This window comes from Lactuca serriola, chromosome 3 (genome assembly GCF_051521515.1).
Source record: "Lactuca serriola cultivar US96UC23 chromosome 3, Lser_US96UC23_V15, whole genome shotgun sequence".
NCBI lineage: Eukaryota > Viridiplantae > Streptophyta > Magnoliopsida > Asterales > Asteraceae > Lactuca > Lactuca serriola.
The window spans coordinates 179,520,405-179,664,583 of NC_136410.1; the positions used below are offsets into that span (position 1 = coordinate 179,520,405).

At 37.5% G+C, this 144,179-nt stretch overlaps 1 non-coding gene across 1 annotated transcript; it reads left to right on the forward strand.

Moving 5' to 3' along the window:
• Positions 1–105,962: 105,962 nt before the first annotated feature.
• On the forward strand, positions 105,963–106,066 carry LOC145096445 (small nucleolar RNA R71). The gene has a single exon (XR_013703854.1). It is a non-coding gene; the product is annotated as a small nucleolar RNA R71 (small nucleolar RNA).
• The last annotated feature ends 38,113 nt before the right edge of the window (positions 106,067–144,179 follow it).

Sequence of the window (144,179 nt, forward strand, 5' to 3'; positions counted from 1 at the left end):
CCTTCTCCAAAGAAACATGACAAGGTAATTTAAGGAGAAAGAGAGAATATTATGGTTTATTAATATATTATAAGAATAATATATTAAAGGAGAAATCATATTTATTTAATTAGTATTGGTCATAAATTAATTAGGAATTAATTTGGTGACCAAAAGAGATTAACTGAATACAGGGGTATACACTGTCAAATGTATGATAGTTGAGTTTTGGGTTAAGGAAACCTAATTGACTTCAGGGGGAACGAAATTATGATGGGTATCCATCATATTTTCGTCCAAGGCCTTATTCCAAAAGGTTCCTTGGGCTGCTTGGTGGCTAAGCTGTCCATTAGGGTTTAGACTGAAACCCTAGTAGCCTGTAACTATAAATAAGACCCCTAGGGCATTGAAATCGGCTACCACTTGATTCTAAGAGAACCCTAGGCCGATTTCTAGCTTCTCTCACCCTCTCTCATATTACCTTCTTGCTTGTGGGGTTTGTGAACCATTAGAGGAGTTGCATTTGTGACTCTAAGCTCAAGAGAAGAAGAGAAGAAGATCTAAGCCAAGAGTTGAAGAGGTAAACATCTAGATCTGATTCTATATGTTAGTTTTTGTTGTTTGCATGCTAGATTAGGGTTTGTAAGTCTTGGAATGAAAGCATGTTCAATAGAGAAACCTAGATCCAAGCATTAGGGTTTGTATGAGCACATAGGAATAAACCCATCACTGGTATCAGAGCCTTGATTGGTTTCAGTTGTATGTGATGCTTACCTGTTTTGTTTGCTAAAAATTAAGTTTTTGGCCTCTGCCCGACTCAACTCGGCGAGTCAGTACCTGGACTCGGCGAGTTGGCCCCTACTTGGCGAGTTCAGAGCTGACTCGGCGATTTCAAGCGTCAGACAGAGGGTATTTCGGGATTTAGCTACTGTTTTGACTTGCATTTAATGCCTAATTCGTTTTTTGAAGTTAAAATCTGATTTTTATCTTAAATTAATGATTATCCTTGCCAAAACAATAGATAATTTCAAATCTTTTGAATATTAGTTATTTATATGATAAATATGGATTATTTTAAGTTATTTGGTAATTATCTAATGACTAAAATAAGATTAGGTCAAATATAGATAATTATGAAGTTAATTGTTTGATTGAATTATTTGTTATTTGATCCCTTATGTTTTGAAAAGTTCAAAACTTGCCCACAAGTTTTTAAATTTGAATTTTGTGATTAAAAGTTTAATTTTGAATAATTTAAATTTCAAACCCTTAGAATTTTACAAGTTTAAAATTCAACCCTATACTATTATATATAATTACAAGCTTAATTAATATATATATATATATATGTCTGTATGTATGTATGTATATATATATATATATATATATGTATGTATGTATGTATGTATAACTTAAAATGCTAGTCTTACCGTTAGTAGGCCTCATTCATGAAGCCAGTCTATAAGGTGGGTATAGGGTTGCTGCCAATAAAATGGCGCTTAATGGGTGTACACTCACACCTACCGCTTGCTTGACTGGTGGAGGGTCGTTAGCTGAATGGGTAGGATAGGGAAACCCTCTCCTCATTAAAAGTATAATGTAAGATACAAAGTAACTACAAGTTTTTCAAATTCCCAATCTTAGTTACTTTAGGGTAAAATGTGAAATTGATGCTAATCCATGGAATTACACTTCGTTCCCTTGTCAAACGTTGATGGAGCGCATGTGGTTAACCGGCACATCATTTTGGGGATGACATTGGTAGCGAAGGGTGACTCGATGTTTTTCATAGATCGATGGAGTGTGTGTGGTTTACTAGCACATTGATTAGGTGATAGAGACATTGAGTGCACCATGTTGATTCGCATGGTTATTCACAATTTGTTTGCGATCCTCGGTATCCCAGTCGCAAATTTGAAATGCATATCGAGATTTAAACATGCCATTGAAGAGTTCAATGAATCTCAAAGATCTACGAGTTTTCAATACATTTAAAACCTAAATTGCCTTTTCGTTTTTCAGGGTGAGAATTAGTTAATCGTCATTCATTTACCTTCAACTTATTTACTTTTAGAGTACGGCATCCCTTTCTAAGTTTTAAATAATGTTGTTGGATCCTAGCCCTCATTTGGGTGTTTAATTAGGGATTCATTTCTAATCAAACCTTGTCCCTTTTCTTTTTCAAATGTCTGCAAACAACAACAACAACAACAACAACGCTTATGGGTCATTCTCGTTGATGAACTTGTGTCAGAAAGTGAGATTTGATGGTTCAAACTTCAACGAGTGGATGAGATATATTCACACAATCACATGCTACGAGGACAAAGAATATGTCGTCGATGAAAAGCTTGAGAAGATCATCCCAGATGTTGCTACTCCTGATGAGTTGGCCGCCTTTGAGGCCCACGAGCGTGATGCTACGAAAGTTCACTACATCATGCTGGCCAGCATGAACCTCGAACTCTAAAAGTCCTATGAGGATATGTATCCGTATGAAATGCATTAGGATTTGCTAGACATGTATCACCAGAGCGCGAGGCAAGAGTGCTATGAGATCATTACTAACATGATCACCGCTAAGATGGGGAGTGGAGAATCCCTAACCTCTCATTTGCAGAAAATGCAGAGGTATGTTGATCGTCTTCTCAAACTTAATGTTAAGTTTGATGAGGATTTTTCTATTGACATAATCCTCCACTCCTTACCCTCCAGCTACAACCATTTTAGGATGACCTGCCACATGAACAAAGAGGAGGTCTCCTTGAGCAAGCTCCAAGGACTCTTGAGGACTGCTGAGAGCAACCTCAAGGACAAATCCATTGCACCGTCCCCTGCTGTGGCCGCTCCTATGATGGAAATAGGTTAAAGAAAGGGTAAAAAGAGGAAGGCTCCATGTAAGATCCACCATAAGGGAAAGCCCTGAGATGGTTCGTCCTCAAGTGGGACCAAAGCTAGCCCTGCTAAACCCTCTTCCGATTCCAAAGAAGCAGAGTGCTTTTATTGCCACCAAAAGGGCCACTGGAAGCGAAGCTGCCCACAATATCTGCAAGACATAAGAGATGGGAAGATTAAGCCCACCTTTGCAGGTATGTATTCTATTAAATCTAATAGCTCATCATTTGCTACTTCATGGGTTCTTGATACAGGGTGTGGTTACCACATTTGTTCTGATGTGCAGGGCCTAAAAAGAAGTAGGGAAGTGGAACATAGGAAGATGAACCTGATTATAGGAAACAGAAGATCGTCGCCTGTGACCAAAGTCGGTGTTTATTCTTTAGTGTTGAGTAATGGGTTAGGGATAGATTTAGACAATTGTTGTTATTCGCCAGATATGGCAAGAAACATTATTTCATTTCACGGGTTGTTTAGACAAGGTTTCAGATATTCTTTTGATAATATTAATGGTTCTATTAACGTTTATTTGAATGGTGTCTTTTATTTCAATGCATTACCTTGTAATGGGATTTATGAATCTGTGATGATTGTTGATAATTTAGGAAATAATGTTTTGAATATTGATTCGTCTACTAGTCTAGACAAAGCATGCTTGTGGCATTGTCGCCTTGGCCATGTCAACAAGAAACACATAGCCCAACTCCAAAAGGATGGAGTGTTGGAGTCATTCGACCTTAGGGATGATGACATGTGTGAATCTTTTTTACTTGGGAAGATGACCAAGTCACCCTTTACTAGCATTTGTGAAAGGGGTGAGTGTTTATTGGATCTCATACACACCGATGTGTGTGGGTCCTTTAAATCCACCATAAGGGATGCTTGTCGCTTCTACGTGACTTTTACAGATGATTATAGCAGGTATGGATATATCTACTTAATCAAGAAAAAGTCAGAAACCTTTGAAAAGTTCAAAGAGTTTAAGAATGAAGTGGAGAATCAACTGGGCAGGAAAATAAAGATGCTTCGGTCAGACCGAGGATGAGAGTACCTAAGTCTTCAGTTTCACGACTATCTAAAGGAATGCGTAATTGTCTCGCAATTAACGCCTCCAAGGACGCCACAATTGAATGGTGTGGCTGAGAGACATAATCGGACCTTGTTGGACATGGTTTGTTCTATGATGAGTCGGACTTCGTTACCAATAGCTTTTTGGGTGTATGCCTTAGAGACTGCCGCCCATATCCTTAACTTAGTTCCCACCAAGAAGGTTTCCAAGACTCCTCACGAGTTGTGGACAGGGAAGGCTCCGTCGTTGGCACATATCAAGGTTTGGGGTTGCGAGGCTTTCGTAAGAGGAGAGACTCACGACAAGCTAGAACCTCGTAGTGAGAAGTGTTATTTCATCGGCTATCCGCAAAAGTCTTTTGGCTACCTTTTCTATAGTCCGAGTGACAATGTTGTCTTCGTTGCTAGAAGAGGAGTTTTCCGAGAAAGGGAATTGATAATCTAAGAAGACAGTGGGAGGAAAATTGAACTTGAAGAGATTCAAGATCAAAGCGATGAAGGAGCCTCTAACACTGGCACTCAACTTGAGGAGGAAACTCCTGTTGAACCTGTTGACGAATCCTTACCTCTTCGACGTTCGACTAGGGCTAGTGTTCCACCCCAGTTTTATGGTTTTCATATTACTACTGAAGGGGATACATTTATTAGTGATATTACACTAGTAAATTTGGACGAACCTAGTAGCTACAAGGAAGCCATGGCAGGCCCGGAGTCTGCTAAATGGAAAGAGGCGATGGACAGCGAGATTCAATCCATGTACGACAACCAAGTTTGGAATTTGGTTGATAATGTACCGAGTCGCAAGATAGTCGGGTGCAAGTGGATCTTCGAGAAGAAGACAGACATGGGTGGGAAAGTGCATACTTATAAAGCGCGATTGGTTGCGAACGGCTTTACTCAAACTCCAGGAGTTGACCATGATGAGACCTTCTCGCCAGTTGCGAAGATAAAGTCTATAAGGGTAATGCTTGCAATAGCTGCGCTTCATGATTATGAAATATGGCAGATGGACGTGAAAACCGCTTTCCTTAATGGAAAGTTGGCTGAGGATGTTTACATGATTAAGCCAGAGGGTTTTATCGATGCGAAGCAGTCGAATAGAATATGCATGCTTGAGAAATCCATTTATGGATTGAAACAAGCGTCTCCCATATGGAGTGTTTGTTTTGACGAGAAGGTTAAAGAGTTTGGCTTTCTGCGAAGAGAAGATGAATCTTGTGTGTATGTCAAAGCCAGTGTGAGTATAGTGAGCTTCCTCGTATTGTATGTCGACGACATACTGCTCATAGGAAACGATGTCCCAACCTTGCAGGAGGTCAAGCCCTGGCTTGGGAAATGTTTCACTATGAAGAACCTCGGAGAGGCTGCTTATATTCTGGGAATAAGAATAGAAAGAAACAGAGAAAAGAGACTGACAGGACTCAGTCAGGATACATACTTGGATAAGATACTAAAGCGTTTTAGTATGGAGAATTCCAATAAAGGGGAGTTGCCAATCCAAAGCAATACCAAGCTGAGTAAGACTCAGAGCCCGATTACAGAGGCAGAGATAGCAGATATGAGCCGAGTACCTTACGCTTCCGCAGTAGGCTCTATCATGTACGCTATGACTTGTACTTGCCCTGATGTGACCTTCTCTTTGAGCATGGTAAACAGATATCAAGGGAACCCTGGTAGAGCTCATTGGATTGCAGTCATGAATATTCTTAAGTACCTTCGGAGGACCAAGGAATAGTTTCTAGCCCTCGGTGGGAGTGATGACTTAAGGGTATGAGGGTATAGTGACTCTAGTTTTCAGACGGATCGGCATAATTTCCGATCACAGTCGGGCTGGGTCTTTACCCTGAATGGAGGAGCAGTGACTTGGAAAAGTTCCAAGCAGGAAACCGTAGCTGATTCAATGTGCGAATCAGAGTACATTGCGGCGAGCGAAGCGTCGAAGGAGGATATATGGTTGAAGAACTTCATTGGAGACCTTGGAGTTGTGCCATCAATAAAGGAGCCGATGGAAATTTTTTGTGATAATGAAGGAGCGTTTGCCTTAAGCAAGGAACCGAGAGATCATGGTAGGTCTCGACATATCGACAAAAAATATCACTTTATCAGACATCGGGTAGAAGAGGGACTCCTCGTTGTAAAGAGGGTATCATCAGAAGAAAACCCAGCAGATCCCCTTACGAAGGGACTGAGTAGGGTCAAACACTTGCAGCACGCTGGGAGCATTGGGCTGAAGGATGATATAAGTTTAGATTAGATAGGAAATGTGTAATAGATAGTTTGTACTTGACATTCAATGAGTAAATAAAAATGTGTTATTTATGAGTAAAGTTACTATCTTGTGTTGGTTATCTCTCTATTGTTTCATTTTTTTCATGTTTTGACTTCCTGAATGATAGGATTATTCGAACAGTCCACAGTCAGTCATATTTTGGAAGTAGATATGAATGAAGACTGTCATGAATTGTTTGTAGATTGTCTAAAAAAGTTTTTGGACATAGCAAAGGTTTGCTGCAAAGTTCATGACTGCTTATGAGTATGATTTGAGCATTGGAATAAACACGAGTTTGGTTGGTTATGCATTGATGATATGTAAACGCATAAGTAACTTGATGTTATAAAACACATTGTTCTGCATGATTCAATTAGTGATTAATAGATGCATATGAGTCGAAGTGAATCTGTTCCTTTTATTCCATGAGAATAAGAGTGATATCTTTTGCCACTTGATGATTTGGTTTGACTTATGTGTCGGGACCGGTCAGAATAAAGTTGATGTGTTCAACTAAATTGTATGTCGAACAAATCAGAAATCAAGGAACAAAGGCTGGACAACAAGCATTGTCAGCACGATATCCAGAACAGAGGATTGTATGATCCCTTATCTAAAGGACAAGTTGATCAGAGTTGACAGCGAACTATAAGAGCTACGATTGCTAATCAGATTCTGAAGTCGTATGTGAGATATAGTTACTAGACTTATCCAAGTAGGAGACTGTTGGAATAGTGTCTAAGCCTGTAACTATATTTGGTATGTACTTGACCTGGTTGTGCATGGTCCTTTTGGGTTGCCTTCTCCAAAGCAACTTGATAAGGTAATTTAAGGAGAAAGAGAGAATATTATGGTTTATTAATATATTATAAGAATAATATATTAAAGGAGAAATCATATTTATTTAATTAGTATTGGTCATAAATTAATTAGGAATTAATTTGGTGACCAAAAGAGATTAATTGAATAAAGGGGTATAAACTGTCAAATGTATGATAGTTGAGTTTTGGGTTAAGGAAACCTAATGGACTTAAGGGGGAAAGAAATTATGATGGGTATCCATCATATTTTCGTCCAAGGCCTTATTCCAGAAGGTTCCTTGGGCTGCTTGGTGGCTAAGCTGTCCATTAGGGTTTAGACTAAAACCCTAGTAGCCTGTAACTATAAATAAGACCCCTAGGGCATTGAAATCGGATACCACTTGATTCTAATAGAACCCTAGGACAATTTCTAGCTTCTCTCACCCTCTCTCATATTACCTTCTTGCTTGTGGGGTTTGTGCACCATTAGAGGAGTCGCATTTGTGACTCTAAGCTCAAGAGAAGAAGAGAAGAAGATCTAAGCCAACATTTGAAGAGGTAAACATCTAGATCTGATTCTATATGTTAGTTTTTGTTGTTTGCATGCTAGATTAGCGTTTGTAAGTCTTGGAATCAAAGCATGTTCAATAGAGAAACCAAGATCCAAGCATTAGGGTTTGTATGAGCATATAGGAATGTTCTTATGCATAAAACCCATGAAAAATATGCCCTTCTTCCTTTAGTGTTTAGCCTCTTGGATCATAAAAGGGGGCTTGAATGAGTTACCATCCAAGCGATGGTCACATTTATGGAAGTAGATTGCTATAACTTAAGTTTGGGTCCATTTGAAGTGTGCAAAGCCATCAAGTCACCAACTTTATAGAAAAGGGCCTTGGAAATGATATAGATATGTAATGTGGGGCTGTATAAGCGAGAAATCAGTGATCTAGATTAGATCTGCAAGGGACTCGATGAGTTCATAAGGGAACTCGCTGAGTCCAATAAAGAAACCCTGATGATGTTCATAGGACTCGGCGAGTTTATTGAGGACTCAGCGAGTAGTATGATTTTGTCCCTTTTGGATTACGCTAGGACTCGGCGAGTCTGAGAACGAATCGACGATTCAGTTCGTCCAGTCACGATTTTGGGTAGCTTGGGAACTCGATGAGTCATAGTGTTACTCGGCGATTCGAGTCTCGAATTTTAGGGTTTCTGAGTTTTAGAGCTCGGCGAGTCAATAGGTTGACTCGACGATTAGGTCAACCCAGAAGGTTGACTTTGACCAAGGGTAAAATGATCATTTTACCCTAAGAAGGATTATCAGTTTTTGATTAAGTGTTTTTATGGAATTTATAGCCGGAGAATCGTTGGAGCAGCAGATAGGGATCCCTCACCCAGTTTTTCAGTAGTCAGTCATGCGAGGTGAGTTTCTTTCCAGTATGAACAGGTCTATGGACACAATGCCAACCCGTTTAGATGATAGTAGTTCCGGACTTCGGTCCAATGTCGGGGTGGTCCCGAGAAATAGTATGTATGCTTGATGTCTTTGTGATTCATGCATGTTTATGATATGTGTTATATTTCCCGGACTTTGGTCCGATGCCAGGAAAGCCCGATGTAGTATATGTGATTATGTTATATGTTCATGTTTATCTTATGTGCAGTTTATTTCGGACTTCAGTCCGATGCCGGGCGGGGCCCAAGTTATTCCAGACTTTGGTCCGATGTCGGGCGGGGCCCGATGCAGTGGGCGGGGCCTAATTTATGTCAGACATCGGTCCGATGTCGGGCGGGGCCCGATGCAGTGGGCAAGGCCCACTATGTATTATATGTGTTATTGTATGGTATGTGGTAGTTTGGGGGAGCTGACTAAGCTTCGTGCTTACAGTTTTCAGTTTTGGTTTCAAGTTCCTCCACTAGCAAAGGGAAGTGGTCGGGATGATCGCATGGCACACACCATAGTCACAGCCTGGGAATATACTCTGATATTTTGTTATGAGATTGTGATTTGAGACATATACTATGATGTTTTACGATACATGATTTATGATTCTACTTATGACTTTGGGTGGTTTATGATCTTAATAATGATTTGAAAACAAAATTTTTGGGTTGTATTTTTTGGATGTTTCAAGTTGGTATCAAAGCCTTGGTTTGAGGGATTCAGGCACACTTTCGGGTGTGTCCTAACTCAAACTAAGGAAGTGGTATACAATTTTCAAAAGAATAATCGTATTTATAAAAGGATTTTTGAGAAAACTAAAACAATTTTAGAAAAACCATAAAGAAATAAACTTTGAAAACAGAAAAGGGTGTGGTACATGCAATCAGCCGAGCTCAAGTAGGTACTCCCAAATTACCCATACAAGTTTATGTTATGTTATGATTATCAGCTTGGTTAAAACAACATGCTAGATTACGACTAAGGATCTAGGAAGGATGCCTTATGTGCCTGTTATATGTGTTTTAGCATTATGAGAACTGCATGCTAGTATAGAATTGTTAGTATGATAGCAAGAGTAGTATATGCTTGATTATGTGTACTTAATGCCCGAATGATGTTTTCTTTGTGCTTTTAGGAGTTCTAGTTGTCTTTCACTAACTAGTAAACGAATATGCTAAGTTACATACTACAAGGACTAAATAACTTAAGAAGGTTAGGTCTAGCTCTATTTCGTAGCTCTTGTCTGAGTCCAACCATTGTCAGTAGGATCTCTCATTCGAAGAATTATCTAGTTTGAGTATTATGTAATAGTATTCATGAGCTGGTTAAGGGAAGAAAGCAGGGACTTCTTATGCAGCTGATGGCGGAGAGTGGGTTGGTGATTACCCTAGGGCAAGCCTAGGATGAGAGTAGCAAAGAATAATAGCAGTAGAAGGGACTTGGTGGAGTCGAGGCAGTTCTTGAGGAAAGTATGGATAGATGTGGAAGGTAGTATAGGCCCATACTACTGAAAGCGGACGATCCGTACTCGAACCAAGGAAGGCTGAGATAAGACCAGGGAACTTGTAGTATATGTGATCCATCCAGTTATATTAGTATTATGATGTTTGTTATGATGTGTTTTAAGAATGGTGGTTTTACGCCCTAGACCAGCAGTTGGTAGTTCAGGTGCAAGAGAGGGATCGGTATCAGGCTCTGGAGTCGGGCAGTTAGATGAGCATACTAGGGAGTTCATCTCCTCGGAGGTCACACGCAGCATACTAGACCAGACTCCAATGATTTTGGGATCGCTCAACGACGGTATCTTAAAGCTTCTGGATGAGAAGTTGGGCGCGTTCTGTACTGAGATAGCAGCCATGATGGGATCGCACACACTGACGTTCAGGGAGTTCAGAGCTTGTGGAGCTCCCGACTATCATGGGGCTTGGGTCCCCAGTACGAGTGCCTGATGTTTGGTGGATGTCGCCAACGTGTTCTGCACCAGCAGATGTCCCGAGGGGGACAAGATCAGATTGGCATCCTGCCTTCTGAAGGACAGGGCACAAGATTTGTGGGAGGAGATCGGGCGAGCTATTGGTGATGACTTAATTTTGGATGCGATGACCTGGAGTGACTTCACGACCAGATTTAGGGCTGAGTTCGCACCTGTCATTGAGGTGCAATAGCTTGCTAGGGAGTTTCAGGACCTACAGCAGACGATAGAGAATATGGCGGAGATTACCACCAAGTTTAGGGAGAGGGCCCTCCTCGTTCCACAATATGTGGCGGACGAGGAGATGAAGAAGGCCCAATATCATGAGATGTTGCCGAGTGATATTCGCCGGTTTGTGAGCTGCTCCAGCTGCAAGACGTTGGAGGACATGATTGTGAGGGCTCGTGAGAGGGAGATTGATTTAGAGATGGAGAGGAAGGGGAAGCCAAAGGTGGCGTTTCGCGCAACAGGTTCGGACAAAAAGCCCAAGGTGTCTGATCACAGGTTTAGGGGACAGTAGAGCCATAGTCGCTGTGGCAAGTGCGACAGGTTACACGATGGGGTGTGCAAGGCGGGGAGTTCACTTTGCTTCAAGTGCGGTCGGACAGGGCATATGAGTATGGATTGTACAACTACTACCAATACCCAGTGTCCGAGTTTAGCATCTGCGGGACATGTGGTGGTACCCGCTCCTACAACACTGAGGATTACAGACTGCCTGCAGGGTCATGCTGAGGCGTCAGTGGCGAAGAGCAGAGGCTTCCAGTTGACAGCAGTGGACGCACGAGCGACTCCTGATGTGGTTGTTGGTATATATTTTCTCCATCTTGTCTTTATTAATTTTTATTATTACTCATGTTTATGTGTTGTTTATAGGGTCGTTCCTAGTGAACGACATTTCAGCTTTGGTATTGTTTGATTTGGGAGCTAGCCGATTGTTTGTGTCGCTTGCACTTAGGTGTTGTTTGTTTTGGAAGGGGTTAAATGTCTTTTGTCTTTTTCCAAGTTTGCGGAAGAAGACGTGCACTTGCAAAACGTCTACCCGCCAGAAGGGAAAAGTGCTCAAAAAGTACTTTTGTAGAAAAACAAACGAGGCCTTAGCAAAGCGATTTAGCAGAGCTTCGGGGGAGCTGTATTGTCCACTTGTCGTTGAGATAGCAGATGATAGGACCGTCAGGGTTGCGAGGGTTCATAGAGGATGTACACTTCTGTTATTTGTTGAGCAATTTTCAGTGGACTTGGTTCCTATTCCCCTGCGAGGGAATAAGGTTATCGTGGGTATGGATTGGTTGAGCCCCAATGGGGTAGTGATTGACTGCGAGCAGTAGCTAGTGAGGGTTCGTACTTCTAGTGGGGGAGAGTTAGTGATTCAAGGTGAGAGACCACAGCGCCGACTGATTCTTTGTTTAGCAGCGAGGGCGAGACGCTACTTTCAGAAAGGTTGTACAGGATTTGTTGCTTATGTCATGGATACCTGGGATAAGGGTAAGACGACGGTCAATGATATGCCAGTAGCACGAGAGTACCTGGACGTATTCCCGAAGGATTTGCCTGGGATACCTCTGGAGAGGCAGGTTGAGTTCCGGATTGACCTGGTCCCTGGTGTGGCTCCGATAGCCAAGGCACCATATCGGTTGGCTCCTCCCGAGATGCACGAGTTGTCTATGCAACTGCAGAAGCTGTTAGACAAGGGTTTTATCAAGCCGAGCAGTTCACCATAGGGAGCCCCAATCCTATTTGTAAAGAAGAAGTATGGTTTGTATCGTATATGCATAGACTATCGGGGGTTGAACAAGGTGACGGTAAAGAACCGTTACCCACTCCCAAGGATAGATGATTTGTTCGACCAGCTTCAAGGAGCATCTTGGTTCTCCAAGATTGATTTACAGTTTGGATATCACCAGATGCGGGTCAGAGATGATGATGTGCACAAGACTTCTTTTAGGACCCGTTCTGGTCATTATGAGTTTGTGGTGATGCCGTTTGGGCTCACCAAAGCTCCAGCCGCGTTCATGGACCTCATGAACCGCGTGTGCAGGCCGATGTTGGATCGGTATGTAAAAGTATTCATTGACGATATCTTGGTTTACTCCAAGACTCAGGAGCAGCATGAGAAGCACCTGAGAGATGTAACACCCGAAATCAGAAAGGTTAAGAAAGGAAAGGAAAACCATAAGTTAAAGTGGGACGACTCGTCGAGTCCAGGGAGGAACTCGGCGAGTCAGAGCGGGATCCGGGTGTAAAGTAAGTGGCCGACTCGGCAAGTCGGCAAGTGGACTCGGCGAGTCTGGTCTGGATTGGGAGACCCTAATTCTGGGATTTGGTACCCTATTTAAGCATCTTAATCTCTTCCCTAGGGCTCATTTGCATCCCCTATAGTCCAGAACCCGAAACCCTAGCCACCATAATCGTTTTTGGAGCAAGATCTACCCTCGGTGAAGTAATTTGGAGCTTGGAAGAGAATAGAGTCATAGTGGATCAAAAGGAGGCCTTGGATCCAGAGTTGGTGGAACTTTTTAGAGAATTTGGAGGTAATGAATCGTTATCCTTGGCTTTCTCCTTTCTAGATCCATCTTTCATGGAGTTTTAGGGTTTCTTTGAGAGTATGTGATGAGAAATTGGTGCACAAGTTAGATCTGGAGTTGAAACTCCAGATCTGAGCTCTATTTGGACCAAAGATGCAGAAAGCCCTGTTAGTTGCTATGAAAAAGCCATTTCCCCATGAGTTAAGTTCCTCTCTATCTTGGTTTTTGCTATTATGAGACAAGAAGCACGTAAAGTTAGCAACTTTATGTTGCTAATGGACTCTAGGAACCCAGATCTAATGTTTGGGGCAAAGGAGAAGCTTAGTGACTCGAAATTCTGGAAATGCACGTATGGAATCGACGAGTCTGGGAGATGACTCGGCGAGTCAGGCTAGATATCAGGCGTGATTCGCGTAGTAACTCAGCGAGTCACATGGGTAGACTCGGCGAGTTGGATTAAGATAGGCAGGAACTCGACGAGTTGGAAGAACAACTCGGCGAGTCTGTTCTTGGACTCGAGGAGTCAGGTCGCGAAACCCCAAACCCTTCTAGTTAAGACTCGGATCAGTGGGTTGGGTGAAGACTCAGTGAGTTGGACAGGACAGCACTCGGAAATCAGTAGACTCGGCGAGTCATGGTCTGACTCGGCGAGTCGAGTCGCGAATGAAAGGGGTTTTTGAGCTTATGAACTCAGCGAGTCAGTAGGCTGACTCGATGAGTAGGGTCAACCTGGAAGGTTGACTGTGACCAGGACTTTGAATTTGACCAGAGTTGAATTAGTTGCCTTTTGGAGGACTGTCAGACTAAGTGTGATATTGATATTGGTAGCTTGGAGAGCTAGAGGAGCAGCGGCTCAGAGGGCTGTCGATCAGCAGCGAGAGGGTTATCAGTAGAGCTCAGCAGTTCAGGTGAGTTTCCTTCCAGTAGGAACGGGTGTACGGCCATAATACCGACCCGTTTAGTTAGCAGTATTTTCGGACTTCGGTCCGATGCAGTAGTTCAGTATGCTTGGTGTCTGTGTGATTCAAGCATGTTTATGTGTTATGTGTTCCGAACTTCAGTCCGATGCCGTATGCAATATATGTGTTTATGCTAGTTGATATGTGTTTATGCTATGCTATGATCAGTCAGTTTCGGACTTCGGTCCGATGCAGGGAACAAGGTCTCAGTTAGTCCGGGCTTTGGCCCAATGTAGTTTCTGGACTTCGGTCTGATGCAGGGGACAAGGTCCCAGTTAGTCCGGGCTTTGGCCTGATGCAGTTTCCGGACTTTTGTCCGATGCAGGGGATAAGGTACGAGTTAGTGCGGGTTTCGGCCCGATGTAGTTTCCGAACTTCGGTCTGATGAAGGGGGCAAGGCCCCAGTTAGTCAGGGCTTTGGCCCGATGTAGTTTCCGGACTTCGGTCCGATGCAGGGGGCAAGGCCCCAACATGTGCTTTATATGTTATTATATGGTATGTGGTAGATTGGGGGAGATCACTAAGCTTCGTGCTTATTGTTGGATTAGTGTCTAAGTCCATAACTGTTTTGGTATGTACTTGACCCGATGGTGCATGGTCCTTTTGGATTGCCTTCACCAAAGCAACTTGATAGGATGAATTATGGAGAGAAAGGATTAAATATGATTTATTAATATATTATGAGAATAATATATTAAAGGAGAAATCATATTTTTTAATTAATATTAGTCAATAATTAATTGGTAATTAGTTTTGTGACTAAAAGAGATTAATTAAACTTAAGGGACTGGAATTGTAATTATAGGATAATTGCAATTTGGGCTATGGATTGTCTTAAATTAAGGAGTGGACGAATTCTATCGGAAAACCCATAAGGAAATCGTCCAAGGCCCTAATTAAAGGAGTCCATGGGTTGCTTAAGGCTTAAGCATCCAAAATTAGGGTTTCCTTGTTAGATAACCCTAATAGCCTCCTATATATAGATCCCTTAAGGACCAAAAACGTGGCTAAGCTTTGTTCTAGGGTTTCACACGTTTTTGGGCAGCCTCCATCCTCTATCCTCTTCATACTCTTGCTTATGGTGTTTGTGAACCATTAGAGGAGTGACATTTGTGACTCTAAGCTTTCTAAAGTCAATACAAGGAGATTTGGGATTGTTATTGCTACATAACAATCAAGGTAACATCTTAAACCTATTCTCATGTTAATATGATTACTTGAACGCTAGAATTAGGGTTTATAGTCTTGGATAACTTGCATGTACAATAGAGAAGCCTAGATCGAAGCATTAGGGTTTGTATGAGCACATAGGATGTCTTATGACCAAAACTCATCAGTGGTATCAGAGCCTGGATTGGTTTCTATTGTATTAATGCATTATATGATTGAAAAATTCGTTTTTTGAGTTTTTGGAGGCTGGACTCGTCGAGTGCATAGATGAACTCGCCGAGTCCATGCCTGACTCGGCGAGTCGTCTCGTCAGATGGAGTAAACTTTGAAATTTCTTGTTGTTTTTGATGGGTTCTGAGCATTCTAACACTTCCTAAGTGTACATGCAACCCTAATAACCTTGGATCTATGTTTGTCTAATTATCATGCAAAGTTGAATTCCAAGGTTATATTCCTATCTAGCATACATGGGGAACAATTTTAACTTGAATCATAGATAGAATAACTTACCTTGTTGTTGCTTGTGTTCCTTGAAACCTTGTGAGCCTAGCACCCCATGTGTGATGCCTCAAATGCTTCACACAACACCAAATGCTCTTGGAAAGACTCTTGAGATAACACACACTTCTCAAAATCGGCCAAGCCCTCTAGTTTCTTAGTGTTCAACTTGTGTCGCCAATTTTGTGGAGAATGGGACTCTTATATAGTGTTGACACATCTAGGGTTACACCATGTAAACCCTAATGTGTCATGACTCTTCATTTCCATGACCCATGGGTTTGTAACTCCCATGGAGCATCCATGAAGCATCCTATGGGTAGAACCCAACTTGATAATCCATGGAGCCTCTTAGCCCACTATACAAGTTATGAATGATTTACATAATCAACCCATATATTTAATTAGTTATCCTTTGATCACTTAATTAATTCCAAATTAATTCTTTGATCAAACTAATCAAATAATATTATTAATATATTAGAACTTATAATATATTAATAATCTCCAAGTGTTATTCCTCTCATTTAGTCTAACCAATTGCATGGTGCCATGCAACCCAAATGGACCATAACGGGTCGGGTCAAGTACAAGCCCGAAATAGTTATGGACTTAGACACCTTATCCAACAGTCTCCCACTTGGATAAGTCTAATAACTATATCTCTAGTACTTCAGGAACCGACCGGCAATCGTAGCTCTTTCAAGGTCTCTCGAAACTGAGAAGATGATGGTACGCCATTTAAGATAAGTGATCATATAATCCTCTGTTCTAGATATCAGCCGGACAAATACATGGAACATTGTCTTGCTTATTGTCCAGCATTTGTTTCCCGATTTCCGATTTGTTTGACATAGAACTTAATTGAACACATCAACTTAGTTCTGACCGGGCCCGGTACATGGGTCAAAACAAAATCATCGAGGGGCCCAGATATCAGCTTCTAATCCAAGAAGGAACAGATAAACTTCGACTCATATGTTTGTTCTACCACTCATTGAATTACACACAAAAGTACGTTTTATAACATCGAGTTACCAATGCGGTTTCGTACAGTCAATGCATAACCAACTTGTAAGTAACAAATCATATCTCTAGGTTTGAAGACTCATATGATATTACCGTCTCACGATCACTCGAGATAGAATTCCATGAAGTGATTCCAGTGAGCGTGGGTTGAGTCCAATGCTCAGAACTTATGAGCACTCATAATTGTTGTAGCCCTGTCCAAGACCTCTACAACCAAACATGACAGTCTTGATTCATATCTACTTCCAACATATGACCGACTGTGGAGGTTTGAATAATATGTTATACCAAACAAAATTATTCTGGAAGTCAAAACATGCAAAAGAAATATAGTAAACGATCGACAAGAGATAGCAACACTTTACTCATAAATAAAACACTTTTATTCATCATCAATTGTCAATTACACTTTACAAATTTCGAGATTATCTAACTACTAAATCTAATATCATCCTTCAGCCCTATGCTCCGAGCATGCTGTAGATGCTTAACCCGAGTCAGTCCCTTTGTGAGGGGATCTGCCGGATTCTCATCTGATGATACCCTCTTTGCCACGAGGTGTCCTTCTTCGATCCGATGTCTAATGAAATGGTATTTTCTGTCGATGTGCCTGGATCTCCCATGATCCCTTGGTTCCTTGGCTAAGGCAACATCACTTTCACTATCACAGAAAATTTCCATTGGCTCTTTAATAGCTGGTACAACTCCAAGGTCTCCAATGAAGTTCTTCAGCCATATCGCCTCCTTTGCTGCTTCGCTAGCTGCAATATACTCTGATTCACAAGTAGAATCTGCCACTGTCTCTTGCTTGGAACTCTTCCAAGAAATTTCTCCTCCGTTTATGGTAAAGACCCAGCCCGACTGAGAGCGGAAATTATCCCTATCAGTCTGGAAGCTAGCATCACTATACCCTACAACTCTCAAGTCATCACTCCCACCGAGGGTAAGAACCCAGTCCTTAGTCCTCCGTAGGTACTTGAGGATATTCTTTACCGCAGTCCAGTGTGCCTTGCCAGGGTTTGCCTGATACCTGCTAACCATGCTCAAGGCAAAAGCTACATCGGGTCGAGTACACGTCATAGCATACATGATCGATCCTACAGCCGAAGCGTAAGGTGTTCGACTCATTTCTGCTATCTCAGCCTCAGTGCTAGGGCTTTGTGTCTTACTCAATCTGGTGTTACTCTGGATGGGTAACTCTCCTTTCTTGGAATCCTGCATGTTGAATCTCTTCAGCACCTTATCCAAGTAGCTACTCTGACTAAGTCCAATTAGTCTTTTACTCCGATCTCTCAAGATCCTTATCCCTAAAATATAGGCAGCTTCACCAAGGTCCTTCATAGCGAAACACTTCCCAAGCCAGGACTTAACATCCTGCAGAGTTGGAATGTCGTTTCCTATGAGTAGTATGTCATCCACATACAATACCAAAAAGCTAACTATACTCCCACTAGCCTTGACATACACACAAGATTCATCTTCACTCCTAGAAAAGCCAAATTCCTTGACCTTTTCATCAAAGCAAAGATTCCATCTGCGAGGTGCTTGCTTCAATCCATAAATGGATTTCTCAAGCTTACACACTCTATTAGGGTACTCGTTGCTGACAAAACCCTCTGGCTGACTCATGTAAACATCTTCAGCCAACTTTCCATTAAGGAAAGCGGTTTTGACATCCATCTGCCATATTTCATAATCATGAAATGCAGCTATGGCTAACAGAACCCGAATAGACTTAATCTTGGCTACTGGAGAAAAGGTCTCATCATAATCCACTCGAGGAATGTGAGAGAAGCCCTTTGCAACCAGTCTAGCCTTATAAGTGTGTACTTTACCATCCATGTCGGTCTTCTTCTTGAAGACCCATTTGCACCCTACTGTCTTGCGACCTGGTACATTTTCAACCAAGTTCCAAACTTGATTGTCATACATGGATTGTATCTCGCTATCCATAGCCTCTTTCCATTTAGCAGACTCGGGGCCTGCCATGGCTTCCTCGTAGCTGTTAGGGTCATCTTGACTTACTAGTGTCCCATCACTAATAAGTATCTCGCCTTCTGCAGTAATATGGAATCCATAGTAATGCTCAGGTGCACTCCTAACTCTCGTGGAACGTCTCAGAGGTACAGATTTGTCAATTGGCTCAACATGAGTTTCCTCCTCAAGTTGAGGGCTAGAGTTTGAAGTTCCTTCACCGCTTGATTCTTGAATTTCTTCAAGATCAATTTGCCTCCCACTGTCTCCTTGGCTTATAAACTCTCTTTCTCGAAAGACTCCTCTTCTTGCTACAAAGACCACATTGTCACTAGGTCTGTAGAAGAGGTAACCAAAGGATCGATGTGGGTAACCGATGAAAATACACCTCTCGCTTCGAGGTTCGAGCTTATCATGAGTCTCGCATCTCACGAAAGCCTCGCAACCCCAAATCTTGATGTGGTCTAGTTTAGGTACTTTACCAGTCCACATCTCGTGAGGAGTTTTGGCAACTTTCTTTGTAGGGACTAGATTAAGGATATGGGCGGCAGTCTCTAAGGCATACCCCCAGAATGAGATTGGTAGCGTAGATCGACTCATCATGGAACGAACCATATCTAACAAGGTTCGATTACGCCTCTCAGCCACACCATTCAACTGTGGTGTCCTGGGAGGTGTCAATTGTGAGACTATCCCACATTCCCTTAGATAGTTGAGGAACTCTGAACTAAGATACTCACCACCGCGATCGGATCGAAGCATCTTAATGTTCCTGCCCAATTGATTCTCGACTTCCTGTTTAAATTCCTTAAACCTCTCGAAAGTCTCTGACTTATGCTTGATCAAGTAGACATATCCATATCTACTATAATCATCAGTAATAGTCAAATAATAACGATTAGCATCCCTTGTGGCATGTTTGAATGGTCCACACACATCCGTGTGTATAAGGTCCAACAAACCATCACCCCTCTCACATGAACCTGTGAAGGGTGACTTTGTCATTTTTCCAAGTAAGCATGATTCGCAACTATCATCTGACCTTAGGTCAAACGACTCCAAGACTCCATCCTTTTGGAGTTGGCCTATGCGTTTCTTGCTTATATGTCCAAGACAACAATGCCATAAAGATGCTTTATCCAAGTTATTATTAGTAGAATCAATACACAAAACATTATTTCCTAAGTTATCTACAACAGATACAGCTTCATACACACCATCACAAGGTAATGCTTTAAAATAAAGAACATTATTAAAGAAAGCATCAATAGAACCAACTTCATTATTAAATGAAAAGGTAAACCCTTGTTTGTACAAAGCATGAAAGGAAATAATATTTCTTGCCATTCCTGGCGAATAACAACACTTATTCAAATCTAAACTAAACCCACTACTTAGCAATAAAGTATAAACTCCAATCTTGGTAACAGGTATAGCTTTCCTATTCCCCATGATCAAGTTTATCCTTCCTTGCTCCACATTCTCACTTCTTCTTAGTCCCTGCAAGTCACAACAAATATGAATACCACACCCGGTATCAAGGACCCAAGAATTAGAATGGGGTGAGTTATTAGAAATGATAGTGTAAATACCTGCATGGTTGGGTTTAACTTTCCCATCCTTCACATCTTGCTGGTATTTTGGGCAGTTCCACTTCCAATGAGCTTTTTCATGGCAATAGAAGCATTCAGCCTCTTTTGGGTCAGAAGAAGGAGTAATGAAACCTTTCTTGGTTCCACTTGAAGAAGAGCCATCAAGGGTCCGAACCTTGGTACCCTTAGAAGAGCTCTTTCTCTTCCTCCCTCGACTTTTCCCGATTGCCAAAACCGGAGTAGAGTTTTGAGTAGGAGTGATAGCAACCGACTTCCCCTTAAGACCTGATTTTGCGGTCTTGAGAAGTCCCTGATGTTTGCTGAGGGTGACTTCTTCCTTGTTCATGTGATATGTCATGAGGAATTGATCATAGCACGATGGTAAGGAATGCAAAATAATATCTATTGCAAGATCCTCCGGGAAGTTCACATTAAGCTTCAGCAAACGATCCACATACCTTTGCATTTTCTGCATGTGGCTCGTGACGGATTCCCCGTCCTTCATCATGGTTGTTATCATGGAGCAGATGATTTCATACCTCTCTTGTCGTGCACTTTGATGGTATCTTTCCATCAAATCTTGGTGCATGTCATAAGGGTAGAAATCCTCATAAGACTTTTGGAGTTCCGCTGTCATCGTGGCCATCATGATGCAAGCCACTTTCGTAGCATCCCTTTCATGTGCCCGAAATTCAGCGATCTCCTGAGGAGTTGCAGTGGACTCATCAATATCCTTAAGCTCCTTATCAAGGACATATTCTTTGTCCTTGTAGCGGGTAATCATCCTGATGTTTCTGATCCACTCATTGAAGTTGGATCCATCAAAGGTGACTTTCCCACACAAGTTCATAAGGGTAAAGGAGCCATTTGGATTAGAGTCAGAAGCATTGTTGAAAGACATCTGACGAAAGAGGACAAGATTAGTTTAGATATAAGAGAGTCCTTAATAAAACACCCAAATGTAATATTAAGGCTAGGATCCAATCACAATATAATATAACTTAGAAGAGGTATGCCGTAATCTAAGCTATATCATATTTGAAAGGTAGGTGAATGACGATTCACCAATTTCCACCACGAAAACCGCAATATTTTAGTATTAGGTTTTTTGAATGGTTCTTAGAAATTCCTAGATTCTTTGAGATTCAATGAACTTTTCAAAGGCATGTTTCAATCTCGAGTGTGCCCTCCAAGTTTTGTGACTGGGATACCGAGGATCACAAAACGAGGTGTGAAGTAACCATGAAAATCACTTGGTACCCTTAAAGTTTATCACTCAATCGATGTGCCGGTTAACCACACACGCTCCATCGATACTATAATAAACCCTAAGTCACCCTTTACCTACCTTGTTAAGTCCAAGTTAGTGTGCCGGTTAACCACACACGCTCCACCAACGACTTAATCAAAGTGTAAAGTGTAATTTCATGGAATAGCACCTTATTCACATTTTTCCTAAAGTAACTAAGATTGGGAATTTAATAAAACATTTAGTTACTTTATAATATTCATCATACTTTGAATGAGAATTAATAAGTCCTTGTCTTACCCGTTCGACTAACGACCCTCCACCGATCAAGCAAGCGGTGGGTGAGAGTGGACACCCATTAAGTCACCATTTTATAGGCAACAACCTTATACCCACCTTATAGACCGGCTTCGTGAATGAGGCGTACTAGCGGTAAGACGACTTTGTTCTTATACATATATATATAATTATTAAATCATAATAATATAAGTATAAGAGTTGAATTTTAACTTTTAAAATTCTAGGGGTTGGAACTAAAGTTTTAACTTAACTTTACTTGTTCCAAAACTTGAGGGCAAGTTTTGTAAACTTTCAAAACATTTCATTTCTTGTAACTTATGAGTTTAATAGAGTAATAAAATGAGAACTTTTCATTTTTCCTAAATCTTGTGTTCTTTTAATGGTTTTTAATCCAAGAGACTTTTGGTTTTCCATAACTTGAGGACAAGTTATGGACTCCATTAAAACACATTATGATCAGGAATTAATCTACCACATAGGTTACAAATAATTCCTATGATCATCTAAACATCATAAGAACAAGAATATGAATATGAACACTTTCAAGAATCAAAATCACATTTAATCTTTGTAATTTTGATAACTAGTTGTTGTAAATGAGTTAGAAAAGACATTACACCTTCTAAAATAAGTTTTCAAGTACCAAAACATTTTAGGGTAATGATTCTAATCCATTTCCAGCAACTCAAGTTGAAATTTTGCACTCTGTCGACTCTACTCGCCGAGTGCATAAACCTACTCGCCGAGTAGGTTGAAGATACACATGAACTCGACGAGTCCTCCCCATGGACTCGCCGAGTCCATCAGTCACACAGCAGAATTTTCGACTTTCTTCAACTTTTAAGCACAAATAACAAACAAACAAGCCTAGGCTCTGATACCACTGATGGGTTTTGAGCATTCTAACACTTCCTAAGTGTACATGCAACCCTAATAACCTTGGATCTATGTTTGTCTAATTATCATGCAAAGTTGAATTCCAAGGTTATATTCCTATCTAGCATACATGGGGAACAATTTTAACTTGAATCATAGATAGAATAACTTACCTTGTTGTTGCTTGTGTTCCTTGAAACCTTGTGAGCCTAGCACCCCAAGTGTGATGCCTCAAATGCTTCACACAACACCAAATGCTCTTGGAAAGACTGTTGAGATAACACACACTTCTCAAAATCGGCCAAGCCCTCTAGTTTCTTAGTGTTCAACTTGTGTCGCCAATTTTGTGGAGAATGGGACTCTTATATAGTGTTGACACATCTAGGGTTACACCATGTAAACCCTAATGTGTCATGACTCTTCATTTCCATGACCCATGGGTTTGTAACTCCCATGGAGCATCCATGAAGCATCCTATGGGTAGAACCCAACTTGATAATCCATGGAGCCTCTTAACCCACTATACAAGTTATGAATGATTTACATAATCAACCCATATATTTAATTAGTTATCCTTTGATCACTTAATTAATTCCAAATTAATTCTTTGATCAAACTAATCAAATAATATTATTAATATATTAGAACTTATAATATATTAATAATCTCCAAGTGTTATTCCTCTCATTTAGTCTAACCAATTGCATGGTGCCATGCAACCCAAATGGACCATGCCGGGTCGGGTCAAGTACAAGCCCGAAATAGTTATGGACTTAGACACCTTATCCAACAGTTTTTGCTTAAGGATAATTGCCTTATCATATTTGATCAATATAAATATGATTTTATGATATATTTGGCTATATTCTTGATCTAATTGAAGATATTTATCAATTAATAAAATATTTGTTTCCTTATGTGATAATTGATTAATTATTTTGATTAAATTGGTAAATTGTTTTGCAAGAAATCATTAAATAAATCAAATATGGATAATTATGTGATTAAATGTTAATTTAGATTATTTGTTATTTGATCCTTGTGCTTTGACAAGTTTCATATTTTCCCTTTTAGGTTTTATTGTTTAAATTTGAACCCAAAAAGTTTTGTTGTTTTGAAATTTAAATAGTTGAAACCCTAATGTTTTGAAAAAGGTTTCAAAACTTGCCCTCATGTTTTGGAATTTAAATTTTGAATAATAGTTTAATTTTGATGTATATTTAAATTCTAAACCCTAATGTTTTGAAATGTTTCAAAACTTGCCCTCAAGTTCTGGAATTTAAAAGTTGATTAAAAGTTTAATTAGGAATGTTAAATTCTAAAATCCTAGTAATGTTTTGAAAAGTTCAAATCACTCCCTTATGGTTTTATTAATTAATTAAGGTGTATAATTAAAAGAGGTTTAATAAATCCATAAAAGTTTAGGTTAACAATTTAATTGAATTAAAAGTATAATTGTTAAATTAAACCACCTAGTATTTTAAAAGTGTAAAATACACCCTATACTATATATGTAACATTAAAAGTCTAGCATTATATATATATATATATATATATATATATATATATATATATATATATATATATATATGAGTAAAAGTCAGTCTTACCGTTAGTAGGCCTCATTCACGAAGCTGGTCTATAAGGGGTGTTTAAGGAAATTGCCTATAAAATGGCGATTGAATGGGTATCCACTCTTACCCACCGCACTCTTGACTAGTGGAGGGTCGTTAGCCGAACGGGTAGGATAGGACGAAACCTTCCATTATAAGTATAATGAATTATTAAAGTAACTAAATGTTTTCTTAAAATTCCCAATCCTAGTTACATAGGCAAAAGTGAATTGATGTAATTCCATGAAATTACACTTTGTGCCCTTGCGAAGACGTTAGTGGAGCGTGTGTGGTTTAGCGGCACACTAAATGGGTCTAAGCAAAGGTAGAAAAGGGTGACTCAATGTTTGTCATAGTTCGGTGGAGCGTGTGTGCTTTACCGGCACATAGAATAGGTGACTGTAACATATGAGGGCACCATGTAAGTTTGCATGGTTATTCACACCCACTTTGTGATCCTCGGCATCCCAGTCACAAACAAGAGGGGCATATCGAGATTTAAACATGCCATTGAAATGTTCAATGAATCTCATAGGATCAAGGAGTTTTCATAGATTTAAAACTTCAATTTCTTTTTCGTTTTTTCATGGTGGAAATTAGTGAATCGTCATTCACTTACCTTCAAATGTTCTGCAATTTGGGTTACGACATCCCTCTCCCGTTTTGTAGAATATTGTGTTGGGTCCTAGCCTTAGTATCTCATTTGGGTGATTTACTAAGGACTCAATCAATCAACTAACTTGAATTCGTTTTCTCCCGTTTTGTAGATGTCAAAGTTCGACAACTATGGTCTTCCCAAATCCCGTGGAACAAGCTTTCCACATGAAGATGATATTCCACGATTCGATCGAGGAACAAGAAATCATGCTTCACTTCCTCCACCTCCTCCAATTATTCTCCCTAACCCACAAGTTCGAAGGCTTGAAAAGTTCAAACTCACTCAAGCCCTTTTGGCAAGTAAACATAAAGAAGGAAAGTCGGTGTGTGCACACGTCCTAGGGATGAAGTCACACATTGATAGGTTAAGAATGTTGGGATCCGTTGTCTATGAGGAAATGGTTGTTGATTGGGTTCTTCAGTCACTTCCTAACTCATATAGTGAGTTCGTAAGAGAGTACTATATGATGAACCGCGACGTGACCGTTATAGATCTCACCTATATGCTTATTGCTGCTGAATCAGCAATGGTTTGGCGCAATAGAAAAGCAAAGTTGATTGGTGAATCTGCCTTCAAGACCTCTATGGATATAGACAATGGCAACGAAAGACATGCTATGATCGAAAAGTTTGATCATAAGAGAAAGGCAATGTCTGAAGTAGTTCCATGTCATGTTCCAAAAGAGTCAATTTGCTTTTATTGCCAAGAGAAAAGGGCATTGGAGACGAAGCTGCCCCATTTACCTAAGAGATCAAAGAGATGGGAGAGTCGAAACGTATGGCTCTAATATAGGTAAAATCCATTAACTAACTCTTTTAGGCTTCTATTCTAGATTCTTAATACATAATGTGATAAGATTGCAATTGATGTTTTGTAGGATCGAAAAAAAGAAAGGAAGCTTAAGGGAAGAAGTGAGCAAAATCTAACCGTGAAGGAATGGATTCTGATCGCATTTCTCGAAGAGTAGATTCTTGAGCTACTACTTAGAGTTAGAATTAGATAGCTAAGAAAGATGTATTAGCATAGTTTTTCAATGAATTGCATTGTAAGGACAAAATTTTTCCACAATAAAATAAATTTTGATTTTATATTATTTATTTATCCTTGCAATGGCGTATACGAAAAATTGATGTTTGAATGTTTCTATTATTAGCAATAATGGATTTGGTTCTTATTATGTTATTTATGGAAAGTCAAGAGTTTACCAAATAGGGAGAGTTTCTCATTGCCCAAGTTTCAATTGGATAGAAACTTGGAATCATGCAACTTGGTTGCACGATGAATGATAAATTTCATATTTGGAAATTAGACTAATTCATTGACAAAGTGTCAAGTGAAGGACTAAGAGATCGAGCACACAAAGTTGTGTGTTGATCATGTCCACCATAAGAATAACAATGATATTCGTCATGATTTACTAAAGGTTTAGTAAATATGATTATACTTACAAGATTAAGTGTAATTATGAATTGATTGAAAAAGTTTAAATCAATAGCAAAACGAATAAGAAGAATCATGTAGGCAGAAAGATAAAAGTTTCTCCATTCTAAGAAGAAGGGAGAGTAGCTTTTATGCTTTATGATAGGTCTTAATGATTAAGAACCATATCTCAATTGATCCTCTAAGTGAGTCTTATGGTTAAGAAGAGGAATCAAGAATTGAAGAAATGGTTAAATCAAGAAGTCAATCATACTTCGTTCAAAAACAAGTCTTAGAGTAAAGATTGTGACATTCAGTGACAAGAATTAGAAAGGTTTATAACATTCACCAAATGTGGAAAGTTGTGATGTCTTGGATAAGACAAAGACCAACTAGGACCCATTTATGAAGTGTTTTGATAAAAGCTACACTAACTCTTGAATATTTGTTTGTCAAGAAATGGTTGTTGACAAGAGATTCTTATATGTCAAGGAGTCAGTGGGAGTCTTATTGGTCTTGAAAGGTTTCAAGAACAAATCAAATAGACCTTATCGATCATCACTAACACACGAGTTGAGGTTTACAACATATCGTGTTGACATTATTTTGTTTCTATGCCGTTCCAATTGAGTTAATTATGCATGTGAGTCCTATGAGTTCTCATTTGAATGCATAAAAGGCAAGGAAATTGATCAATAGAAAGCACATTGCTAAGAAAAGGTGAGCTGCTTAACTACTTGGAAGACATGGTGGGCAGCTGTGCTACCATAAAGGCAAGAAATCGAGATCAAGAAAGTTCATATGAGTTTGAATTTGTCGTAAACTTTGGTTTTGACAAATTCACATGGATAGGAACAAATACACCGTTTAAATCTAAGTTTCATAACATTTCCTCCTTCATGAAAATGATTGTGAGGAAATGCTTTTACTATGAAAGATTTTAAGAAGATAGTGATTGTAAAATTACATTGTCAAATTCGATTATGGTTACTCTATCCCTTTCCATAATTTGAATTGTGAGGTTTGGTAATCGTTTACACACACATATGAACTATCTAAGGCAAAGGTTTATAAGTTCAAGAAGCCTTGATAAAAGATTATCAAAGCACTAAGTATTAGAAACATGAACTTAAGAAATTCAATTAGCATTGTTTTTTCTGAAAGTTAAGCTGTTTCTGAATACATGTCAAAGCTAGTGGGAGCATAAGTGTTATTTTTTCTAATAATCATCATGATAGTGGGAGCATAAATGTTATGATTGTATGATTATTAAGGCACGTATTGCAAGTTGGCAATATTAATTATAGAAAACAAGAGTTATACCTTGCAAAGTCGTAAGGGTTGTAAAGTGGTTTTGCTATAATTAAGGGAGAGAATATTATGCTTCATTTCAAATCTAAAGGATTAGGTTGAGAAATGTTAATAAATTTAGTCAAGGGTACATAGTGTGTTCTTAAAATTTCGATTATGATTACGGCATTCCTCTTCACAATTCGAAATTTGAGAACATAGCAAATAAAACATTATGCGCCGTGTCCCATACGCTTCGGGTATAGGATCGATTGTAAATGCTTTAATGTTTGACCATTCTAAAATTTTCCAAATGTTGAGCGCATTTAGAGGGAAAAGGGACTAGAATTGGTTTTGACTAAAATAATTAAACAACTATCAAAGGACAATCCAAAGTTTGATGAGGATTGGTCGCTTGTGAGTAGTTGGAAGCATGGTATTGGATGGACCATATCGACATTATTATGAATAGAAAAGATTCTATTAAGAATGAGTTGTCATATGGAAATTATGGAAATGTTTCCATATTGGATGGACCATATCGACATCATTACGAATAGATAAGATTCTATTAAGAATGAGTTGTCATATGGAAAATATGGAAACGTGTCCATATTGAGAATTGGATATTGAAAATCTATGACTAGATTAGAAACTTTTATGCAAAGGATGTTCAAAGGAATGTACTTTGAGTGAGAGACATCATATCTAAGGAATTGTCTTGTAACAATCTCCAATAGAGAACTTTGTAATATCATTGGCAATAGTCTTTGTGATTTTGGTGCAGTGACATTACGAAAGGATCATTGCATAAAATGTTAGAATCTAACATATTCTATAAGTGGCAAGAATTTGATATTCTTACACTTATGAAAAAGGATTTGGAGTTGTGAAATGAGAATGATTGGAAATGTGTTCAATTTGATCTATTTCACAAAGTAAGAACCATAGGTAAACATTGTGTGCATGCTAGGAGCATGGGACAAGTGTAATAATTCAAGTAAGAAGTTGATTACCCGAAACGACAAATAATGAGTAATCAATATGGTGATAAATAAAAGGAGTTTTATTTATACTCAAAGGTTTGAGGCCATATGGGATTAGTATTATTCTTGTGTTTCACATTTGCATGTTTTGACTTCCGGAATAATTGAATTTATTAAGAATAATCGAATTATTCGAACGAGCCACAGTCATTCATATGTTGGAAGTAGATATGAATGAATAATGTCGTGAATTGGTGTGTGGATTATCTAAAAGAGTATTAGACATAAGCAAATGTTTGCTGCAACGTTCATGAGTGCTTATGAATATGATTTGAGCATTGGATTAAACCCACACTCACTTGGATCACTCCATGAATTGTATCACGAGTGATTGGTGAGACGATAACATCTTATATTCTTGAAACCGAGATGTGTGAGTTGTATCTTGCAAATCGGTTGCACATTGATAATATGTAAACACACTAGTAACTTGGTGTTATAAAACATATTGTTGTGTGTGATTCGGTGAGTAAGTGCAAGTAAGCATTGTATCAAAGTTTTCCGTTCCTTTTATCCAAGGTAGGATAAAAGCGATATCTTTGGGCCCCTCGATGATTTAGTGATGACAAACGTAAATGCTCGGCCGGGCTAGGGCTAATTTGATTTGTTCAATTAGCCAGTCGTCATAAATCGGAATTCGAGAAATAGTACCAAGAGAATGATTTGGAATCATGTCTCATATGATATCTAGAATGGAGTAATATATGATCCCTTATCTTAAGGACACGCGTATCTGATAGGATCAAAGTTGACAGCGGCTTTGGAAAGCTATAATTGCAGATCAGGATCTGAAGTCATACGCATAATAGTTATTAGACTTATCCAAGTGAGAGACTTTTGGATTAGTGTCTAAGTCCATAACTATTTTGGTATGTACTTGACCCGATGGTGCATGGTCCTTTTGGATTGCCTTCACCAAAGCAACTTGATAGGATGAATTATGGAGAGAAAGGATTAAATATGATTTATTAATATATTATGAGAATAATATATTAAAGGAGAAATCATATTGTTTAATTAATATTAGTCAATAATTAATTGGTAATTAGTTTTGTGACTAAAAGAGATTAATTAAACTTAAGGGACTGGAATTGTAATTATAGGATAATTGCAATTTGGGCTATGGATTGTCTTAAATTAAGGAGTGGACGAATTCTATGGGAAAACCCATAAGGAAATCGTCCAAGGCCCTAATTAAAGGAGTCCATGGGTTGCTTAGGGCTTAAGCATCCAAAATTAGGGTTTCCTTGTTGGATAACCCTAATAGCCTCCTATATATAGATCCCTTAAGGACCAAAAACGTGGCTAAGCTTTGTTCTAGGGTTTCACACGTTTTTGGGCAGCCTCCATCCTCTTTCCTCTTCATTCTCTTGCTTATGGTGTTTGTGAACCATTAGAGGAGTGACATTTGTGACTCTAAGCTTTCTAAAGTCAATACAAGGAGATTTGGGATTGTTATTGCTACATAACAATCAAGGTAACATCTTAAACCTATTCTCATGTTAATATGATTACTTGAATGCTAGAATTAGGGTTTATAGTCTTGGATAACTTGCATATACAATAGAGAAACCTAGATCCAAGCATTAGGGTTTGTATGAGCACATAGGATGTCTTATAACCAAAACCCATCACTTATAGTTTTCAGTTTTGGTTTCAGGTACTCAGTTTTCAAAAGAGGAGCTCAGGATGATGGCAGTGCACACACCATAGCTAGTCAGCCTGGTATGTTTTACTCTGATAACACGAATATGTTTTGAAATAATACTCCGGATTTACGTTAAGAATTATTTTATGGTTGATCAATCATGGTTTAAGTAATGCTATTTAAACGAAAAGTTTAGACTGTATTTTTGGGATGTTACAAGTTGGTATCAGAGCCTTGGTTTGAGGGGTTCGGGAACACTTTCGGGTGTTTCTGAACTCAAACTAAGGAATTGGTATATAAATTTTCAAAAGGAAAATCAGTTTTTTGTAAAAAGGGAGTTTTGAGAAAAAAGAAAAAAGTTTTAGAAAAAGAGAAAAGAACTTTTAGAAAGAAAAGGACTTTGAAAAGAGGAAAAGGGTGTGGTGCATGCGATCAGCTGAGCTCAAGTAAGTACTCCCAAATTACCCATACAAGTTTATGATTATCAGTTTCAGTTGCAGTTCCAGTTTCAGTTTCAGTTTCAATAGAACATCATGCTAGTATATGACTAAGGATCTAGGAGGATGCCTTATGTGCCTGCTTTATGTGTTACAACCTTATGAGAATTGCATGCTAACAGTAGTAGGATAGCCTGTTTAGCTTATGCCTAATAGTATGAGCTTAGCATTGTATGCTAGTACAAATTCTTGTTATGAGAATAGATTTGCTTGAGTATTTTCCCTGTCAGAATGATGCTTGCTCTGTGCTTTGTGGGATTCCGAGTGATGGGAGTTAGCTGTTAGGTGAATACGTTAAGTCACATGTAATCAGGGTTGAATAATCTTAGAGTATTGGATTTGACCCTATTGCGCAGCTCTTGTATGAGTCCTAACCGTTATGGGGAAGAGTCCCTTACTCGAAGGATTATCCACGCCTCGTTATATGTGATGGTATTCAGGTGATGGCTAATTGGCATTACAAGGATACCATCAGCAACTGAGGAGTATTTGGGTGGAGTCAGAGGTTACCTAGGGCAAGCCTAGGATGAGAGTAGCAGAGATCAGTAGCAGTAAAGTGACTTGGTGGAGTCGAGGTAACTCTTGAGGAAAATACGGATAGATGTGGAAGGTAGTATGGGCCCGTACCACTGAAAGCAGAGGATTTGTACTCGATTCAAGAGGGCTAAGGCAAAACCAGGGAATTAGTAGAGTATGTGAGAGATCCCTCAGCATCGGAGGGTATTTTGATAAGTAATGTTTTATGTTTTTAGTATGGTGTTGTTACGCGAGATACCAGTTAGCAATTCAGGTACCCGGGAGGGATCTGGCTCAGGTTCTAGAGCCGGGCAGCTTGATGATCAGATGAGGGATTTCATTTCTGCAGAGATTATGCGCAACATTATTGATCAGACTCCATTGATTTTCATTTCGGTTAAGGAGGCCGTAGTGAAGCTTCTGGATAGTCGTTTTGAGGATTTCCGGGCCGAGATCGTTATAGAGCAAGTGGGGGCTTATCTGGAGCCCGAAGTTCGTGGACCCCTAGGATCCTACCATTAGTTGTTGTAGTATGGGATCAAAAGTGAATGGTGGACCATGTTTTTAGGAGAGTCAGTGGTAGGATTGGATTGCTGCAGAGGTTTCACGGGCCCTCCACGAAGATTTATCTGACACCATTGGGCGTGTCACCAATAGGGTCATCGTCGGGATCGAGAGGCGAGCCGCAACTACCCAGGCGATGAGTGGGATGGTCAGGGTGCCCCGGGAAAAGGAGATTGGCTCAGATAGTCAGCTGAGGAAGAGGAAGTGGGCTTCTGATCTAGCTTGGCAAGATGGACAGTTAGACACTACTATAGCTTATGCTAGAGACTTGAGAGGTCATGGTGGATGTGCAAGGGATGCAGGGGCACATGGGAATGTTCGTAGCAGGTCGCAGTGCGGCAGGTGCGGACGGAAGGGTCACCTCCGCTGAGAATGCACATCGAGGGAAGAGTTGTCTCTCCGTTGTCATCAACCTGGTCATTTCAGGACAAACTTCCCTCATAGAGCAGTTAAAGCAGCCCAGCTTTCGTCACAGATATTACGGAAGAGGGAGGGAGTTTAGGTTCCAACGTTCATGATTCCGTAGGAAAGCAAGATCGAGCCGCACTAGATTGCAGGTATGTAGTTTGAATTCTCCCTTTTTGTAGCGACTCTAATGTTATGATACTACATTGATGTTATTAAGCATGTATCTGTGAGTATTATATTACCTGCTTGTGATTGAGTTAAATTCCAATTGCATACCTTGGTTGTCAAAATGATAGTTAGAGGTCGTCCCATCTAGAGCAGGTTACTCCGGGTATAGTAACTATAGCATGTATGTGTAAGATTCAGTAGTGCCTCACTACTTGCAGAAGGTGTTAGTCAGGTATTGATCAGTGATATTCTCAGTAGTGACAATCCAGAGCTTCTAGTGGAGTAGCTAGCGGATAGTAAGGAAGTGGGTTGTAGATATTCACCCTAAACACAGGTTCTCAGGATGCAGTCATTAAAGCAAGTGCAGTTAAGGATTGAAGGGTGCTCGGTTAGTTTGCAAGAATGGTTCGGATCTGGTAAAAGTTAGTTGGAGCGCCAATAGAGGTAAACGTTGGCAGACAACAGTTCACCCTTTTAAATGGAAGGAAGGTTGGGGAATCCTTTCGATTAGTGAGCAGTAAGGAGTTATCCGGATCCAAGTGGGGGAGAACCCTCCGAGTATGCCAGGTAAAGAGCATGCAAACTCAGAATGAGTACGCGACCTCTAAAAGGAAAAGATAGTAGCACATTGATTGATGGATGGAGGAGTTCAGGATTGGGAGTTTGAGGAACTTCCCAACAGTTAGTTCATGTAACCGAGATGGTCAGTAGCTGGCTGGGAATCCAGGATTGGAGGACCGCCTGTAGAACTCTAGGGAGTCGGAATGAGGATCTTGAGAACGGTTAGCAAGAGATGTTTCCGTGTTAGTAGTCAGTGGCAGAGACATCATGCAGGGTTGTGTGGATTCAAGAGTTGGAAGTTTGGAAACTTCCCAACGATAGTTTCATGTATCCGGATTAGTAGACGGTTGGTTTTGGAACCAAGCTGAAGAATTCCTCGACGGAACGCTAAGTGTATCAAGGATATAAGATGTCGAGGTTGATGCAGTATTCGATGATTGAGGGCTGGTTTTAAGAATAAGGATGAGGAATCGCTAGCAGGACTAGGGATAATCAGGATGTCCTCGGAATAGTAGTTCGTAAAGCAGTCAGATAGTAGTAGTGGTGTTGTAAGTCTGCGGGGGTAGCTGTAGCAGTCAGATAGTAGTAGTAGTGTTGTAAGTTTGCGGGGGTAGCCGTAGCATTCACTAGCAGTCAGATAGTAGTAGTAGTAGTGTTGTAAGTCTGCGGGGGAAGAGTGTAAGTCTGCGGGTTTAGCTGTAGCATTTATCAGATGGTAGGCAGCATTAGCGCGTTGTTTGTGTTGGATTAATGTCTAAGTCCATAACTATAATTGGTAAGACTTGACCCCAACCGGCATGGTCCATTTGGGTTGCATGGCATCATGCACTTGGATAGACTTTAATGAGAGAAATAAGACACTTATGGTTATTAATATATTATAAGTTCTAGTACATTAATAATAAGAATAATAAGATTATTTAATTAGTATTGATCAAGAATTAATCTAGAATTAATTAAGTGATCAAAAGAAGACTAATTAAATATATGGGTTGATTGTGTAAATCATCCATACTTGTATAGTGGGCTAATGCTCCATGGATAATCAAGTTGGGCTAAAACCCATAGGATGGTCCATGGATGCTCCATGGTGTATTTGTACCCATGGATCATGGAAATGAAAGGCCATGTCAATTAGGTGAAGTAAAAGGGCTAGCCAATTTTCATGAGTGTAGAATTCTCTCAAGTTATTCCAAGAGTATTTGGTGTTGTGTGAACCATTTGAGGTGTCACACTTGGGGCACTAGGCACTCAAGCTTCATGAAGACTTTCTACACCAAAGAGGTATGTATTCTATCTTGCTATAGTCATTGTTTTGTATGCTAGATTAGGATAATACCTTGGATGTTCATATTTGTATGTATAATAGAGAAAACATAGATCCATGGTATTTAGGGTTGCATGTACACTTAGGAGTGTTAGAATGCTCAAAACCCAACAGTGGTATCAGAGCCTAGGCTTGTTTTGTTGTTATACTTGCAAAACTGCTTAAAAAATTGAAGTTGTTGCTGTCTGATCATCAGACTCGGCGAGTCCATCAGGAGACTCGGCGAGTCCATGTCTAAAAAAGTGATGAAATCGATCCAACTCGCCGAGTTGGTTCATGCACTCGACGAGTTGGACACCCAGACAGCATAAATTCGACTTTTTTGGCTGGAATTGGACTAGGAACATTACCCTAAGATGTGGTAATGTTCATGCTAATCAAATTTCAAAGATAATGTTCAATAGATTCATGTTTTGTATTAGTTTAAGGCTTAGACTAATTACATGAAAAAGTTTGATTTGAATTATCTTGTTCTTATGAGTTGCTTAGATTAATAGAAAAGTTGAGTGAAATAGTTGTTTTCAATCCTAATTAATCTAAGAGTTGATTCTAAAATGTGTTTTTGTAACTTGTCCTCAAGTTATATGAAAAGTCACATTTAAGTTTCATAAAACTCATAAAAGTTGGCAATGGTTACAAAAGATGAAGAGTCTTGTCCTTAAGTTATGGAGGTTCAAGAGTCACTTCATTAATAAATAAATAAATAAAGTGTAACCTTAATTAATTCCATAAGTTATAAAATAAAGGAAAGTTAATTCTTTTATTAGTTTAAAGTCTTCCATAACTTGTCCTCAAGTTATGGAACTTGAAGAGTTTTTGGATTAAAAACTACTTTAAACACATAAGTTATGGAATTAATTAGTTTTGAATAGTCTCAAAAACTTGCCCTCAAGTTTTGGAATTTGAAAAGTTTTCACTTATGAATACTTTAATTCCAAGTTAGCCCTTAGAATTTTAAAAGTTAAAATTCAACCCTTATACTTTATAATATTATAAGTTAATAATATATATATGTATAAGAGTAAAGTCAGTCTTACCACTAGTACGCCTCATTCACAAAGCCGGTCTATAAGGTGGGTATAAGGTTGTTGCCTATAAAATGGCAACTTAATGGGTGTCCACTCTCACCCACCGCTTGCTTGACCGGTGGAGGGTCGTTAGCCGAACGGGTTTGACAGGACTATAATTCTCCCTTCATTAAAAGTATTAATGATAAATACTAAGTAACTAAACACTTAATAATACCCAATATTAGTTACTTAGGAAAATGTGAATAAGGTACTAATCCATGAAATTACACTTTGCACTTTGTTTAAGTCGGTTAGTGGAGCGTGTGTGGCAAGGCAAGGTTTAGGTGTGATCACATCTTGGAGATGTAGTCACATATTGACAAGCCGGGAGAGTTGGGTGTCAAAGTCTTGAGAAAGTTGGTAGTTCAACTACTTTCTAAGTCACATAGTGAGTTCTTTTGGAACACCTATGAAACAGACTATGACAAGACCCTTAATGATCTTATCTATTTGTTAAGATCAACTTCCTTAAAACTTGATGGACATTGACAATAGTGACACAGGAAATCCAGAAAAGCATTCTCTTCCCAATGGAAAGGGATTGGCCATAGTCAACTCGGTTGACCAAATGGTAAAGAGAAAAAGCTAAGTTTGTGATAGTCCCGTGTAGCATTATCAAATGGTCTATATGTTTATATTGCCAAAGGAAGGGGCATTGGTTGCGAAGCTGCCAAATTTACCTAAGGATGTTAAAGTCAATAAGTTTGACTCTACTTCAGTTAAAGTCCACTATCTAACTCTGCTAAGTTTCTATTCTGAGATTCATGATACATGATGTGACTGGGTCACATGGTGATGTTTTAAGGATCAAAGAAAAGTGAAGAAACTTAAGGAAAGAGTATGTTGAATCTGATCGCGTAGATGGATTTCTATCACATAGTTTGAACATCGGATTCTTGAGCTACTTCTTAGGAGTTATGAGATATTGCTTAGGAATAGATAACAACAAGTTTTCATATGGATTGTAAGGATAAGTTTTTCCGCAAAGTTTTAAAATAAAAGGAAATTTTTGATTTTATTTATTTTAAAATATCCTTACAATGGCATTTGAGGAAAATTGTTGCTTATAAGATTCCATTAATAGCAAGAGTGGAAATATGAAATTGATTCTTTCATTTGTGGTAATGTCTAAATTTACAAAATAAGGAAAGATTCTCATCACCCAAGTTTCAATTGGACCGGGACTTGGAATCACGCAAGTTGTATTGCATGACGAATGAGAACTTTCAAGTATTGGAAAAATTAAGACTAATTACTCATTCATATGGATGTGTGAGTCAAGTAATGGACTAAGGGATCGAGTACACATTCTTGTGCACTGATTAAGTCCACCACAAAAGATTGATAAGACTATTCATCATAGTTTACTAAAGCTCAGTAAATATGATTATACTTACAAGCTTAAGTGTAACTCTGAGACATTGGAAAAGGTTCCAATGTAAGGCAGAGCGAATAAGAAGAATCAAATTAGGCAGAAGGATAAAAGTTTCTCAAATCTGAAAAGATGGGAGAGTACTTTAGTATCAGTTTTGTGATCATCTTAATGATTAAGAAACCATATCAAAATTAGTTCTCTAAGGGAAATCTTAGTGAATTCTTATGACTAAGAAGTGGGATCTTGAATTGTTGAAATGGTTAAGTCAAGAAGGTGAGTCATACTTCGTTCCAATACAAGTCTTAGAGTCATACTCCAAGATTGTAATTTGAGTGACACGTCTCAAAGAAAGTTTAAAACACTTGTCAAATGTAAGAGTAAAAGTTTTCTACTCTTGTACATTTGAAATTGGTAAGTTGTGATGTTTTGGATAAAACAAAGACCAACTTAGGCCAATTGTGTGAAGTGTTTGTCTTGATTAGAATCCACACTATTTCTTGGATATTTGACAAGGGAGTATTATAGGTCAAGAGGACAGTGGGAGTCTTGAAAGTCTCAAGAACTAATCAAGAATAAAACCTGAAGTTCTTCACTAGCACACAACTTGAGGTTTATAACCTATTGTGTTGACATATTATGTGCCCATTCCAGTTAAAGTGGGCTTTGCATATGAGTTCTTAGAGTTCTCAATTTGTTGCACAACAACTTGGAAGCAATGGCAGGCCCTTGAGCTGCTAGGTGGTAAGAAATTAAGATTGAGTTCAATCCATATGAGTTTGGATTTGTCATTATCCTTGTCTTGTGACTACGGTTTTGATAATTCACATGGATACGAACACATACACCATTAAATCTAAGTGTCATAAGGTTTCTCTCCGATTCATGAAAATGATGGTGAGGAAACACTTTCACTAAGTAGATTTTAGCTAGATAGCAATTGTGATATTTGCATTCTCAAAGTCGTTAGTGGAGCGTGTGTGGTTTACCGGCACACTAACCTGGACTTGTGAGAAGTGGCAAAAAGGTCTAACCATTATGATTACGGCATCCCTTTTCATAATTGTTTAGACACACAAGTGTGCTATCTAAGGGAAGGTGCATGTTTTTGATAAAGTTTTATCAAAACAATCTAGTATTAGAAATCTGAACTTTGGTAGAAAGTCAGCTAATTTCTAAGTACATGTTAAAGCTAGTGGGAGCATAAGTGTTATGCTAATAATCATCATATTAGTGGGAGCATGATAATTATGATAAGTATTGCAAGTTAGCAATGTTAATTATAGAAAACAAAAGGTTTCAATTGGGAAAGAGTTGTTTTGCTATAATTAAGGGAGAGGAAATTATACTTCATCCCAAATCTAAAAGCTTAGAATGAGGTTTCAATCATTTAGTCAAGGATATATATATGAATTTCATGTTGGAATGGCTCATCATAAGGAAATTCTGTATATGGGTCCATTATTTGCGTTCTAAAATTCGATTATGATTACGGCATCCCTTTTCATAATCTGAATTATGGGAACTTGGAAAATAGAAATGGGAATGTTATAGCAAAAGACTGGTTTAGTCTTTATGTGAGACATCATGAATCGTGTCCCATATGCTTCGGATATAGGATCGATTACATGTGCTATATTCATCCTTTCTAAAATTTTCCAAATGCCTAGGGCATTAAGAAGGGAAAAGGTTTAGAACTGGATATGACTAAAAGGATTAAACAATTGTTGAGGACAATCTAAGGTTTACGAAAGATTGGTTGCTCAAGGACAGTTGGAAGTATAGTGAGAATTCTGGAAGGACCATATTGACATAGTCTGTAAGGAGGCAACTCTTGTTCAGAAGTGATAAGTTAGAATGGAATCTGGAAATGTTTCAAAGTTAGATTTTTTCAATCTGTTTAAGATTAGGAAACTTAATGCAAGAAGGATGTTTCCAAGGAACTGATCTCCTCTGGAATGCTATCTAATGGTTGTTGTCAAGTCTTTCCGACTTTGCGCATAATCATTACAAGAGGATCAATGCATATAAGTTTAGAATCGAACTGATTTTAGTAAATGGCATGAATTTGGAATTCTTGCATTTGCGGTAAGGATTTGGGAGTGTGAAAAGAGAATCATTGAAGTTATGTTCAATGGATCTAGTTCACAAAGTAAAGATCATAGACAAACATAGTATGCATACTTGGTGTATGGCATGACTAGTGTTTAGAAAACATAGTGTACATGCTTGGAGTATGGGACAACTATTGTTTTAAATTCAAGAGTAAAGTTGATAGCTGAAATAGTATACAATGAATAATGTGTAATCATATGGTGATAAATAAAAAGGTGTTTTATTTATGTTCATAGGTTTTGATACCATATTGGATTCAATTATTATTGTGTTTCACTTTGCATGTTTTGACTTCCCGAATAAACTAGGTTATTCTTCCGGAATGACTAAGTTATTCAAACCATCCACAGTCGGTCATATGTTGGAAGTAGATATGAATTAAGACTGTCATGGGTTGGCTTGTAGAGGTCTAAGGTGTTGGACAAAGGGCTAAAACAACTCATGAGTGCTCATAAGTTCTGAGTATTGGATTCAACCCGCGCTCATTGGAATCATTTCATGGATTTTATCACGAGTGATCATGAGACGATAATATCTTATATTCTTCAAACCTAGAGATATGAGTTGTTACTATGAGTTGGTTGTACATTGATTGCACGAAAACGCATTCGGTAACTCGGTGCTATAAAACGTGCCTTTGTGTATGATTCAACAAGTAGTAGAACAAGCCATATGAGTTGAAGTTTATCCATTCCTTTTACCTTCGGGATAAAAGTGATATCTGTGGGCCCCTCGATGATTTGATGATGACAAATGGAAGTGCTCGGCTGGGCCAGGACTGATTTGATTTGTTCAATTAGTTAGTCGTCATAAATCGGAAATCGGGAAACAACAAATGGACAGAGAGAATGATTATAATCCATGTCTCAGTCCATATGATATCTAGAATGGAGGAATATATGATCCCTTATCTAATGGACAAGTCATTGACAAAGGTCAGAGTTCATCTACAAGGTCAGAGCTCGACAGAAGCTTTTGAGAGCTACGATTGTCGGTCGGTTCCTAAAGTCATACGCAATAATAGTTTTAGACTTATCCAAGTGGGAAACTGTTGGATTAATGTCTAAGTCCATAACTATAATTGGTAAGACTTGACCCGACCCGACATGGTCCATTTGGGTTGCATGGCATCATGCACTTGGATAGACTTTAATGAGAGAAATAAGACACTTATGGTTATTAATATATTATAAGTTCTAGTATATTAATAATAAGAATAATAAGATTATTTAATTAGTATTGATCAAGAATTAATCTAGGATTAATTAAGTGATCAAAAGAAGACTAATTAAATATATGGGTTGATTGTGTAAATCATCCATACTTGTATAGTGGGCTAATGCTTCATGGGTAATCAAGTTGGGCTAAAACCCATAGGATGGTCCATGGATGCTCCATGGTGTATTTGTACCCATGGATCATGGAAACGAAAGGCCATGTCAATTAGGGTTTACATGGTGTAACCCTAACTATATAAGCATCTTATTCTTGACCAAAATCAGCCACTAGTGTGTGAAGTAAAAGGGCTAGCCGATTTCCATGAGTGTAGAATTCTCTCAAGTTATTCCAAGAGTATTTGGTGTTGTGTGAACCATTTGAGGTGTCACACTTGGGGCACTAGGCACTCAAGCTTCATGAAGACATTCTACACCAAAGAGGTATGTATTCTATCTTGCTATAGTCATTGTTTTGTATGCTAGATTAGGATAATACCTTGGATGTTCATATTTGTATGTATAATAGAGAAAACATAGATCCAAAGTATTTAGGGTTGCATGTACACTTAGGAGTGTTAGAATGCTCAAAACCCAACTGTTTGGACGTGGGGGAAAGAGTAGTACCCACCAGTTCGGGTGCAGTAGTGAGGATATAGGAATCCACGGGTTAGATTTTGGATTTCCCAAATGGTTCAGTTATGGTTAAGCCGGAGATTTGGCAGTTGGAATGTCACCTCAGTTATGAGATCAGGGAAGCAGTAGACCGCTGGGGTTTGTGCAAGTTAAGGGCTACCATTAGTCTGGGAGCCCTCATTTTTAGTCTTGGATTTAATGATGTCAGGATGTGACATTTGGACCTGATCGGTGGATCGGGAGGTTGCTAGAGCCACAGTGTCAGGATAACTAGTGGAAACTAGTTCCAGAGAAGGATTCCATTCAGAAGTCGTGGGAGAGACTAAGTGAGGAGTCCTTCGACTCCACAGTTGAGTTGGAACTCGGGGTTGCAGATAACCGAAAGATGATTGGAGACCAGGAAGGTCTTGAGATATTTTGGGAAGCAGCCATATAGCAGTTCAGTGTTTCCGGTAGTTCAATGTTTCAATCAGTTCAGTGTTTCAGGCAGTTCAGCGTTTCAGTCAGTTCAGTGTTTCAATCAGTTCGGCGTTTCAGGCAGTTCAGTGTTTCATGCAGTTCAGTGTTCCAGGCAGTTCAGTGTTTCAGGCGGTTCAGTGTTTCAGGCAGTTCACTGTTGCAGGCAGTTTAGTGTTTCGGTAAGTTGCAGTGTGATGGCCAGTGTTAATTTTGTGTGGGGTTGCAAGTGCAGGCAGATTAGTTGGACCAGGGTGGTCTCAGTGCATCCGGTAGGCGGATAAGGGCAACTGAATTTCCAGTCAGAGGCAGTAACGATAAGGGAAGTATGGTAAGAGGCAGCAAGTTGGCAGAGGGTGTTATGACTCTCACGGCATGGTTGGATAATCTAAGAGGGGAGGGTTTGACCTTGTTGCCCAACTCTCGTACGAGTCTTAACCGTTGCAGGGATGAATCTTTCACTGGAAGGATTATCTAATCCATTCGCTAGGATGGGTGCTCAGCACTAAGTTATGGAAATAAGAAGCATTCAGTATGTTCCAGCAGTAGTGACCAACACTGAGAGTGGCTGGAGTGATGGAAAAAAGGGTTAAAGTCACCAGGCAGGGTGTTTGAGGCGGATTGCAGGTCAGTTGACCATAGAGAACTTCGAGGACGAAGTTTAGTTTAAGTGGGGGAGAGTTATAACACCAGAAATCAGAAAGGTCAAGAAAGGAAATGAAAACCATAAGTTAAAGGGGGACGACTCGTCGAGTCCAGGGAGGAACTCGGCGAGTCAGAGCGGGATCCGGGTGTAAAGTAAGTGGCCGACTCGGCGAGTCGGCAAATGGACTTGGCGAGTCTGGTCTGGGTTGGGAAACCCTAATTCCGGGACTTGATACCCTATTTAAGCATCTTATTCTCTTCCCTAGGGCTCATTTGCGGCCCTTATAGTCCAGAACCTCAAATCCTAGCCACCATAATCGTTTTTGGAGCAAGATCTACCCTTGGTGAAGTAATTTGGAGCTTGGAAGAGAAGAGAGTCATAGTGGTGCAAAAGGAGGCCTTGGATCCAGAGTTGGTGGAACTTTTTAGAGCATTTGGAGGTAATGAATCGTTATCCATGGCTTTCTCCTTTCTAGATCCATCTTTCATGGAGTTTTAGGGTTTCTTTGAGAGTACATGATGAGAAATTGGTGCACAACTTAGATCTGGATTTGAAACTCCAGATTTGAGCTCTACTTGGACCAAAGATGCAGAAAGCCCTATTAGTTGCTATGCAAAAGCCATTTCCCCATGAGTTAAGTTCCTCTCTATCTTGGTTTTTGGTATTATGAGACAAGAAGCACGTAAAGTTAGCAACTTTATGTTGCTAATGGACTCCAGGAACCCAGATCTAATGTTTGGGGCAAATGAGAAGCTCTGTGACTCGAAATTATGGAAATGCACGTATGGACTCGGCGAGTCTGGGAGATGACTCGGCGAGTCGGGCTAGATATCAGGCGTGAGTCGCGTAGTAACTCGGCGTCACATGGGTAGACTCGGCGAGTTGGATGAAGATAGGCAGGAACTCGACGAGTTGGAAGAAAAACTCGGCGAGTCTGTTGAAGATTGCATTGAACTCGGCGAGTCTGTTCTTGGACTCGACGAGTCAGGTCGCGAAACCCCAAACCCTTCTAGTTAAGACTCGGATCAGTGGGTTGGGTGAAGACTCAGTGAGTTGGACAGGACATCACTCGGAAATCAGTAGACTCGGCGAGTCATGGTCTGACTCGGCGAGTCGAGTCGCGAATGAAAGGGGTTTTTAAGCTTATGAACTCAGCGATTCAGTAGGCTGACTCGACGAGTAGGGTCAACCTGGAAGGTTGACTGTCACCAGGACTTTGACTTTGACCAGAGTTGACTTAGGTGACTTTTGGAGGACTGTCAGTCTAAGTGTGATATTGATATTGGTAGCTCAGAGAGCTAGAGGAGCAGCGGCTCAGAGGGCTGTCGATTAGCAGCGAGAGGGTTATCAGTAGAGCTCAGCAGTTCAGGTGAGTTTCCTTCCAGTAGGAACGGGTGTACGGCCACAATGCCGGCCCATTTAGTTAGCAGTATTTTCGTACTTCGGTCCAATGCAGTAGTTCAGTATGCTTGGTGTCAGTGTGATTCAAGCATGTTTATGTGTTATGTGTTCCAGACATCAGTCCGATGTAGTATCCAGTATATATGTTTATGCTAGTTGATATGTGTTTATGCTATGCTATGATCATTCAGTTCCATACTTCGGTCCGATGCAGGGAACAAGGTCCCAGTTAGTCCGGGCTTCGACCCGATGTACTTTCCGGACTTTGGTCCAATGCAGTGGGAAAGGCCCACGTAACGCCCGCAGATCTGGGTAGTCAAATTAGAGGCAATAAGTGTCGAAAACGACTTTTCTATAGAAGCTTATAAATAATTTGAACCAAGTTGTAGTATATGTCACTAGGTTTCCGTACATATAAAGAACGTCGAAATCCGAGTTATAACGAAGAAGTTATGACCCGTCGAAGTTTCGCGACGGAACCGGCTCGATACCGGGAGGCGTAAATAGTGAATTTACGATAGAGCGAGATTTAGCCTTGATGCTCTAAACGAAAGTCCTAGAATATGTTAAAGTTTTGGATTAGCAGTGTACAGCCCGAAATCTGACTTCGTATGAAGAATTTATGATTTTTCAAAGTTTCGGATTAGCAGTGTACAGCCCGAAATTCGAATATTAGATCGAGCGATTTTTAGCCGACACGACCTGAACAAGAATCAAAGATCTCGTTAAGAGTAGCATAACGAGAAAAGATGGGCGAAAATGGACGTCAGATGAAGAAGTTATGAGATTTTAACTGACCAATCCTGTCCCGACCTGTTAAAAATATAACTTTAAAAATAAAGTCAAAATTAGCCGACGGAGTCTAAACGAAAGTTGTAGAGTACGTCTCCACCTACGTGTGGATATAAAGAACGTCAAAAACGGAGTTCGTATAAATGAGTTAGAAATTATAATAGCATATTTACGTATTAAAATAAAGTATAAATCATATATACGTACACATATATATACATGTGTATATATCACTAGAAAGGTATCGACGATGCGGTTATTATAAGACTAATGTTGAGTTCTTTCGACATTAGTTTAGTGCAAATATTGTTAAATCTATTTAAAATACTATTATAAATGGGTGTTTAGTTGTTTATATAACTATAAGGTCATTAAGTAATTATGGAGGGTGGTTTTTGTAAATTCAATTACTATAAATAAGAGGCTTGGACTCTCATATTTCTTGCACCATTCTCTTGATTCAAGAGTCTTTCTCTCCTTATCCCCCGAGCATTTCGGTCCCACGTGATTTGACTTCTCTTTTTGTAGTTTTAGTATAGTAAGGTGAGCGCTGAAGCGTTGCACGAATCTTTCTTAGAAAGATTCAGCGACGAAGTTCTGCCCCTATAGAGTCCGACTCCTAGCTAAAATCCCCTTGTAAGTAAGTTATGCTTACCCTATTTTAAATATACTTTATATTTAAAATTAGTATTGTTATTATAAATTTATAATAAATATTTGAGCTATTATTATGAATTATATAAGTGTCGTTATAATATCTTTTTAACTACTCGCGGTACGGGGAATCTAGTTTAAAGGGCCGCATAGGGTTGTTGGATTTCAGAAGTGCTATATGCCAAAATGGTCCTACCCTCCGGTGTTTTATGCCTGGCCCCTGTCTGTACATAGTGGTTGGAAAGTATTATTTAAACTCTTATATAATAATAATAATAATAATAATAATAATAATAAGACTAATAATTAGTCACGGTAAATATTAGACTAAAATCTAGTGGTAATAATACTAGGTTTCGTCGAAGGAAATTATTTTAAAGTAAACGAAGCGCTGTCCGAGTACCGAGTCACCACCTTCTCAGGTGAGTGCATAGTCCCTTTCATCTTACACATAGATATGAAGTATTTTTATATAAATTACGTGCTGTGTGTGCATATTGTCTGAATACTTGTTGTCTATGCTGGGTGAAAGACTTTTATACATGTTTTAAATGATTTAAACTGTATATGTATTTTATATCTACAAAATGTGTTGGGTAAAACATGGGTAGACGAAATAGTTGTTTTGTGATAACACGATGGGAGACATTAATGTTGTCAGTGATCTAGTCATCTAGTGGAGTATAGATGATGACCATGGGCGATACTAGACGGTCCGGTGGAACGCTAGTAAGCTCGTAACCTGTAGGTGTTTTTGAACTAGGTGCTCATTAGGTATTTTGAACTGAGTGTGTTCACTACGTATCTTTGAACTGAGTGTGTTCACTAGGTATTTTTAACTAAGTGTGTTCACTAGTTACTTTTGAACTAAGTGTTTACCAGATATTTTGGACTACGTTTTCACCAGTTATAATTCTATAAGCTTTGGTGACGATGGACTTCATGCCGATTCCTTAGGATAATCCTTAGGAATGAATGAACGAGAAATAGCTGATTCTTAGGGTAGATCCTTAAGAGTAAAGAAGATAATGGGGATGGGTAATTGGGTTTAATAACTTGATTGTTTAAATATAATAATTATATTATTGTGGGTTGAAAACCCTATGTACTCACTAGGTTTCCCAACCTGACCCACTCAGTTTATTTATATCACATGTGTTGATATGAAGTCACATTACACTGAGAGATTAAAGAGATGTAGATCACTAGTGTAAATAAATGTAAGTTCTGTTTATGCTTATGTTTATGTATTGACTATGACATCCCAAATGTTTTAAAATAAATAAAGTACGTTTCTTCGAAAATGTTTTAATAACGTATTTATCGTGTTTTTCTGGGAACAAATTCCGCAACATTTTTATGAAAAGAAGTATTATGACTTTTATAAAGCATAAACAAAATCGGTCTTTTCTGGCCGTGAAAATGGGGATGTCACAGCCCAGTATGTGCTTTATATGTTATTGTATGGTATGTGGTAGATTGGGCGATATCACTAAGCTTTGTGCTTACAGTTTTCAGTTTTGGTTTCAGGTACTCAGTTTACAAAAGAGAAGCTTGGGAAGATTGCAGTACACACACACCTTAGCTAGTCAGTCTGGGATGTTTTACTCTGATAACACGAATATGTTTTGAACTAATACTCCAGATTTACGTTAAGAATTATGTTATGGTTTGACAAACAAGGTTTAAGTAATGTTATTTAAACGAAAATTTTTGGGTCGTATTTTGGGATGTTACAAGAGAGGTCCTAGAGACACTGAGGAGGGAGAGAGTTTTCGCGAAGTTCTCCAAGTGCGAGTTCTGGTTGCGCGAAGTGCAGTTTCTTGGGCACCTCGTCAACCAGAAGGGTATTTTGGTAGATTCGGTGAAGATAGAGGTCGTGATGCAGTGGGAGATCTCGAAGTCTCCATCCAAGATTCAGAGCTTCATGGGTTTGGCAGGGTATTACAAGAGATTCATCCAGGATTTCTCCAAGATAGTAGTTCTGCTGACCCGATTGACCAAGAAGTCGGTGGTTTTTCGTTGGTGTCTTGACCAACAGACAGCCTTTGAGGTACATCATGGATCAGCCGAATCTGAACATGAGGCAGCATGGATGGTTAGATGTGGTAAAGGATTACGACTTTGAGATCCTTTACCACCTGGGCAAGGCCAACATAATGGATGACGCCCTGAGCCGCAAGGCGGTAGCGAGTCCGATCCAAGATATCTGTCTGAGCATGAGAATGATTACTCCACTACTGGAGCAAATTAGGGAGGCGCAGGTCGAGGCCCTGAAGGGGAGCCCAGAAGTGCGAGAGGATTGTGGGTCGAGTAGCTTCGTTTGATTACGATAGCAGAGGATTGTTGAACCTGCATGGGAGGGTCTTGTTACCGTATTGGGGAGGAGTATGGCAGGTACTAATGGATGAGGCCCACAAGTCCTGGTTCTCTATCCACCTAGGGGCGACGAAGACGTACAAAGATCTTCGACCTGATTACTGGTGGCCCTGCATGAAGCGAGACCTAGCTTGGTTCGTGAAGAGGTGCCTGACCTGCAGGCGGAGCACCAGAGGCCTCACGGCAAGATGCAGCCGTTAGACATTCCCAAGTGGAAATGGGAGGATATCGCTATGGATTTCATCACTAAGCTTCCCAGGACCACACATGGGGTCGATTCGATTTGGGTCATCGTGTATCGGTTAACCAAGAATGCTCATTGCATACCGATCTAGGAGAGCTTATTGGCTGAGAAGTTGGCTGAGATTTATGTAGGAGAGATAGTGGCACGTCATGGAGTACCTATCTCGGTGGTTTCATACCGAGACGTCCGGTTCACTTCCAGGTTTTCGAAGCAGTGCCATAACGAGTGGACGATTCAGTCTCTCAAGGATATGCTTCGGGCATGTGTGCCAGATTTCGGTGGCAGTTGGGATACGTACCTTCCGTTAGCGGAATTTTCGTATAACAACAGCTATCCCTCCAGGATAGACTGTCCTCCTTTCGAGATGCTCTATGGGAGGAATTGTAGGACCCCAATCTGTTGGGGTGAGGTTGGTCAAAGAGTCATGGGGAGTACGGAGGTAGTACTCAAGACCACGGAGCAAATTCAGCAAGTTCGGAGCCGACTTCAGACTACATAGAGTCGGCAGAAGAATTACGCTGACAAGAGGCGTTCAGACTTGGAGTTTTAGGTTTTGGAAGCGGGTCAAGATGGGACCCAGGTTCATTGGTCCATTTAGGGTTTTGGCCCGGTAGGTCGGGTTGCCTATCGGTTAGATCTTCCAGCAGAGCTCAGCCAGATCCACATCACGTTCCATGTTTCTCATTTGCGGAACTGCTTAGTAGATGATTCAGCAGTGGTACCCCTAGAGGACATTCAGGTTGAAAATAGCTTGAACTAAATCCAGAGACCCATGGCGATTTTAGATCGCAAGACGAAGGAGCTGTGGAAAAAAGGGTTGAGCTAGTGAAGGTGCAGTGGCAGCATCGCAAGGGTTCGGAGTGGTTGTGGGAGCCCGAGGAGGAAATGAGGGAGCACTACCTAGAGTTGTTTTCAGACACAACAGACTTCGAGGAAGAAGTCTAAGATAAGTGGGGGAGAATTGTAATGCCCCGTTCCTGGTACGTAATTATTTAAATTTATTGAAGAAACTAGTTGAGCTACTCGACAAGTTGGTAGCCCTAACTCATCGAGTAGAAGGCAAAATGGATGCGGGATTTAAAGGATCTACTCGATGAGTAGGTTTTCCAGAGGGAAACCCTATTTTTGGGGATTTGCAGCCTATTTAAACAACTTAAACCCCTTTTGGGCCTCCCTTATCAGCCTCCTCATCCTCTAGAAACCCTAAAATGTTAGAGAGCCACCTTCTTGAGCTTTTGAGTCTATTTTGATGCCATTGAAGGTGATAGCAAGAGCTTGGAGCTAACAAGAATGGGGAAAGAGAACAAGATCCAGGAACACACTCATCTTTGGCAAATTTATAAGGTACAAAGCTCTTAGCTTGATGAACTATACTTTAGATCTCTTGTAGGTTGAGTTTTTGGGTCTTTTAGCCCTTTTGAGAAGGATGACTTAGTTCTTTGGGTGTATGCAAAAATAACCACTTCTTCCTTTAGTATTTAGCCTCTTGGATCATAAAAGGGGGCTTGAATCAGTTACCATCCAAGCCATAGTCACCTTCATGGAAGTAGATTGCTATAACTTGAGTTTGGGTCCGTTTGAGGTGTGCAAAGCCATCAAGTCACCAACTTTATAGAAAAGGACCTTGAAAATGATATAGATCTGTAATGTGGGGCAGTAGAAGAGAGAAATCAGTGAACTAGATTAGATCTGCAAGGGACTAGACGAGTTCATAAGGGAACTCGGTGAATCCAATGAAGAAACCTCGATGATGTTCATAGGACTCGACGAGTTTATTGCGGACTCGGCGAGTAGTATGATTTTGTCCCTTTTGGATTACGCTAGGACTTGACGAGTCTGAGGATGACTCGACGAGTCAGTTTGTCTAGTCGTGATTTTGGGTAGCTTGGGAACTCGACGAGTCATAGTGTGAATCGGCGAGTCGAGTTGCGAATTTTAGGGTTTCTGAGTTTTAGAACTCAGCATGTCAGTAGGTTGACTCAATGAGTAGGTCAACCCAGAAGGTTGACTTTGACCAGGACGTTGACTTTGACCAAGGGTAAAATGGTCATTTTACCCTAAAAGGATTTTCAGTTTTTGATTAAGTGTTGTTATGGAATTTATAGCCGCAGAATCGTTGGAGCAGCAGATAGGGATCTCTCACCCAGTTTTTCCGCAATTAGTCATACGAGGTGAGTTTCTTTCTAGTACGAACAGGTCTACAGACACAATGTCGGCCTGTTTAGATGATAGTAGTTTCGGACTTCGGTCCGATGTCGGGGTGGTCCCGATAAGTAGTATGTATGCTTGATGTCTTCGTGATTCATGCATGTTTATGATATGTGTTATATGTTCCGGAATTTGGTCCAATGCCTGGCAAGCCCGATGAAATATATGTGACTATGTTATATGTTCATGTTCATGTTATGTGTAGTTTATTCAGGACATCAGTCCGATGTCGGGCGGGCCTCGATGCAGTGGGTGGGGCCAAGTTATTCTGGACATCGGTTCGATGCCGGGCAGGGCCCAATTTATATCGGACATCGGCCCGATGTCAGGCGGGGCCCAATGCAGTGGGCAAGGCCCAGTATGTGTTATTCTATGGTATGTGGTAGTTTGGGGGAGCTCACTAAGCTTCATGCTTATATTTTTCAGTTTTGGTTTCGGGTACTTCCACTAGCAAGGGGAAGGGCTCGGGATGATCGCATGGCAAACACCACCGTCACAGCCTGGGAGTTTACTCTGATATTTTGTTATGAGATTTTGATTTGAGACAGAAACTAAGATGTTTTACGATACATGATTTATGATTCTACTTATGACTTTGGGTGGTTTATGATCTTAATAATGATTTGAAAACAAAATTTTAGGGGTCGTATTTTTGGGATGTTTCAGTTGAGGCCGTGATGAATTGGGATCCTCCGAAGAATCCATTAGAGATTTGTAGTTTCCTTGGATTAGCAGGATACTACCGAAAATTTATAGAAAACTTTTCTTCGATTGCAGCACCCTTAACTAAATTAACGAGAAAAATCGAGAAGTTCGTTTGGACTGACGATCAACATCATGAATTTAAAACTAAAAGAGATGTTATCTCAAGCTCCAATATTAGCCTTACCGGAAGGTGAAGATAGTTTTGTTGTGTATATGGACGCATTAGGAGTTTGTTTAGGATGTGTTTTGATGCAGAAAGGATGAGTAATTGCATATGCATTGAGGAAACTAAATCCGACCGGACAGAAGTATCCCGTGCATGATCTTGAGCTTGTTGTGGTAGTTTTCGCCTTAAAAATTTGGCGACACTACTTGCATGGAGTAAAATTTCAAATTTTTACCGATTATAAGAGTTTGAAATACTTATTTGATCAAAAGGAGTTTAATATGTGTCAAAAAAGGCGGATGGAATTATTAAAATATTATGATTTTGAGATTCATTACCATCCCGGGAAAGCAAATATTGTTGTTGATGAGTTAAGTCAAAAAGAAAAACCGATTAAAATTTCTTCTGCTAGAATGGGGATTGTCAGTAAACTAGATGAGTTGATTAAAGATAGCCAGAAAGAAGCAAAAAAGCTGAAAAATTTCAAGCGAGAATGAATGGTTATTTATTTTAACCAATTGATTGAGGATCCTCTAGGTATAGAAACTTTCATGGGACAGATACGGGTCCCAAGATGTGGTGAGGCGCAAGGATTATTGTTGGATGATGCACATTGCACCAGATACACAGTGCATCCTAGTAGCACAAAAATGTATCGAAATTTGAGAAATATGTCCTAGTGGCTTGGGGTGAAACAAGAAGTTGGAAGACATGTTGAAGAATGCTTAACTTGCTTACAAGTGAAGACGGTCACCAAAAGCCCGGAGGAGAGCTTCAGTTATTGCTGATATCGGTAAAGAAATTGGATGAGATCAGTATAGATTTTTTTTACCAAATTACCATGAACAACTCGAGGATATGGATATATATATATATATATATATATATATATATATATATATATATATGTGTTATAGTTGCCCAATTAACTAAATTTGCTCGATTTATTCCTATAAAGGAAAGTTCTTCAGTAGATCGACTAGCTGGTGAGTATATAAAAGAAGTGGTAAAATTTCACGGTGTGCCAATTTCCATCGTATCAGATCGAGATAGCCATTTTACATTTTGGAAAAGTTTTAAAAAAATGGGTTCAAAAATATTATTGAGTACAACCTATCATCCTCAAATGTATGGGCAGAGTGATAGAACGATTCAAACACTTGAAGATATGCTATGAGCCTACAGGATTGATTTTGGTGGTAATTGGGATGAACATTTACCACTAGTAGAGTTTGCATATAATAACAACTATCACTCTAGCATACAGATGGAACCATTTGAAGAATTATATGGGACTCCGTGTAGAACCCCGACCTGTTAGACTGAAGCCGAAGAAAGATTACTTGCGAAACCAGAAATCGTGGAAGAGACAGAAGCAAAAATTAAAGAAATTAGAGAGCATATGAGAGTCGCCAACTTCGGCAACAACAATACGCAAATCATAGACGAAATTCATTAGAATTTAAAGAAGGTGACATGGTGATGCTAAAGGTAACGCCTTGGAAGGGCATAATTCATTTTGGAAAAACAAGGAAAATTACGTCCTCGATATATTGGACCCTTTTAGATTTTACAGAGGATTGGGGAAGTTGCATATCGATTAGATTTACCGCCAGAATTTCAAGGAATCCATAATGTTTTTCACGTTTCATACTTGAGAAAAACTTTGTTTGACAAGAATCAAGTGATCTCGATGTCTGAACTGGAAGTAGATGAAAAACTAATTTATCTAGAGAAACCCAAGAAGATCTTGGATCGTAAGATAAAGAAATTAAGAAATAAAGAAATTATACTAATTAAAGTGCAGTGGCATTATCATAAAAGCTCCGATATGACATGGGAATATGAGAACAAGATGACAGAGAAATTTCCTTACTTATTTACTTAAATGATGCCAGATTTCTGGGATGAAATCTTTTGTAAGGGGAGGTAGTTGTAATACCTGTTTCTTAGCATCGAGACTTATACTATAATTATGTTCATTATGAATATAAATTGTGACATATGTTGTGATAAACTATGCCTAATTGAGTGTTCTTGAGTAAAAGAATTGCAACTTTAGTTATTATAGTTTTGAGGATAGTTTAAGAAAAAAATGTGTGAAATGTAGCAAAAACAAGAACTCACGATGTGAGCAAGAGAATCTCCCGACGTGATAATGCAAGAACGGTGATCAAGCTAAGTAAGTTAATACTAGTAGTAACCTACTTTGATATCTCACGACGTGAGCAAGGTGCAAGGTTTCATCTTATTCACGATGGATCTCGTTTTGTCGTAAAACAAAAGTGTCAAGAAAAAGGAAACTCACAACATGATCCTAATGCTCACGTCGTGAGCATGGGCAGACCATAAAAAAAATTGCGTCTTAAAACAGGGGCATTAAAATCCAAACCTAAAACACACACTTAAGGTGCAACCCCCTCCCCCTCCATCCCCCCCCCCCCAATTAAGCCCTAGAAGTCAGTTCTTAAGGAGATAACATGATTTAAGAAGCCAAATGGTGAATTAAGGTAAGATTTACTTGTTTTAACACATTTGACTTCCATTTTGAGAAAGATTTCTTGTTAGTTTTGATGAAACACTATATGAAGGGTACATGTCTAGTTGATGATGATGAGTTAGGATTTATGTTAAATAGCCTAATTATATTTATTTCCATTGATTTGAGTATCAGGTGAATGAAAGATATTGTGAAAGGAAGATATGGTCTTAATAAATTAAGACATATAATGCTATTAATTTATATGATAGTAAAAATTATATGAGAAAGTTATTTATGGACGTTAGATAATTGAGAAACATGGAGTTAAATTTTTTAAGATGTTATATTGATCTTGATCATAGATTCAAATCATATGAATCGTTTAAACAATTAGTGATTTTGAAACTAGATTAAATAAGGAATCAAGGAAGGACTTTTGGTAGGGAGGAGAAATTGTTGGAGTATCATCCTTACAAGCCATAACTAAGGCGAGTAACATTCTTTTACTCATGATGTTACATGTTTATTGTTGATTAGTTTATTAGAATTATTCGATGTTAATTAGGTTGAGATGTTATGATTAAAAGATATAAATTAACTTAAATAAGGATTTTTGAAAGTATGTTGATTAAATGAGAAACAATTGATGAATACCGAATTTATGGAAACGTGCATTCCATATGACATTATTGAGTTGATTTCACGAAATTGTATTTGAAGAAGAGTTAGTGATGAAAACCGAATATATGGAAACGAGCATACCATATGAGATTATTGAGTTGATTTCATGAAATTGTATTGAAGACGAGTTAGTGATAATAACCAAATTTATTGAATCGAGAATTCCAAACAGGATTATTGAGTTGATTACATAATCAATGAGTATTATGTAAATGAGTTAGTAATGATGACCGAAATTATGGAAACGAGTATTCCATAATCAAAGAGTATTGATCATACTACAATCTCCATATGAGATTTTTGTGGAGATAATGAAATAAATATTATAATTGAGAAATACTATCTCATACTAACCGGGTGGAATTGATGCATTGTTATGACAACAATTATTACTCACTAATCATTATGCTTATATTGTTGATTGTTTATGTTTTCAGGTTACAGGCATAAGGATCGAGGGGAGGTAGTCGAGGTGTATTCATGTTTTGAAATATAATTTTGAATCTTAACTTGATTTTGTAAATATTGTTTGTAAACGTGGCTCGGTCCTATAGTGTTTATTATATGAGCTTGTAGACTTGCTAGATAGGGAAAAGGATCTAATCAGTATTGAGATAATAGAATGAAGGACATATGCCTTTGTATACTGCTGGTCAGTCAGTGATAGGATAACCTGTTTAGGTGATGTTTGGTTCTGATTACTTGATGCTCGAATGTTTCTTGCTTCATGCTTTTTAGGAGTTCTCACTAGCTTCAACTAACTAGTAAGTGAATATGCTAAGTTACATATTATAAGAATTAAATAATTTTAGAAGGTTAGGTTTTAACTCTATTACGCAGGTCTTGTTTGAGTCCAACCGTTGTAGTGTGAGACCTCTCATTCGAAGAATTATCTAGTTTTGGTGACATGTAATAGTATTCGTGAGCTAGCTAAAGGAAGTTAACAGGAGTTCCTTCTGTAGCTGATGGCGAAGAGTGGAGTGGAGTTGCCCTAGGAAAATCTAGGATGAGATCTAGTGCTGGGAGCCTTATTTTAATGAGGGATAATTGTATGGATGTAGGGTGACTTGGAGGATCCAAGGCAATCTTTGAGGAAAGTACGAATAGATGTGGAAGGTAGTATGGGTCCATACTACTGGAAGCAGATGATCCATACTTGAGTCAAGGAGAGTTGCGATGAAACTAGGAATCTTGTAGTGTTTCTGATCCCTCGATATGTTCTGATGCTTATTATGATGGTTTATATGGTCTATTTTCGGTCTGGTGACTTTGTGGGGGCAGACCTGTTGGCAGTTCTGGTGCTAGAGAGGGCTCGGGCTCAGGTTCTGGAGTCGGGCAGGTAGATGATCATACTAGGGAGTTCATCTTGTCTGAGATTACACATTGTATTCTTTAGCAGACTTATGTGATCTTTGGTACGGTCAAGGAGGGAATTCTAGAGATGTTGGATGAGCAGTTGAGCTCGTTTCATTCTGAGATTGTAGCCTTGGTGGGAGCACGTTCTTTGACCTTCAGGGAGTTCCAGGCATGTGGAGCTCCAGACTATCACAGGTTGAAGGACCCAATAGCGAGCAGGAGGTGGTTAGTAAGTGTTGTTAACGGCTTCCGCACCAACAGTTGCCCCACAGGGGAAAAGGTCATACTTGATTCCTATCTTTTGAAGGGCAGGGCACGAGATTGGTGGGAGGAGGGTGGGTGCTCAGTTGGTGATGATGCGGTTGATTCAATAACATGGGGTGATTTTGTGACCAAGTTCAGGGCTAAGTTTGCACCGATGATTGAGGTGCAGTAGTTGGCACGAGAGTTTCAGGATCTCCACCTGACTACTGAGACGGTGGCTGAGATCACCCCGGTGTTTCAGGAGTGGGAACTTTTGGTTCCTCAATATGTGGCACCTGAGGATATGAAGAAGGCTAGGTATCATGAGATGTTGAGGAGTGATATACGGCAGTTTGTGAGCCGATCCAACTGCATGACGCTGGAGGATATGATAGCGAGGGATAGGGAGAAAGAGATTGATCTCAATATGGAAAGGAAGAGGAAGCCGGATGAGGCTCAAGTATCTGGAGGTTTGGTAAAGAGGCCCAACGTTGTTGATGGGAGAAGGAAGGGCCAACATGCTCGGGGCCGTTGTGGTATGTGTGGCAGGATACACGATGGTGCGTGCAGGGTGGGTGGTTCTGGCTGCTTCAAGTGCGGTTGGACAGGTCATATTAGTTGGGATTTCACTGCTACTACCACCACCCCGATATCTGATTTGATTTTCTTCATTACAATCAGAGGGGCCACAAGAACGGTCATTGTCCAACTTTGGCGGTAGTAGGAACGATGTCAGCACCCGCTCCTGCAACTCTTCGGATTACCAATGGCTGCCAGGTCCGGGCTGATGCATCTATGGTGAAGAGAACGACTTCTCACTTAATGGCCGAGGAGGCTCGTGAGACTCCCGACGTGGTGACGCTTATGTATCTTCCATGTATCTCTTTACTTATATTGATTTCTCTGCTTATATTTATGTGTCTTATCATAGGATCATTCCTTATGAATGGTATTTATACTTTGGTGTTGTTTTATTTGGGGGCTACCCAATCCTGTATATCGCTTGCGCTTAGCAAGAGGTTTGTTGGAGCTCCGGGGGAGCTGGATTGTCCATTAGATGTCGACATTCAAGATCATAGGTCTATTCGGGTTGCGAGGATTCATTGAGATTGTACCATTTAGTTGTATAGTGCAGAGTATTCAATAAATTTGCTTCCCATTCCGATGTGTGTGATGGGCCAAGTTCATTTAGGATGGGCTAAGATTTCATGGATAGTCCATGGAGTGTTTTACCCATGGATCATATGAAATGAAAGGTCATGGGTATTAGGGTTTAACCCTAATCTCCACACTATATAAAGATGTTCACACAAAAAGGCAAGCCTGATTTCACTAGAGAGAAGTAAAGTATCCTTATTCTCAAGGTTATTCCAATTGTTCATGGTGTTGTGTGAACCATTTGAGGTGTCACACTTGGGGCACTAGGCACTCAAGCTTCATGAAGACAAGTTACAAAAACAAGGTATGTATTCTATCTATTTTATTACCCTAGTATCAATGTTTTGGTATGCTAGTTAGGATAATACCTTGGATATTTATATTTTTATGTATAATAGAGAAAAAATAGATCCAAGGTATTTAGGGTTGCATGTACACCTTAGGAGTGTTAGAATGCTCAAAACCCAACATCGATTGAGGGGTAAATATTAAGGGTACCAAGTATATTTGCATGGTTATTCACACCTTGTTTTGTGATCCTCGACGTCCCAGACACAAAACCTGAACGACACACTCAAGATTGAAACATGACTTTCAAAAGCTCAATGAATCTCAAAAGAATCTAGGAGTTTCAAAACCAATTAAAAACTAATAATACATTTCGTTTATCTTGGTGGAAATTGGTGAATCGTCATTCACCTACCTTCAAATATTTTAAAGCTTGGATTACGGCATCCCTCTTCCAAGTTATAAAATAGTTTGTTGGGTCCTAGCCTTAATATTTCATATTGGGTGTTATATTAAGGACTTTAGATCGATAATCTTGAATATCTCCCAAAAGATATCTGGTTCAGACATCTATGATCCTCCAAAATCTCTTGGAACTTCACTTCCTCCACCTCCTCCAATTATTCTCCCTAACCCACAAGTTCAAGGTCACTCAAGCCCTATTGGCGAGCAAGGTATATGTGTGATCGCATCTTGGAGATTAAGTCACATATTGACAAGTCGGGAGAGTTAGGTGTCAAAGTCTTGAGAAAGTTAGATGTCCAATCACTTTCTATGTCACATAGTGAGTTCCTTTGGGACTACTATGGAACAGACTATGACATGACCCTTAATGATCTTATCTATTTGCTTGGTTCTTCTAAATCAGCAATGATTAGGAGGAGTAGTAAAGCAAATTTGATTAGAATATCAACTTCCCAAACTTCCATGGACATTGAAAATGGTACATGTTAAGGGGAATTGGTTACGCAGCTACCAAATTTTCCTGAAAGATCTTCAGGTAAAGTCCACTATCAAACTCTATTAAGTTTCTATTCTGAGATTCTTATTACATGATATGACTGGGTCACATATTGATGTTTTAAGAATCAAAGAAAAAGTGAAGGAGGAAGTATATGCTGATTCTGGTCGCGAAGATGGATTTTGATCGCATGGTTTGGTGATCAGAATTTTGAGCTGTTACTTAGGAGTTATGTAATATTGCTTAGGAATAGATAACAACAAGTTTTACATATGCTTTCGCATTGTAAGGATAAGATTTCCGCAAAGTTTTAAAATAAAATATTTAGTTTTATTTATTTTAAGTATCCTTACAATGGTATTTGTGAAAAAAATTTGTTTATATGATTCCATTGCTAGCAGTATTGGAAAGTGGATATTATTCTTTCATTTGTGGTATTGTCTAAATTTACCAAACAATGAAAGATTCTCATCACCCAAGTTTCAATTGCATAGCAACTTGGAATCATGCAACTTGTATGATGAATGAGAATTTTTCATCTTTGGAAAATTAAGACTAATTCCTTGTTCACATGTTTAAGTGAATCAAGCGAAGGACTAAGGGTTCGAGTACACATTCTTGTGAACTGGTCAGGTCCACCACAAAAGATCGATAAGATTATCCGTCATGATTTACTAAAGCTTACTAAATATGGTTATACTTACAAGTTTAAAGTATAATTCTGATACATTGGAAAAGTTTCGATGTATGGTAGAACGAATGACAAGAATCAACTTAGGCAGAAAGATAAAAGTTTCTCAAATCTTAAAAGATGGGAGAGTACTTTAGCATCATGTTTTGTGATCATCTTAATGATTTAAAAATCATGTCATAAGTAGTCCTCTAAAGTCATCGTAGTGTATTCTTATGACTAAGAAGAGGAATCTTGAGTTGTTGAAATGATTAAATCAAGAATATGAGTCATGCTCCGTTCCAAAAACAATTCTTAGAGTCATACTCCAAGATTGTAACTTGAGTGACATATCTTAAATGAAGGTTTCTTAACACTAGTCAAATGTAAGAGTACAAGTATCCTACTCTTGTACATTTGAAATTGGTAAGTTGTGATGTTTTGGATAAAAGAAAGAACAACTAAGACCAATTGTGTGAAGTGTTTGTCTTAATAAAGAATCTAAACTATCTCTTGAGTATTTGGAAAGTGAGTCTTATGTGTCAAGAGGATAGTGGGAGTCTTAAAGATCCTAGAAGAATTTCAATATCTAATCAAGAATAAAAACCTGTAGTTTAAAAGTAGCACATGACGTGAGGTTTATAACCTATCGTATTGACATATTTCTATTTCTGTGCCCATTCCAGTTAAAGTTGCCTTTGCATATGAGTTGTTAGAGTTCTCATTCGGTTGCATAGCAACTTGGAAGCAATGGCAGGCCCTTGAGCTACTAGGTGACAAGAAAATAAGATTGAGTTCAGTCCATATGAGTTTAGATTTGTCATTATCCTTGTCTTGTGACTATGGTTTTGACAATTCACATGGATAAGAATAGATACACCATAAAATCTAAGGGTCATAAGGTTTCTCTCCGATTCATGAAAATGATGGTGAGGAAACACTCCACCAAGTAGATTTGAAGCAGATAGCAAAGATCTAAACAACTGAGACTATGATTACGACATCCCTTTTCATACTTCTAAAATTGTTTAGACACACCTGTCAGCTATCTAAGATAAGGTGTATGATTTTGATAAAGTCTTATCAAGGCAATCTAGTCTCAGAAATCTGAACTTTGGTAAGAAAGTCAGTAAATTATTGACTTCTAGAAGTCCAACTGAATTCCGAGTACATGTCAAAGCTAGTGGGAGCATAAGTGTTATGCTAATAATCATCATGTTAGTGGGAGCATGATAATTATTATAAAGGTTGCAAGTTAGAAATGTTAATTATAGAAAACAAAAGTTTCAATTCGTGGAGTTGCAGGGATTGAAAAGTTGTTTTTCTATAATTAAGGGAGAGGAAATTGTACTCCCTTTCAATTCTAAAAGCTCAGATTCAGATTTTAATCATCTTTAGCCAAGAATATATATATATATATATATATATATATATATATATATATATATATATATATATATGAATTCTATTTTGGTTTTGTTCAACTTAAGAAAATTCTATATATTGTGTTCTTAAAATTTGATTATGATTACAACATCCCTCTTTATAGTCAAATATTGAGAACATGGCAAATAGAAATATTGTCGCAAAAGACTGGTCTAGTATCATGTCTTTATGTGAGACATCATTAATCATGTCCCATATGCTTCGGATATAGGATCGATTGCATGTGCTATAATATTCATCCTTTCTAAATATTCCAAATGCTGAGAGCATTGAGAGGGAAATGTCTAGAATCGTATATGACTAAAATGATTAAGCAATTTTCAAGGACAATCTAAGGGTTACCAAAGATTAGCTGCTCAGGGACAGTTGGAAGTATAGTGTTAATTTTGGAAGGACTAGATTAACATATTCTTAAAAGAGGCAACTTTTGTTCAGGAGTGATAGTCAAAATGGGAATATGGAGTTCTCTCCATAGTTGGAAGTTATTCAATCTGTGTAAGATTAGAAAACATAATGCAAGAAGCATGTTCAAAGCGATGTACTTTGAATATGAGACTTTGTCTCCATGGAGTAGATCTTCATTAGAATACCCTGTAATGATTGTTGACAAGTCTTTGTGACTTTGTACACATTCATTCCAAGAGGGTAGTGCATTTAAGTTTAAAAGCTAACAGATTTCAATAAATGATAAGAATTTGGAATTCTTACATTTGCGATAAGGATTTGGGAGTGTGAAATTAGAATCATTGAAAATATGTTCAATTGGTTTATTTCACAAAGTAAGGATCATAGACAAACATAGAGTGCATACTTGGTGTATGGCAAAGCTATTGTTTAGAAAAAAAAAACATTGTGTACATGCTTGGAGCATGGAACAACTAGGTTTTCTAATTGAAGTATAAAGTTGATAGCTGAAATAGTATACAATGAATATTGTGTAATCAATATGGTGATAAATAAAAGTTTTTTTTATTTATATTCATAAGTTCTGAGACCATATTGGATTCGATTATTCTTGTGTTTCACTTTTCATGTTTTGACTTCCAGAATAACTAGGTTGTTCTCTCTGAATGACTAAGTTATTTGAACCATCCACAGTCGATAATATGTTGGAAGTAGGTATTAAGTTAAGACTGTCATGAATTGGGTTTATAGATGTCCAAGGTAGTGGACATAGCCAAGAGGTGCTACAACATTCACGAGTACTCATAAGTTCTGAGTATTGGATTCAACCTATGCTAATTTGAATCACTTCATGGATTTTATCATGAGTGATCATGAGATGATAATACCTTATATTCTTCAAACCTAGAGATATGAGTTGTTACTATGAGTTGGTTGTACATTGATTGCACGAAAACACATTGGTAACTTGATGTTATAAAACGTGCCTTTGTGTATAATTCAACTAGTAGTAGAACAAACCATATGAGTCGAAGTTTATCCATTCCTTTTACCTTTGGGATAAAAGCGATATCTGCGGGCCCCTCGATATTTAATGATGAAACATCTAAATGCTTGGCCAAGAAAGGACTGATTTGATTTGTTCAATCAGTCAGTCATCATGAATCGGAAATCGGGAAACAACAGATGGACAGAAAGAATGATTATAATCCATGTCTTAGTCCATATGATATCTAGAATGGAGGAATATATGATCCCTTATCTAATGGACAAGTCATTGACAAAGGTCAGAGTACATCAGCATGGTCAGAGTTCGATAGAAGATTTTGAGAGCTATGATTGCTAGTCGGATTATGAAGTCATACTTGAAATAATAGTTTTAGACTTATCTAAGTGGGGGACTGTTGGATTAATGTCTAAGTCCTTAACTATAATTGGTAAGACTTGACCCGACCCGGCGTGGTCCATTTGGGTTGCATGGCATCGGGACAATTGGATTGACAAGATGAGGAAAAACAGGATACTAGTGATTTATATTAATATATTATAAGTTCTAATATATTAATATATATTAATATTATTTAAATATTATTGATCAAGAATTAATTTGTAATTAATTAAGTGATCAAAAGGAACTAAATACATATGGACTCTTAGATATATGTGTGTGATGGGCCAAATTCATTTAGGATGGGCTAAGCTTTCATGGATAGTCCATGGAGTGTTTAACCCATGGATCATATTAAATGAAAGGTCATGCGTATTAGGGTTTAACCCTAATCTCGACACTATCTAAAAATGTCCTTGGTTGGTGAAATGAGACTAGTGTGCGTACGCAAAAGGGCAAGGCTGATTTCACTAGAGAGAACCAAAGTATCCTTATTCTCAAGGTTATTCTAGGTGTTCATGGTGTTGTGTGAACCATTTGAGGTGTCACACTTGGGGCACTAGGCACTAAAGCTTCATGAAGACAAGTTACAACAACAAGGTATGTATTCTATCTATTTTATTACCCTAGTATCAATGTTTTGGTATGCTAGTTAGGATAATACCTTGGATATTTATATTTGTATGTATAATAGAGAAAACATAGATCCAAGGTATTTAGGGTTGCATGTACACCTTAGGAGTGTTAGAATGCTCAAAACCCAACAGTTATTGTGTTCAGCAGCGAGGGTCAGGCGTTATATTCAATATGTTTGTTCAGCGTTTGTCGCCTATGTTATGGATACCCAAGATAAGGGTAACGTGACTGTGGATGATGTGTCGATTGTGTGGGATTATCCCGATGTGTTTCTTGAGGATTTGCCTGGGGTGCCTCCAGAGAGGCAGGTTGAGTTCAGGATTGATCTGGTTCCAGGTGCGGCTCCGATAGACAAAGCACCGTATCGATTGCTCCTCCCGAGATGCAGGAGTTGTCTACACAAATGTAGGAGCTGTTAGATAGGGGATTCATTAGACCGAGCAGTTCGCCTTAGGGTGCATCGATCTTGTTTGTGAAGAAGAAGGATGGGTCTCATCGTATGTGAATTGACTACCGAGAGTTAAATAAGTTAATGGTGAAGAACCATTATCTACTCCCCAGGATTGATGATCCTTTTGACCAGCTTCAGGTTGCATCTTGGTTCTCCAAGATTGATTTGCGATCGGGTTATCATCAGATGAGGGTCAGAGAGGAGGATGTGTAGAAGACAGCTTTCCGGACTCGTTATGGTCATTACGAGTTCATGGTAATGCCTTTTAGGCTCACCAATGCCCCATCTATGTTAATAGATCTCATGAACCGCGTGTGCAGGCTGATGCTGGATCGGTCTATGATTTTGTTTATCGATGATATCTTGGTCTATTCCAAGACTAAGGATCAGCACAAGGAGCACTTGAGGGAAGTTCTGGAGACATTGAGGAGGGAGAGACTTTTCGCAAAGTTCTCCAAGTGTGAGTTCTGGTTACGTGAGGTGACGTTTTTAGGGTACCTTGTCAACCAAAATGGTATTCTGCTCGATCCTACCAAGGTTGAGGCCATGATTGAGTGGGAGGTTTCCGAGGTCTCCGTCTGAGATTCGAAGCTTCCTTGGTCTTGCTGGTTACTATCGGAGATTTATCTAGGATTTCTCGAAGATAGTTGTTCCTTCGACTCGGTTGACAAAGAAGACGGTTACATTTCACTGGGGGCCTGGGCAATAGGCAGCTTTTGAGACCTTGAGACAACGGTTGTGCGAGGCACCGATTCTGACCCTGTTGGAGGGTGTCGCAGATTTTGTGGTTTATTGTGATGCGCCAATCACGGGTTTGGGAGCGGTATTTATGCACGGGGGTCGTGTGATCGCTTACGCTTCGAGGCAGCTGAAACCCCATGAGGCAAATTATCTGACGCATGACTTGAAGCTGGGGGTTGTTGTTTTCACCCTCAAAATTTGGTGGTGTTACATCTATGGGGTCCGTTGTACAATTTACACGGATCACAAGGGCATGAGCTATCAGATGGATCAACTGAATCTGAGTATGAGGCAGCGTCGGTGGTTGGATGTGGTGAAGGAGTATGATTGTGAGATCCTTTATCACCCAAGGAAGGCCAATGTGGTGGCCGATTCTCTCAGCCGCCAGGCGGTCGCGACTCCGATTAGAGACATATGTTTGAGGATGACCGTGATTACTTCGCTACTGGAGCAGATTCGTGAAGCTCAGGTCAAGGATATGAAGGAAGAGCACTAGAAGAGTGAGCGTATTATGGGTTAGGTGGATTCCTTCGATTTTGATAGACATGGCTTGTTAACTCTACATCAACGGGTTTAAAATCCGTATTAGGGCGGTGCACGTCAGGTTTTGATGGAGGAGGTGCACAAGTTTAGGGTATCCATTCATCTAGGGTCGATGAAGATGTATAGGGATCTTCATCCTAATTATTGGTGGCCCTACATGAAGCGGGATGTGGCTTGTTATGTGGAGCGGTGCTTGACTTGCAGGAAAGTCAAGGCCAAACATTAGCGACCTCAGGGCAAGATGCAACCGTTGGAGATTCCCATATGGAAACAGGAGAATATTACCATGGATTACAACACAAAGTTGCCCCGGACTGTGCGCGGAGTGGATTCGATTTGGGTCATCGTGGGTCGGTTGACCAAGAGCACGCATTTCATTCTGATTCATGAGAGTATTTATGTAGAGAAATTGGCTAAGATTTATATCAGGGATGTTGTGGCACGTCATGGGGTGCCGGTTTTGGTGGTTTCTGAAAGAGATGTCCGGTTTACTTCTAGGTTTTGGAAGAGGTTCCTTGATGAGTTGGGCACTCGTCTCCATTTCAGCACAACATTCCATCTGCAGACCGATTGTTAGTGCGAGTGGACTATTCATACCCTAAAGCATATGTTGTGGGCGTGTGTTTTGGACTTTGGTGGGAGTTGGGATACATATATTCCGTTAGCGAAATTTTCATATGACAACAGTTATCATGCCATCATTGATCGAACTCCTTTTGAGATGCTCTATTGGAGGAAATGCAGGACCCCGATTTGTTGGGGCGAGGTCGTTCAGCGGGTTACGGAGAGTATCGAGGTGATTCAGCAGGCTTGGAGTGGGCTCCAGACAACTCAGAGCCGGCAGAAGATTTATGCCAATAGGCGCCGATCAGATTTAGAGTTCCAGTCTAGGATCCTACCCATTTACGATCTTACAATCCTACCTGTGATCCTACCGAAATACGATCCGGTTCGTTTTTTAAACCTTGGATCATAGGATCGTACGATCCTACGGTCAGGATCACGATTTTGACAACCATGGTTCCAACTGGGGGATATGGTTCTCCTAAAGGTGTCACCTTGAAAAGGTTTCATCAAATTCCGAAAGTGGGGCAAGTTAGGCCCTAGATATATTGGTCCTTTAAGGGTTTTGGCTCGGGTGGGCCGGGTTGCATATCGCTTGATTCTGTAGTGGGACCATTGGAGGATATTCAGGTGGATGACTGCCAGAAGTATATTGAGAGACTCGTGGTGATTCATGTCTGGAAGACAAAAACCTTGAGGAACAAGGTTGTTGAGTTGGTGAAGGTGCAATGGCAGCACTGCAAGTGTTCAGAGTGGACTTCCGAGCTGGAGGCTGAGATGAGGGAGCACTACCCGAAATTATTTGGAGCAATGGACTTCGAGGACGAAATATGATTCAAGTGGGGGGTAGGGGATTGTAACACTTGAATTGGGTATGTTTCCTTTTATCCCTTTTGTATTTAATGTTGCATTAGATGTCTAAGCCCATAACTATTACTGGTATGTACTTGACCCGAGAGTAGCATGGTCCATTTGGGTTGCATATCATCTGGAAAATTTGTTAGGATGGACTTTTGAGAGAAGGTTGTTTATGGTTTATTAATATATTATAAGTTATAATATATTAATATGAAATCATATGTTTTAATTAGTATCGATCAACAATTAATTTGGAATTAATTTAGTCAAAAAAAGACTAATTAAATCTATGGGGACTAATTATGATAATTAGTTATATTTATATGTGTTGGGCTTATGATCCATGTTGGACCAAGTTTATGTATGGATACATAAAGAGTTGGGCCACATGAACCATGGATCATAAAACCCATAGGTATGGATTATGGGTTATACCCATGACCCTTGGAATCCTACATATAAATAGGTTACTCCATAGCCAAAATCACCACTTCTTTTCTTAGAGAAATATGGAGGTGTTTTGGTGCATGGAATTCTCTCTCAAGAGCCACCTTTTTCCTAGGTGTGTTGTGATTCTATTTGAGGCATTTCGTACTATTGGTGCTAAGCTCTTAAGGCCAAATACATCAAGACTTCAAGCCACATAAAAGGCATGTTTCCCTAACTAGTATATTATATGGTTTATGTCAAATGCATGCTAGTTATAGGTTTAATGTCTTGGAAACCATTTGCATGTATAATTAGTGAAAACATAGATCCAAGGTATTTAGGGTTGTATGTGCACCATAGGATGTTGTATTATACCAAAACCCAACAGTGGTATCAGAGCCATGGGTTGTTTTCTATTATATTTGATGCAAATGTATTTTTTTTCAATTTGATGGAAAAAAAAAGAAAAAAATACATGAAGTTTGCCAAATTTTATGATAATTACTTGATTTTATGAAAAACTAATTATTTGTAAAATTTGAGTCACTTTACTACAAGAGTTGAATTAGGTAAATTTATTAAAAGATAGAATGATATGATTATTTTATTTGTTTTAAAAGTTCGATCTAAGTGGTTTTAAGGAGTTACAAATTTTGTCATAAAATTTTGGAACTCAAAAGTTTTTTTAAAGTTATGATCTTAAGAGTTTTGAAACTTCCATAAGTTATGGATGTGAAATGTCTCATTTAATAACTCTTTAGGTTATGAAGTCCAAGAGTCTTCAAAGGATAATTGTCAAAGTTTCAAGATTTGTATTAGTTTATATGATTATCTAATTTCTTGAAACTTGTTGATGTGAATTATCTTTACTTATGAGTTTAATCTAGATCATAGAAAAATTATTTGATTATTATGTTAATTGGAATATTTGATCTTAATGGTTTTTATGAATTCCATAACTTTCCTCAAGTTATGGAAAGTGAAGAGTTTTTCTTTTTAAAGTGTCATTAAGTCTCATAGGTTATGAAAATAGAAGAGTCTCTATTTTTAATGGCATCATTAAATGATTTAATGTCTTCCATAACTTGTCCTCAAGTTATGGAACTTGAATTTTTTTTCATTAAACCTTAATTAAACTCATAAGTTATGAAAAAGCCAAGAGTTTTGAAAGGTTTCAAAACTTGTCCTCAAGTTTTGGAATTTGTAAAGTTACCCCCCATGTATACTTTAATTCCAATCTTGACCTTAGAATTTTAAAAGTTAAAGTTCAACCCTTATACTTTATAATATTATAAGCTAATAATATTTATATATATGTATAAGAGTAAAGTCAGTCTTACTGTTAGTAGACCTCATTCACGAAGTCGGTCTATAAGGGGGGTATAAGGTTACTGCCTATAAAATGGCAGTTTAATGGGTGTCCACTCTCACCCACCGCTTCCTTGACCGGTGGAGGGTCGTTAGCCGAACGGGTACCACAAGGACTATAATTCTCCCTTCATTAAAAGTATTAATGATAAATACTAAGTAACTAAACCTTTTATAAATACCCAATCTTAATTACTTAGGAAAATGTGAATAAGGTGCTAATCCATGAAATTACACTTTGCACTTTGTTTAAGTTGGTTAGTGGAGCGTGTGTGTTAACCGGCACACTAACTCGTATTTGACAAGGTAAGCAAAGGGTAACTAAATGTTTATCATAGTATCGATGGAGCGTGTGTGGTTAACCGACACATCGATTGAGGGGTAAACACTTAAGGGTGCCAAGTAATTTGCATGGTTACTTCACACCTTGTTTTGTGATCCTCGGCATCCTAGTCACAAAACCTGAAGGGCACACTCGAGATTGAAACATGCCATTGAAAAGTTCAATGAATCTCAAAAGATCTAGGAGTTTCAAATCCAATTATAACATAATAAATTATTTCGTTTTTCATGGTGGAAATTGGTGAATCGTCATTCACCTACCTTCAAATATTCTATAGCTTGGATTACGGCATCCCTCTTCCAAGTTATAAAATAGTTTGTTGGGTCCTAGTTTTAATATTTCATATTGGGTGTTATATTAAGGAATTTAAATCAACTATCTTGAATATCTCCCAAAAGATGTCTAGTTCAGACATCTATGATCTTCTCAAATATCTTGGAACTTCACTTCCTCCACCTCCTCCAATTATTCTCCCTAAGCCACAAGTTCAAGGTCACTCAAGCCCTATTGGGAAGGCAAGGTCTAGGTGTGATCACATCTTGGAGATGAAGTCACATACTGACAAGCCGGGAGAGTTGGGTGTCAAAGTCTTAAGAAAGTTAGTGGTTCAATCACTTTCTAAACCACATAGTGAGTTCCTTGGGACTCCTATGAATCAGACTATGACAAGACCCTTAATGATCTTATCTATTTGCTTGGTGCTGCTAAATCAAAAATGATTTAGTGTACTAGTAAAGAAAATTTGATTAGGAGATCAACTTCCCAAAACTTTATGGACAGGGACAATAGTGACACAGGAAATCCAGAAAAGCATTCTCTTCCCAATGGAAAGGGATCGGCCATAGTCAACTCGGTTGACCAAATGGTAAAGAGAAAAGCTAAGTCTGGGATAGTCCCATTACCAAAAGGTCCATATGTTTATATTGCCAAAGAAAGGGGCATTGGTTGCGAAGCTGCCAAATTTACCTAAGGATGTTAAAGTCAATAAGTTTTAATCTACTTCCGGTAAAGTCCACTATCTTACTCTTCTAAGTTTCTATTCTGAGATTCTTGATACATGATGTGACTGGGTCACATGTTGATGTTTTAAGAATCAAAGAAAAGTAAAGAAACTTAAAGAAAGAGTATGTTGAATCTGATCGCGAAGATGGATTTCTATCGCTTGATTGAAGATTGGATTCTTGAGCTACTCTTAGGAGTTATGATAGATTGCTAGGAAACAAGTAATAACATAGTTTTCATTTCAAGTTACATTGTAAGGAAAACGTTTTTTCCGCATTTTAAAATAAATAAAAGTTTGTTTTACTTTATTTTTATCTCCTTACAATGGCATTCATGAAAACTTGATGTTTGTATGTTTATAGCAATATTGGAAATATGAATTTGATTCATTCATTTGTGGTAGTGTCTAAATTTACCAAATAAGGAAAGACTCTCATCACCCAAGTTTCAATTGGACCGAAACTTGGAATCATGCAAATTGTATAGTATGATGAATGAGAACTTTCGAGCATTGGAAAAATTAAGACTAACTACTTGTTCACATGGATGTGTGAGTCAAGAGAAGGACTAAGGGATCAAGTACACTTTCTTGTGCACTTGTCAAAGTCCACCACAAAAGATGGATAAGACTATTCGTCATGATTTACTAAGGTTTAGTAAATATGATTATACTTACAAGCTTAAGTATAATTCTGAAACATTGGAAAATTTTCAATGTATGACATAACGAATAAGAAGAATCAAATTAGGCAGAAGGATAAAAGTTTCTCAAATCTGAAAAGATGGGAGAGTACATTAGTATCATGTTTTAAGGTCATCTTAATGATTTTGAGACCTTATCACAATTCACCCTGTAAGTACATTATGATAGTTAAGAAGAGGATTTATGAATTGTTGAAGTGGTTAAATCAAGAAGATGATTCATACTTCATTCCAAAACAATTCATAAAGTTATACTCTAAGATTGTAACTTGAGTGACATGTCTTGAAGAAGGTTTAAAACACTTGTCAAATGTCAGAGTAAAAGTTTTCTACTCTTGTACATTTGAAATTGGTAAGTTGTGATGTTTTGGATAAAACAAAGACCAACTAAGGCTAATTGTGTTAAGTGTCTGTCTTGATTAGAATCCACACTATCTCTTGAATATTTGTCAAGAAAGTCGTATAGGTCAAGGAGACGGTAGGAGTCTAAAAGATCCTGAAAAAGGTTTCAAGAAGTAATCAAGAATAAAACCTGCATTTCATCGCTAGCACACAAGTAGAGGTTTATAACCTATCGTGCTGACATTTCTGTGCCATTCTAGTTAAGTTGGCTATACATTTGAGATCTACAGGTTCTCAATTATTTGCATAACTAGTTGGAAGCAATGGCAGGCCCTTGAGCTGCCAAGTGGCAAGAAGTTAAGATTGCACAAGTTCAATCCATATGAGTGTGGATTTGTCATTATCCTTGTCTTGTGACTATGGTTTTGACAATTCACATGGATAAGAACACATACACCATTAAATCTAAGTGTCATAAGGTTTCTCTTCGATTCATGAAAATGATGGTAATGAAACGCTTTCACTAAGTAGATTTTGAGTAGATACCAATTGTGGGAATGACAAAAGGTCTAAACATTATGATTATGGCATCCCTCTTCATAATTGTTTAGACACACATGTGAGCTATCTAAGAGAGGTGTATGATATTGATAAAGTCTTATCAAGGCAATCTAGTATCAGAAATTTGAACTTTGGTAAGAAAGTCAATAAAGTATTGATTTCTAGAAGTTCAGTTGATTTCGGGGTACATGTCAAAGCTATTGGGAGCATAAGTGTTATGCTAATAATCATCATGTTAGTGGGAGCATGATAATTATGATAAGTATTGCAAGTTAGCAATGTTAATTATAGAAATCAAAAGTTTCAATTCATGAGGCTGCAGGGGTTGAAAATTTTGTTTTGCTATAATTAAGGGAGAGGAAATTATACTTCATCTCAAATCTAAAAGCTTAGATTGAGGTCTTAATCGTATTTAGTCAAGAATATATATGAATTTCATGTTGGGATGGCTCAACATAAGGAAATTCTATATATGGGTTCATTATTTGCGTTCTAAAATTCGATTATGATTACGGCATCCCTTTTCATAATCTGAATTATGAGAACTTGGCAAATTGAAATGGAAATATTATAGCAAAAGACTGGTTTAGTCTTTATGTGAGACATCATGAATCGTGTCCCATATGCTTCGGATATAGGATCGATTGCATGTGCTATATTCATCATTTCTAAAAATTTCCAAATGCCTGGGGCATTAAGAAGGGAAAAGGTCTAGAATTGGATATGACTAAAAGGATTAAACAATTGTCGAGGACAATCTAAGGTTTACCAAAGATTGGTGGCTTGAGGACAGTTGGAAGTATAGTGATAATTCTGGAAGGACCATATTGATATAATCTGTAAGGAGGCAACTCCTGTTCAGAAATGATAGTCAAAATGGAATATGGAAATGTTTCAAAGTTAGAAATTATTCAATCTATGTATGATTAGGAAACTCAATGAAAGAAGGATGTTTCTAAGGAGTTGATCTCCTTTGGAATGCTCTGTAATGTTTGTTGTCAAGTCTTTCTGACTTTGTGCATAATCATTACAAGAGGATCAATGCATATAAGTTTAGAATCTAACAGATTTCAGTAAATGGCATGAATTTGGAATTCTTGCATTTGCAGTAAGGATTTGGGACTATAAAAAGGGGATCATGGGAGTTATGTTCAACTGATCTATTTCACAAAGTAAAGATCATATACAAACATAGTACGCATACTTGGTGTGTGGCATGACTAGTGTTTAGAAAAACATAGTGTACATGCTTGGAGCATGGGACAACTATTGTTTTAATTCAAGAATAAAGTTGATAGCTGAAACAGTATACAATGAATAATGTGTAATCATATGGTGATAAATAAAAGGTGTTTTATTTATATTCATAAGTTCTGAGACCATATTGGATTCGATTGTTATTGTGTTTCACTTTCCATGTTTTGACTTCCAGAATAACTAGGTCATTGTTATGATTCACTAAGTTATTCAAACCATCCACAGTCGGTTATATGTTGGAAGTAGATATGAATCAAGACTGTCATGGGTTGGGTTTTTAGAGGTCTAAGATGTTGGACAAGGTGGTGCTACAACACTCATGAGTGCTCATAAGTTCTGAGTATTGGATTCAACCCGCGCTCATTGGAATCACTTCATGGATTTTATCACAAGTGATCATGAGACGATAATATCTTATATTCTTCAAACCTAGAGATATGAGTTGTTACTATGAGTTGGTTATACATTGATTGCAAGAAAACGCATTGGTAACTCGATGTTCTAAAACGTGCCTTTGTGTATGATTCAACAAGTAGTAGAACAAGCCACATGATTCGAAGTTTATCCATTCCTTTTACCTTCGGGATAAAAGCGATATCTGTAGGCCCCTCGATGATTTGATGATGATAAATGGAAGTGCTCGGCCGAGCCAGGACTGATTTGATTTGTTCAATTACTGAGTCTTCATAAATCGGAAATCGGGAAACAACAAATGGACAAAGCGAATGATTATAATCCATGTATCAGTCCATATGATATCTACAATGGAGGAATATATCATCCCTTATCTAATGGACGTGTCATTGATTTGTTTAGAGTTCGACAGTGGCTTTAAGAGCTATAATTGCTAGTCTGGTTATAAAGTCGTACTTGCAATAATAGTTTTAGACTTATCCAAGTGGGAGACTGTTAGATTAGGTGTCTAAGCCGATAACTATTATTGGTATGTACTTGACCCGAGAGTAGCATGGTCCATTTGGGTTGCATATCATCTGGACAATTTGTTAGGATGGACTTTTGAGAGAAGGTTGTTTATGGTTTATTAATATATTATAAGTTATAATATATTAATATGAAATCATATGTTTTAATTAGTATCGATCAAGAATTAATTTTGAATTAATTTAGTGATCAAAAAAGACTAATTAAATCTATGGGGATTAATTATGATAATTAGTTATATTTATATGTGTTGGGCTTATGATCCATGTTGGACCAAGATTATGTATGGATACATAAAGAGTTGGGTCACATGAACCATGGATCGTAAAACCCACAGGTATGGATTATGGGTTATACACATGACCCTTGGAATCCTACATATAAATAGGTTACTCCATAGCCAAAATCACCAGTTCTTTTCTTAGAGAAATATGGAGGCGTTTTGGTGCATGGAATTCTCTCTCAAGAGCCACCTTTGTCCTAGGTGTGTTGTGATTCCATTTAAGGCATTTCATACTATTGGTGCTAAGCTCTTAAGCCCAAATACATCAAGACTTCAAGCCACATAAAAGGTATGTTTCCCTAACTAGTATATTATATGGTTTATGTCAAATGCATGTTAGTTATAGGTTTAATGCCCTGGAAACCATTTGCATGTATAATTAGTGAAAACATAGATCCAAGGTATTTAGGGTTGTATGTGCACCATAGGGGCCTACTCGCCGAGTAGGGGGCCTACTCGCCGAGTCGACAATGGGACTCGCCGAGTTCATCAGGCAGTTTCACAAAAATCAAAATTTTCAATTTGACAAACATACAAGGCATCAATAAAATAGAAACCAATCAAGGCTCTGATACCACTGATGGGTTTTGGTCATAAGAACATCCTATGTGCTCATACAAACCCTAATGCTTGGATCTAGGTTTCTCTATTGTACATGCAAGTTATCCAAGACTATAAACCCTAGATCTAGCATATGATAATCAATATAACATATAAATTAGGGTTTAGATCATACCTTGATTGTTATGTAGCAATAACAATCTCAAATCTTCCTTGTAATGACTTTAGAAAGCTTAGAGTCACAAATGTCACTCCTCTAATGGTTCACAAACACCAAGAGCAAGAGGATGAAGAAGAGAAGAAAAGGAGGCTCTCAAAAACGTGTGGAAACCCTAGACAATTAGTTCACACCGTTTTTGGAGCATAAGGGTTCTATATATAGTGAGGCTGTTAGGGTTATTTAGCAAGGAAACCTTAATTTGGATGCTTAAGCCCTAAGCAACCCATTGACTCCTTTCCTTAAAGGCCTTGGACGATTTCTAATGGGTTTCCCCATAGAATTCGTCCAACCTTACAATATAAGGCAATCCATGGCCCAATTGCAATTATCTTATAATTACAATTCTAGTCCCTTAAGTTTAATTAATCTCTTTTAGCCACAAACTTAATTCTTATTAATTCTTGACTAATATTAATTAAACAATATGATTTCACCTTTAATATATTATTCTCATAATATATTAATAAATCATATTTAATCCTTTCTCTCCATTATTCATCCTATCAAGTTGCTTTGGTGAAGGCAATCCAAAAGGACCATGCTCCATCGGGTCAAGTACATACCAAAATAGTTATGGACTTAGACACTAATCCAACAGTCTCTCACTTGGATAAGTCTAATAACTATTATGCATATGACTTCAGATCCTGATCTGCAATCGTAGCTTTTCCAAAGCCGCTGTCAACTCTGATCCTATCAGATACGCGTGTCCTTTAGATAAGGGAACATATATTCCTCCATTCTAGATATCGTATGAGACATGATTTCTAATCATTCTCTCTGTACTATTTCTCGACTTCTGATTTATGACGACTGACTAATTGAACAAATCAAATTAGCCCTAGCCCGGCCGAGCATTTACATTTGTCATCACTAAGTCATCGAAGGGCCTAAAGATATCGCTTTTATCTTGCTTTGGATAAAAGGAACGGATAAACTTTGATTCAATGCTCGCTTGTACTCACTCACCAAATCACATACAACAATATGTTTTATGACACCAAGTTACTGGTGCGTTTACATATTATCAATGTGCAACCGACTCGCAAGATACAACTCACACATCTCGGTTTCAAGAATATAAGATGTTATCGTCTCACTAATCACTTGTGATACAATTCATGTAGCGATCCAAGTGAGCGTGGGTTTAATCCAATGCTCAAATCATATTCACAAGAACTCATGAACGTTGCAGCAAACATTTGCTTATGTCTAATACTCTTTAGACAATCCACACACCAATTCACGACAGTCTTGATTCATACCTACGTCCAACATATGAATGACTGTGGCCCGTTCGAATAATTTGACTGTTCTCAACCAATTAAATTATTCAGGAAGTCAAAACATGCAAAGTGAAAGACAATAATAATACTAATCCCATATGGCCTCAAACCTTTGAGCATAAATAAAACACCTTTTATTTATCACCATATCGATTACTCGTTATTTGTTGTTTCGGGTAATCAACTTTTTACTTGAATTATTACACTTGTCCCATGCTCTTAGCATGCACACAATGTTTACCTATGGTTTTTACTTTGTGAAATAGATCAAATGAACACATTTCCAATCATACTCATTTCACAACTCCTAATCCTTTTCACAAGTAAAAGAATATCAAATTCTTGCCACTTATAAAATATGTTTGATTCTAACATTTTATGCAATGATCCTTTTGTAATGTCACTGCACTAAAGTCACAATGACTATTGCCAATGATATTACAAAGTCCTCTATCGGAGATTGTTACAATACAATTCCTTAGATATGATGTCTCTCACTCAAAGTACATTCGTTTAAACATCCTTTTGCATAAAAGTTTCTAATCTAGACATAGATTTTCAATATTCAATTCCCAATATGGACACGTTTCCATATTTTCCATATGACAACTCATTCTTAATAGAATCTTATCTATTCATAATAATGTCGATATGGTTCATCCAATACTATACTTCCAACTACTCATAAGTGACCAATCATCGGCGATCTTTGGATTGTCCTTTGATAGTTATTTAATTATCTTAGTCAAAACCGATTCTTGTCCTTTTTCCCTCTAAATGCGCTAGACACTTGGAAAATTTTAGAATGGTCAAATATTATAGCATTTGCAATCGATGCATAATGCGACACGATGGATAATGTCTTACATAAAGATCTGATACTTTATCAATCTTTTGCCATAATATTTTATGTGCTACGTTCTCAAAATTCGAACTATGAAGAGGAATGCCGTAATCATGATCGAAATTTGAGAACATACTATGTATCCTTGACTAAATTTATTAACATTCCACAACCTAAGCCTTTAGATTTGAAATGAAGCATAATATTCTCTCCTTTAATTATAGCAAAACAACTTTTCAACTCTAGCGACTTTGCAAAGTATAACTATTGTTTTCTATAATTAATATTAATAAATTGCAATACTTGCCTTAATAATCATATAAGCATAATATTTATGCTCCCACTGTCACGGTGATTATTATAAACATAACACTTATGCTCCCACTAGCTTTGTCATGTATTCAGAAACAGCTTAACTTTCAGAAAAACAATACCTATTGAATTTCTTAAGTTCATGTTTCTAACACCTAATGATTTGATAATCCTTTATCTAAGCTTATACACCTTTGCCTTATATAGCTCATATTTATGTCTAAACAATTCAGACTAATTGCCAAACCTCACAATTCAAATCATGGAAAGGGATACCGTAACCATTATCAAATTTGAGAATACAATTTTCACAATCACTATCTTTTTAAAATCTTTCTTAGTGAAAGCATTTCCTCACAGTCATTTTCATGAATGAGGGAATCTTATGACACTTAGATTTTAATGGTGTATGTGTTCCTATCCATGTGAATTTGTCAAAACCAAAGTTTACGACAAATTCAAACTCATATGGACCGAACTTCCTTAATCTTGATTTCTTGCCTTATGGTAGCACAGCTGCCCACCATGTCCTCCAAGTAGTTAAGCAGCTCACCCTTTCCTATCGATGTACTTTTCATTGATCAAGGTCCTTGCCTTTTATGCATTCAAATGAGAACTCATATAACTCACATGCATAATTAACTTAATTCGAACGGCACAGAAACAAAATAATGACAACACGATAGGTTGTAAACCTCAACTCGTGTGCTTGTGATGATCGATAAGGTCTATTTTTATTTGTTCCTGAAACCTTTCAAGACCATTAAGACTCCCACTGACTCCTTGACATATAAGATTCTCTTGTCAATAAACATTTTTTGACAAACAAATATTCAAGAGTCAGTGTAGTTTTTATCAAAAACACTTCATAAATTGGTCCTAGTTGGCCTTTGTCTTATCCAAGACATCACAACTTTCCACATTTGATGAATGTTATAAACCTTCCTAATACTTGTCACTCAATATCATAATCTTAACTCTAAGACTTGTTATGGAACAAAGTATGATTGACTTTCTGATTTAACCATTTCTTCAATTCTTGATTCCTCTTCTTAGACATACAATTGTACTAAGACTCACTTATAGGATCCATTGAGATATGGTTCTTAATCATTAAGACCTATCATAAAGCATAAAAGGTACTCTCCCTTCTTCTTAGAATAGAGAAGCTTTTATCTTTCTGCCAACTTGATTCTTCTTATTCATTCTGCTATTGATTTAAACTCTTTCAATCAATTCAGAATTACACTTAATCTTATAATTATAATCATATTTACTAAACCTTTAGTAAATCATGACGAATATCTTTGTTATTCTTGTGGTGGACTTGATCAACACGCAACTTTGTGTACTCGATCTCCTAGTCCTTCACTTGACACTTTGTCAATGAATTAGTCTAATTTCCAAATATGAAATTTCACATTCATCGTGCAACCAAGTTGCATGATTCCAAGTTTCTATCCAATTGAAACTTCAGCGATGAGAAACTCTCCCTATTTGGTAAATTCTCGACATTTCCACAAATAATATAATTAAGAACCAAATCCATTATTGCTAATAATAGAAACATTCAAACATCAATTTTTCATATACGCCATTGCAAGGATAAATAAATAATATAAAATCAAAATTTATTTTATTGCGGAAAAATTTGTCCTTACAATGCAATTCATTGAAAAACTATGCTAATACATCTTTCTTAGCAATCTAATTCTAACTCTAAGTAGCAGCTCAAGAATCTAATCTTCAAGTAATGCGATCGAAATCCATTCCTTCACGGTTAGATTCTGCTCACTTCTTCGTTTAAACTTCCTCTCTTTTCTATGATCCTATAAAACATCAATTGTAATCTTATCACTTTATGTATTAATAATCTAGAATAGGAGCTTAAAAGAGTTAGTTAATGGATTTTACCTAAAGCAGAGCCATACGTTTTGACTCTCCCATCTCTTAGATCTCTTAGGTAAATAGGGCAGCTTCATCTCCAATGTCCCTTCTCTTGGCAATAAAAGGAAATTGACTCTTTTGGAACAACACATGAAACTATTTCAGATATTGCCTTTCTCTTATGATCAAACTCTTTGATCATGGCATGTCTTTTGTTGACATTGCCTATATCCATAAAGGTCTGGAAAGCAGATTCATCAATCAACTTTGCTTTTCCATTGCGCCAAACCATTGCTGATTCAGCAGCAATAAGCATATAAGTGAGATCTATAAGGGTCACGTCGTGGTTCATCATATAGTACTCTCTTACGAACACACTATACAAGTTAGGAAGTGACTGAAGAACCCAGTCAACAGCCATCTCCTCACAGACAACGGATCCCAACATTCTTAACCTATCTATGTGTGACTTCATCCCTAGGACGTGTGCACACACCGACTTTCCTTCTTTATGTTTACTTGCCAAAAGGGCTTGAGTGAGCTTGAACTTTTCAAGCCTTCAAACTTTTGGGTTAGGGAGAATGATTGGGGGGAGAGAAGCATGATCTCTTGTTCCTCGATTGAATCGTGGAATATCATCTTCATGTGGAAAGCTTGTTCCACGGGATTTGAGAATACCATAGTTGTCATACTTTGACATCTACAAAACGGGAGAAAAACAAATTCAAGTTAGTTGATTGATTAAGTCCTTAAAAAATCACCCAAATGAGATATTAAGGCTAGGACCCAACACAATATGCTACAACCTATAAAAGGGATGCCGTAATCTAGTTGCAGAATATTTCAAGGTAAGTGAATGACGATTCACTAATTTTCCACCATGAAAACCGAAAAAGAAATTTAAGTTTTAAATTTATGAAAACTCCTAGATCCTTTGAGATTCATTGAACATTTCAATGGCATGTTTAAATCTCGATATGCCCCTCTTGTTTGTGACTGGGATGCCGAGGATCACAAAGCGGGTGTGAATAACCATGCAAACTTATATGGTGCCCTCACATGTTACAGTCACCTATTCGATGTGCCGGTAAACCACACACGCTCCACCGAACTATGAAAAACATTGAGTCACCATTTGCTACCTTTGCTTAGAACCATTTAGTGTGCCGGTAAACCACACACGCTCCACTAACGTCTTCGCAAGGGCACAAAGTGTAATTTCATGGAATTGCATAAATTCACTTTTGCCTAAGTAACTAAGATTGGGAATTTGTAAAACATTTAGTTACTTTTGTACTTCATTATACTTATAATGGAAGGTTTTGTCCTATCCTTCCCGTTCGGCTAACGACCCTCTACTAGTCAAGAGTGCGGTCGGTAAGAGTGGATACCCATTCAATCGCCATTTTATAGGCAATTTCCTTAAACACCCCTTATAGACCAGCTTCGTGAATGAGGCCTACTAACGGTAAGACTGACTTTTACTCATACATATATATAATGTTAGACTTTTAATGTTATATATAGTATAGGGTGTATTTTATACTTTTAAAATACTATGTGGTCAAATTTAACAATTATACCTATAATTCAATTAAATTGTAAACCAAAACTTTTATGGATTTATTAAACCTCTTTTAATTATACACCTTAATTAATTAATAAAACCATAAGGGTGTGATTTGAACTTTTCAAAACAATACTAGGGTTATAGAATTTAACATTCCTAAATTAAACCTTTAATCAACTTTTAAATTCCAAAACTTGAGGACAAGTTTTGAACCATTTCAAAACATTAGGGTTTAGAATTTAAATATACGTCAAAATTAAACTTATAATCGAAATTTAAATTCCAAAACTTGAGGGAAAGTTTTGAAACCTTTTCAACACATTAGGGTTTCAACTATTTAAATTTCAAAACAAAACTTTTGAGTTCAAATTTAAACTATAAAACCTAAAGGGGAAAATTGAAACTTTTCATAACATAAGGATCAAATAACAAATAATATAAATTAAACAATTAATTTTATCATTATCTATATTTGACCTAATATCAATTTCTTGGAAAATAAGTTACCCAATTAATACAAATAATCAACTTTAATCATATAAGGAAGGTATTATCTAATCAATTGGTAATTATCTTTTGTTTAATCAAGGATATACTCATAAATATGATTAAAAACAGATTTTAATGACCTAAAACAGATAAGGAATGTATCCATGAGAAAAACAGCAAGAAATCCTGAAATCCCCTCTTTCTGACGCTCGAACTCGCCGAGTACCCATATGGACTCGCCGAGTAGGGGCCTACTCGTCGAGTCCACAATGGGACTCGCCGAGATCATCAGGCAGTTTCACAAAAATCGAATTTTTCAATTTGAACAAACATACAAGGCATCAATACAATAGAAACCAATCAAGGCTCTGATACCACTGATGGGTTTTGGTCATAAGAATATCCTATGTGCTCATACAAACCCTAATGCTTGGATCTAGGTTTCTCTATTGTACATGCAAGTTATCCAAGACTATAAACCCTAGATCTAGCATATGATAATCAATATAACATATAAATTAGGGTTTAGATCATACCTTGATTGTTATGTAGCAATAACAATCTCAAATCTTCCTTTTAATGACTTTAGAAAGCTTAGAGTCACAAATGTCATTCCTCTAATGGTTCACAAACACCAAGAGCAAGAGGATGAAGAAGAGAAGAGAAGGAGGCTCTCAAAAACATGTGGAAACCCTAGACAATTAGTTCACACCGTTTTTGGAGCATGAGGGTTCTATATATAGTGAGGCTATTAGGGTTATTTAACATGGAAACCCTAATTTGGATGCTTAAGCCCTAAGCAACCCATGGACTCCTTTCCTTAAAGGCCTTCGACGATTTCTAATGGGTTTCCCCATAGAATTCGTCCAACCTTATAATATAAGGCAATCCATGGCCCAATTGCAATTATCTTATAATTACAATTCTAGTCCATTAAGTTTAATTAATCTCTTTTAGCCACAAACTTAATTCTTATTAATTCTTGACTAATATTAATTAAACAATATGATTTATCCTTTAATATATTATTCTCATAATATATTAATAAATCATATTTAATCCTTTCTCTCCATTATTCATCCTATCAAGTTGCTTTGGTGAAGGCAACCCAAAAGGACCATGCACCATCGGGTCAAGTACATACCAAAATAGTTATGGACTTAGACACTAATCCAATATGAGCTTGGCCTCTTACCTGCCTCCATATGCCCTAAACCATAAATTTCAATCCTTCGCTATCATTTTGTGTCTTTGAGCTCTTGAGAAGAAAATTTGGTGTTTTATTACTCATTTTGAAGGGATACAAGAAGATTAAAGGTTCATTGCTTGGTGTGAAGCTTAGAGATCCAAAATCATCATTCCTTTTGCAAGTTATTTGCGGTATAAAGATCTTATCTTGACACCTCTTTGTATGGATATTCTTTTGGACTTGTTTATGGCAATTTTAGTCCCTTTTGGTTGGTTCTTGTGAGCTACGGTCGTTTCAAAAGCCTAACCTTGTAGATATGGTCATTTTGGGGCCCCCTTGTTTATAAAAATGCAAGCTTGGAGGCGTTTATGGACTCATGCAAGGGTTAAGACCCTTTGTTAAGTTATTTTGAGCTCTAAATCCCCATTAAGCCATGCATGCACATAAAGTTGGCAACTTTATGTGATAAACCACCTTAGAGAAGTCAGATCTAGGCTTTGGGTCGAAGGGCTTAACCAATTAAGTGTTGAATAAGAAAGTTGGCAAAGCTGAGGAGTACGGTAGGCATACAAGCTAGTACGTCGTGCGTACAAGCTTCCATGCGAGTACGCTTAGCGTACGAGCTAAGAACGCCTCACGTACTTAGCAGATTAGGCTTTTGAAGGTTCGAGCTCATGGAGTTGGGCTATGATTGGACTATGGATGATTAGGGCCTTGCTGTCCCATCAAAATGCTATTTTAGGCTAAAGAGGTTTATTGGATCTTGGTTGAAGGCCCATAAAAGGGATTGGGGCCCAATTTGGAAAATTGGGCCATAATTGGGCTTTGGGTCATTATTATGGAATTTTGGCTTTTTGGACATTTGGATTAGGCCTTGGCCTTGGGCCAAGTTAGAGAAGTCTAAGTCGGGATCTAATTATGAGTTGGATGTTATTTTGTGATTGATAGCACAGAGATTTTAGCAGGCCAGCAACCAAGGATTCTTTCTGTGAGATTCGGTAATGTGAGAAGAGTTTACTCACCATGTTTAGCAGTTGTAAGGCACCAATGTCAGCCCATGATCAGTGATGCTAGGATACTCGATGTCTATGCGACTCTTGTATGTGTATGTGCTCATATGATTTGTATGTTGGGCGGGGCCCTTTATATGAGTTTGGGAGGGGCCCATTATACTCAATAGGCGGGGCCCGATATGCAAGTTTAGGTGGGGCGCGTTATACTCAGTGGGCAGGACCCGTTATGAGAGTGTGGGCGGTGCTCGATACACTCATTGGGCGGCACCCGTTACGTGTTTATTTATGTATGGTATGTGGTATGTTGGGGAAATCACTAAGCTTTGTGCTTATGGTTTTCAGTTTATATTCAAGGTACTTTTAGTTCCAAAGGGAAGAGCCCAAGATGGTTGTAGAGCACACACCACCTCGTTCTGCATTTTGTGAATTACTCTGATATGATATGATGATTGATACATTTATTTTATTTGGATTTTTATGTAACGATCGGAAAATTCCAACCAATTTAAAATTTTCAAAAACAACCGATTCCATTAAATTATTACAAAAAGTTTTTCAATACAATTTAATTAGAGTATTCCCAGAATCACATCACAACATAATCATGAGGAGCGGTACGATCACGCCTTCGCCTTGCCACGGTCTCCTGAAGAACCTGAAAAACATTAAACCACAACTGTAAGCCCGAAAGCTTAGTGAGATATCCCCAAAATACCAACCAGATATACCATACACCCATAAGATGCCATATCATATCTGATCACAGAACAGCCATGCACTTCGGGTCTATTGTGTGACTGGTCCGCCGCACTGACCAATAGTCCCACCTGGTCCACCCTCCGAGTCTATCCATATACATCGAGTCTACAGTGTGATTGGTCCACCAGCACCAGGCCTTCAATCCACCTGGTCTACTCTCTGAGTCTACAGTATGACTGGTCCGCCCGCACCGGGCCTTCAATCGGCCTGGTCCACTCTCCGAGCCTCGGCACGTCTGGTCTGCCCTCTTGGGGACTACAGCCTATCCGGACCGCTCGCTGGGCCTTCGGGACAACCGGTCCGCCCTGGGTATCTTGGCCTACAGCACAAAGCAGGACCCGCCTCAACCCAACTCCAATCCAAACAACCATGTGCACATAAACATACAATCATATAACAATTCACAGTCAACAAGCCGATCAAACAGATCACAAAACATATCATCATCCTAACCAGGATACCGACCTAACCGGTCACTAGCATAGCATCACCTTACATATCAGGATATCGACCTCAACCAGGTCTCTAACATATACCATCCTAGCTAACAGGATGCAACATATCAAAGCAATAACATAACAACAAACACCCGGATCTCAATCCGATAAAGGGCCGGCCTTGGTGCCTTAGACCCTGTTGATATAGTGAGGATAACTCACCTCGCACTACCGAAACTCTGAACTAAAGAAGCAGATTCTCGAATCACGGACTCACCGAAAATCCCGAACTAGCCAACATATCACAAATAATCATTAGGCTAAGCACAATACCCTTCCAAGGGTAAATTGACCATTTTACCCTTAACTCAATCCGGCCCAACACTAGGTAAGCTCCCAAGCCCACCTATGGTCCAAAGTCCAGGAGTCCAAAGCAAAGCTCACTATTGGCCCAATTTACTAAATTGAGCCCACCCCACCAAATGGGCCTAAACTCATGATCCATAACAACCAATGGGCCCACAATACTCAATCCATAATGTCCAGTCACGGCCCAAAATCCAGCAGCCCAATAACAGCCCAACCAATAAGGCCCAAATTGAAAATGCCACAGATGGGGTACGCTGGGCGTACAACAATGCTCGCAATAAGGGATCAGGACACTGGCCCGCTACGCTGGGCGTACTCATAGGTTACGCGGGGCGTAACCTCAGTGCTCAACAACATCACATGACGTCTTAATGGTTTAAGCTCTTAAGCCCAAACTTCAAATCTTTCGGCCAAATATGTCTAAGATTCATAAAGTCTCAAACTTTATTACTTGGGACGTCCATAAAGCTCTTAATCCAAGGTCTTGGTCCATTAAGACCCACTTATCTCACACATAGAACAACCTCAGCCCTTGGAACGTCATTTTTCTCACTCAAGACCTCTCCTAAGGTCTGAAAGGACAGATAATCTTGACCAACTCGAAACATGCAACAAGATAAGGACTTTTGGGACAAGAATGGTGTCAAAGCTTCATAACACATAAATCTACACAATATGAATGTCAAGCAAGAAGCTTTATACCTCATATAGGCTCCAAAGGATGATGTCTTTCCAGATCTATAAGCTCCAGCCGTTCCTCTCCTTCTTTGACAACTTCTCCTTTCTTCCTTTATTCTCTCCTTTGCTAATCCAAGCTTTTCAAGACCAAACGCACCCAATCAAGGAGGTGGGACGGCTATCTTAGGGTTTCTAAGGTTAGGAGAGTGATTATGGAGGCTAAGGAGGAAGCCTTTATGTTCTTTATATAGTGGTTGCCTTAAAATTAGGCTTTTGGGGATTCTGAGAGTATGCTGTGCGTACTTCTAGTACGCTGGGCGTACTCACTCAAACACCCGCGTTTATTCCTCCACTATGCTGGGCGTACCCAGCATCATCACTTTTTCATGCATGGTCTTCCCTTTTCCACTTTTCCCATAAAAGGACCAACATTACCCTTTCTCTTAAATCTCAGGGACTCATACATAAATACTTTTAGGAACGGGGCGTTACAATTCTCCCCCACTTAAATTAGGCTTCGCCCTCGAAGCCTGCGGAAACTCGATTCCAGAACTTCTCCCGCAACGCACCACCTGACATTCACCGGACCAGGTTCTTCAAGAGACATCCATCGAAACCCGAAACCCAACTTTCCCTGTGGTATCCTGACCACCGCCTCAAGCCGGCCACGGCTTCATTCTATGATAACCACACTTATCAACCAAGTACCACTCCATGATACTTCACTCGTTCCAGATCACAACAATCACTTGACTCTTATGAGCTAGATATAACCCTGAACCACCGGGTTCCCGATTCGAGTCCAACCCTATTCATTCCATGCTGACAGAATGACACATTCCTCAGCCTCAGAGCACTCCCAAGAGCTCTCCTTTTGCAATCACATGCACATGCTGAACTAACTCTAGCACCCTCGGGATGGGAAAACCGGTCACACTGACGACACCTCCAAACATCGCCCAGGATGAATCACCACTACATACTCAATTCCTTAATCAGAATCAAACTAGAAATCCAAGACTCCATCGCAGCATCCTTTCAGAGCCCCTTAGCTCTACCCCTGCGGAAATCCTTCCACAACCTCACCAGACATCCCATCCGGATGTGATTCCATACCACTACCGCAATCATGCTGCTCAAAAACCATAATTAGATCACTTCAATCATAACTCTGCACTGCTTCTATCACTTCCGTGAATTTACACTCCCTCTCGAAGCGACATTCCTCTCTCTTTCCTTACCAAGGAAATCCACTTGGCCGCCTTGTCACTACGACAAGTGCCACGGTGCTCACCCAACGCTACACCACTTCTTTATAGCATAACCGCTATCCATGCAACACACCTGCTTTAAATCTGCTCGCATGGACTCTCGAGTCCATGCACTATATCCACTAATCGAGATCAATACCGGGGGCCAGACCTTCCAATGCTAACACATCGAAACATACTCAATCCATTTCCTTGAACCGATCTAACAGTACCTATAGAGCCTTCAGCATGACTGGACCGCCTTACCAGACCTTTAGCCAATCTGGACCACTCTCAGAACCTTCAGCCAATCTAGACCGCCCTCCAGGGCCTTCAGTCTGGTTGGACCGTCCTCCGAGCCTTCAGCCTGACTGGTACGCCTATCGGCCTTCAGTCTATCCGGACCTCTCAACTAGCATTCATCACTCCAAGTTATCTCTCCGGGAAAATCGTCCCATGCATACTATTCTAGCCCTCTAAGGGTTCCAAACTCCATCTCCATCATACATACTCGATCCCGGTCTGATCCCAGGCCCTCCACAATCAATACCCTAGGTCTGTATCCCGCCCCGCACGCCTGCCACTTACTCATACCAGCCTACACTCTTGACTGACAGGACCACTGCTGAATCCCAAGCAGCTAAACAACCTCTCATGTCCATCGACCTTCCGGAGAATTTCCAATTCTCCCCCACTTAGGGCACGGACTATCAACCACCGGTCGCTATCACCGACCTCCCAACAAACCTGCACAAAACCAACACTTACACGTGGACTGATTCCCACTAGCACTAGAACCTTCACAAAAATCACATTTCAACATTGGTCATCCCGCTCGAAAGAAACTCAATCTTCAGCTAACCACTTCTCAGACTGCAGATGCTACCCGACATTCAGACCAATGCCAGATTTTTACTAATAACCCTCATGAATGATAACCAATGAAATTCCCAACACTATTCCCATAACCATACCATAACCCCCAAAGAACAACGAATCCCACACCGAAAACCACACAATGAAACTAGCAGATAAACAATGCTCCACAACAATCATAAGATAACAAAATATCAAAAAGGAAACATGCCCGCAGCAGCATCCGGCACTGCCCTGACCTCCTCTGTTGTAAGCTGAAAAGCACGACCCTGAGCCCTTGGGGGCTCCGCTCCACCCTGACCTCCACCCGTTATCCTCAAAGTGGCCGGTGCTAGAGCCTGCACCGGTCTTGCAGTAAGCTGTGGACAGTTGACCCTCAAGTGCCCAACCTGATGACAATGATAACAAATCCTCAAATCCCAAACCGGCGCTGACTGCCGACAATCCCTCGCATAGTGCCCATCCTTTCCGCACTTGCGGCATGCACCACCAGACCTACAAACTCCGGTGTGACCCCTCCCACGCTTCCCACAAGCGTGGCTACTCTGATCTCCCACCCTAGAATCAACGGTCTTGGACCATTTCGGCGCCGGCTGTGACTACACCGGAGCCTGCCTCAGCTCACGCAACTGCAACTCAATCTCTAACTCACGCCGCCTGGCGGCCTCCTGCAACTCCAACAAAGTCTCGCACCTCTGCGTAGACACAATGTGTCTGATATCTCTCTTGAGCATACTCAGATATCGGGACATCTGAGCCTACTACGAAGCGAACTCAAGACAAAACATCGCCCTCTCAGTGAACATCCTGGTGATCTTTGTATCCGACTCCGAATCCTGCTTCAGCTCAAGGAACTCCTGAGCCAATCACTCCCTCTCAACTCGCGGAACATAACGAGTGCTGAACATTTCTCTGGACTGATCCCATGAAACCGCAGCCCTCTGTGCATCCGAATATGACCCCGTGGTCAATCTCCACCAATCCTTCGCCCCGAGCCTCAACAGGTTCAGAGCACACCTCACCCTCTGATCACCAGGGCATGAACACGTGAAGAAACACCCCTCCACGTCCGATAACCATCTCATAGCAACGATCGGGTCCTGAACTACATCAAAGGTAGGAGGCTTCGTATTATCGAAGTCCCGATACTAAAAACCCCGACCAGCTCCTCCCCCTGCCGCTGCTACAGCCGCTGTAGCCGCCATAGCAGCCGTCTCTGTGAGAGCTGCATAACGCTCATCAAAATACTCAACCATCGCGGTCTTGATCGACCCAAATAGTTCCGGCAACTCAACCCGGAACAATGCAGCAACCTCATCATGCAAGATCTCACGAATCCTCGCATCCAACTCGCACGTGCTCATCTGACCAACAACCTCGGGTGGTACTGACCCGCCCGGAACTCCCTCTCCTGCTCCTGATCCTGACCCGGATCCACTCCCAGCATGCCTCGGAATCTCCATACTAAAAAACACCACAAAAATCTCAGACACTTACCACTAACCCGGGAACTAACTCTCAACCCAACCCTAGAGTTCATGGTTTTCCTGATACGCGTATGGGCCCTGTGCTTTCAGTAGTATAGGCCCATACTACCTTCCACACCTACCCATATTTGTATGAAGTACTACCACAACACCCTAGTGAAAACATACAAAACAAGCGCTCAACCCTCACTACTAGAGGAACACTGGAAATCTCCCACAAGGAAACCCTAGGCTAACAGGCATCATAAATCAGGCAACATTATCATGAAATCCTGAAGATCCCTAGCCTAGCACTAGCATGTTTTTCTATCAAAGCTCAAAAACAAATATCATGTATGGTATTTTGGGGTTACTTACTGGCTCCGGCTGATTGTATCTCCGCGTCCTCCTTTATTCATTTTGAAAACCATTTTAAATTCTCTTTTGAAAACCCTCCACGATTTGAGACTGGAGTCATATGAGTGTTCCTCCAATCCACTCAAACCAAGGCTCTGATACCAACTTGTAACGAACGAAAAATTCCAACCAATTTAAACTTTTCAAAAACAACCGATTCCATTATATTATTACAAAAGGTTTTCAATATAATTTAATTAAAGTATTCCCAGAATCACATCACAACATAATCATGAGGAGCGGTACGATCACACCTTCGCCTTGCCAAGGTCTCTTGAAGAACCTGAAAAACATTAAACCACAACTGTAAGCCCGAAAGCTTATTGAGATATCCCCAAAATACCAACCACATATACCGTACACGCATAACATGCCATATCATATCCGATCACAGAACAACCATGCACTTCGGGTCTACTGTGTGACTGGTCCGCCGCACTGACCAACAGTCCCACCTGGTCCACCCTCCGAGTCTATCCATATACATCGAGTCTACAGTGTGATTGGTCCGCCAACACCCGGCCTTCAATCCACCTGGTCCACTCTCTGAGTCTACAGTATGACTGGTTCGCCCGCACCGGGCCTTCAGTTGGCCTGGTCCACTCTCCGAGGCTCGGCACATCTGGTCCACCCTCTTGGGGCCTACAGCCTATCCGGACCGCTCGTTGGGCCTTCGGGACAACCGGTCCGCCCTGGGTATCTTAGCCTACAGCACAAAGCAGGACCCGCCTCAACCCAACTCCAGTCCAAACAACCATGTGCACATAAACATACAATCATATAACAATTCATAGTCAACAAGCCGATCAAACAAATCACATAACATATCATCATCCTAACCAGGATACCGACCTAGCCGGTCACTAGCATAGCATCACCCTACATATCAGGATACCGACCTCAACCAGGTCTCTAACATATACCATCCTAGCTACCAGGATGCAACATATCAAAGCAATAACATAACAACAAACACCCAGATCTCAATCCGATAAAGGGTCGGCCTTGGTGACTTAGACCCTGTTGATATAGTGAGGATAACTCACCTCGCACTGCCAAAACTCTGAACTGAAGAAGCAGATTCTCGAATCACCGACTCACCGAAAATCCCGAACTAGCCAACATAGCACAAATAATCATTAGGCTAAGCACAATACCCTTCCAATGGTAAATTGACCATTTTACCCTTAACTCAATCCGGCCCAACACTAGGTAAGCTCCAAAGCCCACCAATGGTCCAAAGTCCAGGAGACCAAAGCAAAGCTTACTATTGGCCCAATTTACTAAATTGGGCCCACCCCACCAAATGGGCCTAAGCTCATGATCCATAACAACCAATGGGCCCACAATACTCTATCCATAATGTCCAGTCACGGCCCAAAATCCAGCAGCCCAATAACAGCCCAAACTATAAGGCCCAAATTGAAAATGCCACAGATGGGGTATGTTGGGCGTACCCTTCTTGGTACGCTGGGCATACAACAATGCTCGCAATAAGGGATCGGGACACTGGCCCGCTACGCTGGGCGTACTCATAGGTTATGCAGGGCGTAACCTCACTGCTCAACAATATCACATAACGTCTTAATGGTTTAAGCTCATAAGCCCAAACTTCAGATCTTTCGGCCAAATATGTCTAAGATTCATAAAGTCTCAAACTTTATTACTTGGGACGTCCATAAAGCTCTTAATCCAAGGTCTTAATCCATTAAGACCCACTTATCTCACACATAGAACAACCTAAGCCCTTGGGACCTCATTTTTCTCACTCAAGACCTCTCCTAAGGTCTGAAAGGACAGATAATCTTGACCAACTCGAAACATGCAACCAGATGAGGACTTTTGGGACAAGAATGGTGTCAAAGCTTCACAACACATAGATCTACACAATATGAATGTCAAGCAAGAAGCTTTATACCTCAAATAGGCTCTAAAGGATGATGTCTTCCCAGATCTACAAGCTCCAGCCGTTCCTCTCCTTCTTTGACAAGTTCTCCTTTCTTCCTTTATGCTCTCCTTTGCTAATCCAAGCTTTTCAAGACCAAACACACCCAATCAAGGAGGTGGGACGGCTATCTTAGGGTTTCTGAGGTTAGGAGAGTGATTATGGAGGCTAAGGAGGAAGCCTTTATGTTCTTTATATAGTGGTTGCCTTAAAATTAGGGTTTTGGGGATTCTGAGAGTACGTTAGGCGTACTTCTAGTACGCTGGGCGTACTCACTCAAACACCCATGTTTCTTCCTCCACTACACTGGGCGTACGTCCAACTTACGTTGGGCGTCCCCAGCATGATCCCTTTTTCATGCATGGTCTTCCCTTTCCACTTTTCCCATAAAAGGACCAACATTACCCTTTCTCTTAAATCTCAGGGACTCATACATAAATAATTTTAGGAACGGGGCATTACATTTTATGATGATGTTTTTGGGATATTAGTTTTATAAATTTAAAAATGAAATTTTTGGGTCTTTGATGTGTGTGGAATACACTAGTTTTTATCCTAATTTTTTAATATAAATTAGACACCCAAAAGGCAGTGAACCTGTCGATAGGTGGTATAATTTAGCAAGCAGGGTATCGAACACAGGGAACGACAATTAAGCTAATTACTAATATTATCTAAAAGCAAGCAATAAAAGAAAAGGGTTTTCTCTAGTTTTGCAAGACTAGAAACATAAGTACTTAAGTAATACTCAACTAAACAACTAACAGCTAAGCAAACGAAAATCAACTAAATTCAATAATAGAAAAACTTATGTTTAGGTTTTGAATCATTTATTCCTATGGTTGATTATATGACAAGTGCAATGGATTAATTAGCATTGGCTACCGATTAGTGTGATTAGTTCAAGTTCGCTATTACTACTCCTTAGAAAACAAATCAATTTAAGCAGTGATCAAGCGATTAAACTAATAAATTTCCTTGTATATTAATTTGGGTTAAGTAAGACTTGTAATCAGCAAATCAAATTACTAATTCAATTAACCTCTTGTTGATGGTTCGTCACACAAGGCTCACACATTAACTTACGTATTTTCTAGTTAACCCTAGTTTCACATTCGCTATTCGTAGGCATATATCAATGTTTCCACACAAATTATATGATATTAGCAATTAAGATATGTTCATGCAACCTAATATGCTGGTTAATTAACAGAAAATAGTTGTAATTAACACAAAAGGTTCTTTAACAAGCTTAACAAAACAAGATCACCAAATTAAATTAATCCAATCATAAAATCAAACCATATTCATAAAGTCGTCTATCCTAAACAGAAGTTATGAGCTTTTAGCTTATAATTAAAGCAGAGAACAACCCAAAAACAAAATCAATTGATGCAAACATAGTTTAAACAAAAGATTAAGTAAAGAGTACACTTGAATTGCCATGATCTCCCCAAAATCGAATGATTAGACTTGATCTTCGAGTGCCAGAGCTCCAGAAGCAACTTGAATCGCAAATTGCTCCCCAAGGTTTCCAAAGAGAGATTCCAAATTCGTGAATTAAAGTCCTTTATATAGTTTCTGAAAACAGGGGCTACTCGTCGAGTCCATATACCGACTCGGTGAGTCCACCACTTAAAATCCGTATACGATAAGAACTCTTATTTGTTCATGAATCTTCGAGCCTACTCGGCGAGTAGGCACCCAAATCGCCGATTTCTTCAGGGTTTTTCTTTCTTTCTTCAAATCCCGATCTTCCCATAGCTTTTTCTGCTTCCTTTTGCTTCCGAGCTCATCTTTTAGGCTACAAATACATTTTAAACATATTTAAGTACCTTTTGTTCATAATTTGCAATAAAATAACCAAAAAATATTAAGATTTAACACAAAATATATGACTAATTATGCACATATCAAAATACCCCACACTTGACTTTTGCTTGCCCCCAAGCAAAACTAAATTTTAACATACTAACATCACATAAGACAATCCCTATCAAACCCATCCATTATGCCAAGACCGCAACGCATGCACTTGTGTCTAAATTTTCCTAAGGAGCCCCATCAATTCTAAATTCTCACATTCCTCATAAGCACTAGCCCACTTCTTTTGAACAATGCTCATTTTATGCATCCCTCTGAATCCATCCGCAGAAAACTTCCTACCCTCAAGGTATTTTTGATCAAGCAACCCAAGCATACATAATCTAGAAAATTACAACTTTTTGATACCACTATAGAGCTTATTTGGAATTCTTCATCTTTGATATTTGATCTTTGATTTCTTTGAATTCACCACCTTGTTGTTCTATTTTTGGTATCTTCAACTTTCTTGATTTTCTTCAGAACTTTGATCTTTTGATCTTCACTTTCATTTCTCCAAAATTCTTACAACTTTTCTTGTAATTCTCTCTCTATTTTTTTCATGTAACTCACTTTTTTTTCACTCGAAACCTACATGCTTAAGCAAGGGCATTCAACTTCCACCTTTATTGGTTAAAGATATTAGTTTTCCTCGATACATTTCAAGTACACGATGCTAAACATATTATGTCCCTCAAACTAAGAGAGGTTGTGTTTTTTTCCCATGATTTCACTAGAATAAAAGGGGCTACAAATGCACTAGAACGTGTATAGGCTCAACTAAACATTTGGGTCTTCAAAAAATCATCAAACACAATACTAGCATGAATCCTAATTGCTTAACCAAGATTTTCAAAATTAGCCTGAGCAATTTTAATGCAAACGTTTTTTTAAATTAACTAAAATTTTCAAGATTTTCGAAATTTAACTAAAATTTCAACTAATGTAACCAACCCTTCCCCACACTTAATTTATGGAATGTCCCTATTGCATATCGTGCATGATAAAGAACAATAAAATAAAGAGAGAATTGGAACAAACTCCCCTGGGGTAGTAGTTGCGAGGTCGATCTTCTCTTTAAGCTCCATCTTCAATTGACTTTAGACATGGGCACAACTCATCCATGTCTTGGGTGTCAGCATCTCGTGTGGCACAGTTCCAATTATAATGGAAAAACTTTTGGAAATGCTCTGAAAATGATCTTCCAAAGAAAAGAACCAATAACTGTATTGAATGTGGTCAAATTGTGAACTTCTAAATAGAATTAACGAGTGACTCGCCGAGTAGATATGCTAACTCGCCGAGTTGTTGCATGACTGGTAGAAAAGTCACGAAATTTCACATGGACTCGTCGAGTCCATAAGACACACTCGGCGAGTAAACCGCTATGTGGAAAAATAACTTGTATTCTGCACAGGTCTGTTTCTGATGTATGGGGGTAATATAAACAATACTTTCCCTCATTTTTCTTTAGTAAATGAATACTCTATAACTCTTCTTCACTACCGGACTCAACCTTGAACTCAAAAACTTTTATTCTCTCATCTAGACTCGAATCTTCACGCTATGTTCTCTTACACTCTATACTCTTTCACTTCACTCTTTTATCCGAATTCTAAAAATACCAAAGGAAAACATGCGTAATAAAAAGGAAAAACAACCAATCCTCAGAATTAGTAAATGTTTAAAACAACCCAAAACAAATAAAAACAAACCAAACAAAATGAAAAGTGTCTTAAAAACAAACACTCAATCGAATAAAAATAAAAGGATAAATCAATCTTCATCTCCCTCTTGATCATCACTAACACTGCTTCCTCCGACTTGGTTCCGTCTTTGGCTCACTCTCTCGTCCCAACTCCGCACATATGGATACTCGGGCCCGGGTCTTAGTGCAAGATGCAATTGATCAAACAAATGAACAAATGAACCATGAAAATAGTTCATGCTCCGACTAAGATCATCTTGGTACCTCCTCAATTCCACGTTGTACTAATCCATCGGTAGCTCATCATCCACCGGAATTACCGGTGGATCTTCTCAGACCGGCTCATGCCTTGGTCGAACCTGCCAACCCGGTTCCTCGAGTGCTAATACCGCATCATTATTAAGGATGACAACATGGCCACCACCATAATCCCCTATAATCCCCACCCTCCTTTACAACGTGGTACTAAAAGAAGGTGTGGGTACCATCGTCAAATAGTTACTAGCCCCTTGCTCGAAAATACCAAACGTCCTCGCCAATCGAGTTACGAACATCCCACCATTGATCTTAGACGTGATCCTTTCCTTGACTGCCCCTTCCCCCAAGTATCTAGCCAGGCAATAAGGAAGGTTGCAAAATGTGTCGGGAGTGATAATGCTCCACAAATAGAAGATGTCGAGGGTCGGAACCTTATCATTATCCTTACGCATGTTGATGGTGCTTGCGACAAGACGATGAATCAAACGGTGGATGGGAGAATGGATACTCGGTTCTTGAGCGGAAGATGGTATATAAACCCGGTTAGCAATAGTCTTCCACCAATTAGAAGCAACCACTTCCTCGGATAGATCTCTATGGGAGTTCTCCAAAAATACCCCAAAAGCTTCGGACACTACCACGGATTGGTCATATATTCCTAGCCTCCAACCACGCTCCGCTATGGTACATCGACGAATTTCCCCGCCAGACAGAAAGTAAGGACCCCAGGATTGTAGTAATTGCTACCACCTCGGAAGAAGATGGTTGAGAAAGATTCCCAGCACAACTCTTGGTATACGGGTTCCTAGATTCTAAAAAGTTGGTTCCACCCATCACATGTAACTGTCACCGCATTATGCATAAAGATCTTGACCAAGTATGGGGTCAATTCATCCTCTAATCCTGACTGGCTGATCCAATGCCAATCAATATCTCAATTTTTTCTTGGCTCAGACTAGTGATGATTTGGATGTGATTTGAGGAAAACTTAACCACGGAATATCTCCCTGTTCGTTTCCATGAGATCTTTGGCCCCTCCTTGACATTTTTTTCTACAAAAACAAACCCAAAACACATAGATAGAACATATAAGAATTAAAAATGTAAAAATTATGTGGCACTGCAACATGGACTCGTCGAGTCCACAAACCGACTCGGCGAGTAGCATGAACAGTTCATCGCGATTCTCAGTTCTGAGTTGGATCAAATCATCCATCAAAAATCCAAATTAGGTCTAGGGTTTTGTTCAGGGATGTCAATAAAGCATTAATTCATAAGAAATTTTAACTATAACAACCTAATTCATCCAAAATCAAAACTCTAGAAATTCAAGTCAAGTTCAAAATCCGGATTTCCATAAATTAGGGTCTCTATTTTACTAAAGATTGGAACTTTAAAAATATTAGAAGTAAAAGATGTTACCTTTTGATGGGATATTGAAAAGAATGCAAGAAATTGAAAATGGATGCTTGAGAGGCGATTTGCTCTTCGAGTGTTATGCTGGCTGTGAATGAAAGTGTGTTTCACTTTTAGGGTTAAAACCCTAATTTACTGATTGTAATATATATATATATATATATATATATATATATATATATATTCTGGTTAAAACATGAACTCGCCGAGTAGGGGTACCGACTCGCTGAGTAGATGCGCGATTCTACAAAATAGTCGGGATTTTTCAAATGGACTTGCCGAGTAAGAGTTCGGACTCGTCGAGTCTTAGAATCTGATTAAATAATTTTGAATTTTTTTGACCTTTAAGTTTTATGCCACCATACCCACACTCAAGCTTTGTTTGTCCTCAAACAATCATTTTAAACAAAGAAGAAGATTAAGATTGACCAATCCAATATCCAACAAAACAAAACGCAAAACAAAAAAAGTAAAAAGAAAGTAAACTCTAATATCGGGTTGCCTCCCATAAGCGCTTCTTTTGTTGATGAGTCGTTAGCTGGACTCTTTCCCACTCTACATTTTAGCGTTATCCTCCATCGGGAATTCCTGATTAATCCTTTGTGCTTTATACTTTGTCTTGTAAGCATGGATTTTTCTCTTACACGCCTTCTTCAACTCCTCCTTTCTCCTTTTGGTATCCTTTCCTTCAGATTTACGCTTCATCCCTCTACCATACTTCTTCTTCCTTTCTTCTACCGTGTGCCCCATCATGTTCATTCCTCCTTTATCTTTCTCGATCTCCATTTCAGTCATCATCACTTCATCACTCAAGGTGATGGCTTCTTCCTCACTCTCTTCATATGCTTGAGAATTCGATGGTTTAAAAGTGAATACTTCCAAAGTAGTAAAAACTGACACGTGAGGTTTCGTTCTTATGATTAGCTTATCCCCTTTTTCTTCTTGATTATTTGGGTGCAATCTAATAGAAGAGTTATACTCCTTATTTTTCAAATCCTTAGCGTTCTTGTCCTCTTCATTCTCATCAACTTGAATTTCTTCCTTATATTTCAAATTCTTTTTATCAAGTGTTGAGTTTATTTCTTCAAAGTTGTCCTCAACTCCTTCAAGTAACCTTTCCAATTCCCTTAAATCGCTTTGAGCATCAAACTCATCATCTAAAGAATATCGTTTTGAATTATCTTCTTCTAAAAGTTCTAACTCTTTCTCTAGCAATCCATCACCCAATTCAATTGATGAAGTCTTATCTTCAATCGATTTTCCATGCTCCTTTTCTTGATTAGTGACAAAAGTAACCGAATCATCCCCCACCCTAAGTGTAAGAGTTGATTCCCGCATATCAACTATGGCACATGAGGTATTCAAGAATGGCCTTCCAAGGATGATTGGAATCTTGGGGTCTTCTTCCATGTCCAAAACTACGAAGTCATCAGGGAACACCAATTTATCCACTTTGATTATAAGATATTCACATACTCCTTTCAGATGGATCACCATTTTATCAGCTAAATGTTATGGTCATGTGGATAGGTTTAAGTTCTGGAAGGTTTAATTTTTTGAAGAAAGGGTAGGGCATAATATTTATACTAGCCCCCGAATCAGCTAATGCGTGAGTAGTAACCAAATTCCCAAATTGGCAAAGTATAGTGATGCTTCCCGTATCACCCATCTTTTCTGGTAGTTCATCCAACACTATTTCTGATCCTTCTTCCATGTTCTTTCTATTTGTGAGGAGCTCTTTAAGCAAGGATGCATACTTTGGCGAGTGAAGGAGTGTTTCAACACATGGGTTGTTCACTTGAAATGCCCTTAGAAGATCTAAGATCTTCTTACACAATTGAATTTGCTCATTCTGAATGGCTCAGCCTGGAAATGGTAATCATGGCTGATATGGCTTTAAATAAGAAGTATTTTTGCTGGCAGACTATGTTGGATTAATGTCTAAGTCCATAACTATAATTGGTAAGACTCGACCCGTCTCGGCATGGTCCATTTGGGTTGCATGGCATCGGGACAATTGGATAGACAAGATGAGGAAAAAAAGGATACTAGTAATTTATATTAATATATTATAAGTTCTAATATATTAATATATAATCATATTATTTAATTAGTATTGATCAAGAATTAATTTATAATTAATTAAGTGATCAAAAGGAACTAATTAAATATGGACTCTTAGATATATATGTGTGATGGGCCAAGTTCATTTAGGTTGGGCTAGGCTTTCATGGATAGTCCATGGGGTGTTTAACCCATGAATCATATGAAATGAAGGGTCATGGGTTTAACCCTAATCTCCACACTATATAAAGATGTCCTTGGTTGGTGAAATTGGACTAGTGTGTGTACACAAAAGGTCCAAGCCGATTTCACTAGAGAGAACCAACGTATCCTTATTCTCAAGGTTATTACAAGTGTTCATGGTGTTGTGTGAACCATTTGAGGTGTCACACTTGGGGTACGAGGCACTCAAGCTTCATGAAGACAAGTTACATCAAAAAGGTATGTATTATATCTATTTTATTAAACAAGTATATGATTTTGTATGCTAGTATAGGGTAATATCTTGGAAACTTCATATTTTCATGTATAATAGAGAAAAAAATAGATCCAAGGTATTTAGGGTTGTATGTGCACCATAGGATGTTGTAGTATACTAAAACCTACTAGTGGTATCAGAGTCATGGTTTGTTTTCTGTTATATTCATGCAAATGTTTGATTTTCATAGTTGAAAGAAAAAAAAAAGAAAAAAAAAACATGAAGTTTGTCAAATTTTAACATAATTACTTGTTTTGTGAAAAACCAATTATTTGTAAAATTTAAATCATATGCTATATGAGTTGAATTAGGCAAATTTAGTAAAAGATAAAATGATATGATTATTTTATTAGTTTTAAAAGTTTGATCTAAATGTTTTAAAGAGTTACAAATTTTGTCATAAAATTTTGGAGCTCAAATTTTTTTTTTTCAAGTTGTGATCTTAAGAGTTTTGAAACCTCCATAAGTTATGGATATGAAAAGGATTTAAAAAAAATTGATTCAAAGTTTTTATGGAGTTACAAAATTTGGTGTTAATGTTTTAAAGAATTCCATAACTTATTCTTAAGTTATGGAACATGAAAAGTTTCATCATAAAACAAGCATTTAACTCCATAAGTTATGGATTACCAAATGTTTTATATTTCTTTGATTTATGAGTTAGTTTAGATTAATGGAAAAAAAATTGTGTTTTAGTTGTTGGCAATCCTAATTAATCTAGAGATAGTTCATAAAATGTGTTTTTGTAACTTGTCCTCAAGTTACATAAAATGTCACATTTAAGAATCTTAAAACTCATAAAAGTGTCATAGGTTACATAAAAAAATGAAGAGTCTTTTTCGTTAAATAGTATTATGACTCCATAACTTGTCCTCAAGTTATGGATGTTTAAGAGTCACTTCTTTAAAAGTGTTATTAAAGAATAAGAGGTTACATAAAAAAATGAAGAGTCTTCATTTTAATGAACCATTAAACTCTTAATTTATGAAATGAAAAGTTTTGAATAGTTTCAAAAACTTTCCCTCAAGTTTTGGAATTTGTAAAGTTTTCCCATGAATACTTTAATTCCAAGTAAATCCCTTAGAATTTTAAAAGTTAAAATTCAACCCTTATACTTTATAATATTATAAGTTAATAATATATATATATATATATATGTGTGTGTGTGTGTGTGTGTGTGTGTGTATGTATGTATAAGAGCAACTCGTCTTACCAATAGTAGGCCTCATTCACGAAGTCGGTCTATAAGGGGGGTATAAGGTTACTACCTATAAAATGGCAGTTTAATGGGTGTTCATTCTCACCCACCGCTTCCTTGACTGGTGGAGGGTCGTTAGCCGAACTGGTAGGACAAGGACTATAATTCTCCCTTCATTAAAAGTATTAATGATAAATAATAAGTAACTAAACTCTTATTAATACCCAATCTTATTTACTTAGGAAAATGTGAATTTGGTGCTAACCCATGAAATTACACTTTGCACTTTGCTTAAGTCAGTTAGTGGAGCATGTGTGGTTAACTGGCACACTAGCTTGATTTAACAAGGTAGGCAAAGGGTAACTTAATGTTTATCATAGTATCGGTGGAGCGTGTATGGTTAACCGGCACATCGATTGAGGGGTAAATATTAAGGGTACCAAGTATATTTGCATGGTTATTCACACCTTGTTTTGTGATCCTCGGCATCCTAGTCACAAAACCTGAAGGGCACACTCGAGATTGAAACATGCCTTTGAAAATTTCAATGAATCTCAAAAGAATCTAGGAGTTTCAAAACCAATTAAAACCTAATAATACATTTCGTTTATCTTGGTGGAAATTGGTGAATCGTCATTCACCTACCTTCAAATATTTTATAGCTTGGATTACGGCATCCCTCTTCCAAGTTATAAAATATTTTGTTGGGTCCTAGCCTTAATATTTCATATTGGGTGTTATACTAATGAATTTAGATCAACTATCTTGAATATCTCCCAAAAGATGTATGGTTCAGACATCTATGATCCTCCCAAATCTCTTGGAACTTCACTTCCTCCACCTCCTCTAATTATTCTCCCTAACCCACAAGTTCAAGGTCACTCAAGCCCTATTGGCAAGAAAGGTCTATGTGTGATCACATCTTGGAGATAAAGTCACATATTGACAAGCCGAGAGAGTTGGGTATCAAAGTCTTGAGAAGGTTGGATGTCCAATCACTTTCTATGCCACATAGTGAGTTCCTTTAGGACTACTATGGAACATACCATGACATGACCCTTAATGATCTTATCTATTTGCTTGGTACTTCTAAATAAGCAATGATTAGGAGGGATAATAAAGCAAATTTGATTAGAAGACCAACTTCCCAAACTTCCATGGACATTGAAAATGGTACATGGTAAGGGGCATTGGTTACGAAGCTGCCAACTTTACCTGAAAGATCTTCAGGTAAGTCCACTATCTAACTCTGTTAAGTTTCTATTCTGAGATTCTTGTTACATGATATGTCTGGGTCACATGTTGATGTTTTAAGAATCAAAGAAAAGTGAAGAAACTTAAAGAAAGAGTATGTTGAATCTAATCGCGTCGATGGATTTCTATCGCATAGTTTCAAGATCGGATTCTTGAGCTACTTCTTAGGAGTTATGATATATTGCTTAGGAATAGATAACAACAAAGTTTTCATGTGCTTTTGCACTATAAGGATAGTGTTTCCGCAAAGTTTTTAAAATAAAAGGAAAAAATAATTTGATTTTATTTATTTTAAAATATCCTTACAATGGCATTTGAGGAACAAAAAATTGTTGGTTATATGATTCTATTAATAGCAAGAGTGGAAATATGAATTTGATTCTTTCATTTGAGGTAGCGTCTAAATTTACCAAATAAGGAAAGATTCTCATCACCCAAGTTTCAATTGGACCGAATCTTGGAATCATACAAGGTGTTTAGTGTGATGTATGAGAATTTTCAACTTTGGAAAAATTAAGAGTACTTCCGTGTTCACATGTATATGTGACTCAAGAGAAGGACTAAGGGATCAAGTACACATTCTTCTGCACTAGCCAAAGTTCACCACAAGAGATGGATAAGACTATTCGTCATGATTTACTAAGGTTTAGTAAATATGATTATATTTACAAGCCTAAGTATAATTCTAAGACAATGGAAAATTTACAATGTATGACAGACCGAATAAGAAGAATCAAATTAGGCAGAAGGATAAAATTTTCTCAAATCTGAAAAGATGGGAGAGTATTTTAGTATCATGCTTTAAAATCATCTTAATGATTTTGAGACCTTGTCACAATTCATCCTCTAAGTGCATTTTGATAGTTAAGAAGAGGAGTTATGAATTGTTGAAATGGTTAAATTAAGAAGATGATTCATACTTCGTTCCAAAAACAATTCTTAGAGTTATATTCTAAGATTGTATCTTGAGTGACATGTCTTAAATAAGGTTTATAACACTTATCAAATGTAAGAGTAAAAGTTTTCTACTTTTGTACATTTGAAATTGGTAAGTTGTGATGTTTTGGATAAAACAAAGACCAACCAAGGCCAATTATGTTAAGTGTTTGTCTTGATTAGAATCCACACAATCTCTTGAATATTTGGCAAGAAGGTCTTATAGGTCAATAAGACAGTGGCAGTCTAAAAAATCCTGAAAGGGTTTCAAGAAGTAATCAAGAATAAAACATGTATTTCATCACTAGCACGCAACTAGAGGTTTATAACCTATCTTGTTGACATTTATGTGCCCATTCTAGTTAAAGTTGGCTTTGCATATGAGTTCTTAGATTTCTCAATTGGTTGCATATCAACTTGGAAGCAATGGCAGGCCCTTGAGCTGCCAGGTGGCAAGAATTTAAGATTGCACAAGTTCAGTCCATATGAATTTGGAATTGTCACTAATCTTGTCTTATGATTATGGTTTTGACAAAAATTCACATGGAAAGGAACACATATACCATAAAATCTAAGGGTCATAAGGTTTCTCTCCGATTCATGAAAATGATGGTGAGGAAACACTTCCACCAAGTAGATTTGAAGCATATAGCAATGGTCTAAACAATTGAGACTATGATTACGACATCCCTTTTCATAGTTCTGAAATTGTTTAGACACACCTGTGAGCTATCTAAGATAAGGTGTATGATTTTGATAAAGTCTTATCAAAGCAATCTAGTATTGACCTCTAGAAGTGCAGTTGTTTTCTGGATACATGTCAAAGCTAGTGGCAACATAAGTGTTATGCTAATAATCATCATGTTAGTGGGAGCATGATAATTATGATGAAGGTTGTGAGTTAACAATGTTAATTATAGAAAACAAAAGTTTCAATTCGTGGAGTTGCAGGGGTTGAAAAGTTGTTTTGCTATAATTAAGGGAGTGTAAATTATACTTCATTTCAATTCTAAAAGCTTAGAATGAGGTTTTAATCAACTTTAGTCAAGGATATATATGAATTTTGTGTTGGAATGGCTCAACATAAGGAAATTCTATTTATGGGTCTATTATTTGCGTTATAAAATTCGATTATGATTACGGCATCCCTTTTCATAATCTGAATTATGAGAACTTGGCAGATAGAAAGATTGTAGCAAAAGACTGGTCTAGTATCATGTCTTTATGTGAAACATCATGAATCGTGTCTCATTTGCTTTGGGTACAGGATCGATTGCATGTGCTATAATATTTATCCTTTCTAAATTTTCCAAATGTCTGGGGCATTAAGAGGGAAAAGGTCTAGAATTGGGTATGACTAAAGTGATTAAGCAATTGTTGAGGACAATCTAAGGTTTACCAAAGATTGGTTGCGCAAGGACAGTTAGGAGTATAATTTTAATTTTGGAAGGACCATATTGACATATTATGAAAATCATGTCCTATAATATTTATCTTTTCTAAATTTTCCAAATGTCTGGGGCATTAAGAGGGAAAAGGTCTAGAGTTGGATATGAATAAAGTGATTAAGCAATTGTCGAGGACAATCTAAGGTTTAGCAAAGATTGGTTGCTCAGGGACAGTTGGAAGTATAATGTTAATTTTGGAAGGACCATATTGACATATTCTGAAAAGAGGCAACTCTTGTTCAGGAGTGATAGTCAAAATGGTAGTATGGAGTTGTCTCCATAAGTGGAAGTTATATGTGTAAGATTAGAAAACCTAATGCAAGAAGCATGTTCAAAGCAATGTACTTTGAATATGAGACTTAGTTTCCATGGAGTTGATCTCCATCGGAATATCTTATAATGATTGTTGACAAAGTCTTTGTGACTTTGTACATATTCATTACAAGAGGGCCAGTGCAAATAAGTTTAAAATCTAAACAAATTTCGATAAATGATAGGGATTTGAAATTCTCACATTTTTCGATAAGGATTTGGGAGTGTGAAATTAGAATCATTGAAAATATGTTCAATTGGTTTATTTCACAAAGTAAGGATCATAAACAAACATAGAGAGCATTCTTGGTGTATGGCAAAGCTATTGTTTAGAAAAACATAGTGTACATGCTTGGAGCATGGGACAACTAGTGTTTTTAATTCAAGTATAAAGTTGATAAAACCGAAACAATGAATAATGAGTAATCCAATATGGTGATAAATAAAAGTGGTCTATTTATATTCGTAGGGTTTGATACCATATTAGATTCATTTATTCTTGTGTTTCACTTTGCATGTTTTGACTTCCATAATAACTAGGTTATTCTTCCGAAATGACTAAGTTATTCAAACCATCCACAGCCGGTCATATGTTGGAAGTAGATATGAATCAAGACTGTCATGGGTTGGCTTGTACAGGTCTAAGTTGGTGGACAAAGTTGTGCTACAACGCTCATGAGTGCTCATAAGTTCTAAGCATTGGATTCAACCCACACTCATTTGAGTCACTTCATGGATTTTATCACGAGTGATCATGAGACGATAATATCTTATATTCTTCAAACCTAGAGATATGAGTTGTTACTATGAGTTGCTTGTACATTGATTGCACGAAACCGCATTGGTAACTCGATGTTATAAAACATGTCTTTGTGTATGATTTAACAAGTAGTAGAACAAGCCATATGAGTCAAAGTTTATCCATTCCTTTTATCTTCGGGATAAAAGCAATAGTTGTGGGCCCCTCGATGATTTATTGATGACACATGTGAGTCCTTGGCCAAGCCAGGACTGATTTGATTTCTTCAATCAGTCAGTCATCATAAATCGAAAACTGGGAAACAACAAATGGACAGATAGAATGATTTATAATCCATGTCTTAGTCCATATGATATCTAGAATGGAGGAATTTTTGATCCCTTATCTAATGGACAACTCATTGACAGGATTAGAGTCTAGTTAACATGTCAAAGTTCGACATAAGCTTTTGAGAGCTACGATTGCTAGTCAGGGTTTGAAGTCATACTCAATAATAGGTTTAGACTTATCCAAGTGGGAGACTGTTGGATTAATGTCTATGTCCATAACTATAATTGGTAAGACTTGACCCGACCCGGCATGGTCCATTTGGGTTGCATGGCATCGAGACAATTGGATAGACAAGATGAGGAAAAAAAGGATATTAGTGATTTATATTAATATATAATAAGTTATAATATATTAATATATAATCATATTATTTAATTAGTATTGATCAACAATTAATTTATAATTAATTAAGTGATCAAAATGAACTAATTAAATATGGACTCTTAGATATATATATATATATATATATATATATATATGTGTGTGTGTGTGTGTGTGTGTAATGGGCCAAGTTCATTTAGGTAGGGCTAGGCTTTCATGGATAGTCCATGGAGTGTTTAGCCTATGGATCATATGAAATGAAGGGTCATGGATTTAACCCTAATCTCCACACTATATAAAGATGTCCTTGGTTGGTCAAATTGGACTAGTGTGTGTACACAAAAGAGCAAGGCCGATTTCACTAGAGAGAACCAAAGTATCCTTATTTTCAAGGTTATTACAAGTGTTCATGGTGTTGTGTGAACCATTTAAGGTGTCACACTTGAGGCACTAGGCACTCAAGCTTCATGAAGACAAGTTACATAAAAAAGGTATGTATTTTATCTATTTTATTACCCAGGTATATGATATTTGTATGCTAATATAGGGTAATATCTTGGAAACTTCATATTTTCATGTATAATAGAGAAAACATAGATCCAAGGTATTTAGGGTTGTATGTGCACCATTGGATGTTGTAGTATACTAAAACCCAACAGGCTATGTACTTCGTCGAGTCCATGTTATGTACTCGTCGAGTCGATCTCGCAGTTTGAGATTCTGGACTTACTTCTTCATTTTCAAGCTCCACTTTGGCTTCCTGTTCATGGATTGGCTTCAAAGTAGGAAAATAATTTTCAGAGCTTGTTGTTATCACATTCACATGTGCTATTCTCGGGTTCTTTTCGGGATTACTTGGAAGTTCACTCGTCGCTCTTTGGTAGACTTGTTGTGCAAGTTGGCTTAATTGTTTCTCAATATTAAGAATGGAGGCTTGCTGGTTTCTCATTAACTCTTGTTGCTCTTTCATCATGAGTTGTTGTTCTCTTATTGCATCATCGGTTTCGTTATGTCTTTTCTCGGACGCAGCTGCAAGTCTTGTGATCATATCTTCAAAGTCTAGCTTCTTCTCTTGCACCGGTTCCTCTTTTTGGAAGAAACCTCTTGTCTTCATTTTATACTTCTCCTCCTTAGCCTTTTTGTACTCATCATAAGGTAGCCATTCTTTCCTTGGTTTTCGCCAATCTTCATCATATTTATCGCCACTCGGGTAACATACTTGCGCTTTCCGGTTCCCATTTTCATCAAGATCGCAATCCTTTGTAAGGTGAGGCCTGCTACAATTTTCACACCCCACTCTAATGGCATGGATGGATTGGTCCATCTTAGTCATCCTTCGCTCCATAGTCGCCAATTTGGCCATTACAACTGCCATGCTATCATTCACAGAGTTCACCAACCCTCGAGTCGATTCATGTCTCGGATTATGATATTCTCTAGAGTTCTTAGAGAATTCTTCAATGAGTCTTTTAACTTCAGCTGTATTTTTCTTCGTTAATGGGACTTGAGAGTCAACTAGTTGTCTAGTAGTGACATTTACTCCATCATAGAAGGTTGACACTTCTTGTTGCACATTGAGGTCATTTTGTGGGCAATTCCTGAGTAGACCTTTGTAGCGATCCCATGCTTCGAATAAAGACTCTCCCACTTGTTCAAAATTGGCAATGGCCTTCTTGAGTTTAGCAATTTTAGATGGGGGCAAAACGGTTCCAAAAACTCCTCATGCATCTTTGCCCATGTAGTAATCTCTTCCAGTGGTAGTGCTTTTAGCCAATCCTTTGCATCCCCTTTAAAAGCAACATGGAGCATCCTTAATAACACCGTCTCTCTGGGTACGTTTGTAATGTTGAAGTAGTCGGCGATGTCATTAACTTCATGAAGATGCTTGTATGCATCTTCATAATCCTTTTCGGTGAAAGGAATCTCCTTCAATGCAGTCAGTATGTGCCCCTTAAGTTCAAATGTGGCAGTGGCGGGTATGGTGGGTTGCACAAGCCCCGGTCCGGTGTCGTCTCAAATCCTCTTTTGTACGCCTCCATCGTGAGATCTGTAATGTTAGCCATGATGTTGTCGGATTCCTTTTCGTGATCACTCTCTTCAAAATCGGTAACACTTTCCTCCTTCTCGGTCTCGTACTCGGTGTCTTCTTTCGTGTTGCTCGATTCTCCCACTTTCTTTCCCTTCTTCTTGCCAAAAACCGATTTAAGACTCTTAAAAGGCAACTTCCTCGGAGTATCTTCTTCGCTCTTGTCCTTATTCTTGTGAAACGATGATTCTGGGCTTTCAAGTGGTGGAATCAAGGATGAATTCGATCCACGGGTCATAAACAATCTGCAAGAAACATAAAAACGCATAAAAACAACAAAACACACTGAAAAACGAAACTGGAAAATAGCCTTGGACTCGTCGAGTTGGTGCAAATGGACTCGACGAGTTCAAAGGTAAAATAGAAACTTTTAAAACGAAATTTCTAAAAGAAAAGAAACTAAAACTTAAATATAATTAAAACTTTTCCTAAAGCAATAACTTTGTGCAAGAAAATCTCACACAAAGGATCGATAACACTAGTGATTAAAATGAATTTTATAACCGTTCCCCGGCAACGGCGCCAAAAACTTGATGTGTGTGGAATGCACTAGTTTTAATCCTACTTTTTTAATATAAACTACACATAAAAGGCAATGAACCTGTCGACTGGTGGTATAGTTTAGCAAGCAGGGTATCGAACACAGGGAACGACAATTAAGCTAATTACTAATATTATCTAAAAGCAACCAATAAAAGAAAAGGGTTTTCTCTAGTTTTGCAAGACTAGAAACTTAAGTACTTAACTAATACTCAACTAAACAACTAACAGCTAAGCAAACGAAAATCAACTAAATTCAATAATAGAAAAACTTATGTTTAGGTTTTGAATCATTTATTCCTATGGTTGATTATATGACAAGTGCAGTGGATTAATTAGCATTGGCTACCGATTAGTGTGATTAGTTCAAGTTCGCTATTACTAATCCTTAGAAAACAAATCAATTTAAGTAGTGATCAAGCGATTAAACTAATAAATTTCCCATTATATTAATTCGGGTTAAGTAAGACTTGTAATTAGCAAATCAAATTACTAATTCAATTAACCTCTTGTTGATGGTTCGTCACACAAGGCTCACACATTAACTTACGTATTTTCTAGTTAACCCTAGTTTCACGTTCGCTATTCGTAGGCGTATATCAATGTTTCCACACAAATTATATGAGATTAGCAATTAAGAGATGTTCATGCAACCTAGTATGTTGGTTAATTAATAGAAAATAGTTGTAATTAACACATAAGGTTTTAACAAGCTTAACAAAACAAGATCACCAAATTAAACTAATCCAATCATAAAATCAAACCATATTCATAAAGTCATCTATCCTAAACAGAAGTTATGAGGTTTTAGCTTATAATTAAAGAAGAGAACAACCTAAAAACGAAATCAATTGATGCAAACATAGTTTAAACAAAAGATTAAGTAAAGAATACACTTGAATTGCCATGATCTCCCCAAAATCGAACGATTAGACTTGATCTTTGAGTTCCATAACGCCAGAAGCAACTTGAATCGCAAATTGCTACCCAAGGGTTCCAGAGAGAGATTCTAAATTCGTGAATTAAAGTCCTTTATATAGTTTCTGAAAACAGGGGCTACTCGTCGAGTCCACCACTTAAAATCTGTATACGATAAGGACTCTTATTTGTTTGCAAATTTTCGAGCCTACTCGGCGAGTAGGCACTCAACTCGTCAAGTTCTTTAGGGTTTTTCTTTCTTTCTTCAATTTCCGAGCTTCCCATAGCTTTTTCTGCTTCCTTTTGCTTCCGAGCTCATCTTTTAGGCAACAAATATATTTTAAACATGTTTAACTACCTTTTGTTCATAATTTGCAATAAAATAACCAAAAAGTATTAAGATTCAACACAAAATATATGACTAATTATGCACATATAAGTCTTAATTTTTGGGACGTTAAACCAAAAATATTAGAGTGAATGGTGTGCAAACTGAAGTCAAACTCGCATATATTTATAGGTTGTCCAGGGGTCACGTCGCGCCCTAAGCCATAGGTGCATCGCGCCTCGTCGACAATGCTCGTCTTATTTGTTGCCATGTGTCTCCATTCTTGTGGTCCACGTCGTCGACACATCATCATTTTGGTTGGGAGAAGAGGCTTCCATCTCGCCACGTGGCACACTCCTGTGCCGCCACATCACCCTTAGCTAGTATTTTTCGCGGTATTTGAAAAATCATAAGTTTCGCATACGAGCTCCGATTTCGACGTTTTTCATAACTACACATAGTTATTTACGAGTACTACAACTTTCCATTAGATCTTAACATCTAATTATTACTCTATTTTAAATTCATATTTTTATAGAGATTACATTGTTAAAATCAATTCGAAAATCATAACTCCTTCATACGGAGCAGTTCTCGACTGTCTCTATATCGACATATTTATATTTTCGAGATCTTTAACTCTCTTTAACATTGTTTTGGCTAACAATCAACTGATTTTAATTTTGATTTCTATGTCGGATATTGTTATACTGTGTTACACCGAAACTTCGAAAAATCATAAATTCGTAATATGAAGTTCGATTTAGACGTTCTTTATACTCACTAAATCATCATCTTGACTACTACAACTTCCGTTAGGATTATTTATCCTAAATAATCGTCTATAAAAAATGTTACTTCATCGCTCATCGATAAATTTATAAAAGGCTTACACAAATATTATATACTCATAATACTTGTCCACTCCACATTTATCTAATAAATAATTAGTTAGTCTGTAATGCATACAACAAACAATTATCGTATTCGAAGATTTTTCATTATTCAATAAAATGAATAATTATTACTAAAATCACTTAAAACATCTATCTCAAATTCGTGGGTGTTACATTATCCTAAAGAATGTAAAGTGTACATATTAAGAGAGTATAAGGGTTTATTTTACAAAAAAAATAAAGACTAAATGTGTACATAGCAAAAACTATGTTATCGTCATTTTCCATGAAATTTTGAAATAACATAGCTACAATAAGGTATGATTTTTATATTGTGGTGTTATAGTTATTATCATTATTATAACTATGAATTTAAAACTTTGTATTAAGAATGCTTACCAAGCATAAAAGTAAGACTAAATTTACCTTTTACAAATATGGGGATCTAAGTATCTAATTAATTGTATCCAAGCAAATTGAACCTAAGGAATCTGATTATATATCTAAATCCTGATATCTTGAATCCAAAACATGTACAAGGGCTCTATAATTAAAAAAAAAATATAGAGTTTACTCAGGTTCCACACAAACATATTATGAAAAAATTATTATCCAAGAAACATATGCACATGTATAATGAAAAGGAAAAGGAATATGCACATGTATAATGAAAAGGAAAAGGAAAAGGAGAGACCACGTTGTTTTGATTTATTACTAACAAACACAAACTGAATTAAAGAAGTAGAAGAATGAAAATGCCATCTTGGTGTTGAAATAAAAATGAAGAAGAAATAAGATATGGTTCTAGCATTTTATCGAGCACTTGATTTACATCATCAAGTTTTCTCACATTTTAACAACATATCATTATCTTTTATTTCTCTTTCATTGTATCATTTATTTTATCCAAATATTAACATCAAATTCAAAGCTCTAATGCTCTAGTATAAATCAAGATACATGTATATTGGCCTTAAGCCAGTCAACTAAATCAATAGGCAAAAGTCAAAAAAATTATGTTAAAAACTAAGATGTATGGACAACCATGTTGGAAGCCATATCACTACAAACCAAGGTTCACCTCCTATAAAGAAACTTATCGATTTCATTTACAGAAAAGAAATCCCTTCTATATTCTCAATGAAAATAACACAATTAGAAATTTGAAGAAACTGTTAAAAATTTGACTAGTGTACTTACTTCGATTATGTGAGGTTTTAAAAAAAATGGTAGCTCTAAGTTAAAAGAAAAAAATTTGTCCAAACCCGATATCCTCTAAGCTTGGCTCAAGACCTTTCATTAGCTTCTATCTGAAACTGTTGTAAAAATAAAGAGCAACAACCTTAAAACCTTGATAATGAAATTCAAATTCAGAAGAAAAAAAATTAAAGACATACCTTGTAACTTAGTGATTCTTAATTGTGTGTGAGAGAGAGAGAGGGCGGGAGAAAGAGAAGAGAAGAGAGAGAGAGAGAGAGAGAGAGAGAGAGAGAGAAAGAGAGAGAGAGAAGGGGGAGAAAGAGAGAGAGAGAGAGAGAGAGAGAGAGAGAGAGAGAGATAGAAAGAGAGAGAGAGAGAGAGAGAGAGAGAGAGAGAGATAAAGAGAAAGAAATAGAGAGAGAGATAGAGAGAGAGAGAGAAAGAAAGAGAGAGAGAGAGAGAGAGAGAGAGAGAGAGAGAGATACATACACATGCCTCAATGGTGTTGAAGATGATATTTTAGGTTTTAATGTGCAAAAGAGATTATGGTGGTGTTGTGGTGCGCCCAATGTGGCTAGGTTCAAGCTAACCACTTTGCAGAATTTTCATCAAAGATGTGCGTGATTTGCGTTCATATACATCGAAACAATTATGAAAAAAATGAATTTTAAGTATAGAAGGAAACAAATTAAATACGTGAATAGTCGTATACTTTAATAGCCAAATTGGAATTTTTGAATATAAAAATAACGATGATATACATGTGGTAAAGTGATATTGAAAGAAACATGTCAATTTTGAATTATGTACAATGAAGGAAACATATTAAAATTTGAAAATATAAGGAAACAAATTAATGACACATCAATTACTTTCTATGACCTGTAAATACGAATAGTTAATTAAGAAAATCGAAAATTACTACAAATGACAAGTGTAAATTAATTTATAGGAAAAAATTACAAAATTAAATGTTGCAAAACTCGTGAGGATTTGAAAAGTGGAAGAAAGGACCTTTTATTAATTAGGATAGATATTGTTGATAGAGATTCATTCTTCAAGAAGGTTGTCCTTGATCCTGAAGATGTTATGCTACTGAAGATGTTATGCTACTAACCTGTAATTATTTTTCTTAACAATGTAACCATAGTCATGTCCATTGATGCCGTGTATAACCTTGTATTTAGACCAAAATGACATTCCTTCATTTTAAGTATCCACCACCATTAGGCAAGAAGATCAAAATTAAGAGTTCTAAGACCTCTAACTCTAAGCTCTTCATCAGTGGTATTGATATCTCACATCTTTTTTATGTTGATGATGTTGTCTTGATTTCTTCCTGTGATCCTAAAAATGTCATCTGTATTATTCGTATCTTGTGGTGTTTTAATTTAGCTTCGGGTCATAAAATCAATTTGCAAAAAAGCAAAGTGATAGGAGTGGGGGTTCATTATCCTTAGGTGGAGGTGGTGGCCCATAGGGTGGGGTGTGCTTCAGATTCCTGTCCATTATTTCATCTTGGAGTTCCAGTTGGTCAGAACATGTCTCGGATTTCTGCTTGGTCGGTTGGTCCCCTATGGTAGATCGATTTCATTCTAAACTGTTAATTTGGAAGGCGAAATGTCTTTTGTTTGGAGGCCGGCTCACTTTAATTAAGCTTGTTCTTGGAAGTCTTGGTAGTTACTTGATGTCTATCTTTATGGATTCGATCTCTGTTAGCAACTCCCTAGAGTCTTTTCAAGCCAAGTTTTTTTAGGTTACGGATTTGCATGAAAGATGCATGCATTAGGTTCGTTGGGATAGAGCTCTAGCTGAAAGAAAAGAAGGGGTCCTGGAATCGGTAGTTTGTTCTCATTTAACCAGGCTTTGCTTATTAGATGGCATTGGAGATTCTTTCATAATTCGAATTTGATTTGGGTTAGGGTTGTTAAAGCTCTTTACGGTTCCGATGGTGGTTATAGCTCTTTGTCCCCGAGGAGAGGGATGATGGGTCCTTGGAATGGAATTATTCGGATGTTGGTCCAGCTCAAATATCGTGTTCTAGATCTTTAGTCTTTTTGCCCCATCAGGATTAGTGATGGGAGAGTGACTTCTTTTTGGCATGATATGTGGAAGGGGGATACTCCCCTGGTTGTGTCATTTCAAAGGATTTTTTCTCTGGACAATCATAAATCTGCTTCGGTTCTAGATAGGGTGTTACTTGGTTGGGATATTGATCCTCTCAGACGGATTCCTAGGGGAGGCATCGGGCAGACTCAATGGGATGCTCTTATTTCTTTGATGTAGGATCTTTAGCTTCAGTCGACACCAGACCGCTTAGGGTTGACTATTGATGTGTCTGATTCCTTTTTTGTTTCTTCAACCCCAACGTTTTTGGATTGTGAGATGTTGTTCACAAGTAGTTGTGAAACTAGATTGAATAATTAGGTTCCTATCAAGTTGAACATCTTTATCTGGAGATTGCGGTTACGAAGTATTCCTACTAGAGAGAGACTTTCTCATCGAGGCATTACTGTTGATTCGATTTTATGCCATGTCTATTCTAATACCATTGAGACTATCGATCGTCTTTTTGCAGGTTGTAGCCAAGTTGCTATTTTGTGGGGTGTTCAGATTCATTATCATTTTTCTATTGATCACCTTCTTTCGTGGTAGGATTCTATTTGTTTGAGAAGTTGGTAACGCCAAGCTTTTGATGCTGTCATTTTGACTACTTTATGATGTTTATGGAATTTTCGTAATTCCGTCCTTTTTAGATCAGCTTTACCTAGGAAATTAGTTATTTTAAATGAGGTGATAGACAGGGTTTTTTCTGGATTTCCAATAGATGTAGAAAGACTAAAATAAGTTGAACTTTTTCTTGGTTACATAATCATCTTTTAGCTTGTAATCTATTATGATGACTTTTTTGTAGCTTCTTACTAGTTTTTTATTAAATTTCTGACGCTTCAAACAAAATAAGCCCTTCATCCTTTTTTTTTTTTTTGCTTAAGGACATTATGACAAACCACCTAAATAATTTTCGTATTGCTCCATCATCTTCCCATAGAAACTTCTTTCTTAAGCTTTGCAAGGTGTCAATGTTTTTTGGGTGGTTTGAAAAGTGAGAATTATACAAGGGCAGACTACAAAATATTGATTGGATACGTGTGATATGTCCGCCAAAAGAAAGGGTTTTACCGTTCCAGTTTAACTTTGAGTGAAATTGGCCAACAATTAAAAACTAGTTATTTTTCAGATTTGCGCCGGCTCTGATAGGTATTCTTAACTATGTGATGGGAAGAAAGTCGCTTCATAATTTAGAAGGTGTATAAGTGGTGCTCAATCCAAGTTCTCCACCCTAATTCCATACACCTTAATCTTGTGAAAGTTCACGGATGCAAAATAAAAGCATCTAAGGATTGGCATGAGATTTAATGCATTTATGAAGAGCATTCACCAACAAACATTACATCGTCCACATACATTAGCTAACACAAGGTGGGATAAAATTCCCCATAAGATATCTTTATCAAGTGTCGTATACATTACTCCATGTAGACCTTCCATGGAATGGTTGAAGAGAACGGGTGCTGAAGAGTCGCATTTTCTAATATGTTTATTAATTGTGAATTCCTTGGTAGGGAAGGCATTCACTAACATATATGCTCAACTGGATTTAATTCAAGCCAATATCTATTTCCTCTACTTATCCCTAAAATTGCCTTGTTGAAACTTACCTTGACTGACATGGGTTTTTATTCATCTTCCTTGCGTAAGAAAGTAATTCATTTATTATTATGGTCCAAGTTCAGTGACTTCCGTATTTCTTTAGCAAGTTGAAATGTAAATCCATCAATTCTGGAGGCTTTGTGCCCACCATAAGCAGACACAACTTGTTTTATTTTAGAGACGGCTAATGGACTATCATTATTGACTAGTTTCAGTCTGGTGAAGTGGACTTCAACGAAATTACATGCAAAAATTCTCCAAACTTCCTCCTTAATGTTCTTGGCTTGGATTCCCATTGACCATTAATCAAGAATCGATTCTAATATGTCTGTTATTCCTATTGATGGCTGCATGAATTTTTATAAGTTTTTGTCCACCAATCTCCTAATTTGATACGAGATCTTTGTTTGAGATTGAGTTTAGGTAGGGTATCAATTTCAAGTACCTTTTTCTTCCAAAACATTCTAAATTCCCTTTCGGCACCATTGTGAGGTCAGTCGGGATTAGAAGTGGTATGAGTGTTTTCTTTTAAGAAATGTTTAAAAGTGTGATTAGTGTGGCAATAACCAATTCTAAGTACTGAATCGAACATCTGGATTTACGTAAGAAATTTAAAGTTAATTGCGTTGGTTGAATTTAAAATCAAATCTTTGTCTTGTCTTATTTGTAATATTTCTTTTAGCAACTTGCAAGTTTTTAATATAATATCTATGTTGTTCAATTCTTTTTTTATAAAACCTAATTCTAATTTTGATTTCTTGAGTAAGCAAATTTGGAAAAGAAATAGAAAAAGGGGGTCATGTGATAACTGAGTCCAGATTCGGCCCCAAAGCATCCTTTATATGATTATTAAACATTGAAACTTCCCAACCACTAGTATTCAGTTGAAGAAACAGATAAATATATAGTTACACCATTACATTTTATTTAAAAATATAAACCCAATTTTATGCTAAATAAATAATCACTTTAAAAGCACGTGTCCAAACACCCGTTATTAGGGATGAGCATATGGACCGGGGAACCGGCCGGAACCGGTACCAGAACCGGAACCCGATGGAACCGGTCGGGCCGGGACCGGGACGTTATTTTTGTGGATTTTTGGAACCGGGAACCGGAACCGATATAACCGGAACCGGTAGAACCGGCAAAAACCAGAACCGTATGATGCTATTTTTCAAGGATCGGTTCCAACATTTGAAGACACGACAAGAACCGGTAGGAACCGGGAACCGGTAGAACTGCCGGGTCGGTTCGGTTCTTGATTTTGGCCGAAGCCGGTTCCCGGTTCCGGTCCGGTTCCGGCCGGTTCGGTCCTTTTGCTCATCCCTACCCGTTATTAAAGTAAAACTTTTACATATCTTTGGAATTGAATACCATATATGAGAAAACTTGTTGAGATATTGAAATCATCATAATTTTGGAAATAAATTATGAAGGCTTTTGAAATTTGAATGTAATAAATTAAATTTGGTGTATAAATTTATAGCTAACATTTATTAAGGTAATTATTCTAATTGATTTTAATATTTATTTTGAATAAACAATTTAATGAGTTGTCAATTAAAATGAGCTGGAACCAATAAGAAAAAAACATATGGAAAATACATTAAATCAAAATTGGTTAGAAAATGTCATGTGTCCAAATAATTGAGAATAGGACATGTGTCAATAAATTCTTTATTAAGGAAATATATATATATATATATATATATATATATATATATATATATATATATATATATATATAATACTAACTAGTCGTGAAGCCCATGTATTATATGGACTAATTTTACCAAAAAAAAAATTAAATATAAATATCAAAATATTTGAAAACTTTTAATTTATAAAAAAATAAGAAAAATATTGAATTATTATAATAGAAATGTTTTTTATCTTTTAAATTCAAACAAAATACTTATTTAAATAAATAAAAAAACTAATAAGTTTTAGTTTTGAGAATTTTGAAATTAAAAAGTAAGTTTATTAATAAAATTGATATTCTGTTATTACTATATTATATGAAATTTAATAAAATAGAAAAACTAAAGAGATGACATGTGGAAAAAATTAAATTAAATTAACCAGAAAATGGCATTTGATAAATTGAATGAGAATATGACAAGTGGCAAAAAGACATTAATTTATTAGGGAGGACTAGTAAAGAGACCCGTGCGTTGCACGGGTCAGATATTTTTTGTTGATTGCAAGATTGCGACAGGAGCATTTCCATTTCTAGATACATCAATACCAGAAAATAGTTTTGTCATCCAACAGAGACAGAGAAAAATAGTGACTTACTTTGTGATAAACTTAATGAAGATTTTTTTACATGTCAAATTACTATAAAAATCTTGAATTCAAATGGAACAGCTCCTCCCCCGACAACTTCATTTGTAGGTAATGGAAACCGAGGCAATACAATGTTATACTTTGGGACCGGTAAGCATGCATTGTTTATGTTCTATTGTGTGTGCTATTTTGGGGGAACTCACTCGGTTTTGGCTTACATTTGTTGGTTTAATGGTTTCATGTACATCAGATAATCGGGGCAAAGCGCATGCTTGATCGTACACATCCTCCTGTTGATATATGTTTTGAGAGATTTTAATACTCTGATTTTATAAATTTGTTTTTAAAATAGTGGTTTATTATTATAATGGGTTGTGAAATGGTTTACAAAAATGAAAAAATTTTACCATGATTTTGGGATGATATATTTATTTCGCAACATTTTTAGACCAGTTTGGACCTCATTTGAGCCTCTCGACTACAAAACACGATCACATCAATTTTTACACTATCGTGTTTTATGTTCGCAACTTTCCAGAGCCAAAAATTGATTTTTGTGACCTCGATGGCAAAACCCGGTCATAATGGCCGTGTTTTTGGGAAAACATGATCGTTTTTAAGCCAAAATTCATAAAAAGGCATCCTAGTTCATTAAAAGTCAGTCTATAATACTTTTTGAATCTTTCTTATTTTTTCTTTTTTGAAAATTCTATCCTGTAATCTCTATAATCCTTATCTAACAATATTTGCTACTTATAAATATATTTCCTGACTTCCGGAATAAAGTCAGACTTCCATCAGATTCATAATAAGACGAATTTCAAACTTTTTTCGGCATTTCAGATGTTTACCGACCAGTTAGTATAGTTAGTGTAGGTTTATTGGTTGATTTACATTTTATTAGTTTTAGATTGCTTTTAGTCATGTCTAGCTAAACACGCTAGTTTTTGGTTCTGCATAGATTTCGACTTTTTATGTAGTTAATCAAAAGATTTGGTTTTTACTTTGGGTTTATATCTAGTTGTTTCAGTTTTGTGCTTAATAAATATTTGAGTTTTCATTCTTATTAGACTGATCACGTGATTAGGATTAAGTCAATCTAGTTAATCACTTTTTAAAATTCATAATTGTTTTAATAAAGTAGTAATAAGTAACAAGTAACATATCGGTTTTGCATTCGAATTTGATTTTGTTATAAACTAAAAATCACATATTTTTAGGCTTTCAAGCTTATGAAAAGTGTTGAATATTGCTGTGAATTTTACACAAATCATAATTAATGTTGCATTTCTGATTTGATTATGAGTTTGTTTAACTAAGTTAGTAAAAAGTTAAGATTAACTGAAGAGCTTGTTTTGATTAATTAATTTGGTAAATGAGAACTTACTATAGGTTATTACTAGTTTTCAGTATCAGCTTAGATAGAACACATTTTAAATAAATAGATCTAGATTGATTGCATAATAAGGAGAGCCATATTAGAACTTAAACATTTTTTATTATTGAATTTCCTATAGTTATTTTACTGCAATTTTTAGTTATTAATTTTACAACAAATATCCTCGTTTTTGTATTTTATGTTTTTGACTAGTATGCACCTTGCGAAAAGAGACATTGACATTTAGATTGTGTCCCCATGAATTCGGCTATGCTTTCATGTGTTATCTTTTAGTGTATTCGAGCAGTGATATTTTATTTTTTAGAAGATTACTACATATTTAACAAATTGGTGTTGTTGTCGGGGACATGGTATTGCTAATAGTTTGTATGCCCAGATCTTTACATACATGTAATTTTGTCATCGATCCAGAAATTGAGAAAACTAAAAAAAATAAAATAAAAAAGCTAAAGAAGATAGTGAAACTTCATAGGCAACAAACAGGTTCCTTAAAGCCATCACCCTCCCTACCACCAGAAACCAAACACCACAAGGTAGTCCCTTGTGGAGCGAACCCGAAATCACCTTTTCATCATTCCTAAAAGCTAGAGGTGAGCAAACCCAAACCAAGAAACTGAGAAACCGTCTAAAACCGACAAAACCGAGACTGAAAAAACCGAAACAGAAGCAAAACTGACGATTAGGGTTTGAATTTTTTAAAAACCGAAAAATCGGGTTCGGTTTCGGTTTTTACCCAGAAACCAACCCATCCAACCCGAGAAACCGACCCATATATACTTAAAGCCGACAAACCGCCCCAAGAAACCGACCAATCCAAACCGAGAAACTGTCTCATACTTGATTGTTTTTTTTATTGTAATAGGCTATTTCGAGCTTTTGTTGTAACTTGTAGTAAGCTATTTATTGTAAGACTCATGCTTTTTGAAGTATTTAACTTAAATTTGGTGTTTATTGAAGTATTTAACTTGTTGCTTCATTTATGGAAAATGGGTTAAAACCTAAAACCCATGGGTCTAAACCAAGAACCCATGAATGTATGGGTTGAATGCAAGAAACCGAAAACCGCCGAAACTGACCTTAGAACCCGAGAAACCGAACCGACCAGAAATCGATCCTATTGGGTTCTAAAAACCAGAAACTGACCATTTATGGGTTGGGTTGGATTTGGGTCCAAAACCGACCCAAACCGACCCATGCACAACCCTACTAAAAGCGCCTCCATCTTCACCTGCTCATAGTGCAAAGAAACCCTGCCCACCACCTTCCAAAAAATCTGAGAGCATAGATTCTTCTGAGTCTGATCCTGAAAGACTTACTTAAAAATCAAGCATGAGTAACATACAAGAAGTCACTCAGCAACGTCTCTACATTATACTCTTTGATGCCTACAATTTTAAACTTAAATCTGTGTTAATACACCTCCTTCCTACATTCCAATGCCTCAAAAACAAAGACTCGCACAAATTCCTAATGAAATTTCATGTCGTATATTCTAGTATAAAGCTACATGCCATCACAGAAGATCAAATAAATTTAAGGGCATTCCCTATTAGTACAATATTTGGCAATGGAATGGATATTTTATCTTCCCTCTGACTCCATAACTACCTTAAATGAGCTCACAAAGTTATACATGGAAAAATATTTTCGGAAAGCTCAAGTTTTGAACCTTTGTCGTGAGATCCATACCATTAAAAAAGGAAAAAACAATCTTTGCATGCATATTGGGAATGCTTCAAAAAGATGATTATTCGATGTCCGCAACATAGAATCAACGAATATCAGCTCTACTGATCTTTTTGTGAAGGCTTAACACATATAGAGCAAAGATTATTAAATGCTTCAAGTAGCAGATCCCTCGGTGATATAACTCTGACTCAAATACAAGCTCTAATCAGAAAATTAGCTATAGAGTCAAAACATTCCGAAAATGAAGATGAGTAGTACACTGATCAATCGCGAGGGATAAAAGATGACAACTTGTCTCATCTCGAAGCCCATATATCTGAACTGACGAAATGTCACACCCCGCTAAAGCGGAAACATGGGATGTAATAGTACAAAGTGTCTCAGAGCAAACGTTAAACAACAACATCAATCATAGTATTAAAAAGAATTACAATGTACAATGAGTTGGAACAACTTTTTAAAATAAATTACAATGTATTTGAAAGACAACACACGCAAATGCTCCTACAAGTGTTGTGTCTCTACGTGCCTCTTACTAGATGATTCCTGAAAAAAAACATGTAAAATGAGTGTCAACTATAAAAATAGTTGGTGAGTTCAAAGATTAAAAATAATATTGGTTTCATGAATCGAAATCAAAGTTTTGATAAAAGTTTCCATAAACAAAAATATATTGCAAAAATGAGTAAATAAGTTTGCATAAACAAAGTTCGTTGTCATCATAAGAGATAAAGTATGTTGCCCAAAAGAGATGCAACGTTCATATTCTCATGGGAAATAAAGTTCATTGCTAAAACGAGTAAACAAGTTTCATTGCTATAATAAGCAATCAAGTTCGTTGCTACAAGGAGCAAACAAGTTCGTTGCTACAAGGTTTACTGCTATAATGAGAAACAAAGTTGATTGCTATAATTGGTAACAAAAGTAAATAAGTTGTTAAAACAAGTAAATGACTGATGCAACTTCGTTGTTAAAATAAGTAAATAAGTTTCTAGTAACAAAAGTTCGTTGTTATAATGAGAAACAAAGTTTATTGCTATAATAGGTAACAAGTTTTTATGTATATGAGCAAACAATGAGTTCACAACCAGGCCTAATACCGATGCACTATCAAGAACTATGTTTATCGTTAAATAGATTAATATGGTATCATGCACTCAAGCAATCGGGCGAGTGAGGAGTTGTCAATTCCTAATAGCGCTATCCATAATGACCATTTGCTCAAAGATTTAGTGGTTATTGTAAGGGAAGGGAATTATGACGATAAGGCCTCATGTTTCAAGTTGCATAGATATACATAGAAAAATATAGTAATCAAGTTTGATACAAAACAATTTAAATACAATGAACAATAAATAGTTTTTCGGGCATGTTTTTCCACCTTAAAACATAAAAACCGAAAATAGGGGGAGTCATGAATATACACAATGCTTTGAGATAATGCAAATGGTGCCTTGAACTACTCTCCATTTGTACCATTATCGATTCCTACAATGATGTTACACACTAATGAGTCTCTAATTGAAATCTAATACTAGTATACTTACTACTACAATAGAATTATGCCAATAATGTGTCAAAAATTTTGATATTGATGAGTTATAAACATTTTTATATGAAAATTAAATTTCCATGAATCAATTGTTATATAACAATTTAACTGGAAAATTCTTATTTCTGAAATGTTAATATTTAACATTTTAAGAGGTGTTCTAATGATTAAATACTCAAAAACTAAATCAGTTTAGTTCTAAAATTTCCCAAACTTTGTATTTCAGTTTCAACAGAAGTCAAATAGGTTAAGATAAATTTTCTTTAATTTTTTATTTCGCTAACTATTTTTTACCATTTTAATTCCTTGAACAATCATAAAATCATGGAAAAATACTAAATTATCATTAAAAATTCTTATAATTTTTTTGTAACTGTTTTACAGTGTACATAATCTGGGAAAATTATTTATAGTCATTTTTGAACAATAAATCCTTTTTTTAGAATTTAAACGTGTTTAATACTAAGAAAATAGAAATAAATAGTAAACAGTTAATATAAACCCTCAAAATATTTACTTAAGGTTACAATATAAGAAACATTTTTGTGGTAAAGTTTTATGAATTTTGGATAAGTTTAACTATTTTTCACTAATTTAATTCATTTAATATACATTAAATCTTGGAAAACTAGTAAACGGTTATGGAAAATTCATCAAATATTTTTGTGAAGGTTATATTATATAAAGCTTTTAAAATTAATAAATGTGATTTTTATAACTTGAAACCTGATTTTTATTATTTATTTGTGCTTAATAACAATAAAATAAAAACTAATGGTAAATAGTAATAAATTTTTCTCAAACTTCATGGGGGACGTTGGTATACAGTATAGGTCATTCATGAATGTTTTCAGAATTTATTTACTTGCGTAAGTATTTTATATGCTTTAACACTCTTCTTTCTTAATATTTTCATGTAAAAATAAAGAAAATATAGATTGAGCTGAAAATTTTCAGAATATATTCATACAATTTTAAAACAATGCAAAGTCGTTTTCTTATTTTGGATGTCGAAAAACATGCCTAAAGGATGAATGTATTATAGAGAAAAACTTGGTTCTTGTGATTTTGGTAAATGTTATTAATGTAAGTTTGAGAATTTTGCAACATGTTATAAAGACTTATGAATCAATATCTTTTTGTCCCTCTGAATATATGATGTTAAGTGCTCAAATTAATTTTTCCTAGATTTTTAGTGAGGAATAAGTCATTTGAACATGCAACACAAAACTAATATTCATAAGGATAGTGTTGTTGGAGCAACAGTTTTGTAAACAATATTAAAAATCGAAATCTTAATGTTTTATAGTGAGAACACTTGGGTTGGAAAGCTAACTCATATTATTATAGTTCAGAAAAATAATCATGATTTTTGGTTAAGAAATGAGTGAGATGTGGCAGTTCAAAGCCAGGTGAAGTAATATAGCAGATTGCATGCATGTTAATAGGTTGGAAAAAGTGAGTTTTCATCATTACCTTGAGTAAATCTTTAGAAATCTTTTAAAGACATCATGACTCCTGCATGTTATATTCATGTTTTCAGAGATAAAAAAATATTTAAAATTATAAAATACATACATGTATTCATGTAAAAAAATTTGTTTATCAAAAACTCTTAGCTTGAGCTTGATGTTTTGATCTTTAAAAATTGATTTTTGCACTAAGATCATGAACATGCAACCTTTTTATCATACATGCATGGTGTTATAACACATCCATGATGTTCTAAAAATCATTTTAACCATAGGAAAAAAGGTTGAAGAAGATGGAGCAGAAGTCGATTTTTGATGTTATTTGCACATGCATGGCTTAAATCAAGATCTTAACATAGGTTTGATCACAAATTTTCACCATCTAAGCAACATGTAAGATGTTCTTGGTAAAAATATACAAACATCATCATAAAATCCAAAAATGGTGATAATCTTATAAAAAAAGATATGAAGATAAAGATTTAGCACATAAAATCATAAGAAAATAGTAGAAACTTGCATGCATGATTTAGTTAGGTTTTTTACCTTGATGAGTCCTTATGATGATGGATATTTTTATGCAAAATGTTGGCTTTTGCTGGAAATTTTCATGGGTGAAAGGAAAAGAAGGAATGGGGGTTTTAGAGAGAATAAAAGAGAGAAAAGAAAGATTTCATCTATCTGGATACCCGATCTCTCTCGTCATCTCTATAGGGTCTCTCTCCACCAAAATACAAAGATGCATGTAAACTCATGAACTATCGACTGGAAAAATCTCTCCCACAGATTCTGCTTCTAACCTCGTATTTTCTTGAGAGGAAGAGAGAAGTTTTCTAGAGAGAGAAAGAAGAGAGATGTGTGTGTGTGTTGGAGAATGAGAGTGAATTGAGAAGGAGGGAGGTGGTGTGGACGAAATTGAAAGGGAATAAAGGGATATATTACAGCTTCTTTTTATAAATATTGGAAATTTAGTTTTTATAAAGTATAAGCTTTTATGGTGAAATGTATAAAAACTTGACACTTATGTTCATAAATAAGGCTAATATTCCTAATTTATTATTTCATGATCAAATTTATGTTCCATGACTTATAATTAATTAAGGATGTTATATATAATATAAAATTTTGAGGTAGTTTAAATTTTATAAAACTTGCATTCATTATATAAAATTATGTAAAATTTGGACATTCTAAACTATCATAATGGATATAAAGTATCTTGATTTGTTTTAAACCAAATAAAATTGTTAACACCATAAGGAATTGAGTTTAGTTTTCGAAATAATCAAATTAATCATTGTAAAATACTTATATTTTGTAGCAAGTTACATAGTTTGATTAAAATCATATTATTGGCATTCTATGTAATGATTTTGAGATTCGTGTGAAATTAAGGAATCAAGTATACTAGTCCTAGTTTTCAGCTTTGATTTAAGTTCCTACGAGACTCGGACCTAATTTCTACTATTAGGTCATGTGCATGATGTTTCTACATGATTCATGCAAAGATGTTCAAGTCAAAGAATGACCCAATAAGGATATCCATTACAGTTAAGTAGTGATAGAATTCATATATCAATGTGAAATCTAAGTACATTATCCTTCAATTCTACTTCTTTCGAAGTTTCTAGTAGGTTATAACTTAACTTCTAGTTACAAAGTCTAGAATATTTCGTGCCTACACGTGCAACTTAGTTTATCAAATCTAGAGTTGTCTCAAATTTTGACAGTTGTCACACGAAATTCGTTCTTCTGCTCACTATAGAAAAAGCAATTACACATGCAATAAGCTGTGTGGAATCCTCTTAAAAAATGGGGACCAACTGATATGTTTTCGTTATTGCAATAGGATATTGTTGTGGTAAAAGTTGTCGGAGTTTACCAACAGAAAAAATTTAATTAGCAAGATAATCAATGTTGGAGCAGTAATTTTTAGCAAAGACAACAATTTTAGCAGTCGTCTGGTTTTTAGCAACATCTTCAGCAACAACAGCATCAGGCAAATTTTCAGAATCAACAATAGAATTATTAGTAGTAACAAGAACCAATTTCTCAATAGCAGAATTCATAGTAGCAATTTGGCAACTCCAAAGTAGCATTAGAAGACATAGTAAAAGGTTAGCAACTAGCACTTATGCATTGCACAATGAAATTAGATCGAGCATAAAAAATCCGAAATAACAAATCTCTCAACTTGCAACCTCCATGAGTCGACTTGAATCTCAAGGCAAACGGGATGTGCAAACTGAATATAATTTGAAGCATAATGTGGGCATGGTTACCTTGAGAAATGGGAAAATTTATGAAGACCTACGCAAGCTAGAAAAAAGAAGAAATTATGGTTGATGATGAGATAGATGAAGAGACCATGGGTGAAAAAAGAATTGAAAAAAGTGAAGAAAAAGAAACTCCGAAGAAAGTGAAGCGTCTTCTAAAATAGTACAATCCAGTTTGACTATTTCAATCAAGACTTAAATGAACGAAGCACGAACGAGAAGACGAGGAGATCATTGACACCTTCTGAAAGGTAGATGTAAATATTATGATGCTACAAAACAAATTCCTCGTTACGCTAAATTTTTAAAAGAGCATTGTGTTAAGAAAAAGAAAATAAAAGGTAACTAAACAATTAAAGTTGGTGAAAATATCTTTTAGGTTTACAAAAAGGTTTACCTCCAGAGTGCAAGGATTTGAGAATTTTCTAGATTCCTTATAAATTGGAAAACCTCACTTTTCTAGAACCCATACTAGATTTTGGAGCATCCGTCAATGTCCTCATTTATTCTATTTTTAAATCGTTAAATTTAAGAACACTAAATAGGACCAGGATTATCATTTAGTTGGATGACTACTTGATAGTACACCTAAAAGGTTTACTCGAGGATGTTCTAGTCTAAGTGAACTATCTAATTTTTCCCGTTGATTTTTACATATTGGACATGGACAATGTGGATGTTTTGGACAAAATTATAATCATATTAGGAAGACCATTTATGAAAATGGCTAAGACAAAAATCGATGTTTTTAATGGTACTCTTTGTATGGAATATGATGGGGAAGTGGTGAAATTTAATATTCATGATGATGTGATTCAAACAGATAAATTTTCTTTTAATTTTTTGGATACCAACAATCCTTTACCTGATGAGGACTGACGTGAGCTGTCTAACCGTGTTTCGCAAGAGTTATTTTTAGATAGTGATTTTTCTGAGGACACATCAAAGAAGGAGTTGAAAAGAGGCAAACTTGGGGAGAAGAAGTTGGTTGTTTTTAAGAGTTTACGAAAAAAAAGCTAAATTTGAAAAGCTAAAAAAAGATTCAACAATTAAAAACCAGCTATATTAGGTGTCTGAACCATTAACTAAATTATTATAGACGTAAATTATTAGTGAAGCTCTTTTAGGTTGCCCTTAAACCTAGTAACAGACGTGAACGCTATTTGGAGAGAGAGAGAGAGAGAGAGATGTTGAACATGACTCTTTTATATGGGAAACAACAAGACTTTTATTAAGACACTTAAGGAGAACTTACACTTTATGAGACTACTACACACTTTGCTTTCTTTGAGGCTTTCTTGGATGGTTTGGAGCAAATGAGCTCCATACCTATTTATAGGCCTCTTAGGAAGGTTCTAGATACTAGCATACACTTACTACATACTAGATAACTCTAGAACTATTTGACATACTCTACATGCTTCCATATGTTTCTAGAACGTTCTACCATGTTCTGGAGAGGTCTAGGTTGCTCTAGTGTCTTCTAGAATGATCCATATCCTTCCAGGGTCTTCCATATCGTTCTAGAGTATTCTAGACTCTTCCGGTATATTCCAGAGTCTTCCATAGTCTTCCATAATGTTCTAGAATCTTCTAGAGCATTCTAGAACAAGCTAAAGTCTTATAAATAATATTTGTTCTATTGGGCTAGTGATGATCTTTAACACTCCCCCTCAGCACTAGCCCTCATTTTTCGTACCATGTTAAGCTGACAGCGAAAACCTTCACATTTTCCAGTACTCAGCCCTTTGGTGAACAAGACTGCTATTTGGTCATCGGTCTTGATCTGCCGCATCTCAATTTCTTCCATCAAGACTTTCTCTCTGATAAAGTGATAATGCACTTCCACATGCTTTGTTCTAGCATGAAATACTGGATTTTCTGCCAGCCAAATTGCACATTGGTTATCGCAGTGAAGTGGTACAACATAGTCAAAATTTTTATGTAAGTCCTCCATTAGGAGTACCAACCATGTACTTTCTTGAGCTGCTACGGCTGCTACTTTGTACTCTGCTTCTGTGGTTGACAATGATATGGTTGGTTGTCTTTTACTACACCATGATATTGGCCCCAACCCAAGCTTGAACACATACCTAGTGGTTGATCTTCGGGTATCATGGTCTCCTGCATAGTCAGCATCATAATATCCAACCAACTTGCAGTCTTCACCTCTTTTATACAAGAGACCATAGTCAATTTTACCTTTGACATATCTCAAGATCCGTCGGGCAGCATCCAAATGAGGTTTCTTCGGATTTTGCATGTATCGACTCATAACTCCAACAACATAAGCAATGTCAGGCCGAGATAAAGTTAGGTAGATAAGACTACCTACTAGTTGTCGATACATCGTTCCATCGTCCAACTCTTTTCCTTCATGAGCACATATCTTGGCATTTTGCTCTATCGGTGTTGATATTGGCTTACACTCCAACATGACAAACTTTTGAAGTATATCTCTTGTATACTTTTGTTGGTAGAGGAACAACCCTTCCTTTATACGATCAACTTCTAGCTCCAAGAAGTGTTTAAGCTCCCCCAGCTCTTTCATTTGGAATCGCACCGATAGATTTTCTCTTGTTTGATGGATTTCTCTTTCGTCATCCCCGGTGATGATCAAGTCATCCACATAAACCAACACAATTGCCAACTTCCCTTCTTTTTCTTTGACGAACAGGCTTGAGTCTGCATGTGCAACTGAATAACCACTTCTGGTAAGAAATTCAGCAATCTTACCCTACCAGGCTCTTGGTTCCTACTTCAATCCATAAAGAGCTTTTCTCAGCTTGCACACATGAGTGGGATTAACTGCATCCTCAAATCCCTTTGGTTGGTTCATGTAGATCTCCCGATCTAATTCTCCATGTAAGAAATCATTCTTCATATCCATCTGCCATAATTTCCAGTCTTTACTAGCCGCAAGAGCTAGCAGCACCCGTACAGTAGTTATCTTCTCCACTGGACTAAATGTTTCATCATAGTCCAGTCCATATTGTTGTGAGAACCCTCGAGCCACCAAACGAGCCTTGTATCTTTCAATGGATCCATCAGTGCGTCGTTTTAATTTATAAACCCACTTGTAGGAAATGGGTTTTATATCTCTTGGTCTTGGTACCAGTTCCCACGTTTGATTCTACTTTAAGGCTATAACTTCTTCTTCCATTGCCTTCTGCCAAGCTTTATTCTTAACTGCTTCTTCATATGTCTCCGGCTCTTTAACACCGTCTTCTAAAATGGCCGCATTAGCATACTTGAAATTAGGCTTTCGGATTCTTTCCGTCCTTCGAAGTTGTGGAGGCGGAGGCTCCCTTTCACCGGCATCACTTGTTTGAGTTACTTCTTGCTCAATGACATCAGTGTCGCTCGGATCTTCAGGTGTATCAACACTTGACCAAATATGTGCAGTTTGCTCCCCCATCTTTTGTTTTAAAATTTCTTCAATATTTTCCGAGTATGGTAATACTTTCTTCTCTGAGGACCACCATGAAGATACTCCATCAAACACTACATCTCTTGAAGTGTAGCATCTTCCACTTGTTCGATCACAACATCTCCACCCTTTTCTTTGATTGTCGTATCCAACAAATATACACCTGACTGCTTTCTTGTCAAACTTGCTACGTAAATGATTAGGTACAAATACGTAGCAAACGCAGCCAAATACTCAGAAGTAGCTAACAGTAGGTTTCATGTTCCATAGTGTCTCAAATGGTGAGATGAAACCTAACCTTGGTTGGGGAAGTTTATTGATCACATGGGTAGCAGTTTGCATTGCTTCAGCCCAAAATCTTCCCGGGACATTCTTCGCGTGTAGCATGCTTCGACAAATTTCTACAAGGTGCCGATTCTTTCTCTCAGCTACACCATTTTGTTGAGGTGTGTTGGCACATGTGAATTGATGACATATACCACATTCTTGCAGATAGCGATTGAATTCTTCCGAGGTGTATTCTCCTCCATTGTCTGAGCGTAGACACCGAATCTTCTTTCTCACTTCTCCTTCGACCGTTGTCTTGAATTCTAGAAACTTTGAGAATGTTTCGGACTTTTCTTTCATGAAGAAAACCCACACATATCTCGAATAATCATCAATGAACGTCACCATGTACCGCATCCCGCTAACTGATGTCTGCTTGACTGGACCGAACACATCTGAGTGAATTAACTCTAGTGGCTTCTTTGCTCTAAAATTTGACTCCTTGTATGGTAATTGATGAGCTTTACCATACTGACATCCAGCACAAACAACATCTGTTTTAACTTCAAGTTGAGGTAAGCCATTGAGCATGGATTTCTTCATTATTACCTTCAACTTGTGATAACCAACATGTCCCAGCCGTGCATGCCATAGATCTGCTGTCTCGTTCTTACGAGTCTTGTCTACATAGGCAGACTCTACGGAGAGCACATAGACGGACTCCACTCTCCGTCCTTCCATCGTTGGCTTTTCTGATATTTTAAGATCTCGATAGACCTTCACATCTTGTGGTCCAAAAAAGACGTAGTTGCCTGATGATGTTAGTTGCGATACCGACAACAAGTTCTTCTTCATACCTGGCACGTGATACACATTATGTAGTGACACCATGTCAGATTTATTACCAGGCATGATCGTCGTTTTTCCAATCTGAGAAATTGGAAGCCGTGCATTGTTGGCTGTAAGTACCATGCGACTCCCTTTGTACTCCTTCACGTCTTGTAGTTTGTTCTGATCGCCAGTCATGTGATTGGATCATCTTGAATCAATGATCCAGTCATTCTCATAGTTGATACGCTCTCCCATCATTGTCATGAGTGCCAACTCGTTTTCTTCTATGGTACATAATGCCTCAGCATCCCATTCATCCTCTATTTCCTTTTTGGAAGTTACGACATTACTTTCCACAAACTTTTTCTTTGACCAACAATCCTTGGACATGTGGCCCCACTTTCCACAGTTGTTGCAGTTGCCTTCGAACCTCCTCCCCCGAGAACTCTTATTTTTGGTCTTTTGAGATCTCCATGGTTGTGAGGTTCCTGGTTGACTCTTCCCTTTGTCATCATTTTTGTATCCTTAATTAGAAGGTTGCTTGAAATTCCTCCAACTTTTACTTGTGTAGAGTGCTTCTTCTTCACTCTTCAGCGTGATGCCTCCCATTTGTTTAGTCATAGCTTCTTGGCTGGCCAAAAAATTCTCAAACTCTACAAGTGATGGTTGAACGGGCCATCCTTGTACAACAATAATAAAGCTTCTATATTCCGGGCTCAGTCCATGGATAATGATCCTCTTCATTCGAGCTTCTGTAATGACGGATTGCGGATCTAGTTCAATAATCTCCCGACATATCGACTTGACCTTGTGGAAATATTGAGCAATCGTCATGTCACGTTGTGAGATTGATAATATCCCGTTCTCCAAAAGTTGTAGTCTCGTATCATTCTTCTTTGAGAAAAGCGTCACAAACATGTCCCAAGCTTCTTTCGTGGTGTTCTCATCCTGAATATGCTCCAACATCTCTTCTTCGATTGTGGTCTTCAAGGAAAACATTGCTTTGCCTGCTTTGATTTTCCATTTGCGGAAAGCACCATTAACGTCTTCCTCTGGTGGTGTAGTTTCGCTTCCACCAACGACCTCCCATAGATCTTGTCCTTGTAAGTAGGACTTCATACATGTTTCCCACGTTTTGTAGTTGTTGTTGTTGAGTTTCTTGATTCCTCCGACGACTTGGAGATCACCCATCGTGTTGGCAGTACCTCGGTAATACCAAACAAGCTAGTTTTGATACTAAACTTGCAGAGTCACAAACTACTCACGATACAACGAGAATCACTCGTTCTCATTATCAAGAAACCAGGATCTGATACCAGATTGTTGAACACAACTCTTTTATATGGGAAACAACTAGACTTTTATTAAGACACTTAAGGAGAACTTACACTTTATGAGACTACTACACACTTTGCTTTCTTTGAGGCTTTCTTGGATGGTTTGGAGCAAATGAGCTCCATACCTATTTATAGGCCTCTTAGGAAGGTTCTAGATACTAGCATACACTTACTACATACTAGATAACTCTAGAACTATCTAACATACTCTACATGCTTCCATATGTTTCTAGAACGTTCTACCATGTTCTGGAGAGGTCTAGGTTGCTCCAGTGTCTTCTAGAATGATCCATATCCTTCCAGGGTCTTCCATGTCGTTCTAGAGTATTCTAGACTCTTCCGGTATATTCCAGAGTCTTCCATAGTCTTCCATAATGTTCTAGAATCTTCTAGAGCATTCTAGAACAAGCTAAAGTCTTCTAAATAATATTTGGACAAAACTGTAAATTTGTTCCTTGTGGTTTGCAAAAACCTTTGGATGGGGTCCAAAAAGTTTTTGACTTGCACCGAAGGTCCAAAATCAAAGTTTTTCATTGTTTTTGGTCCAAAAAAACTTCAAAAGTCGATTTCACCCTTTTCAATTTCTTTTTTCTATTTTCTTTATTGTTTTTGGTATTTAAATAATTAAAAAAAATAAAAAATAAAATCTTACCTAACACACACACTCTCTCTCTCTCTCTCCCCTAACCTAACCTAGGTTTATTCTTATTCATCTTCCACAAATCCATCGACATACCCCTCCCTTTGATCATCATCTTGTTAATCGAACCCCACTACTAGTCCCATAAACACACAATGAAATTCCCTTCTGTGAAAGTGAAGGAGTAATAGAGAAACCCCAACGGTGCATCTCAACACTATTCTTTAGCGGGGGTTGCGGAGGTCCGATGAACTGAGAAAAGGTGCATCTCGGAACCTGTTATGGTGAAATTGGTCGGTTTCAATGAAAATCCAATCTGTATAGACAACTAAGATGTTCACATTAGATCAAGAGAAGATGGAAGTCGATGTATGTGTAACAAAGAAACAAAGGTAAGTTTGAGTTTGAAATCAGATTCAATCTATTTAGGTTTTGTGGATTCCAGATTTGGTACACGATAATAGATTCCAGGTGGGGTGATTCAATGATGAGGAGAGAAGGAAGCAAAGATCAAGTCGATGGTGGTGCTTGATTTTTTGATGAGTTACTGGTGGTGGGTTATGTTCTCCGATAACGAAAACCACCAACCATCGTGATACCCTTTGGGAGAGAGACGTTAACTGAGGTTGAGAGGGGAATGTTAGTCAAAGTTAATTAGAAGGCATCGATAGGTGGCCTAAATGTTGCAGGTTCTTGATTTCTCTTTATGGTGCTAAAATTGGTAAACTGGTGGAACAAAAATCAAGTCTTGGAGGTGAGTTTGTTGGAGTTGGCCCAAATGTTGTTGGTTCTTGATTTCTCTTTAGATTCTTGAGACTCCGACAGTTCCCAAGCTCACCTGGTATTTTTCCAATGAGTTTGTCGGAGTTTAAAATTAAGAATTGGAGGTTGCCAATGGAGACGAGATGGGAAGTTCTTCAGTTAAGAGAGAGAGAGAGAGAGAGAGAGAGAGAGAGAGAGAGAGAGAGAGTGTGTGTGTGTTGGGTAAGATTTTTTTTTTTTATTTTTTTTAATTATTTAAATACCAAACTAAATAAAGAAAATAGAAAAAAGAAATGGAAAAGGGTAAAATCGACTTTTCAAGTTTTTTTGGACCAAAAACAATGAAAACCCTTGATTTTGGACCTTCGGTGCATGCCGAAAACTTTTTGGACCCTATCCAAAGGTTTTTGCAAACCACAATGACCAAATTTGTAGTTTTGTCTAATATTTGTTCTATTGAGCTAGTGATGATCTTTAACAAGAGAGAGAGAGAGAGAGAGAGAGAGAGAGAATTAATTAGAAATCATTAGAAATAATTTATTAATATGTTTTGAAAAAAATGTATTAATTCGAAATTATATTATTTAATTATAGGTTAATTGAAATTAATTTTGAAATTAATTGTAATAATTAAAAATGAAAAGACTACAGGGGACATATTTAAAAGATTGAACATTAGAAGCTCCCGAGAGTTGGACTAATTCTAGATTGATTCTAGTTAGACAAATTCTAGTTTATGTATACGATTCTACTAAATTATGTATCAAGTAAAACAACAATGGGTTTTTAGCAAAGAAGAAGACTATGGTTTTTTTAGTATAGATAAGGACCTTTGAAATATCTTATAAAAGTTTGAATAGCTAAAGAAGTTCACGTATGATTTTGCTTTGTTTTCTTGAGAATGACAGTTTAGAAATTTAAGAGAGAGACCGACGTCTATGTAGCTCATATACGTTAAAAGTTTATCGTTGAAATTAATATATTAGTCCTTTTTTTCATTTTTTTCTTTCAAAAATATGTAATAGTATGCTCTAAAGTCAATTTTAATCACACCATAGCCAAATGAATTATTTTTGGAAAAATAGCTAAACTAACCATAATATAATGTATTTAAAGAAAAATAATCAATTATTTTAAGTAACTGAACTCGTTTGCAATTAATGAAAACGAAAACAATAAAAAAAATTATTTAAGAAAACAAAATATAACTTTAATGCGCATGATAACTTATTTGCAATTTATATATAGAATGTAATTTACAAATGTCAACAATGGAAATTTAGTATTGTGACAATTTACCTTGAAAGTTCTTTAACAAATTAATAAAAATGATGAAAACTATAAAAAGAAATTATATAAGAGCCAAAAACATAACTTTAAAATATAGTAAATGATTAAAAATCGCAACTTATAAAATACTAATAATTTAAATTTAAAAATATAAAGGATAAAAACAGTTAGAAAAAAAAAGTGAAAAGGTCTAAACATAAAAATATGTAACAATCAGAGACAAAATCTATACTTGCAGAGAAAAACTTATTTTTAACCTTATATCATATGCAAAAATATAAATAAATAAATAAAAGGAAAAGTCTAAATGTAAAAATACGAAACATAAGAGGCAAAATCTCTACTCATATGCCAGAAAAGTTATAATATAACATGATTTTAGACATATTTTGAAAATAACAAACGAAATGAATAGTAACGTGAACTAAATACAATATCATGCTATTAAATAACACATCTGATTGAAAACAATGATATCAAACATTTTGAAATGAATATTTTGTAAATAAGTAGAAATATATATTTTTTTAAAATGCAAAATAATAATAATAATAATAATAATAATAATAATAACTCCGAAATTTGCAGAATAGTTTGTAATGGGACATTTAGACAAAGTTCTCATTTTTCAAAAGATAAAAAATAGTTATTTTTTCTTTAAATAATTTATTTATAATGATTAGTTTAACGAGTTTCCTATTCTTTCCACATGTTCCTTTTAGAATTCATTGTTATGTCATAGAGTGCTCCGTGTGGGCAACGTCTTCTCTAGGTATGACGATGGGGACGCCGGAAAACACCGGTATAACGCTGTGAACACTGCTCCTGACTCCCGCTAAGGTATAAGACGTTACCCAGGCTTGGTAACAGCAACGAAGGGCAACATCCGTTTCTACTTTCTTTATTCCTCCCTGTTTCTTATTTCTTACTTCTTTTTGGCCTCGCAACGCTGTTGAAGGCTTGGAAGACCACCCCTAAAAAATCGATAGCGCAATTTATGGAAAGAAGGAGAGAAAAAATGATGATATGGTGTGGGTATAAGTGTGACCCATACCCAATAGTCTTATGCATGAGTTGTAAAAACATAAATTCTTCACTTAATAAAATTGGTCTATTTGTATAAAGTACAATACATTTTCAGTTATCCTATGAGTTACTAAAATTATATCTTTATAGATTAATCAATTTCTTATATGTCTCCCCTTTCATAAATAAATAAATAAATAACCTTCTGCAATACTTGGGTTCATTCACTAAGCATTATATGTAACTATATAAATAAAAAAAATTAAGAAAAAAAAATATTTCGCAATATGTGGGTTCATTCACTAATAGCAACTCTAGTGGAACTGCAAACTTGTGTTTTGCAGGCCCAATTTGTTCCAATGGACCTGTAAACTTGCCGACAATTTTGTGTGCTGCTACAGCACATCAGCAAACTTGTGTGGAACTATTCATCACCACTAAACATATATATACATTACAATATTACATATATTTATTTTTAACACTTATTTAATAATAAGAAAGCTTTGCTTTTATAATTATAATATTAAAATATGTTTTTAGAGTTAATTTTTAGTATGTGGTTGGACTTTAAAAAGGTTTTAGTGGGTTTTTTTGCATAAAAATAATGTGATTTATTCTGCTAGCCTTGGAATTGGTCTAAGTATTATATGTAACTATTTCAACTTAAATACATCAATTTGTGCTATATTTTATCCGAAATGAGTTCAAACAGTCAAATTCATAGATTTAGCTTAAAAAGAATTGAAAATCATCAAAGTTTATTAAATAATACTACTTATTATTAAAAAGTTCATAATATATATATATATATATATATATATATATATATATATATATATCAATTAACACCCAACTTTGAGTCATTCCATAATTCGGGGTCGTGACCCGAAGATCAGTTATAATAAGGCATCAAGCTTTGGGGAAAGAGAGAATTAGACCATTTTAGATGAGGGCAATGTAGATTACATGATCCAAGAGTTCAGTTTGTGCTTTAAAGCCCAAGGGTATAATGGTAACAGTGATGGTTCGGGTCTTTCATGAATTAAGGATTTCAGTTCGATGTGTTTTAAGTTAAAAGTAAAGAGATGGGGTTGTAGAGCTCCTCAACACATTTTTGTAGATATAAGGATCATTGAAAACGGAGTTAGAACGAAGAAGCTGTAACCGTTTGATGTTATGAGGATTTTAGGCTAAGATGAGTATGTTGGGCAAACTGGGCTGGGATGATCGCGAAGTGCTATCCAATATGTTGGGCGTACTCCGGTCAGATGTAAACCCTAATTTGAGGTCTTAGACCCTATCTAAAGCCCTTAACTCATTTTTCAACCCTTCTTATCTTTAGCCTCCATCCCCTCCAACCCTAAATTCGAAACTTAGCCCTGTTTGGAAGGATTTTAAGCCATGAGGTTATTTTGGGTCATTTTTGGTGCATTTGGAAGAACAAGAACTCATTAGAGAAGTGTTGGTTGTCTTGTAGCTTGTAGATCCAGGCCTTGTTCATCTTGATCTAGCTTCTGGAGGTATAAAGTTTTTATCTTGATGGCTTTCTCATGTAGATCTAGTTTGGGTTATGATTTGTCATATTTTGGTCTCATGGTTATGGTTCTTATGAGTACAAGTTACTCCAAAACCTTTGAGCCTCATATTTGGTCTTTGTTGAGGTCATTAAGTCATAAAAATCGGATCTTGATGAGTACAGTCCTTCCATGCATGAGTTGGTGGTCTTTTGATGAAGTTTGAGATTATGAGTTTTGGTTTGGGCCCCATTAAGTCATGAAAAGTCATAAAGTCGGGAACTTTATAACTTAAGACATCCCTTAGAGGTTAGATCTGTGTCTTGGATGTTTTTGTCTTAAGCATTAAGTCCTAAAAGTGGGAATTGGACACCTAGCGAGTACGGTGGGCATACATATGCGTACGCTCAATGTAATGCATGGATTTCATCGATTCCTCGCCGTGATAGGTTGTACGTTTCGCTTCAGAAATAGTACGCGAGGCGTACTAGCCTGGTATGTGGGGCATACACATGAGATACCCTTATTGGGCCTTTTGGGCCTTGAGAATTTTAAGAATTGGGGCATGATTTATTGAGTCAGATATGGGAAGGGTAAAATAGTATTTTACCCAATGGAATATGAATTGGACCTTGGATTATGGGAAATTACCTTAATTATTGATTAGGCATAATTTGGTTGTGTTCAGTATGAGGAACATGGTAGCAGAAGCGCATATGTTTCCATTATCTCAGATTGAGGTGAGTCTCCTCATTGTACTCGTGGTTTGAAGGCACCAATATCATCCCACTAGGATCTATATATGCTAGTTGTCTTTATGACTCGTGCATGTTATGTTGGACTAGGCTCATTGTATAATGAGCTAGGCCCATTATATGACGGGCTAGGATTATTTGTGTGTTGGGATGGGCCCATGGAACATGAAAGGCTAGGCCCAATGTATGTTATGTAGGATGCTAACTATCTCTATCACTCTTTCATTGTATTTTGGGCTAGGCTCATTGGCTAGGAAGGGTTAGGCCCTTTATTGTGGGATTGGCCTAATGTGAGGGCTAGGCCCAAGGATATTTATGGTATCTGATAATTTGGGGAACTCAATAAGGTATGTGCTTACAATTTTATGGTTATGGTTCCAGGTACTTCGAATTCAAAAGGGAAGGGCCCGATTTGATCGCAACACATCCACCCATGTTTCCGCACTTTATGATTTTTGGAATTGTACTCTGATAATCATTTTTACTTTGACGTACTTCTGAATGGTTGATAAAAAATAAATGATGTTTTGTGTTGAATTAAAATTAAATTTTTACCTTATAATTTTTGGGATGTTACAAGTTGGTATCAAAGTTTTGGTTTGAGGGATTTGGGCACACTCTTGGGTGTGACTGAACTCAAATTGAGGAATTGGTAATCTTTTGAAAAAAAAATCTAAAAAATGTTTTTATAAAGAAAAAGGGGTGTGATGCATGCAATCTGCCGATCTCAAGTAAGTGATTCCCAAAATACAATATATGTTATGTTATATGGTATGAATGTTTGCATGCTAGGATAAGGTTAATGATCCTTTCAAGAATTGCATGATAGATTGGCCTAATATGTGATGCCTTGAAGCCTAAAAGGATTGGATGCTATGTTAGATTGGGAATATGTATTGGTAGCGGTAATTGCTAAGTCTATACTTTAAAAATTATATACGATCAGGATCATATATTCGACATGTAAAACATGCAAAAGAAAACACAAGAATAAATAATTGAAAAAGGTAGAAAACAAATTCATAAATAATCTCTATTGGTTAATCACTAAAAATGAACTACATTTTTTTTGTTACAAGTTTCAAACTAATCATCTAACTACTAAAACTAATGTCATCTCTTAATCCAATGCTCCTAGCATGATGTCTATGCTTAATCCTACTCAGAGCCTTTGTGAGAGGATCTAAAGGATTATCCTCTAATGAGACTCTTTCCACTATAAGATGACCTTCTTCAACTCTATGTCCGATACAATGGTACTTTCTGTTGATATATATTGATTTTCCATTATCCCTTGGTTCTTTGGTCAAAGAAACTGCTCCTTCATTATCGCAGAAAGTTCCATTGGTTCCTAAATGGTTGGAACAACTCCAAGATCTTCAATAAATTTCTTCAACCATGCTATTTCCTTTGATGCTTCACTTGATGCTATGTACTCTGATTCACAGGTAGAATCAGACACTGCGTCTTGCTTAGGACTTTTCCATGTAACTGCTCCACCATTTAATGTAAATTTCCAACCAAATTAAGAATGAAAGTTGTGTCTACCTTTTTGAAAGTTGGCGTCACTATAACCAGTCACTCTCAACGTATTACTGCCACCAAGGACTAGAACCATGTCCTTTGTCCTTCGCAACTACTTGAGAATGTTCTTAATTGCTATCCAATGAGCTCTTCTAGGATTTCCCTAATAGAGACTGACAATGCTTAATGCAAAGGACACATCAGTGCGAGTACATGTCAGAGTGTACATGATCAATCCTACAGTCGAAGCATAAAGCACTCGACTCATATATGCTAACCCTTCATCCGTACTTGGGATTTGATTCTTACTCAATTTGTTAATCCTCTGAATTGGTAGCTCTCATTTCTTGGAATTTTCCATACTAAATCGTTTTAGAACCTTGTCCAATTATGTACTTTGACTAAGTCCAATTAGTCTGTTCGTTCTATCTCTCAAAATTCTTATCCAAAGAATATAGGAAGCCTCTCCCAGATCCTTCATAGCGAAACACCTTCCAAGCCAAGATTTTACTTCTTGCAAGGTTGAAATGTCATTTCCCATGAGTAGTATGGCATCAACATACAATATTAGAAAGGTTACTACACAACCACTAGCTTTGACATACACATGAGTCATGTAAAGATGGATTTCTCAAGCTTACACACTCTATTAGGAAATTGTTCATAAAAAACCCTAAGGCTGACTCATGTAAACATCTTTAGCCAACTTCCCATTAAGGAAAGCAATTTTAACATCCATCTGCCAAATTTCATAATCATGAAAGGCAGTTATGGCGAGCATTATCCTAATAGATTTTATCTTAGCCACTGGTGAGAAGGTTTCTTCATAGTCAACCCCTTGGGTTTGAGTAAAGCCATTCACAACCAGTCGTGCCTTGAAAGTATGCTCATTTCCATCCATGTTGGTCTTCTTCTTGAAGATCCATTTGCAACCAACTGTCTTTCGGCCAAGTTGTTAATCAACGAAACTCTAAACTTGGTTGTCATACATACACTTGATCTCGTTGTACATTGCCTTCCATTTGGCTACCTTAGGGCCTGCCATTGCTTCCTTGTAGATAGTTGGCTAATCCAAATCTATTAGTTTTTTTATCACTAATAAACATATCATCTTCTGCAGTTATATGGAAACTATAAAGCCGAGGTGGCACAATAACTCTATTCAAATGAAGAAGAGGTTATGAAGTGTCAACTGGTTCAACTGGAGTCTCATCCTCTTGTTGACCGCTAATATCATCTAAGGTTCCTTCATTAGTTGGCTCTTGAATTTCTTCAAGGTCAATTATACTCACACTGTCCTATTTACATATGTACCGTCCGTGTTTCTGGGCTTGCCATTTTTAGCAATGTAATAGTCTAAGTTAACCTTTGTAACCCCAATTTGAAATAATAAAATGTATTATTTGTGAATTATGTCATTTATGTGTGTTTTCTTAATTTTTATAATTTAATGAATTAAGAATAAAATGAGAGTCAAAATTTAAGTGTAAAATAAACTTGATATCATTGGATAATGTTGTAGTAGTTGAAACGAGGTTTCCGAATATATATAGAACGCCCAAATCTGACTTCGTATGAGGAAGTTATGATTTTCTGAAGTTTCGACTGGGCAGTATGCAGCCCGAATACTCGATTTGAGATCGAGCGGTTTTTAGCCAAAACAATCTAAAAGAGAATCGAAGATCTCGTTGTTAGTAGCGAAATGATGAAAAGTTAGGCGAGAACGGACGTCAGACGAAGAAGTTATCAATTTATAAAGAAGTTTTTCTGTCCCGGCCTTCTAAAAATAAATAATAAAAATAAAAGTCAAAATTAGCCGACGGAGTCTAAATGAAAGTTGTAGAGAATGGTCTGACCTACGCATGGATATAAAGAACGTCGAAAACGGAGCTCGTATACGAAAGTTACGCAATTTAGAAGTTGACGAGTCAAATTACGCCGAGCGTAATTTGAGTACGCCCAGCGTACTCAGTCGGATGCAACTTGTCTGACCAATACTCGAGTGCCACTAGTCGACGCACGCAGTGATGTCAAAGTACGCCCAGCGTAACCCGAGTACGCCCAGCGTAAATTGAAATTACGCCCAACATAATCCCAGACCCAGCAGCCTATAAATAGAACTCGAGATCAGCCATTTTCCTTGCGATTTTTTCTTACTTTCTCTCTAAGTTTTTTCCTCGATTTGCATGCCAATCATATCCCGAAGCCCCGGTATTATTCCCAAGCCCCGAAGCAAGTTCCGAAGTCCCGAGGATCCCGAGAAGTGAGATTTCCGAGCCGAAGCCCTGCCCGCGAGGAGCCCGGTTTTTGTGAAGATCTTCCAAATCTACGGAGAAAAACTACTTCTGCAAACCGTAGTGCTGCCCGATCGTCTTCCGATCAGGTGAGTGTATAGTCCCTTTCAATACGCGATATTATACAAGTAATCGTTAAACGTATTTAAGAATACGGGATGTGAGTGTGTAGTTATTTTCATTCCAACGCAATATTATGAAGTATTCTATATAAAATACGTGCTATGTGTATATATTTTGTTGTTCTATGTGTGAATGTATATTCACTCTCTTCTATCTCATAGATCTGATATATTCTCTATGAAATACGTGTTATGTGTGTATGCCTCATTTGTTATATGGAATATGTATTGATTAAAGCATGCTATACAGGTTTTTAAACTATGTATAAAAATGTATATTTTTATCTACTAATATGTTGGGTAGAACACGGGTAGATAGTTGGTGTGTAATAAACAGATGAGAGGCCTCTGTGTTATTGGTGTTATTCTAGTCATTCAGCAGAGTATGGATGACGACCATGGACTATTCTAAACTGTCCTGTGGAACACTAGCAGGCTCATTAGCTGTAGGTGTTGTGAACGACGTGTTCACCGGTGTACTCTATCCCCCACATGGTTGCCTTTAGGGCACTTATTGTTGAGGAAGCCCCTCTGCAGTAATGTCTGTCCCGGTGAAAATCCTGAATTAGGTTCCTTATAATAGATGTTATTTTAGGGACGTAAAGTGAGGATAACGGGAATGGGTAATCGGGTTTATTGTGTATTGTTGAAATTAAATATAATTATTGTGGGTTGAAAACCCTATATGCTCACCAGGCTCCCAAGCCTGACCCACTCAGTTTATTTGTATTACAGGAAGTGGCGCAAGAGCTTAAGATGGGCGAATCATCATGTTGTTTTTGTTTACAAGTCTGTATATGTATATATTTGTTGAACGACTTGTAATGTTATCGTTTATGCTTTATGATCTGTATCGGAACATGACATCCCGACTTTTGATTATGAAATGAAATCATATTTCTATATGAAATGTTTTGATAAATATCTGTTTTATCATGTTTTGTTTTTGGGAACAAATTCCACATCTCTTTTAAAATCAAACGGATTTACTCTGAAAATGTTTAAAAAGCATAAATGAAATCGGTCTTTTCTGGCCGAGATTTTGGGGATGTCAGTTGGTATCAGAGCATTAGTTTAAGCGAACTAGGAATTTGTAGGATTTCTAGACTTAAACTTAGTATGCTAAGTGGAGATTGTGAGATGTGTGTCTGATAAATTTTAGACACGAGCACTAGTTTATTTTTGGAAAGTTGCCTAAAATGCTTTTATGTGCTAAATGTTATATGTTGCCATATATGATATTATTTGTTTGGATCTACGGTTTGTTGCCAACCGGATCTGAAGGTTTATGTGTTTAGGATTCTAAGAGTATGTATACGATATTAGAACTAGCATGTAATCGTTTGGAGTAATAAGGTGAAATTGTTCGGTTTATAGATCAAAAATAGTGAGAACAAGAAGCGGAGTTGGAAATGTTGATGAAAACAGGAATCAACCGCCTGTAATTCAACAAGTACCTGTTGTAGCTGCTGCACCTGAGCCGATAACAATGGCTGGTGTACAAATGATGATTCAAACGATGTTGGATCGTCAGATGGAAGAAACGGGACGTTTGCTTCAACAGAATCGTGAAGAACCGTCAATTCAAGTAGAAGAGCCCGAGGAGAATGGAGGGCAATCTGAAGGAGAAAACTTTAGTGGGATTATTGGTCAAGACAACCCACCCGTGGTTAGGCGCAATAACCAGGATGGAGGAAATGATGGGCGTGGGTGCAAGTACAAGGATTTCATGGCGTCCAAACCACCATGTCTATCCGGAAGCCCGACGCCGGTGCAAGTTATGGACTGGGTCTCCGAAATGGAGACTATGTTTGAAAGTTGTGAATGCAACAACATGCAGAAGACCGCTCTTGCGATCCCTCCGCTAAAATCTGGCGTGTTGAGTTGGTGGAAGCTGTTAGTTGACTCTATGCCCAAGGGAGAAGCAAGAAAAATGTCTTGGGAAGACTTTGTGGAACAACTAAAACTGCAATACTGCTCCGAGCACAACCTTCTGGAAATCAGTAATGAGTTTCAGAATTTGAAGAAAGGGAAATTGAGCGTTACTGAATACGCTGCAAGTTTCATAGAAAAGATTAAGTTTATCCCATATTTGGTTCCTACAGAACTCTCTAAGGTCAACAAGTTTGCCCTTGGACTACCAGCGGACTATGGTCCAATGGTTAAGCAAGCAACCACATTGAAAGCCGCCATCTGGGCTGCTAGAAATGTTGAGACCCATATCAGGGAAAAAGGTCTGGAAAGGTCAGAGGTTGGTGAGAAGAGGAAAATCGATGGATTTTCCGGGTCCAGCAAGAAAAGTAAATTCTCGAAGTCTAGTTCGAAGGGAAGTGGAGGAAAGGTAGAGGCGAAATGGTGCGACAAGTGCAAGAAGAAGCATCATGGGAAGTGTGGCGGGGAAACCACATGATACAAATGTGGAAAGCTAGGGCATTATGCCAACGACTGCACCTTCACCAAGAATGTTTGTTATGGTTGTGGTGAGGAGGGGCACATCTCAAGGGATTGTCCGAAAAAGAAGGAAGCAGCAAGACCCAACATTCCGCCAAAGCCAAAGGCGAGAGCATTCCAGATGACACTGGAAGCTGCTAAAGATGAAGCTGACGTCGCTGCAGGTACCTTTCTCGTTAACAAATTGCCTGCCCAAATTTTATTTGATTCTGGAGCCAACTACTCCTTTATATCGCATGAATTTGGTAGAAAACTAGCTTTGCCTGTTGATAGACTAGATAATGCTTTATTAGTCGAAGTTGCTAGTGGCAAGTTTGTACCTGTTAGCCATCGTATGAAAAACATCTTAATTGACTTGAATGGGAATAAGTTCCACGAGGAATTATTGCCTATCGAACTTAACGGTTTCGACATCGTTTTGGGAATGGATTGGCTTAGCGCCAATGATGCCGAAATTTTATGCAAGAAGAAAATAGTGAAAGTGAATCTGCCTGGGAAGGAATCGTTTATGGTGTACGGAGATAAACACAGAGTAAATTCTGGAATCATTTCTCTAATGAAAGCCAGAAAATGTTTGACCAAGGGGTGTACATCATACTTAGCATTCGTGATCGATGCTAAGAAGGAAAAGAAGGTGATACAAAATATTCCTGTTGTGTGTGATTATCCGGAAGTATTTCCCGAAGATCTTCCTGGATTACCACCCGATCGGCAAGTAGAATTTCGTATCGACTTGTTGCCCGGAACAACGCCAATTGCAAAAGCACCTTATCGATTAGCACCGACGGAGATGAAGGAGCTAATGATGCAACTTCAGGAGTTATTGGACAAAGGTTTCATAAGACCTAGTTCATCACCCTGGGGAGCTCCGATGTTATTCATAAAGAAGAAAGATGGAAGCATGAGGATGTGCATTGATTACCGAGAGCTGAATAAGGAAACAATAAGGAATAGATATCCGTTGCCAAGAATTGATGACCTATTCGATCAACTACAAGGTTCAAGTTATTTTTCAAAGATCGACCTGAGGTCAGGATATCATCAGCTGAAAGTAAGAGAGAAGGTATAGAGAAGACTGTATTCAGAACGCGATATGGACACTACGAGTTTTTGGTTATGTCGTTTGGACTAACCAATGCTCTAGCAACATTCATGGATTTAATGAACAGAGTTTGTAATCCGTTCCTAG